The following is a 144,179-nucleotide window of genomic DNA, read 5'->3' as shown; positions in this document are numbered from 1 at the left end:
AAGGCAATGAGAAACACTATTAAGAAGTAGTTAGCAGTGGCTCACAAAGCGAATGTGACTCGTTGTCTTTGGATTGACAGATGTTTCCACAATAAAGATGACAAATGTATCTCTAGAATGCAATGCGATAGCAACTATGAAAAACAAACAATATTTCATTTTCTTCATACCATTCCCCATTTGTATTACCTGGCAGCTTGAAGCCAAAGGCTTGTGTATTCAGTTGTTAAAAACATTTATTGAACATTGGATGGCTAGGTACTACATAAGCTAATTCTTTAAAAGCAGTTTCTTTACTCTTCTCCCATCTCCCTAAATGATCCTTCCTTTGTCCTCAAAATAAAATGTGCATCTGTACCATTGTCTGCCAGCTTATTTTTGAGGTAAGTTTCAGAGAAACTGCTCCATTTTGCTAGGCAAATATTTTTTATTTGTTTGGTAGCCCATGCCAAGGATTTTAAATGTTTTAAATTACAGAGTCTCTCTCCTGTCTCCTGCCTGCTGTGAGTTCATCCTTTGGGGACAAGAAGAGGTACTCAGCTAGAGACAAACTCACTGGAGTTATTTAGAATCCTGGGAGGGGATGTGGGCAGACATAATGACTAGAGAACGGTACCAGGCCTGCCCGCAGCCCTCCAGCTTCTTAGCTGTGTATAACGAGGTATACTACCTATCCATAGGAACGGAGTAATTCGTTTTACAGAAAGATGAAAGCTCTGATTCAGGTGTTTTCTGAAGCAAGAGTTTTGTTTTATTTGTTTGTTTTTTCCCCTCTCAATACAAGTACATTAAAATCTAAACCTGTTGATTTGGAAAGGCTGAGTGAATATTATCAGCCACTTCATATGTGTTGGATAGAAAGCAGTATACAGGATCTGTGTTGGAAACCTCTGCCCTAACGTGCACTTTTTATGTTCTAACTTAGTCATAATGTGTTAGACTGAAATTCTCCTCAAGGAGTAAGTTTAGCATGTGCTTAAAGATTGATTCTGGGACCTTGCCAAGGTTTACTACAAATGTTTTACAACCAGCCAAAGGCAAAGGCATTATCTGAGTCCTTCCATCTTCTCTTAAAATCATTCAGTCATGACTTCCTAGAGGGAATGCTGCTTCAAGGCCCAGCCCACTCCAACAGGAAGTGGACTCCAGCACTGGCTGGAGTGTGCAGCTGCTGCAGTAAGCTAGGAAATAGTTCTTCCTTCCGGGGCCCTTTTCAACTAATGCACAAGAGCTGTGAGTTGGCAGGACGCAATAGAGCTGGAGTCTTTACCTAGAAGGAAGACTTCAAAGAGTCCGCACACTCATATTCTGCTGGAATGTTGTAAGTCACGCTAACTACCTCTTGATCCCTGAGCATCAAGTAGTGTGGCTGGCTGTCAAGCTGACAGTATTTATGAGTGCCAGCTGTCCCTAGGGTGAACATGATGGATGCACTAACCACAGATTTGCTGTAGCAGTTCATGCCTCAAGAGAAGGCAGTGGTCTTAGTAAATATGAAATGAAAATGAAAGGATATAATATTGGCATAAAGCCCATTTTAAAAATAACAGCAACTGGCAGAGATCTTTCTATGAGCCACGCACCATCACAGGTATTTATATACTGGATCATTTAACCACCCTCCCAGGACACAATTATATGAAAGCCTTCGTTATAGCTAAAGAAACTAGGGTGTAGTGATGTTCAGTTGTTTCCACACACTCACATAGCCAGGGTACATTAGTTATCCACTGCATCTGTTGGCTTTAGGTTGAGATAGTGCTGGTGCCTTCACTGTATTCTTTAGGCTGAGGTTTTTTGGGTTTTGTTTCTTTTTTTAACTAAATTTTTGTTTTGTTTTGTTTTGTTTTTGTTTTTTGAGTCAGGGTGTCTCTCTGTAGCCTTGGCTGTCCTGGACTCACTCTGTAGACCAGGCTGCCCTCGAATTCACAGTGATCCACCTGCCTCTACCTCCAGGTGCTAGGATTAAAGGTGTGCGTCACCACGCCCAGCAGGGTTTTTTTATTTTATATATATATATATATATATATATATATATACATTTATATTATTATTATACATATATGCAATAAATTACCTACAGCAATAATAACCGTGAAACAATCAAGAATTATATAAATGTTACATTTTTAGTGTTTTGGCTGTTTGTATTTGGCAACCTTGAAGAAAACATCTTTCCTATTTTGGTGTGTCTAAAATTCTGAGTGTAAATCAGTATCTATGATATCTCGTCATTATCAACTTAAAACAACTGTCTAGACCTAAAAAGTTCTTAACCCCTAAACAACTAAGCTTCATTGTAAAACTAAGCTACCTGGTCTTCAACTCCATCAGACACTTGAGAAGAAATAAAATTGATTACCTCTGTATATAGGGGGTACAGGTTAGTAGCTTCCCAAATGAGAGGATGACAGAGATAGTTTGCTTCCTGAGCAGTCACCCAAAACTCTAAGACGGTGGAGCATCATCTTCAGCTTCTGGCCCAGTATATCTGACAAGCATATTTGTAAGTCAGGAACTATTGAAGACTTGCTTACCCTGTGTTGGCAGGGTTTGACTGTCAACTCTGCCTGCATCAAAGCTTGCTCTTTTTTAAGCAGAATTCTGTCTGATAGAAATGAGGACATTTTCCTAAGTGGTTTCTTCGACACATTTGAAGCCATCTCCATAAGGAGGTTCTTTGATGCTCAGCATCCTCTTTGAGGTAGTCTGTGTGTTGCCAGGAGTTAACCTGTCTCACTGTCAATGAATCTTTAAAATAATAAAAGCATTTTAAAATGCCATATTCTGTAAGTCTCAGAGGTTGTTGAAGACCTTATCTGACTACTTTACCTTATGTTTCTATAGAGTGATATCTATCTGTTGCACCTAAGGTGGAAATTCTTGTGATAAAAATAGACTAGTAATTGATATGGCCATGATTTGATCAACTAACAACTTGTATAACTCATTTCTCCTAAACAGCCTACAGTAGCACTTTCAAAGTATTGGAAGTAAACCTTGCATTATAATGAGTTATATGGGTACAATACCTCATATTAGAGTAGAAATATATGTAGTGTGTATGATGAATAATCTTACATTTGAATTCTATACCACTGTTTCTAAAATTAAACTTAATTTTGCATCTATATACAAAATTCTATACCAGTGAATTAAAAATAACCCTGTGAGTGACAATTAAGGCATTAAGTTGAAGAATAGATTCACTAATCTATTTTTGTTCTATCTTCCCTATATAGTTAAATGTTTCCCCTTCCTTCTTTTCAACCTCTATCTCCAAACCTAAGAATAAAAGATTTTTAAAAAAAAGTGGAACACTTCACAAATTTGCATGTCATCTTTGCACAGGGCCCATGCTAATCTTCTCTGTATCAGTCCAATTTTAGTATATGTGCTGCCGAAGCGAGCATTAGGCTGAGTTTTTTTAAGAAGTGTTGATTTTGTGATGACCTATTCAAGACAACAGCAAAACCTGTTTTCTAGTAAGAAACCAGAGAGTAAAGCTGGCTTTAATCTGTGTGTTATGATTCTTACTAACAACCATAGCATTTTTAGACCAAGTATTGAAGTAAATGGTTAATAAATATAAAAATGATTAAGAAAAGATAAAATGGATTCTGATGCATTAGCATTTTTTAAAATGATACAAACACTTTTGAACATGACAAAAGAAAGCAACAAAGACCCTGAGATGTATGACTGCCCTGAATTAAAGAAGTCCAGATACTCAGCCTTAACAATATCTATGGGTGCTTAAAGAGTCTGGTAATAAGTAAAAATCATTATAACACTTAGGATATACATACAAGAGACTTTTACAAATAGTATTAATATATCATCAGAGAAAAATTAAAGCCAGTAATTTCTCAGTATCATTACAGTTTTATTTTAGACATGTTAATGAACTGTATTTAATGAGAATAAGTCATTATCATGAAGAATAAATTCCCTAAAATTTTGCCTAAGTGATACGTAATGATAAAAACCTTACTTTTTCCAAGTAAAAGCAAAAGAAGGAAAGACATCCATGGTTTATTCCTCACGGGACACAGGCAAATGATAAAGCTGTATTGGTAGTCTGTGCTCTGAATCCATTCTGTCTGTTTCATGCATTCCACATACTTGCGAGTGCCTTCCAGACAGCAGAAGACTAAGGCAAAAGGAACCATTTTTCAGATGGGGTAGCTGGTCAGATCTCTACTAGAGTTCAGAGACTGGAATAGGAGGCTGGTGTAAGCACACTTGATGAGAATCTTGTCCAAAATCAGCCTTCAACCTCCTCTGTGGGGTCTACAAACAGTAGTACAACCATCCACTGTGGAGCTTCTTGTTCCATTTCAAACCTTTCTTGCATCTCCAGGGCATCCTGGATATCCTGGCAAGATGCACTCTAGCAGTCACCAAAGATGGCAAAGCCAGGGACAGAGAGGCTGTTTTCAGCTCCCCTCCGAGCTGAGCATATTGACAAATGTTTTGCTTCTTCTTAGGTGAGATGATTTGCATCTTTAATAGCTTATGTTAGTTTTTGAACCTAACAGACTTGCAGACACATTGAAACTCCTTTGCACAGTCTGGATCATCTACCTCAAATCTTGCTTCTGCTCATCAGCGAGAGACGAGAGTAATTCTTAAGAGATGAGGTCTCTCTCTTAGTTTCACCATCAGATGTTCCAGCCTTGAGGACAACAAACTGCTTAATGTCACTGGCCTTCAGTCACATAGTCCTAAGGCACTCATGCCTCAAATGCAGAGTTTTGTAAAGAAAATTGTTGTTTTGGTTTTACTATTTGGTCTGTTCCATTTTATTTTATTTAGTCTTAAAATATACAAAGCTACATAGATGTAGGCTCCTCTAGCCTAAAGAGTTTTGCTATACTCCTGTAAATACTTAACATATAAAGATGTGTGTGTGTGTGTGTAGGGCGTACTGCTTGAAGATCTGTTCTCTTTTTTCTTCCATCCTCTCACTGCTCACAAGCCATCTGATGCAGAGGTTTGAGGGGGTGTTTTGAACATCTTTACAGACATGCCTTCCAAACTTTGTTTTTCTTCTGTTCTTAGCTTTTCTGACATGATTCATTAGCACAGTGTCTTAATTGGAAGTCATGAGCCTTGTTTTTTTCCATGTTTCCCCCTGTAGCTCTTGTCCCTAAGCAAAGTATTTTACAAAGTTTAGACCACTGTCAAGTGCATATTGTTAATCGCCTAATAGACTAATGAAAATAGATTTTCTTCTTGTTTTGGTAAATTTTAAAAGTTGCACTTTGAAGACAAATCAATACAGGTTATAGTGAACACTAAGAAAGCTGCTTGAGTTACAAAGTAGGAAAAAATCTGCTTTCCTTTGCCTCAAAGCATTTGCTTGAGCATCATATGCTCTTCTCACGTAGTAACATCGCAGATGGCCGCTCCCTGAATGTCCTGTAGCAGTAAACGTGTGGCCATAAACCCCAGCCCAGGGAGACCAAGGATGGCATGAAGTTCTTAATATATTACCAAAAATTGGTACAGAGATCCTGTTTACAGTGTTGAAACCAGACTTGGTGTCCTATAATGAGCTTCAGACACTTATGATGACTTTTGAAAGTGCATTATAGAGTTCAGATTAACTGTCTCTAATGACGGTGTGGTGGATTTCAGCATGTCTGAGTTTATGCTTTGGCTGATAAGTAATGACAGTTTCAAAGCCTCTCATTAAGCTGATGAATGATACATTTTTCTTGTTCCCTCTAAAGTGTAATGGTGCACATAGTTCTTTGTTTTAGTTAAATGAATCCCTTTATTTTAGGAGGAAGGCGTGTCCATAGCTGAGAAAATTTTGGTTGTAGTATTCCAGAAGAAAGGCACTGAGTGAAAAGGATGGCTGTGCTTACAGCTGGCCCGGCTGGGCTTGACCCAACCTGTATCAGCTCTTTGAGAAGATGTCCAGGGCCACGCCTCCATCAGCTTTGGTATATGTCTGCTTTGGCAGACTTGAGTGACAGAAGACATGTCATAAAGCAGAAAAACAGTTCAAAGAAGAAATAGAAATTACTAGACAAGGATAGACCACCCTAACTCCTTCTAGAGGGCTTTGCTGACACTGTGACTTGCCACACAAAGGCCCCTAAAAGTGGGACTTATCCACTGACTGTAAAAGACAAAAGGTTTGAATAGATATTGAATACCTATTCACACCCAGCATGCACTCCGTAGACGTCATTTAACTACCTCACAAGGTCTTTCTGAAGTAAGATCTAAACTGACCTTAAATTTTCACATTTTTCCAACCTGTTCTACAAAGTGAGTCCTGGACAGCCAATGCTACACAGAGAAACCCTATTTTTTTTTTTTTTTTCCTTTTTTTCAGTTACAATTTAAAAAAAAAAAAACTCGATAGGACCTACTATGGGCAGAATCAGAAAATGTAGCCAGGGACAAAGGCTGTGTCTCCTTGGACACTCAAGGGAGGAAGTGACGAGCAAATAAAAACACAAGCACGCACATAAAACAGTGCCCACGCCTCCACATCATGGAGGAATGTTAAGTAGCTTGGAATAGGAGTCTTGTTATTACTTTTTCATTGTTGAGTTATATACGTTTATGTAATGAATTTTAATCATTTTCACACCTCACTCCCCCTCTCCCCCCCACACACTCTTTGTCTCTCTATCACACACACACACACACACACACACACACACACACACACAGAACCCTTCTTCCTGTCAAGTCTCCCTATCTCATACCTTTCTTTTTGTGTTGAGTCTCTTGACTGAGCTTGGGGGATGGGGACCGGGAGTATTTACTGGAGCAAGGGTAACCTACCAGTGCCTACTACCGCTAAAGAAAGTTCACAGCTCCTCCTCCAACAACAGTTAATGGCCTCAGTAGGGGTGGGGTCCTCATGGGCCCCTCCATCAGGCATGATAAAATGCCGATGTTGTGCTAGGCTTGCACAGATGATCACAGCTACGATGAGGGTATAGCAAGAAGACAAGCCAGGCTGGAGCATCCTGAGGAAGAAAGGGGCAGCAGGCATAAGGATGCAGAAGGAGCCAGGGGAAGCCATGGGAATACAAAAATCATGGTCAGAACTCTGAACTGGGTTCAAACTATGAAGACACTGTGGCTGCTGTCTGAGGAACAGACAACAAGAGAACAAGAATGGAAACAGTCTGTACAAGAGTATCCAAGTTTCAGGCTGCGAGCAAAAATATACAGCTAAGAGTACAGCCCAAAAAATCACAGACCTCCTTAAAATGTTACTAGGTGTGTGTGTGTGTGTGTGTGTGTGTGTGTGTGTGTGTTGGTGGTGGTGGTGGTGGTGGTGGTGGTGGTAGTGGTGGTGGTGGTGGTTTTTTGGGACTTGGGGAGTTTATTGTTTTCAGGGTTTAGAGGTTTTATTTTTGGGTTGGGTTGGGTTGAGTTTTTTGGTTGGTTGTTATTTTGTTTTTTATTTTTGTTGTTGTTTTGAAACAAGGTTTCTCTGTGTAGCCTTGGCTGTCTTGGAACTTGCTCTGTAGACTAGACTATCCTTTATCCTCTAACTCATAGAGATTCGCCTGCCTCTGCCTCCCCAGTGCTGGGAGGTGTTGTTTTTGTTGGTGCTGTTTTGGTTTGTTTTTCCCCATATGTATATGGTGTACATGAGAGCTTGTGTGCATGCACATACATGCAGACACCTGAAGTTGATATTGAATGTCCTCCCCTTCACTTTCCACTTTATTGGAACGATTTCTCCCTGAACCCAGGATTCGCCGATTACGCTACTCTTGCTAGCCAGCTGGCCTCAGAGATCCCCTGTCCGCGCTTCCCAAGTGCAGGGATTACACGTGACCAACATGCCTCCCTGACATTTATGTAGGTTCTGGGGATCCAAAGTAAGGTTATCACACTTGTCGGCAAATACTTTATCCTCTGAGCCATTTCCTCAATCTCAGGTGGCTGCAGCTGTGGTGGTGGTTGTTACCATTCTGGGGCTAACTGTAACTTGACTGTGCTGTTCTCAAGTGTGAACTCTGTAGATAATAACATCGTTTTGCAATGTCAAAAGAGTGGACACGCTGCTGGGTGGTGTTTCAGAGTCTTTTCCGGGAGCTCTTGGTGGTTTTCGTTAAACAAAACAAAACAATACAGATCCTCAAGGGATTCTAATATATATCCAGGGTTGAAAAACAGTGATTTAAAATTAAGAGGGTGTGGGGGGTGGAAAGAAAGGCGTAATTAAAAAGCTACTGCTGTTTCTTTAGAAACAAATACATTTACTATTTGAGCTTTTAGCATTTCAGGATTTAGTCATCTCAATCATGGCAGTGAACTTTTAAATATATCTACCTTGTACTGCTTCAAAGCCATCTGAGTGGGTTTGTTTGAGTGGTGCTGATATTTAAGTTCTGTGTCTACTTCTCACTTTTTTCTCTCTCTCTCCTTACTCTGTCTAAACTCTCTGTTCTCCCTAAAAAGGAATTCGGGAAGTCATGGGAAGAGGTGCAGTCGGAAGATGATCGAGAGTTGCTGGACCTTCAGGAAGAGTAAGGCGTGTCACTGCTGCTGGTTAATTACAGTGTTGAAGAACAGGCAGACAGTTCTTTAATTTGGTCTATAATTAACATTCAAAAGAGAGAGAATAAAAGAAAGTCTCTTTGAGCCATGCATCCTTTCATGAAAATGGCAAGATTTTTAAATTAAAATAATTTTCACATAAAAATCCCTAAGGATACTTTTGGGTGAGATTGGTTTGGGGTTTTGTTTATTTGTTTTACCTTCTACTTTTTCAGGCAGAGAGCAGGACATACAAATACAGTAATTATGCTAAGAACATGAATATGTATTGTTAGCATCTTAGACAAAACCTGCTGAAAGTACAATAACAGTAAATCTAGAAATCTGATTAAGGCTTTCTGATTTCTTCATATTCCTTTCTACCCTACATAAAAATACCATCAAAGGGAATTTGGATAAAGAAAATAAATTCACACTTTGAATAATCATATGTCCTAATACAGTGTTCAACAGTCTATTATTTGATTCTTATGCCCATCCTTTGAAGTGGTACTGTTTGAGTCTGGTAGTGACGCTGTGGCACAGATAAGTTAGACAGCCTGTCTCAGATCCCAGTTAGAAACTGATGGCACCAAAAGAGAAGTCACATTCCATACATTCAGTGACAAGGATTTCCGCTTGTCTCTGTGCACCCATTTTCTACTTCTTCCTTAGTAATGAAAACCCTGGTAACTATCAGGGTGCTATATGCCATGTATATAAGAGACTTCCGCGGCCTTTCTTGTAGCTACGTGTGGCCATGGAACTGCACTTTAACTGCAGAGATTTCACTAAATGAAAGTATATTGCAGGGCCCAAAAACAGTATTTCCGTGCTATAGTATGCATAGCCCTGCTTCTTAAGTTACTTTCCTCATCAATACAACCTAAGTACCTGACAAGAGGCAACTGAAGAGAAGGCTTTGTTTGGGCTAATGGTTTTGTGGCAGGGCAGTCATGGACACCAGGGTTCCACCATTGCTGAGGAAGCTTACAACATAACTGTTCCCATCTTCAGATGAGCAAGCAGAGGCCTTGGGCCAGAACCTAAGCAGTTATAACCCTCTACCTGCCTCCATGGCCCTCAGTTGGCCAACTAGGTCCCACATCTAAAAGGTCCCACAACTCCAAAAACAGCTTAAACTGAGTCTGTGAGCTAACAGACATGGGTGCTGGGAACCAGACTCAAATCTTCTATGAAAGCAGTACATGCTCTGAACCACTGAGCCATCTCCTCAGCCCAGTAGTTACTGCTTTTCAGTCAGAAATTGAGTTGATCTTCAAAGTTATAGCAGATAACTTCTAACATAACAAAGTTATAGATTTTTAATGTGCCATGAGAAATTCTCCCTTGTTCTAATTTAAATGTGTATTTCCTTATCATCACAATTCTTCCCTACTGGCAGTGTTTCTATCTGGATAACAGGAGGAAGTTGTGAAGGTCTCAAGACATAAATGTATAGAATTAGAGGAAGTAGTAAAAAGTATCCTGTATGCATTTTTGAAGACTCACTTGTTTGTGTGTGTGTGCACACTTATGTTTGTGGATGGGTATAACTGCATGAGCTCGGAGGCCAGAATAGAGCACTGGGTAGCTGCCTCTGTTACTCAGGCAGGCTTCTCCGTGAACCCGGGGCTGTGTTTTCTAGGCTACATTGAAATTCAGCAAGCTCAAGTGATTCTCCTATCTGTACCTCCTTCAAAGATGGGGTTACAGGCATATGTGGGAACTCTGTTCTACATGGGGATCTCAGCTCTAGTCCACACGATTGTGAGTCAGTCACGCCACCTCTAAGCCACCTCTCCAGCTCCAGTCTGCCTTCCGAGTTACCATGAGATATACCATTTCCCCATTTAAAATAATCAGTGTTTCACTCTTGAAGTATGTGTAGACTGTGTAAAACTCTGCCGTCCACCACGGGGAAGCCTAGTCCCAGCATCTCAGCTTACATCTTGTGCACTTAGTGCTCCAAGCTAATGGAGAGCATCCTGTCTCTTGATAGGGGGCCTTTTTGAGTTAAACTCCAGAAAATATCACACCACTTCCAGTCTCAAGTCACTGTTCAAAAGATGGCAAACAAGGAAAGTGGGGCAGCACCTACTGGTTGTTTCTAGTCAACTCATGCTTGGAATTTCAGACATTGTATCTGAAAGTCATAAAGGGATGTAACAGTTTTTACCAAAATGTCAGACTCAAAGATTGGTGTGGTTTGCTAGGAAAGAGACACCAGTGTGGTATCGCCATGTTGTCCATCTCTAGGAAACGATGACCATGTTTTCTGTCTTCTGTTTTAACCTAGTGACTGGTCCGATTGGCAGGAGTACCCTGTCTCTGCTGTCTGTCTATTTTGTGAAAAGCAAGAGGAGACAGTAGATAAATTGTATGTGCACATGAAGGTGAGTGCGTTTATCTTTGTTTGATTTGTTTTGTTTTGACAGTGTGGAGCTGCGGGTCTTTGCATCCTCGTTTACTCACTGTGATGGTTTCTGTTTGTTGTGGAATTGATGGAACCTGAACTAGCCTAGGAGAGGAGCCTCTGAGCATGTGTGAGGGCCTTCCTTGATGAGGTACATTTAGGTAGCTCACTACCCTAAATATGGACAGCACCACTCCATACACTGGGTCCAGAACAGTCAGGAGAAAGAACTGAGCAGCCGTATTTGTCACTCTCAGCTTCGTCCTTTCTCCTTGAAGGTTTGCTGTGGTGTTACTGTTGTTTTTGTTATGTGTCCTTGTTGTTTGTCAAGGTATATTAAATCTCAGTGTGGAAACAGGCAAGAAACAAAAACACACATCCTCTAGTCATTACTCCATCCCTGAAAGTGCACTGGACAAAGAAGAGACAGGCCAGGCCCATTGAGGAGAAGGGAGCATGGTGCAGTATGGAGGACGGTCGGTTGGACCTGAGCTGGCTGCTAGCTTAGATGCCACAGGTCTCTGCCTCCACTCTTGAGGTGCTTCCCTCATAATTCTAGCCCAGGACTTCAGAGATCTGCAGCCACAGTGACATTATCCAAATGTAGTGGCTTCTGGGGTCTTTTTTCCTATTGTTCCTATATTTTTGACTAGGATAGAAAGAACAGAGGACCAGAGGACTTGCTATTTGCAAAGGTCCAAAGAGGAACTGGACATAGTGTGAGCTTAGAGCCACTTTAGCAACCAGAGACGAGAAAGAAGAAATGTGGAGCAGTCCTGGTCTGCTTTCCCCTCTGAGTGTCATGTTTATATTAAGGTGAAGCTTGAAGCTAGTGATTCTGAAACTTTCTTCACTGCAGTGTATCCAAAAGATGCTCCCTATGTGTTGCTCTGCCCCTTGGCTGGATGCTGGGGTAAAAAAAAGAATATCTACTCAAATATGACCATATCACAACAACTCGGGGATAATGATAATAATAATGGAATAGTTCAGCCGGGTGTGGTGGCACAGGCCTTTAATCCCAGAACTCAGGAGGCACTGGTTGGAGGATTTCTGTGAATTTGAGGCCAAAGCCAGAGCTATTACACAGAGAAACCCTGTCTCGAAAAACTAATAATAACAACAACAGTAGTAGTAGTAGTAGTAGTAGTAGTAGTAATAATTGAGGAGCTCTGACATTCTCCCCCTGTCTTCTCAGCTATGTCTCTCTATAGTTGTCATCTCTTTTTCATTCACCTTCACTCCTCCTCATTCAGAAGTGCTGTTCTGAGTTTAACACAGTAAGGACCTAGAGAGAGCTAGGAACACGATGGGCACATATTCTTATGAATCTGTATGTCTATGATACGCTGCTAATAGCATAGATATATGGAGATTTATAGATATATCATTGTATAGGAATGACCTTGGTATCCCCACAAGGGTCACTGATGCTGCTCAGTTACTCTTCGTGGTAGCATGTCATGAACTCCTGGCCATCCTGCATCCAGTGGTGCTGCACAAAATGCTGCCACAGGAAACTGGATGATTTTTCTGTGAGGTGGTAAGTTTGAACATTTACAAGGACAACTGGAGAAAGGAGAAAGCAGAAAGCAGAATACATACGTCTCTGTATTGTGGCAGTCTAAAGAAAGCATGGCTGATGAGAAGATGGAAGTGAAGAAAAACCTTGGCTGAAAAATAAGCCCCATGCTATATGTTGTTTATTGTATATATGTGAATAATATAAATGTATATGTAAACATTAATTAATTTAGAAAACAACAACTAAATAAATAAGTAAGCCCCACAAACTTGACTGTGTAAAATACCACTTGCTGTAGTCAAGATGCCCTGCGTACTACAATCTACAATCACAATTTACCACACACTTTTATCAGGGTAGATATTTCAGACATGATAAAAGCTGCATCAATAAGCTGTAACTAATTAAAGCATTTTAACTGATTGATGCCTTGGACTGTGCTTTAAAGAACTGCTGACCATGGAGGGAGGTAGTTAGAATTAGAAGGTTTCAGAAGCAGAAGATGTTGAACTCAGAAGAAGTGCTACTTCTAACATATTCAAGCCCCAGTGAATCAGATGTCTGTTTATAGCTTTAGCCTGAAAGATGAAATAATTCATATGCTTACAAATATATTCCTTCCCTTTTTCAGGACACACATGAGTTTGATCTCCTCAGAATAAAGTCAGAACATGGTAAGTTTGGTTGGGATGTTGTTTTCCATGACACTGCGCTTTTATGACCCATCCTGTCAGGGAGGCCCTGTGTCCTTTAGCTGTGACTGAGGGCTGCAGGCACATGCTCCATCTCTGTGCGGACATTCCTGTGAGAACTCACTGGAGCAGTGGTTCTCAGCTGTTCTGAACTATAATGTTCAAATGTTTATTTTTTCATAATTCCACATACTTTCTTCTCTTCTACATATATGAGTGCTTAATAAAATTCAAGAAGAAGCCAACAGAAAGAGCACAGGTGCTTTGAGGCTTAGGATATTTTTAATTATAATTTATTTATTTGTTTTGTTTTTGAGATAGGGATTCATTCACTATGCAGCTCTGGCTGACCTAGGACTTGCTATGTAGATCAGGCCAGCTTCAAACGCACAAAGATCTGCCTGCCTTTGCTTTCTGAGTACTGCGATCAAAGGCATGCACTACCACACCCAGAGAAGAGCTCAGATTCTTGAAGTCAGACTACAGTGTTGTTCCGGCTCCCGCACTTACTGTGTATATGACACTAGGCCTCAGGGCATAAAATGGGGAACCGTGTGTTCAAAAATACATGTTGCAGTGCTTTGCAGGGCTTGGCAGAATAGCTACTCTTGGTTATTACAGATGTGATCAACTATACCACTCTCAGGGTGACTGCCATGTTAGAAATGTTGAGGCATTTGCTAATTTCCTAGTGGATCTAATATATTGAAAAGCTCCTGTCTCCCTTTTCAGTACACTGACTACTTCCCTGGGCTCCTGGATATGACGTTGCTTTGCTGCTATATAGACATGCATATATGTTGCACTAATTGGTTTATTAGTCAAGACCATAGGCTGCAGAACCACCAGCCTGGTGTGAGATTGTGGCTCCACCATTTCCCAAGCTGTGAAAGCTTGAACAGTTTCCTACTGAGTAATGTTATTATAATGATTCTACCCGTGCGATGACGTTTGGAAGATTAAAAAGTGGTTAGCATAGGCTGCAACATATAAGCCCTGTATTGGTGTCCATTCTGATTGTCCCATGTTTCCAAGTTGGTTAATTAGGATAAGTGTCTCTTGTAAGATATTATAACAATCTTCACCAACCCCACATCTGACAAAGGTCTAATATCCAAAATATATAAAGAACTCAAGAAATTAAGCACCACCAAACCAAATAACCCAATTGAGAAATGGGGCTTGGAACTAAACAGAGAATTCTCAAAAGAGGGATATCAAATGGCTGAGAAACACTTAAAGAAATGCTCAACCTCCTTAGTCATCAGGGAAATGCAAGTCAAAACAACTCTGAGATTCCATCTTACACCCATCAGAATGGCTAAGATCAAAAATTCAAGCGACACCACATGTTGGCGAGGATGTGGGGAGAGAGGAACACTCCTTCATTGCTGGTGGGAATGCAAACTAGTACAGCCACTTTGGAAATGTATCTGGTGCTATCTCAAAAAACTGGGAATAGGGCTTCCTCAAGACCCAGCTATTCCACTCCTTGGAATATACCCAGAAGATGCTCCAGCACACAAGAAAATTTGCTCAACCGTGTTCATAGCAGCCTAATTCATAATAGCCAGAACATGGAAACAGCCTAAGTGTCCCTCAGTAGAAGAATGGATAAAGAAACTGTGGTACATTTACACTATGGAATACTACTCAGCTATTAAAAACAAGGAATTCCCGAAATTTGTGGATAAATGGATTGAGCTAAAAATGATCATAATGAGTGAGTTAACCCAGAAGCAGAAAGACTCAAATGGTATATACTCACTTATATCTGCATACTAGCCCAAGGGGCATGTCCCACGAAAGCCTTCACTTACCAGGAAACTGGGACAGAGGGGAGGACATCCTATTGGGACTCTAGATGAGAGAAGCATGGGAGAATAGCAAAATAGAAGGATCCAGAGGGTCCTAGAAACCTACAAGTAGAACATTATGATAGGCAGATTTGGGCCCAGGGGTCCCGCTCAAACTAAGGCACCAGCCAAGGACAATACAGGCGGTAAACTTTAAGCCCCTACCCAGATCTAGCCAATGGTCAGAACATTCTCCACAGTTGAGTGGAGAGTGGGATATGACTTTCTCACGTACTCTGGTGCCTCACATTTGACCATGTCCCCTGGAGGGGGAGACCTGGTGGCACTCAGAGGAAGGACAGCAGGTTACCAAGAAGAGACTTGATACCCTATGAGCATATACAGGGAGAGGTAATCCCCCTCAGGAACAGTCATAGGGGAGGGGAATAAGGGGAAAATGGGAGGGAGGGAAGAATGGGAGGATACAAGGGATGGGATAACCATTGAGGTGTAACAAGAATAAATTAATTAAAAAAATTTTTAAAAAGATATTATAACAAAACATTTTTAATGTTTTCAACATAAAAATGTTAAGTATTGTGCAAATATAGATCTTAAGACATTACATGATAGCACACAAATATTTAAGTTTTATATACAGTTTAAAATGAATTTAAATTTTTTTAAGGAAATAAATTAATGACAATACAGAAATAATGCTGAAAGTTGTCTAATGATTTTCAGGATTGAATTTCTATCAGCAAGTGAAGCTGGTCAATTTCATTCGAAGGCAAGTTCACCAATGCAGGTGCTACAGCTGCCATGTGAAGTTCAAATCCAAAACAGACTTAAGGACTCACATGGAAGAAGCTAAACACACCTCACTACTTCCTGACAGAAAGACGTGGGATCAACTGCAGTAAGTCTAGCTGAGCTGAAATGAACCTCTGTGCTCCACCCTCATTTTTGTGTCCCTTTATTTAACTTCTTTAAATGTATCCAAACATATGAACCCACCTACAGGTTATAAATTCATGTTCTTACATATAAAGTTGTACATTTTATAAAGCTTATATAACTTATAAACACATGAAATCATTTTGGATTTTCAGTTGGCTAGTCATGCGTTGCTTGGTATAGAAGTAGATACGGGCTTTGTAATTATATTTTACTAGCAAAATATTTCAAGCACCTTTATATATCTGATGCTTTTCTATTCCATCCTTTTTAATGGCTGCCAGATGTCCCATGGGGTAGTATACCCTTATTATGTCATTTATTTTTTTGCTATTATAAGTAGTAATAAAATGAATAGCTATATGCCTGTATTTGTGTGCTTATCTAAGTGTATCATTCAGATAAAAAATTAGTATGTCAGTGACATGCATATCATAGAGCTTATGGCGGACATTTTCCATATTGACACTTCAAAACATATGGACTTTTTAAAATAAGTGATGTCAGACTTCCCAAATACCATGCCGTCTGTGATGGTTCTCACATCATTCTTGTTAACTTCAGGGGAAGGAGTGGGATGCTAGCTACCTAAACATTCAACAGCCTCAGAGGATATTAAGTTGGGTCTCTAATTAGAACTCTAGCAAAACAGAAACGAACAAACAAAACTCTAGTTTTCCTTGTTTGGAAAACTTCCAACTTATGAGGGCCAAAGTCGGCCCTCTGTTGAACTGGTGCCTTGTCCTTAGTTCTTATAGAGATCAGAGACGAATGAACCAATAATATGTTTTTGTTGGCTATTTGAAATTTTTACTTTTGGGGGAAAAAAACTATTTTGGCCCTGGTTAACACTTTGGAAGGACTTGACTTTGAGTAAATGAAGGAGGTGATGTTTTTAGCTAATAACAGAACTGAGCAAGATGCCTGTCCCGATCGTGTTTCTTATCATGACAGATGAGTGGCCCACTAGCAAGACTGGATACCAGGAGGCTAATATCAGACAGACAGGATGGGTCAGAGGAAAAACAACAGAGTTGTCCACAGCACAGCCGCCGCAGCTGTGAAAGTGTCACTGAGGGGACACAGTAAAACTGGCATCGTGTGCACCCAGCTGCTTAGATGTCTTTCAGGAACTTTACTGATTTGGTTATTCGGTGTACCTGTCCTTGTTTGCAGGTATTATTTCCCCACCTACGAGAACGACACTCTCCTGTGTACACTGTCCGACAGTGAAAATGACTTAACAGATGAAAAGCAAATGGAAAATGTTCCCATCATCAGTGAAGACACATCCAAGCTGTGCGCTTTGAAACAGAGCAGTGTTTTAAACCAATTGCTACTCCAGGAATCCTTAGAAAACTAGGAGAAACTGCTGCAGACACAATGTCACATGGTTTTCTCCTGTGATGCAGAAAGAAAAGAGGACTTCAGATTTCATCATCAATACAGCATTATTCATTGGTGAAATCATGGTTGTTGTTCTTAATGAAATTTTTTTCAAGAAATGAAGAAAAATACAATGTGTCATTTTTATATTTGGACTGGAAAATTTTATTATATGGTTATCTTAAATAATTTCATTTCATAAACTTGTGATTATGCACAGTAAGGGGAATGCAAAAGTCACAAATGAGCATTCAAATGTATAAACCTGATTTTAACCACTAGTTTTAGCCTCCTTCCCACAGGCATCTGTCACCCATCAAGTCACAAGTTTCAATGTGATTTCTATACTAAATTGGTAACCTATGAATGTATGATTAAAAGACTCACAGAGACAAAGAAAGATGGTCAAAGCTAAGGATGATGAACAAATTAGACTATTTAAAAATAATTCAAACGATTGTATTATAATGTTACTGTTTTCTGTTTCCAGTCCCATAGAAATGGACACAGTGTAATTATGCTCACTCTTCCCCAAAATATATATGTGCTTATTTGTGTGTTTTCCATACTATAATAGCAATAGTAACAAAGACAAGGACCACTGTCCATGAACGTAACTGCAGTGGCATTACAACACCGAATAAAGTTAAATGGAACTTTTCCGTGTCATTTTCAGGTTTCCCAAGTGCTCTCAAAAATGTCTTCTTACAGTAGTATCAGCCGTGAGACATGTAATATATGACCTCTTACAAGATGCACTCAAGGAAACAAAAATCACTTTTGTGGGTTTCTACCAGAAATGAATAGCCTGGATAACATAATCACCATTCAAACCTAAGTTAACTGACAATCTACAAAATAATTGGCCTTTGCTCTTATAAAAAATGTCAAGATCATAAGAAACAAAAGCTAAAATGCTATTCCACATTTAATGGTAGGTGGATGTGGGACCAGGAAATGAGTGTCTGCCTTCCCGTGAAAGGCTGTGGAACTGTGGGAAATGTTTGGCAGGCTTCTGTAAACAGTATGGTATTTGCCTTAGTTACTTTTCTTGCTGTGACCAAAGCCTGACAAAAGGCGAATTAAGGAAAGAGGGACTTGTTTTGGCTCATGGTTTTGGGGGAAGAGCTCATGAGGTGGAGAAAGCACAGCAGGAACAGCAGGAGGTGGCTGATGGTGCTGAAGCTGGTGAGAAATGCTTTTTCCTTTTTAAGTTAAGCTGGGACCCCAACCCATGCAGTGACCTGTATGCTTAATGTGTAAGACATTACAGGATAAGGAATATATAGAAATTCTTGGTACTGTGTCATCTGGCCCAAAGTGAAACCAGTAAGTTACATGTGGTCAATGTGGCTTTTTCAGACCCCTCAAGGGTCTTATAGTATATAGCAATTCATATTTCCTCCCTTTGTGTCTGTTTGGGAGGGGGGGTAGGCAGTTATGGACGTGTGCATGTAAGTACATGTGTAGGATACACAGCTAATGCTTGAAGGTATCATTCCTGAGGAGCCATCTACCTGGTTTTTTGGGAAAGAATAAGTCGGTGGGACCAGGGACTCACCAGTTCACCTAAGCTGGTGGCTAGCAAGCCACAGGGATGCTCCTGAACTCACCTCCTCATGGATGGGATTACAAACATATGCCACCATGCCTGGTTCTTTATGTGAGTCACAGGGGTGGAGCTCAATCATTGTGTGTGCGTAGTAAGTACTTCACCAACTGAGCAATCCCCCCAGCCCCTCATTTCCTCCCTTGAAATGCCACTGTTTTCTTAAACTGGTTCCTCTGTCTCACTTTCTGCACTGAGATACCTTAAGCCATATGATTTAGCATGTTCTATCACTCATTTGTCCTACCCTGCTGCTTTGAATAGGAATGGCCCCATAGACTTGTGAATTTGAATGCTTGGCCCATAGGGAGTTGCACTCTTAGGGGGTGTGGCCCTGTTGGAGGAAGTGCAAGTGCGTCTGTCACTGTGGAGGTGGGCTTTGAGGTCTCAAATGTTCAAGCTAGTCCTAGTGGGGCAGTCTTCCTCCAGCTGCCTGTAGACCAAAACACAGAGCTCTCAGCTCCTTCTCCAGCACCATGTCCACCTGTATGCTGCCATGCTCCCCACCATGATGATAATGGACTGAGCCTCTAAAACTGTAAGCCAGGCCCAATTAAATGTTTTCTTTTATAAGAGTTGCCATGGTCATGGTGGCTCATCTCAGCAATAAACCCTAAGACTCCTGCTAATTGTTAGATCTAAAGGTGTCATTAAATTTAGATCCAAAAAGGGTTTGCAAGACTTCTTCATAGGAAGTACTGAGTTCCTCCTGCCGTGTTACATCAGGCATGTCCGATGTGCCATTAGCAGAGAAGTTAAATGTGTTGAGTGACTGGTTGCAACAAGGAGGGTCGGTAGTGTTGCTTGGGAGGCTGAAGCAGGAGCAGCTGGGGAGTCTGGGAGTTTGAGGTCAGTCTGGCCACACAGCGAGACAATATTCCACTCCTTCCCCTCTAAAATATATTCATTACCATCAGCTATACAGTTCCCCTTCTATCTTTCATCTGTTCTTTGTAGTTTCCTTAGTACTTTTTGCCTAAATATTTTTAGTGGTAAGACAGAAAGGTAGTTTTCTAATTCTGTTCTTCCTTTACAAGTGGGGCCAATACATATGTATGCTATACAATACTGGCTTCTGAGGTCCTAGGCTTCCATGGTTAATGGCAGCCTGTGTGGAAATACATTGCCTGGATTTGTAAGTCACATCTGCTCTGTCCATATCTTTACACACCCACACATCAAGCTCTGCAGATAGATACCCATGTAGGCTTTTCATGAGAACCAAGCAAAGAAGTGGGTGCCCGTGTTGCGAAATGCCTAAGTAAAGGACAAATTAAGTTAAATTGTCCTAAAAAACAAAGGTTAAAAAGAAAATGTTCTGTCTGGAGAACACTGTCTCTAGGAAACAGACTTGCTGGGGAAGTCAAACAGTGTCTGCAGTGTTCTCTAGATTGTCCTTCAGCTTAAAACAGGAGCAAATGGATGGAAGTAAAACACCAAGAATAGCAAGCTTAAGGAGGAGAAAGCTTTGGGGATGAGAAAAGTATTGCCTTAGGAAACAAATCAGATGTAAAGAAAAAGTGAGACCTAAGGAAAAGCAGCCACTGAAAGAGAAAGAAGCTCTTAGGGCTTAAATCATAAGGTATTATTTTGGGGGTAGATGGGTCTATTTAAGAATCAAAGGAGTAACTTAAACCCAATCAAATCTAGTAATAGAAGCAAAATCCCAGCTAGTCACAGTGGCTCTCTGAGGGACCAAGGATGCAGATGACTGCTGGGTTAAGGCCTCTCCAAGCTGCAAAGACTCCTTGCCAAGGAGCATTGGAGAGCTCTTTTAAAAACAGACTGATAGCTGGATGTGGAAGCACAGCTATAATCCCAGCACTTGGGAGGCGGAGATAGGAGGATCACAAATTCAAGGTCAGCCTGGATACGTAATAAGATTGTCCAAAAACCAGAAACATAATAGAAAGATGGTTCAGTAGTTAAGAGCACTTGCTGTTCTTGTAAAGAACATAAAATCTGTTCCTACATCAAATCAATCAGATGAGAGAGAGAGAGAGAGAGAGAGAGAGAGAGAGAGAGAGAGAGAGAACAGCAATAACCAGACAGGAACAAGTAGCTGCTTGAGGTTTTAATGAGTTTGTAAGTGTCACTCCAATTAAAGATAGAGACAGTGCTGCTGAGCCCAGGGGAAACAGACCTGAGAAAGCTTTGGAATTACGATTCAAAAGAAAGACAACAAGGAAGAGAAATAACAGAAGGAGCCAGACAGGATGGTGATAAATGAGATCCAACCCTGGATTGGAATATACAGAGAGGAGATCTCATTCATGTAGAAGTGTGGGAAGGATGCACTATGAACAAAACAACACTGCTGTGGTAGATTGTTGACCTCTTGCTTAGAAAGAAGGTCTCACCCCCGTTCAGCATTGAAGTTAGTGGCTAAGCCTAACACACAGAACTCAAAGATGGAGAGTGTGGGAAAAGAGGCAAGACTCTTTTGCATGAGAGAGAAAAACCCATTACTTAATACGGTTGCTTTATCTGCCCCTTTCTTAATCCTACAAGGGAGAGGGATGTGTTTTCCAATTGTGAATTTGGAGACCAGAAACCAGGTACTGTTGACTCTGTTTCTTAGCAATTAAACTTTATTATACAACCCAACTAGCTTATACAAGAAGAAAAAAGGTTAAAGGGACAAAAGAGTGAACCTTCCGGTAGCCGTTCCACGGGACGGGTCCTTAGGTGTCTCTCTGGCCTGCGTGCTGGTCCAGCTGGTCCGCTGCTCTGCACGCTCTCTCTCCGCGCTCTCCCGCCCAGCTCACTTTGTTGTTGTCTCTTCTCCAACTCCCTGAGTCACGTGGGAAGGGCGGTCTCCTTCTCCCGTGAGGGTCAATTAGAAAGACAATAGTCCAGTTGGGGTTCCCAGGTCAGCTTCCTGAATTCCAGACCCAGAATGGCTCCAGTCAGTCTGTGACAAGGTATTCATGGGGTGCCCCAAGGGTAAAGCCCGCCAAGACTGCTCCCACCTGTGACAAGGCTTATTCTTTCCCACAAGGTACTTAGGTCTCAGCCCCTTCCACCTTTGTGACCTGCCTGTCTACAAAAAGAACACATCCTGTTCTGCAGCCGCATTGTGCAAACTTTAGAATGCAGGCTTCATGTAACATTGTCTGTAATGGTGTACAAAGATCCAAGCAACTGGGAGGTCCAAAGTGAGGAACTTCCCTTGCCCACAGCTGGAAGCCATTTCCTTCAGTATCATCTTAATTTGCAATAAATATAATTTTTCATCTCACCTTACTTGACCAAATCAGCAGACCCTTCCAAAATAGGCACAGCTTACCTGGGATGGCTGATATGGCCAGCATTCTTAGAAAACCACTTCTTAGAGAAGTGCTATTAAATGCATTAAACCTAGTCAGTCAGTCAGAAGCAACATAGGTTTACTTCCACAAACACTAAGGGGAGGGGCAGTAAAGCCAGAGAATTGGTGGCTGGGGACATCACTGTTGAATTAAATGGACATAGACCCTTGGAAGGAGCAACAGCACCAGTCTTAAGTTAATTTTATTAGAAGCTGACCTTGAAATAAAAATGTACTTACCAGAGTCGCCCAGAAAAATGGCCATCTCAGCAGTGTCCGGCTTCAGTACATCTGTGGTCAGGCCCTTTACCAACCTAGTGAGAACCTCTGTTCAGATATATGGCATCGAAGGTCGCTATGCCACTGTGCTTTATTCCACAGCATCTAAACAGAATAAGTTGGAGAAAGTGGAAAAGGAGTGGCTGTGAGTGGGACAACTCCTGACCGATCCCAAGGTGTCTCTTGCTATTCTAAATCCCTACATCAAGCGCTCCATCAAAGTGAAAAGCCTGAAGGACATCACAGCAAAGAAGAAGTCCTCTCCACTAATGGCCAACCTCATGAATTTACTTGCTGAAAACGGTTATCTAAGCAACACCCAGGAAGTCATCTCTGCCTTTTCCACCATGAGGAGTATTCACCGTGGAGAAGTGCTGTGCACAGTGACCACAGCGTCTCCTTTAGAAGAAGCAATTCTCTCAGAGTTAAAGACAGTGCTGAAGAGCTTCCTGGGTCAAGGGCAGATACTGAAATTGGAGGTTAAGACTGACCTGTCAGTCATGGGTGGGATGATTGTCCGAATTGGGGAGAAGTATGTTGATAAGTCCGCAGAGAGCAAGATTTGGAAGCTCAGCCAGGCCATATGGGAGATGCTCTGAGAGGCCTGCACAAGCTCTCATTCTTGGAGCAACAATAAAATGCTTCCTGAACAGAAAAAATAAAAAAGTAAGTACCAGCTGTTTCTATAAGCGGTAACCAGAAGAAGTGCCCATTTAGGAAGTAAATACCTGGAAATGGAAAAGATTACCACTGTGGGAGCTGGTGCTCAACCTCACTGAGGACTTCAGGGAGAATGAATAGCTTTAAATTTGCCCTCCCACCCACCACCACCACACCAAGGAACAAAAAGCACTACCACCAACTCACTGATCTTGAGCCCAGGAGCACTGTATCCCTAGCTTCTCTATGGACCTTGCATGTTGATCTAATGCCTTGATGGGGCTATAGACAGTCCTACAGACAGAGGAAGCTATAATGAAAGGGGGTGAGGGGAGGGGGGGATAAGGCCAGACCTAACTGCAACTTAGCAGCTCTCCCAGCCTTTTCATGTATTACCTCACTTGTCACCTTGGAACACAGTATTGTGAGATTTCTAAGTAGAAATTCTTTATTTTCATCTACATGGGTGGGTGGGTGTGGGTGGGTGTGCCCACAGAAGCCAGAGAAAAATATCAGGTGTGTTTTTCTATCTCCACCAATCTGCCTTGAGGCAGGGTCTCTCTCTAACCCTAGAGCTGGCTGGAAGCCAGCAGGACCCAGCGACGCTATTGCTCTTCTTCATATAGTGCTGGAATCACAGGCACGTGAAAAATCACAGGCATGTGAAAAGGATGAAAAATATTCAACAAATAGTATTCAAGAATTTAAAATGAGATACAACCAAGACCGAAGCATTTTAAGTGAATTTTTTAAAAAATAGATTTTTAAGGATAAAGAACTTGAAATAAAAAAAAAACAAGGATTATTTCTAAATGTAAGTGCTTTGTTGACTTTTATACAAAGTTAACACACCAGTCTACTTCCATCAACAGCATCAAATTATAGCTGTTGTTACCACCCAGTGTTCTAGGAACTTAATTCAACTCTTTTAGTGAGCTTTAGATGGTGAATAGCTAGAAAATAACCAGGGGCTGAGTTGAACATTTCTGCCCTTAATTGCTATTTTGAAAAACTAAAACATGTTTTGTCTCAGATTTTGGCAATTTGCAAAGTTGAATGACGTGATAAGGCTGTTAATTCAATCTAAAAATATTCCACAAAATTAATATTTTCAGAGTTGTCTAAAACTCAGGTGAAGCTGTGTCCTTGGGGGCATTTAGAATTAGACTGTAAGGAAAAAAAACAGTTTTGAAAATATTCTAAGTCAATTAACTTTGATGCAGAGTAAGAAGTAGATGAAACTTCTTCATTTGAAAAAGATTAAAAAGAGAAGACAGTATGCAGTGTGACTGGCTATTTGAAAGCTACAATTTCAAAGAAACAAGAGAAAATGAAAAGAATATTTTAGATTTGTTCATCTCACACACACACACACACACACACCACATTTCACTCCCCCACCCCTCATTACTGTAAAAGACAAACTCCATAGCTAAATATCTAAAAGTCTAATGTTCTTTGTAGTCTGCATAAAAACACTGCCTCCATCAGTCAAGTCCAGTTCTATCTACAAAAATCTCAGTCCCCGCCACTGTAACCAGCTTGGCCTTCACCACTCATTTCCTAACTGGCCTTCCTGCCTTCTCCCTGGCCCTTCCAGTATGTCCCAGACAGACTAAGGACAGTCACTACTGTAATCACTTTCTTGGATACATATGCAGTGTATGCACCTCCTGCCAGTCCTTCAGATCTCCAAATTCCTAAGGGAAGCACTACACCCCACTGAGCGGCAACTATGCTACCCTAGCCTAGCTTCAAAGAGGAGGGTCCTAGTTGCTGTAGTAACTCTCCTGTCACTGAAAAAATGGGATTAGGGTCGGACAGTGCATAGCAAGTCTCTGCTCTCTGGCTGGTCCAAATTAGACCCGCCAAAAAAGCTGGGTTCTTCTAAGTAACCTAGAGAAGCAAGAATTTCCCTTTCTCAAACATAGACCAAAACAAAACAACAACAACTGTGAGAAACTGGAGAGTGCTGAGAATGGGAGAGTGGCCTTCTCCATGGAAGAGCCCCCCAGTTGGTTATCCAGTACCAAGTGGTCAGTGTGAGGTTATATACATGCCGATAACATTATACAAACCAAGCAGGCTGTATTTAAAATTTAGCAATGTATGCATATATATAAACAAAGAAGGAAAAAAGGCCATCAGTTTGAGAAATAACAAGGGGTATATGATGTACTCATATTAATTTCAAAACAATAAAAAATTATTTTTAAAAAAGAAGGGGAAGAAAAAATATGTCCTGGCTGATGGCAAGACCATCTTCCAACATAAAGAAAAGCTGTGCTGAAGGACTTCCAGAGAGGGTTTCTAATGCAGAAGTAAGAATCATTGTCCAGAGACAGACCTACTATAGACTTTTCATTGCTTGGGCCAAGAAAGGCCCTTTACTGCTTAGAGTCTGTAAGTAGGGTCTCTTGACCATGCAGTAGATACATCTTGGCTAATGTAAATATCTCCCAGTGAACATGGGGGGAAGTGCAAACCTCTGATGCTCTCCGATGTCTCCAGTTTTGTCCCATTTATCTGAGTGCCCACTCTTACTGAGTGACCAAGCTCTTTCTGTTTAATAAATATAAATCCTTACTGTTAGTAATCAGGCAACAATGCAGTCACCCCTGAAGGTCCTGATGATGGTGGGAAAACAGGCTACATGACACCACCCACCTCCTGCAGGACTCAAGTCACCTGTCATCTGTGCTCCTTCTATGCATGCGTATGTACCTCTGCGCATGCGCTAGATAGTTTATAAAGGGAATTCCTCCCATCTCTCTCTGTCTGTCTCTGTCTCTGTCTCTCTGTATCTGTCTCTGTTTGTCTGTCTGTCTGTCTGTCTGTCTCTCTCTCTCTCTCTCTGTGTGTGTATGTGTGTGTGTGTGTGTGTGTGTGTGTGTGTGTGTGTCTCCGGAGACGGCCTCTGTATTCCCCTATTAAATCTCAAGTGGATCTGTGGCGTGGCGTGATTCCATCCCTCGGTACAACTTTTAACACTCACTTCTCCTACTTTAACGTTTTCACAGTTATGTCTCTGTACATTAGCATCTGTACATTGTCTTCTATGCATCCACTGGCCCAGCTCACTGTGTATCACTTCACTAACTTGTTTTCAGCTGGTGCAGTTTTAAATTCAAGTGAGAAGTAAAAAGAGGAAGGTCAGGATTTCCGCTGGAAGTATTCTTAGGTGCCACAAACAAAGACTGCATGTGGCCATGTCCCACTCTTCCTTCTGTGAGAAAGCGAGAACGTAAGCGGGAAGATATGTTAGATAAAAAATTCATTTCTAAGAATCCCAGTTGACTCTTCCCCATGAGACAAAAGCCATGGTAAGAAGACAGACTAGGCTTCTCTGGGACAGAGAAAAGTACGATGCTGGAAACTAGTGCATGCAGAGTGGTGGGCACGGAGAAAGAGAAGTGAGAGACACCAGAAAGGCGTCAAAGAAGCTGAAGAAAGATGTCAGGGGTTCAGAGAGAATGTAGGCAGGTCAGCATGTGAGAGGTGAAGGTTTGAAGATTAGCTGTGTGGTGTCCAGGTCTCTGTCTTTAAAATGTCTTCAGGAAATGATGCCAAGGTTGACCTCTGGCCTACACACACACACACACACACACACACACACACACACACACACACGTGCATCGGTACACACAGCCAATAGTCAGGGCCATTAGCCTCTGCACTGAGTCACGGGGCAGTTACTGTCTAGCTTCCTCCTCCTAGACTGAGGCCCCCTGTCTTAGCATTCTATTGCTGTGACCAGACACATGCCCACAGCAGTTCTTCTAAGGGAAAACATTTCATTGGAGCTGCCTTTCAGTTTCAGAGTTTTGGCAGCACAGAGGTAGGTGTGGTACCGGAGAAGTAGCTGACAGTTCACCATCCCATCCAGATCAGCAGGAAGAGAAACTCTGGGTTTGGATGGGCTTTTTGATACTTAAAAGCCCTTCCCCAGTTACACACTTCCTCCAACAAAGCCACACATCCTAAATGTGCCTGGAGAGACTCCGAAGTGTTCAAATCTGAGTCTATGGTGGCCGTTCTCATTCAAACCAGCACATTCCACTCTCTGTCCACCATAGTCTTGTAGTCTGCTCCTATTGTAACATGTCTTTAGTCCAGTGCCAAAAAGCCCCATGGTCTATGACAGTTTTCAACACAGTGTAAAGGTCCAAATTTCAGCCCATCATGGTGATGCACCCCTTTAATGCCAGCACTCAGGAGGCAGAGGCAGGCGGATCGCTGTGAGTTCGAAGCCAGCCTGGTCTACAAAGCGAGTCCAGGACAGCCAAGGCTACACAGAGAAGCCCTGTCTTGGGAGGAAAAAAAAAAAGGTCCAAAGTTCAAAATTGCTTCTGAGACTCAAGGCAATCTTTTAACTGTAAGGCCCTGTAAAATCAAAAGTAAAAAGTAAATCACACACTTTAAAGATACAATGGCACAGAATTAACATTACCATTCCAAAAGGGAGGGAAGGGGCTATAGTTAGGAAATACTTGACCAAAGCAAAACCAAAAACCAGCAGGGAAAACTCCAGACTCTGTATCTCCAGGTCCGATGTCAAAGCACTCTTTAGATTTCCAGCTCCTTTCAGCTTTGTTGACCACAATGTACTTCTGGTCTCTTGAGCTGGTTTCACAGCCTGTTAACAGTTTTCCTTGGCAATTATCCTGTGTCTCTGTCATCTCCAACATCTTGGGGTCTCCAAGGAAACCCAGGCTTCACCTTCATAGCTTCATAGGATGGCTTCTCTGTACCGCCATGTAAGGACAGCCCTGATGCATCAGTGGCCTGAGCATCTTTCCCTAGCTGCAGAGGGAGGTTCCATGACCTCTTTCTTGGATCCTTGATTCTTAAGCCAGAACCACAGGACTAAAGATGCCAGGATTGTCTGCTTGCTGAGGCTGGAACTTGGCTCCCTTGTTCAATTACATCTGCATCACGTTTCCGTCTTTGATGGTTTCCAACACTGCCTAAGCTTTTCTTTAACTCCTTTTCACAAGTTGAAAGCTTCGTTGGGTGGGGTCTCGCCCAAAGGTCACTGCTTCCTTTATTCTATTTATCGTCGGGCTTTTCTTTAAACTTTTTATCTCCTTGAGCACTGGCCTTCATTACACTTCCTGACTTCTTTTCTCCTCAAAATGTACATTTTTATTCCCTTGCACAGCTTGCTCCTTTTTATTATAGATTACCATGACCACTAATAACCACATGAATACTAGGCTGTTTTGAAATCTGTTCTGCCAGTGCCATTAATCCCAAACTCTTCAGTTTAGCCTTGGGCAGATTTTTTTTGGACAAGGGAAGAAAGTAGCCACATTCTTTGCCAGAATATCACAAGAATGGTCTCTAGGACCCTTAATAATATTCTTCTCCTCTGAAAACTCTTGAGCCAGGCCATTATAATCTATATTGCCATCAGTACCACTGTCTTCCATGTTCCTACTAATATAGCTCATTAAATACCACTTAAAGTGTTCAACTGCTTTCCAGTGCAATTTTCCAAAGTCCAAGTTCCGCTAACAAGCAGCATGGTCAGGCCTATCACACTCCCTTGTACCAATTGTTGTTGTTGTCGTTGTTTTTTCAAAACAGGGGTTCTCTGTGTTGACTTAGCTGTCTTGGACTCACTTTGTAGACAAGGCTGGCCATGAACTCACAGAGATCCACTTGCCTCTGCCTTCCCTATTGGTATTATAGACATGTGCCACTGCACCAGGCTAAAAGAAAGCATTTCAATTGTGGCTTGCTTATAGGGGATCATTGTCATTCAAGCAACCACATGATCATTTTCCAGGCTGGCTGGCTGACTGTAGCTTGTTAATGATCCACAGATACATCTTTCTTGAAACTGTCCTTCACTGAAAGACAGGTCATGGAAACATGGGAGAAATGCTTAATATAAGTTGGCAGTGATGGTAGAGCAGGCAACCAGAGGTGTACTTGGATTTAACAACGTAGACAGGGCCACTAGTGACTTTGGCAGGAGTGTGTGAGGAGGCTGGAAGTCTGGTTTTCCAGAGAGCATGGGTCACAAAAGAGACAGTGAGAATGTGCCAGATTTGGGTCCTGAAGTAAAGCTAGGAACTACGGCATGGGAATGCTGGTCAGGCAGGGAAAGAGATCTGAAGACAGGAACTCAGGCCGACCAACTCCTCTAGTTTGAGTGGAGCTGTTAGGATACCTAGAGAAGTGAGTGGTGTCCAGACCTAGCTATTTTAAATGGTATATTTGAGTGCACATACTTCCTCATATGCCAGAGAGATCGGTATATTAACTCCTCTAGTAGGAACTAGGCCTCTGAGTCCAGACTATAGACCGCCATTCATGTTCAATTGGTGGTTAGAGTCATCCCATTGGACCCCAGGCTTAAAATCCACTCTCCTCTCTTACGTGAGTTCATGAAGCCAGTTTCAACGCCTTGATAAGTTTCCTGTCTCTTCTAGTCGAGTAACATGAGTTATGACAGCCTGACTCAAGAGATCTCAAAAGAGAAGAATATTAGTAAGGGGTCTAGAAATCACTCTTGTGATATTTCTTGCTTTGGTCCTTAATTTTGCTAATATTATTTTACAATTTTTACTTCTGTTTGAAAGCATACAGGAAGCATTAAATATATCTGTTAATGTTTCTTCTGTAACTTCAGCCAATCTGCAGGTCCTTTTGCCCACAGTGTTTCTATGAAATCGTGCAGTCCTAAATCTATATTTGCAGAGCTTAACTGGATCAAGACAATCGAATCTTGCTTTATCACTAATAAAGCATTCTATGTGAGATTTTAATAATCAGTACTCCCAAATTTTAGATTATTGTTTCCCCATTTCTACACTCTCCTTTCTAATAAGATTTATTGTGACCAGGGGGGGAAAGGCACTAATAAAAACCCATCAACATGGCCTCTGCAGTTGAGCCTCTGCTGTCCCTCACTTCTAGGTGTGCCATGAAGTGGCACTCTTTGTGGCGGCCAAGTTACAAATAGGTAAACACACACTTCAAGGTGAGTTTTGGCAGCTTCTTTTCCTTGTGAAGTTGAGGCACTAATAAAATTGCTTTTTGTCTCTCCCTAAGTCAATGAGCGCTTTGAGCTCTTGAGAGAACCTGGCTTGTTAATTTGTTATACAGCTTTCATCTTCACACGCTCCTCTTTTCCTTAGAAAAATGACAACATGCCTATTTTAAATCTCCCTTGAAACCACTGGCAATGTCAGCCAGGGTTGAAAAACACTTTGGGTAGTGAAAGCCCTTCATTTTTAAAGCATCTTCCTATCGCCAGGCTCTAAACTAATCTGGGCTCACCTATCAAAATAAGCTCTCATGCTTACGAATGCAATAATCGTGGCTTATAGTGAAGATGACTCCTGTAAAATTCCTTTATTTTGAGCATTTGGAGCCTAAAAAATGGCAAGTCTGTATGTGTCAAATTAAGATGATTAACTTTTAAATAGTATAAAAATTATGAAGTAGCATATAATAGCCATAATGAGGGTGATCTTCGTGCAAGTTTAGAATTAGAAATCCTAAGCTTGAGGCAGTGAATCAACAAAACAGCCTGAAAGGATACCAGCTGGGCAATTCAGAGGGAAGGCAGCAAGCCTGGGACCCTGTACCCCTCCCCAAGGGGCTCACTGCTCAGTTCTAGCCCATTTTCCCAGAGTCCACAAGATAAGCCAGAAACCAGCATATTTATGTGAGATTTCCTGACTTTTCATCCCTATTTGAAAGCACACTTCAGTTTGACTCCTCATATTTGTGACATGACAAAGTAGAATTTAAAAGTCAAACAGTGTGTCAGTGGAAGACTATTCACTCAATATGTGCAAGGGCCTGGGTTCAAGCCCCAGCACTGCCAAATAAATAAATAAACTTCAAATAGTTTTACTGTAAACCACTACTACTTCTAATTGTAAAGTGAAAGTTATGCTCCAAAGGCATCTTAAAATGTTTATTTGTTTGTATTATAATATGCATGGTACATTATAATATCATTTTATAATTTAATATTTATAAATTATGTTTTATTATAATATACATAGTACATTATACAAAAAGAATAAAAAGAATTAAGAACAATGCCCAGCATGGTGGCACACGCCTTTAATGCCAGCACTTGGGAGGCAGAAACGAGTCCAGGACAGCCAAGGCTATACAGAGAAACCTTGTCAAGAAAAAAGAAAAAAAAAGAATTAAGAACAGATACCAAGAATATTGTTACAAAGAATATACACAGACTTACCTCTGCATCAATGAGGGATATTTTTCCGAAAACTCTGTTCTAGTTAGCTTTAACTGTAAACTCAATGTCATAGTTAAGGTTTCTATTGCTGCAAGGAAACACTATGACCAAAGAAACTTGAGGAGGAAAGGTTTACACTTCCATAGCACTGTTCATCCTTGAAGGAAGACAGAACAGAAACTCAAGCATGGCAGGATCCTGGAGGCAGGAGCCAATCTGATGCAGAGGCCAGAGAGGGGTACTGCTCACTGACTTGGTTCCCATGGCTTGCTCAGCCGGCTTTCTTATAGAATCTAGGGGTGACCCCACTCACAATGGGCTAGGCCCTCTCCCATCAGTAACCAATTAAGAAAATGCCTTATAGGAAGCATTTCTTTCTTTTTTTATTAAGTACTCTATTTGTTTGCATTAGTGAGGACACAAAAAAATGCACTCAGTAGGAAGAATATATTCTTAACCAAAAGCCAACAGTAGTCCTTGAGTGAGACTTGGCCTCTACAGCATCAACTGTGCTCAGCCAAGGACTCAGAAACCCATGAACAGGCAGTTCCTATCACTGGAGTCATTTTCTTAACTAAGAGTTCCTCCTTTCACACAACTCTAGTTTGTGTGTCAAGTAGACATAAGACTAGCCAGCACACTGGACCTAGCTGGGTCACAACTGAGGGATTCTCCAGATCAGATTGGCCTGTGAACATGTGGTGGTGGGAAGGGGGGGGGGGGCTGTCTTGATTGTTAATTGATGTTGGAGCACCATGGCCACTGTGGGTGGCACCATTTGTTGCATATGTGGCTTTATATGAAATCCAGCTAAGCTTGAGCCAGAAAGCCAGAGCCTGAGCCAGCTGCCAAGCAGAGGTCCACATGGTGTCTGTTTAAAGTTCCTGTTTGTATTTCTGACCTGACTTCCTTTGATGAGGCCTGTGACCTTAAAACAAAAGCCAAATAAACTCTTTCCTCCCTTAAGTTGTTTTTGGTCCTGATTTTATCATAGCAACAAAATGAAGCTGTAGCAGATACCTCAAGGTTGTCCAAATGCATGGGTCCTCAGCCCCATGCCCTGAAGTTAAGATGATCTAGATAATCCTCTACAGGTGTGCCTGGAGGCTAACCTCATCTACATAATCCTTCATAGATATGCCTGGAGGCTAGCCTCATCTACATAATCCTTCACAGGTGTGCCTGGAGGCTAACCTCATCTAGATAATCCTTCACAGGTGTGCCTGGAGGCTAGCCTCATCTACATAATCCTTCATAGATGTGCCTGGAGGCTAACCTCATCTAGATAATCCTTCACAGGTGTGCCTGGAGGCTAGCCTCATCTACATAATCCTTCATAGATGTGCCTGGAGGCTAGCCTCATCTAGATAATCCTTCACAGGTGTGCCTGGAGGCTAGCCTCATCTACATAATCCTTCACAGGTGTGCCTGGAGGCTAGCCTCATCTAGATAATCCTTCACAGGTGTGCCTGGAGGCTAGCTTCATCTAGATAATCCTTCACAGGTGTGCCTGGAGGCTAGCCTCATCTAGATAATCCTTCACAGGTGTGCCTGGAGGCTAGCCTCATCTAGATAATCCTCCACAGGTGTACCTGGAGGCTAACCTCATCTAGATAAACCTCCATAGGTGTGCCTGGAGGCTAACTTCACCTAGATAATTCTTCCCAGGTGTGCCCAGAGCCTTGCCTCTTAGTTGATTCCAGATGCTTGTTGACAACAGACACTAACAACTCGGAGCCCAAGAGTCTATGGATACAAACAGGGAGAAAATTGCATCTTTATTTTCACAGACTAAAATTTAGCATTTCCTTCCACTATGAATATAGTGATTTGATAGAAATAGCAGTGCCCTTGATGACAGGAGCCACAGATATATTCACACAACAGTCAGCTCTTTCAGGCCTCTCAAAATATCACTGCAGTCATTGCCACTTCAAAATTCAATGCGCACTGCTGAGCTATGATGACCACATTATAGATACTCACATATATTACTGAATTTGCAGTGTTTTGTAAAATTTTATACCTGCACTTAGTTTGTCTCCTTTGTGTTTACTTAATTTCATCTTCAAAGCTCTGGTGAGTCCTATCTTTTCCAATTATTTATTTTTAAGTTTGTGAGGCTTTCATCATGCTTTCTTCATGCATGTGTCATTACACTTTGTTCTCAGTTTTCCCCCTCCCTACATGGTTTAGATCTTAAGTGTTATTTTCAGGCTGTGAGTGACATGCTTAGCCACCAGTCAGTGGTGTTGTTGGGGTGTTAGTGGGAACTTCAAGAGATAGGGGGCCCAGCAGAGGGAAATAAGACCATCCCAGATTGGGCCCTGGAGAGGATATTGGTATCTCAATCATTCTTATTCTCTCTTTGGATCCTGGACACCAAGGGGTGAATAGTTTTTACTTTGTTTCCTGCTCCTTGCTTTTGATGCTCTACCTGTCTGTGGGCCCAAAACAGCAGAGACAGGAAGCCATGGGCTGAACACTGTGAAATGTAAATCTCCTCTAAATTGATTTATTTCTGGTACTTGTCAGAGTGATAGAAACATGATTATCTCAGATGTCCATGATCCTCACCAGGTGACCAACAACAAACAAAACATCTTCCAAGTGTAACAAAACTTGGCCTAGAGTCCATCTTTGTTCTAATCCTGGGAAACCTCTGACACACTAGATAGAAGGACATGCCTTTAAACCCTCCTTGGCATCATACATCAGGCAGCCACCACAATCAACTAGAATGAAGCTCATTTACCATCTCTGGTCAGTCCCAAGGAACTTACATAATGATGAGTCATTCCTGACCCCACAGGTTCAGGTCCCTTGGAGGTTAAGACATGGTCCTTGGTGAGAACTGACATGAGAGGTTTCTGAACTTGGCCTGTGTGTTAGCAGCACATCCTTGAGGATACAGAAAGCCCTTTAGATCCCTCTGCCAGGATTTTTTTTCTAGTCACAGCCCTGTGCAAGGTTCTCCCAGTGTTCTTCAGGGAGCTGGCATGCGTCAGTTCATCACGACCAAAGCCACCACTAGTTCAACCTCATACATTTGCAAAATTATTAAGATCCTAAGTGCTCCTGGAACACGCAGCCTACCTTCATATACCTTACCCAGGATAGTCTGATAAGGAAAGGAGAGAGCCAGCCCAGGATTGGCCAAGTCTTGTTCATATCCTGTTTCTCTTCTAACTTTCTTTCTTTTTTAAAAAATATATTTTATCATTTATACATATTACATTTCAATTGTTATCCCATTCCGTGTATCCTCCCATTCCTCCTTCCTTCCCATTTTCCCCTTAATCCCCTCCCCTATGACTGTGACTGAGGGGGACCTCCTCCCCCTGTATATGCTCATAGGGTATCAAGTCTCTTCTTGGTAACCTACTATCCTTCCTCTGAGTGCCACCAGGCCTCCCCATCCAGGGGATGTCGGTCCTCTCACAGTTGCCTGAGCAGTCTCAGGGATCTCTACTTCTAGAGAGAAGTCATCTTGTCAGACAATATATGCCCAGCACTGTAACTCCCTGTCTACCCCAAGACATGTGGGTGGTTAGATTTGGTTGTGTGAGAGACAGTAATGTAGTTTCTGCACATGGTTCTCAAACTGTTACCACCAGATGAATTGGAATTCACCAATAAGGGCAATGTTATCATAGAGGGGAGGTACTTGATCCATCATCTCCTGACCCAGACAGCTCCATGGGGTCCAGAACTATGATGACATCAGAGCACTGAGGGTGCACAGATATTCCCTCCAATAGCATATCCTGCTGCATATGTGTTTGCATGGAAGGCCAGAAGACTACCTCAAGTACTGTTCCTTGGGAAATGTCCAACTTGTTTTCTGGTAAGTGTCTTCTGGCATAGAGCATGACTTTACAAAGTAGGCTAGGCTGCTGGCCAGCAAGTACCAGGGAGTCTCTGGTCTCTACCTATTGAACTCTGAGATTGCAAGCACATGCTCACACAACTGACATGGCTTCTGGGGGAGGGGCAGGTCAAACTTAGGTCCTCACACTTCCCTGAGCTATTTCCTCCTGTTCCAAGCACCCATCTTAAACAACTGCTAGCCACTGAGATCCAGTAAACAGAAGCTCTCCACCACCACATATGACACCCCTGTCCCCATATGGAGCACATTTCACCTAGTTCACAGAACTCACAACACATAGATGTTTTCATTATTGTTTTAAAACTTGGCTAAGAAAAGGAAGGTAAAATTTGGAAGATTCTCTTTTGATGCAAAATGTTCCACCCAAACAGTTCCCTCAAAGATGGTATTCCCCCAGGTCCCAAATGAACAAGGCTTTTGAGCATCAACCCATAGTGACGCTCATATTGGTGTCTACAGCATGCTGGTGTGTGGCAGCCTGAGTTTATGTGCCAGCTGAGGGCAGCTTGTCTTCTCTTCCTGTGGGCTGGCCACTTGGAATTAAAATAGCTGAGTGGATTTTCTCCCTCTGTCTCTTCCAAACTCAACACCTTGCAAAGCCACTCCAGCTCTGTGGGCTGGCCACTTGGAATTAAAATAGCTGAGTGGATTTTCTCCCTCTGTCTCTTCCAAACTCAACACCTTGCAAAGCCACTCGAGCTCCAAGCCTCAGCTATTCATCTAAAACAAAGTTGATGTGAGGGTTAGGGCCACATAGAAGGCCAGCCCCATGAGTGGTATTATCTGAGGGTCAGTCACTTGTTATTTTTGTTGTTTCCTTGCACTTGAGTATCTGAGTAACTCAAGGGCTGCGTCCAGGCAATGTGATGAGATTGGGGGCTAGTATGTACTTAGAATGGAAAGCAGAAAACTTAATCATTTTTATTATCTGACAGGCAGTGAAATTCTGTTTGACTGGTGTTGTTTTAAGATAAAGTCCTCATTTTAAATTTATGAAATTTGGACCATTTCATACCTATGAACAGTGTCATATGTTCCTACTCACTCCCATTACCCACTGATTCCCTTTCCACTCTTGCTGATCCCCTCTCCTTCCCTTCCTACTTCCTTCTATGTATGTGTAGAGCAAATCTTGTGCAGGTAGCTTCAGGTAGCAATAGCTGCTGTGTTCTCATGAGTGCAATGGCCACTCCTCCCCATCTTCTAGCTCTTTCAATCTCCCCACACTCCTGTCTTCTATAATGTTCACTGAGCCTTAGAGAGGAGAACACAGAATTCATTAGATTAGTTACTTTTTTTTTTAATGTACATACTTCTATAACCTTTTTCACATGAGAAACTTTTTCTGGCCCATGGTATACATGTATATAAAATAGGCAAACAAACCAAGCATTTACTAATAGTAAGTCATAAAGAAGCTGTTTTAAAACAATTGTTTGATTGCATATGTAATTTTGACATCTATCAAAGATAAATTTGCTGTCAATGTGTGATGGCTATTATTGGTTGTCAATTTGACTACATCTGGAATCAACTAATTCCTAAGTGGCTAGGTACACCTGTGCGGGATTTTCCTTAATGAAATCATTGGAAATGGGAAGACTCATATTTAATCACATCTTTCGAGGTGGGAAAATCCATCTTAAATCTGGGCCACACCATCTGTTGGTAGCATATACAAAGGACTGGGGAAAAGGAAGCTTTTGCTCTTGTCTGCTTTCTCTCACTCCTTCATGGGCATTAGAGCCTACATCTTGTTAGTCACTTCTTCCTCATGCCTCTTACAGGCAAGTATGCTCTATGGCATATAAGCTGGTCCTGATCTTTCTCCAGTATGTCATGACAGAAAGCAGAACTGCAAGCAACTCTGAGGGTAAAGACAATCATATATATTCTTGTGTTTTGATGTGACTATGGACCATTTCTCCTCAAGTTATTTTGGTCATGGTGCTTATCATGGCAATAGAAAGAAAACTAGAATGAAACAGGAAGATCCACCATAACTTCTAGACCAAATGAGAAAGAGAAAGCAAGCTGGGCAACACCAGCAGTTGTTTGGCAGTTTTAGATTTCTGCTGCCATGACTTCCCCACCGCCATAGAATTCCTCTCAAATGGCAACACAAAATAAAACCTTCCCTTCCTCAAGCTGCTTTGGTTATGAATTTTGTCACAACAAAAAGAAAAGTACAAAAACTTGGTGGCAGGTAAAAGCAGGGCTGCTACTGTCATAAGACTTTGAAACTAGCTCTCTAGAGAAAAGCATTTGGAACTCTAGGCTAGAAAATCCCTAGGTTGCTCTAACTAGGTTGTAATGGGCCTTTCTCGGGGGGGGGGGCATTTGGGAGACCAGACTGCCAGAGAGATGGCAGAGGTTCGTCTCATGTGGTTTCAGGGAACAAGAACGTATTAGAAGTGTGGCTAAAGGACATTATTGCTACACTATGGCAAAGAATCTCGCTATATTCCACTCATGTCCTGAGTTTAGCAGACCAGCTTTGGGAACCAGTAAAGAGAAGAGGAGAGAAGTCTTAGTGGTTCCATGGTAGGGAGAATTGAGCAGGTGGTGAACAGCTGGTTAAGGGAAACCAATCATTTGTTGGAGAGATTTAGAAATGCAGGAGAAAAAAATATTAGCCCAGAAATAAATTTTGGTACAAACTGGAAGGTCTTCTAGACCAGGAGAATTTTATTTTTCTTCTGCTTTCCATCTCTCCTTGGGACAACCCCAGTACTTTATTTAAAATGAAATTCAGTTTTTTTCATTACAGATTACATCATTATTGTCTCATCTTTTATAATCAATAGAACCTTTAAAAATCAACAGAGCAAGAACACAATCTAACAAAGAAATACAAACAGATCTGTATAATCTACAATAAAACATACAGCAAAAAAAATCAGTCAATTTCCAAGCAATGGTCAACATGACCTGATTATTATTTCTTAAACAATACTTGGGAAAGTTTAATCATAAATTTCCCTGGTCTAAAGCCATTGTGTTTATATGATTGTTATAGTAATATAGCTTTAGCTAAATGTTCTCTAATAGAGAAAAAACTTGACTTACTCCCAGCACCAAACCAACAGGTATGCTATCTAAGCCTAGACTAACTGCCAAAGGGTCCTCTATTGTAAAATATCTATAAAGCATGATGTTACAAGCCCACCTTCTATTACTTTCAAAGCAGATTCTAGAAAAACAAGTTTCACTTTTCTACAGTTAACAATATCTAACCAGGTACTGTTATGTTAAAATCCTAACTCTCTTGCCAAGCAGTTTTTGCTTGACTGCTCACAAGGGTCAGAGCCAAGACTCTTACTTTGTCTCAAGCCTTTAGCCAGACGCTTTCTTTTAACATTCTCTGTGGGGAAAAGTTTTCCAGTGTAAATTTCATTAGGGCTAAAAAATAAAGAGAAATGCAGTTTTAGGAGAAAGGGTAGATATCAAAGTAGTTTTTAGACAAAATTACACCTGGACCATACATAATATTTAAGGGCAGTGGTGATTAGCCTGAGATCTTTGGAACTTTGTCAAGCAAAGCCTGGACAGCTATTCTGGATATCTAAGGACCCTGTTAGGCAGTCGAAGGTCTTTGGAACTTTGTCAAGGAAAGCCTCTATGACTTGTCCTCATGTCCATGATACCTGAGGACCTGTGAGGCTAAATTGGAAAGTGTTAGATTAATTTGTTTCTCATAGAAAATTTCAAGACAGCATAGCATTCCAGTTATGGTCTGGCTACTGCTCAGTGCTTCTATTCATATCTAGAGAGTGTGGAATTGTAGCTGCCTTTTATAAGAGAAACAAGATCAATCATGTTTAAATTTCAGTGAAGACATTAGAAAAGAGGCTGTACTGTTAAAGTGGAACTTCTTGCTATACAGGACACTAGGACAGATGCCCCCAGGACAAGACCTAGCTAGCAAAGGTCCAACTTGTGAAAAATTCAAATTATTTTGAAGGAGAGAATCTAAACTTCTCTCCTCTAGGAAAGTTTTTCCCCAAGGCCAATACATAGAGAAGGCTGCAGCAATGGTGGTCTAAGGCTAGCAAACTCCATCTTAAGCAGAAACAAGGACTTGACAGCATCATCCTCATGATCTTGTTTTACAGGTATGAAAGGTGCAAGATGTCATACAGTCTTACTCTGTGGTTTCCAGAGATCCCCTGATATGTGGTATCATCAGAGTTCCTGCAAGGAAGGCACATGAGGCTGCTTAATGAAGCTGTGGAGGTGAAACCTAAGTTCCAATGGAGACCCCAAGATGTTGAAAATGTTACCCAACAAGAAATGGTAGAAAGAACCTAAAAGAGAGGTTATATGTGATGTAAATAGCATATCTGGGACACTGATGTCCCTAAGTCTTTTTGGATTCCAGACAATTGCATCTTAACCCCAGCCACCTAACAAGGCGCTTCAGGATTTGGTGTTTTCTGCCTTAGCTTTCAGATTTGCTTTGGTCTGATCATTCCTTGTTGCTACTCCATCCTTCTCTTTAGGAAGGAGAATATTTAGCCTATGTGCCTATGCTGCAGATCCATAACTTGTCTGGTTGTACATAAAGCTCTCGGGTAAGCAATTGCTTTTAGTTTCTGAAAAGACTTTGGGCTTTGAACTTTTGTACAGTGTTAGGACTGTTAAAGCCTAGTGGGAATTTTAGAGTCCACTAAGTGCATTGTGAATTATGAGGTGTTCATGAGCTTTTAGGGACAGTGGTGAGATGTTATAGCTTCAAAGTGATGTGTTTGCATGTCAAGTTGACCCAGGGTCGCTCTGTGATACATCATACTGTCAGTTTGACAGGATCTATAATCACCAAGGAGACACATCCTTGGAATGTCTGGGAGGTGTTTTCTGTATTGGCTTGGTCCAGGTGGGCAAACTTACCTTAACCTCCAGAATGAATGAAAAGAAATCACGCTGACCACTCATCACTCCCTTTTCCTGAACAGCAGCCTTATATTCTTGAACAATAACTTCCCCACCATCATGGGATACATGCACTCATACTTTAAATCAAAAGTAGCCATTTCTTCCTTGAGTTTCTCTATCAAGTATTTTATTACAGCAACAAGAATAATAACTATCTCCACAACCCCCAAAGTATAATGTGTGAGCATGGTATGCAAATTTTATGGTTTATTTCCAGTCTAACTGTTGCTTTGAGACATTGATAACAATTCTAGTTGGTTTTGCCTCAGCAGAGGAATTTCTTCTGATTGAAACTAAGAAAATAATCCTAAAATTTTATTTACTCAAAAAATGTTATCTAATATAAAATTACTATTGGTATAACTCATTTATGTAAAAATTTTTTATTATGACAACAGTGATGTAAAGTGAAGGAAAAAAGGAAATATACAGAACATAAAACTTTACAAATGACATGTCTTTATGATATTAAGCAGCAGCAGCAGCAGCAGCAGCAGCAGCAACAACAACAACAGCAATGAACAAACCACCCAGATATGCACAGTTCTATAATGTTTGATGTTCAACCCATTATCACATTTTATAGTTTTCCATTTTGTCATTAAGAAAACATATCAGCCAGTGATGGTGGTACAAACCTTTAATCCCAGCACTCAAGAGGCAGAGGTAGGTGAATCTCTGAGTTTGAGGTCAGCCTCAGAGTGAGTTCCAGGATGACCACAGCTACACAGAGAGACCTTGTCTTGAAAACACACACACACACACACACAGAGAGAGAGAGAGAGAGAGAGATGGGGGTGGGGGTGGGAGACAGAGACAGAGAGACAAAAAAACAGAGACAGAGAGACAGAAAAACAGAGACAGAGAGACAGAAAAACAGAGACAGAGACAGAGAGACAGAGACAGAGGCAGAGAGACAGAGAGAACAAAAATGTATCAAAATAAGAGAAGAAATGAGTTTGCTATTTTTATTTACAACTTTTAAATGTTTAGACCTATGGATATGATTCTCATTTTGTATTATTTGTATCAGTTTGGCCTCAGGTTCTACAAATGTTGGTGAGGGGAGGCCTACTTCAATGTCATAGTCATTTCTTTGTCTTTTTAAAAAGTGACAGATTAACATGATTCTAAAAATTTTAAGCACATAGATAAAAATCAAAAGATGAAAAGTTGATTGCTACAGTAACTTCATCTACTTCATTCTCACTATTGTCTGAAAACTATTTTCTAGGTGATGATATTTATTAAATATTTATCCCTCTTGCTCCTTAATAGGAATGTTAGCATTCTTAGTATACTGAACTATTCCTTTGCCCATCGACATATTGTGGCACTTTTTTCACATCAAGATATGAGTAGGTATACTATAACAAATTACTTTAACTAGCCCTATGTTAAAAAGGCTATTTGGAGCCAGGCACGGTGGTTTACACCTGTAATCCCAGCACTTGGGGAGGTAGAGGCAGACCGATCTCTGTGACTTTGAGGCCAGCCTGGTCTACGAAGCAAGACCAGGACACCCAAGGATACACAGAGAAACCCTATCTCGAAAAACAGTAACAAAAAGAAGGCTACTTGGATTGTTTTTATTCTGTTACTATCACTAACAAAATTGAATTGGGGGCTGGAGAAGTGACTTAGTGGTTAAGGGTACATGCAGCTCTTGTAGAGATCCTAAGTTCCCAGCACCAACATCAACTGTCTCACAGCAGTCTATGACTCCACCTTCAGGCAATCCAGTGCCTTTTGCTTCTGAAGAAAGAGCAACAAATTGATGTATGAATGTTCTTGCTCAATTATCTCCTTTCCATTCAGTTCAGGTACCAGCCCAAGAAATTCTTCCACTCACAATCAGAGTGGGCATTCCCACCTTAACCAACCTAATTAAGGAAATCCCAGGCCAGTAGGATGTCTTTGTAGAAAAAATACTTGCCACCAAGTCTGATGTCCTTAGAGAAATGATTCTTTCAAGTTGTCCTCTGGTACACCTTCTCCCCCTACTGTGAGCAGGTTTGCGCGCACGCGCGCGCGCGCGCGCGCGCACGCACACACACACACACACACACACACACACAGTGTAAAAAAAGTCCTCATTGGCAATCCCACAGAACAACCTAACCTAGACAATTTCTCATTGAGGCCCTTTTCCCAGGTGAGTCTATGTTACATCAAGTCAATAATCGAAACCAACCATCCCAGTGTGTTAACACCACAGGGTATGACTTCCATTGCCATTGTGAGGTTCTAGTTCTTGACTTCAGAAAAAGCTCAGACTCTGACACTGACGTAACCTTGTGCCTAGATAACTACAAGGTACTCCACTGGGCCTCTCTACAGTGAGTACTTACCATACTAACCTCTCTACGTATGAATAGGTCTATAGATGTCCTTAATGAGAAAGTTCTAAGAAGTCTGTACTCACCGACTCTGCTCCACATGCACCCTTCCTGTGCAGGGCTCTGTTTAGCATCCTGTGACATTTTCATCTGACCAATGACCCAAATAGCAAAACAACAACCTTTTTGTAAATACTTAGAAATCTCACAATTTGCTGATTTCAAAGCACATGGTGTAGCTACAACCACCACAGCCATGTAGTGCTGGCATCAAGACGAATGTTCACCAATGGAATGAAACAGAGACCCAGAATCAACAGTTTGCAGCTTGCACACATCCACTTCCAGAGTGTGCCTTACTTACTACCATCATCTTTTTCATCTTAAGTCCTAGCTATAATCACCCATGAAGCTGGAGAGATGGCGCAGTGGTTAAGAGCACTGACTGCTCTTCCAGAGATCCTGAGTTCAACCCCCAGCAACCTCATGGTGGCTCACAACCTTCTATAATGTGATCTGATGTCCTCTTCTGGCCTGCAGGTGTAATGCAGGCAGAGTATTGTATACACAATAAGTACATCTTTTAAAAAATAATAATAATCAACCAGGTTTTCTTTCTTCCTACTTTCTACATTGTCTATTGATCAGACTTAGTTCAGGTTCATAAAGCAAGTTTGTCAGCCACACACTTGCCAAAAGGCTCCTCGTACATGGAACATGAGATTACTACTATTAAGGGAACAATACTTTGGGAACATATTTTGTCAGGCTTCATAGATATTTGTTTGTCATGAAAAAGACAATTCTTTCAGGTAACATTCCTAGGTAAGTCTTGTTAAAACTTCGCCAACCATGTTCATCTTACGTGTGTAATAAGGAGAGAAAGGTCTATAAATTCTAGGCACTAATGAAAATGAACGGAAATGTGGCAACAGTAGTCACTGGGCAATAATAGCAATGTGAGCTATGAGGCATATCTGGGAAGGAGAACAGTTTTTGATTCTTGTGTTTCTGATCTAAACTCCCAGAACTTTTTCTTTCTGGCTTTCTCCTTTTGCTCTTGTTCTTTCTGTCCTTGACTTTATGAATACTTCTCTTTCATAAAGTTGTGTGTTTGTGTGTGTGTGTGTGTGTGTATGACTCATCCTAGAATCAGATTGAACATTTCATGAAATATATATCATAAAAAGCTCACGCATACATATTACTAATTATAATTAAGCAGTTAACTCTTTAAATCATTTGTTATGATTTAGTTGAAGTGAAAGCGTATTATAAGGCTTTTGGCTTTCTGCCTAGGCATTTTGGAGTAGATGATAAAATGATGCCAAACTGGGCAGGACAAAGTAAATATATGTATACACACATATTTAAATCCCTTTGACAGACCTCCTCCCTATTTGAAGCACATGTTTTACCTTATCAATTAAAACTTGTAAGTGAAACTGCTCATTTGAGTAGAGAAATCATGAGTACATGCAGTGCCCTGAGGTTTAATGAGCAGGTTCCGGGATTTTACTGGAGTGTTGTACAACTGTTACTACAAGGTCGTCATTATTTGATTAGCTTGCTACGGGAAAGTCTCCCAAGATTTCACCAGGGATTGCTGTCTGTGCTTACCCATTTTCCTCCTTCATGGGGGAGAGGTAAAGTAGCAGTAGTTCTGGAGGTCCACCTAGGGAGTGAGCCATCTCCGCCTCTCAGGAAACACCCCAGGAATTTCCCAGCCTAATTGTGGAAAAGAAAACATTTGTTTTTCCTACTTAATGATCTAAAAAAACAACTCTTGACTATGTAGAATTGTAATGAATTTCTTGAATGGCTTGAAACCTAGCCATTACATGCAACCCCTTTTAGGCTTTCTTTTGCTCTGACCCAGCCACAGATGGACTTGCTGTGTAAACTAAAGTGGCTGGGAACAAGCCACTGATAATTTAGGTGTCAATGAAGGTTAAAGCTGCACCTTCCAGACTAAATAGAGGTTTGTTTTGTTTTGTTGTTCTTTGTTTGTTTGTTTGTTTGTTTTGTTTTAAAAAATAAAATTTCCAGGCAGGGCAATGGGTCAGAGGGTAAAATGCGTGCTGCTTAGCTAACACGAGTTTGGATACTTACTGCTAATATAAAATTAGGACACAGTAGCTTGCTTCTGTACTCCAGGATGGGGGGGGATGGGGAGGTGGGAGCAGATGCATGTCAGGGAGTGAGAGGCATCCTGGAACCTTGTTGGGCAGCTCCAAGTTCAATGGGATCCTGTTTCAAAAAGGAAAATGGAGGAAGACATCCAATGTCAATGTCTGACCTCCTCCTTGCCCCCCCCAAAGTGCAGCTGAACACATACATGCATGCATGCACACACACACACACACACACACACACACACACACACTACATATACATTTTAAAAATAGCTCTTCTCTTTTCTGCCATCATGTGACATTCATATGCCTCAATGTCTTGCCATGTCTTCACACAAGACTTCCAAAGTGATTCCTGGTCAAGAAATGAAAGCAAAATTGTCCTATTCTCCAATGGATTCTGATGAAAATTGGTGACAAAAGCACATAGAACACCAGCAGAAGAGACTGGAGAAGAACGATGCTGGGTCTTCAAGGATTTACACAAGATGGTGTGCCTGAGGGTTTGTGCTGAATCGTAGTTGTTAGATTTTGGAGCTCAGAGGAAAGAGACAAAAGTCAGGAAAGCAACAGGGAGTCAGACCTCAGCACATGAAACTGCAAGGGGCAGCCTTTCTCCCATGGGTGTGATGAGGGTGCAGAGGGCAAAAGCTAGGTGTGATCTTTTATAGTACAGGGTGGGAGGTTTGCTAAGTAGGAGGAAGTAGGTCAAATGGACGCTGTATGCAGATTGCAATGGTCTCCTCTTCCGGGAGCAGTCTCACTCCACCAACACAGACTCTCTTGTGTGCCTCTGTCTCAGCAAACAGTCCTCTCTGGCTTGGGGCTGATCAATAATGCTTGAGAAAGTTCAGGGATCATTTCCTTAGAGTGCTGTTTTTACAACCTAGTAATCCCAGCACTCGGGAGGCAGAGACAGGCGGATCACTGTGAGTTCGAGGCCAGCCTGGTCTACAAAGTGAATCCAGGACAGCCAAGCCAAATGCTGCCTCAGAAAAACCAAATAACCAAAACAAAAATTTGGGAACTGATTTGCTATTATCTGTTACATGTGCTATAAATGTTTTGACCCATGATAAAATATGTAAAACCTTTAAAAATAAATAATATGGAGTTGGTTAATAATAAAGAATATTGTTCATAGTGTTCCTGCAGAGGACCCACATTTATTTCCTAGCACCCACCTCAGGATACTCGCAACTAGCTGTAACTTCAGCTCCAAAGGATCCAATTTTTTTCTTCTGTCCTCTATAGGCATTGTATTCACATATACAAATGCACAGAATTTAAAATTAATCATTTAATACTGTGGGGGCTAGAGAGATGGCTCAGCTGTTAAGAACACTGGCTGTTCTTTCAAAAACCCTGGGTTCAATTCCCAGCACCTACATGGCGGCTTACAACTGTCTTTAATCCCAGTTCCAGGAGATCTGACACCCTTGCACAGACATACATGCAGGCAGAACAGCAACAAAATAAAAAAATAAATAAATTATTTAAAAACTAATATTGTAATGAACATCCTTGTGAATTGATTCTGAGTGCCTCTCTGTGTTCTTTAGATAAATTCTGAGCTGAATTTATCGGGCTCCAGGCTTCTGAAATGTGATAACCGAGCCATGCTGACTTTATATGTGATTCATATGAAGCCCAAAGCTCCTACATGACCAGACAGGTGCAGGATGCTGTGGTGCTCTTCCCCATCACGGCATTGACAACCATGTTCAGATGAATGGCGCCACTTGTTCTTCAGGGTCTTACGGAACAGCTCTTTGGAAAGATTTTGTAGTTGAATAACATACTACATAGGATTTCCTTCCTTAGCACTAGTCCTTAGGATTTGTTTGGTTGGTTGGTGTTGTTTTTATTTGTGGTTAGTTTTGCTTAATTTTCTTCAACCAATCCTAAGATGGAGTGGTAGTTTGAATGAAAATAAGACACATAGACTCAGGGAGTGGTGCAACTAGGAGGTGTGGCCTTGTTGGAGTGGGTGTGGCCTTGTTGGAGTGGGTGTGGCCTTGTTGGAAAAAGTGTGTCACTTTGCTTCCGGCCAGATGTAAACCTCTCAGCTCCTTCTATAGCACCATTTCTGCCTGGACAATGCTTCCTGCCATGATGATAACGGACTAAACCTGAAAGCCAGCCCCAGTGAGATGCTTTCCTATATAACAGTTGCCAGGGTCATTGTGTCTCTTCACAGCAATAAAGCCCTAACTAAAACAGAAGTCTATTTAAAACAAACAAACAATCGAACTATAGATAATAAGTGTTGGTGAAACCCTCATGCACTAACAATGGGAATGTAAGATGGTGCCACCACACTTAGAAATAGATGACTAGCCCCTCATAAATTTACACTTGTAGGTCCCACATAACCTGGCAGGTCTGTTCCAAGGGAACTAAGAATTTAAAACACGCTGAGCATGATAGCCCAGGCCTTTAATCCCAGCACTCAGGAGGCAGAGGCAGGCGGATCTCTATGAGTTGGAGGCCAGTTTGGTCTACAAAGAGAGTTCTAGGACAACCAAGGCTATTACATAGAGAAACTCTGTCTCAAAAATAAAACAAACAAATAAACAAACAAAACAAACAAAGCTGGGACTGGAGAAATGGCTTCAGTGGTTAAGAGCACTGCCTACTCTTCCAAAAGTCCTGAGTTCAATTCCCAGCAACCACATGGAGGTTCACAACCATCTGTAATGTGATCTGATGCTCTCTTTGGCCTACAGGTGTACATGCAGGCAGAATACGGTATTCATAATAATAAATAAATAAATCTTTAAAAGAAAACAAATAAATAACAACAACAAAAATTAATACACAAGTCCAAGTGGAAGCTGTGCACTGGTAACAACATTGTTTACACCAGTTACTGTTGACATATAGTACATAATAAATCTTGAATAAATAATGATAAATGACAAGGTCAGTCACAAAAGGCCACATGTGGTTGATTTCTTTCATCCCCAATAAGGACAATGACAAGAAGGACACCAAGAAAATTATCAGGACCGGAAATGTCCCAAATAGACAACTCATAAGAAGCCAAAAGTGTCTTAGTGGTTGCCAGGGGATGGAAGAAGACAAAATAGGGAGTGGTTGCTAATGGGGATGGGATTTCTTTTTGGAATGACAGAAATGCTCTGGATTTAGATGGTGGGAATAGTTGCAGGACTCTAGGACCATATGGAGAGCTACTGAGGTAATTATATACTTAAAAATCCCTATTTGACAAAAATGAAAACATGGCCATGCACAGACATGCATGTGGCTATTTATAGCAGTGCTGTTCATAGTAGCCTCCAGCCAGTTGCAACCCAAATAAATGTCCATCAAGGAACTTGTACACACTGTGAAATTCTGTTCTGAAAAAAAAAATACATACATATACACATTTATATGTGTGTGTATATATATACATATGTACATATTATCTGTGTGTATGTATGTATGTGTGTATGTATGTATGTATGTATGTATGTGAACATGAATGAACTCAAATGTATGACACTGACGGAAAGAAGCCACATACTGCATAAGTCCATTCACACATGATGTCCGGAAATGACAAAGTTATAGGGATGGAAATATATCAGACATTGCCTAGAGCAGAGAATGGGAACTGGAGAAAACTGTAAATGGGCACCAGAGAGCATATGGGTGAGAAAATCATCTCCCAATTGAATTTTGGTGATGGCATAGAACCCAAAAATTCATCAGAAATTATTGAGTGCACATTCAAATGGGTGAGCTTTATGGTATATAAACTATACCCCAACAAGACTATTAAAGATAAAAAGTTCATCCGCACTCTCGGCTACACATGGTGCTTAGACAGTCAGAAGTCCTTGCTAGAAGATGAGCATTTTCCCCATGCCATAAGGTCTAAGAGTTACAATATGATCTGAATGCTGCACACAACCTCAGTGTTCTTGTGAATAAACCAATTTTAAGAAACTAGCCCTTGCTGGGGTTCCTCGGGACTGGTGGGTTTCTGATCTAGTCAGATCCCAGCTTCCTAATGTCTGGTATATGGTTCTTTTCTGCATGTGCCACAAAAGCTCTTCAAAGCCTAGGAGTGTCAAAGAATGACACAACCAGAGGGAATGAGACATTTCCTGAGCCACAGAAATAACCTCATCTCCCATTTCATAAGGAAGTCTCTCCTAATTAGACATGATTGCACATCACAGACTTCAGCTGAATATCCTAATATAAATAATATGGCTCTATAGTACCAGGAAAGAACAGTTCCCACTGCCCACTACACACACACATACACATGCCTCCCCCACTACCTCTTTGTATCTCTGAATTCATGTAACCATAAACAGTTGTTTGAGATGGAGGGTATGATGGCATACACACTACCTGAGTGGGGATCTTTCCCTACCACTTCCTAGTGGCACAAACTTGAGCAAGGTCAGCCCTCTCTGGGCATCAGTTTCCTCTTCCATAAAATGTGGGTGATGTAGGACTCAGCCTGGGATAAATGCACAAATGTTCATGTAAGTCTCTGAGAGATGACCAAGCTCTTAGGAAGCTCTTGGTATGTATCACCATACAGTCATCATGATTTCAGCAGGTCCTTTATTTTAATTATTATTATTTTTTAATTAGTACAAGGTATTCGATACTGTGGTGTGAGTGAATGAAAATGGCCCCTATAGGCTCATACATTTACATGCTTAGTAGCTCCCAGTGGAACTGTTTGGAAAGGATGAGAAGGTGTGGCCTTGTTGGAGGAGGTGTGTCACTTAGAGTACACTTTGAGGTTTCAAAAGCCCTTACCAGGCTCAGTCTCCCCCCTCCATCTGTCTTCTCCCTCCCCCCCTCTCTGCCTGCTGCCACCCTCTCTACCATGATGATAATGGATTAACCCTGCAAAAACTGTAAGCAAGCCTCTAATTAAATGCTTTCTTCTCTAAGTTCCTTTGTTATGGTGTCTCCTCACAGCAATAGAGCAGTAACTAAGACAGACACTATGAAGGCATTTTCTTTGTGTTTGTTCTTGTTTTTCAAGATAGGGTTTCTCTGTGGAACAGCTCTGGCTGTCCTGGAACTTGCTCTGTAGTCCAGGCTGGGTTCAAACTCACGGAGATCCACCGGCTTCTGCTTCCCAAGTGCTGGGATTAAAGGCATGCGCCATCACCTCTGAGATTTATGATAACATTTTCTAACAAAATGTGCTTAGTAGAGTCTCTTCCTGCCTCACCTTCCATTTCCTCACCCCCTACCCTTCATTGAAAGCCCATCCCCAATAGGCACTCTTCTGGGGCCCTTGGACACCACTTTATCTCTCTGACCCCAGTGTGTAAGATGGCAATAGTAACTGCATTTATGGGCTTTCAGCCTGAGCAGAGTCTCGCGCTGTGACAAATGAGTCCAGCACACCAGTCCTCCAAGTGGGCCTCTGGCCTCTTACCTCAAATCCCTGTGCGTCATTTGGAAGCAGGATGGCTCTCACATTTCCTGTCAGAAGGGAGTCTCTGTCCTGCTTCATCCACCTCCTTCCATCTACTTCAGTTTTTAGCTTAGGTATCACTTCCCTAGGGAAAATTCTTGACTTCCCCATCACAGTATTCATATCAGGGAGCCTGTATATCCTCCTATACAAGCTGACAACTGTTACCACTGCAGCCACATACATCTTGTCAATATCTGTCTACTTCTCTGAAAGTTTTATATCCTTGAAAACATGGGCTACTCTGTCTTGCCCATCTTTGTATTCTTAGCCCTTACCACAAGGCCTAGAACATGGTTGTGTGCTACAATATCTTTTAAGGACTCAGTCACATTGTTTAGGACAGCACAAATTTAGTTACATTTAATGTCATGATATTCAAAAGCAACACACTATTATTAGACCATATATTTTGTCCTCATTTGTTTGGGTTTTTTTAAAAGATTTATTTATTTACTATATACACAATGTTGTGTCTGCATGTACAACTACACACCATAAGAGGGCACCAGACCTCATTATAGATGGTTGTGAACCACCATGTGGTTGCTGGGAATTGAACTCAGCACCTTGAGAAGTGCAGCAGGTACTCTAAACCTCTGAGCCATCTCTCCAGCACAAAGACCTGGGTTGGAGCCTCTAGTCTCCATGTAAAAAACCAAGTAAGGCAGCACTCATTGCTAATCCCAGGGCCCAGTGGAGACAGAAAGATCCCTGGGATTTGTTGGCCATGTAATGTATCTGAATCACAAAGCTCCAGGCTCAGTGAAAGACCTTATCTCAAAAAATAAAATAGAGAACAATTGAAGAAGACACCCCATGCTGAACTCTGGGTTCCACAAGCACATGCACACATGTGAATGTGCACATACATACATGTGGGTGTGTACCTGCACACATGTGGATGTGAATTTAAAATTTTTCAAATTTGTCTCAACCTAAAATTATATCAGAGACTTGTTGGAGCCCATGGACTTGACCTGGTGTCTTCACTCTGCAGATTGGGAAGCTGAGAACTGGAAAGGTTGAAGGTCACACTCCCAGGCGACAGTGGAGCCAAGTGGCAGCCCCTACGCCTCCTTGAAGTACTCTTAGTATCTATGTTTTTGTTTGTTTGTTTCTTTGTTTTGGTTTGGTTTGGTTCAGTTTTTTTTTGAGACAGGGTCTCTCTGTGTAGCCTTGGCTGTCCTGGATATGCTTTGTAGACCAGGCTGGCCTCGAACTCACAGTGATCCACTTGCCTCTGCCTCCAGATTGCTGGGATTAATGATATGCACCAGCACACCCAGCTGTCTTCTATGTTTATGTTTGGGCAATATTTTTTTTTAATATTTTTTATTGATTTATTCATATTACATCTCAATTGTTATCCCATCCCTTGTATCCTCCCTTTCTCCCTCCCTCCCATTTTCCCCTTACTCCCCTCCCCTATGACTGTGACTGAGGGGGACCTCTTCCCCCTGTATATGCTCATAGGGTATCAAGTCTCTTCTTGGTAGCCTGCTATCCTTCCTCTGAGTGCCACCAGGCCTCCCCATCCAGCAGACATGGTCAAATATGGGGCACCAGAGTTCGTGTGAAAGTCAGACCCCACTCTCCACTCAACTGTGAAGAAGGTTGTTTGGGCAATCTTGCTTACTGTCTCTCCTGTCTGTTCTTTTTCCTACTCAATTTGTAAACCTTTTAAAAAAAAAAAACGTATTTCTTTTTACATTATATGTTTTACCTGCATAAATGTCCTATGTGTGGTGGTGTCCACAGAAGCCAGAACAGGGCATGTGATTCCCTAGAACTGCAGTCCCAGAGGGCTGTAAACAGCTGTGTGGGTACTGAGAGCCAAACATTGGTCCTCTGCAAGAGCAGCCCATGCTCTTAACCATTGCTCAATCTCTCCAGCCCCAACTCCTTTTTTTTTTTTTTTTTTTAAGGGAAGGGCGCTCAGTGAATTGGATTCTCCACAGCCTGCCTTCAAGCCTTGGCATGGGATGCCTCAGTAACTGATTGAATGAGTAAACACATCAACAATGAGTTATCTATGACTAAGGCAGCATGAGGATTTGTGGGTTTTAAATGATCCTGTTAATACTTATGTTGCAATAAAAAAAAAAAACAAAAAAAAACTGAATGTAACTTTTCTTCCTGTTTCCTGTTTTAAAGGTTGAAGTACGCCAGAACCAGTAGAACTTCACTCCAGTTATTCACATAAAACATACTCAATTCACAGCAGCTGTGAAAATCCAGCTGTGCTTATTATTGGTCATAGATGGCTTATAATGAAGGTTACAACTTGTTAACCTAACAGTAGGTTTGAAGGATAAACAAGAGGGTAATAAATCCATCAATTATTCTCTCAGGCTATTGACTGCACCACATTCAGCTTTTAACTCTTGTAAGTCTACTCTTAAGGTGGCAAAAGTGTAAATCTATAATATTGATATTTTAGTACATTGTTTAAGACTGGTGAGGCAAGAGTCACAGGATTATGTCTTGAATGCTTTTGTACAGATTGGAATGTCACTAACTGCCATTAACTGTCCCTTTGCACAGTTAATGCACTATGGTATTCAAGGTCAAGTTTTTAGTCTCTGCTGTTGTCTTCCTAGATTCTAGGGTGAGGTAGGGATGGGGGTTGACCCGGATATCTTTTTTATCAGTTACCCCAGGTGACTGGAACGTAGGTGGCCACAGACTACTTTAAGCAATCACATGCAGAAAGGTGTTTCAAGGATGAAAGCTGCCTTTCACTCAATTGTGTGCCTGAGACATGTGTAGTGGATACTTGATATGCATTTATTGAAGTATTAATGTACCTAATATGTACATTAATGGCATTGGTTACTATGTGGCTTGGTGTGTATGTGTGTGTGAGTTTGTGTGTGTGTAAGTGGTGTGAATATAAGTTGATAATGTAAGCATTCCTGGAAAAGTCACCTTTGTATTATCCTTTGACACAGTTCTGCAGTTTCTCTCTTTTGCTATCTTGGTATATGATGTGAGACCTTCCTTACTGTTGTTTTAGCATTGATACATGACTTATTAAGCTTATTTTTAAGATAGTATTTACTTATTTTGAAAAATCTAGTTACAAGAGTGATTTGTACTCACACAATTAGCTAATTTCTTGTACTTAAAGTACTTTTTTTTTGTTTTTTGTTTTTTGAGACAGGGTTTCTCTGTGTAATAGCCCTTGGCTGTCCTGAACTTGCTTTGTAGACCATGCTGGCTTCGAACTCACAGAGATCCACCTGTCTCTGCCTTGCGAGTACTGCGCATGTGCCACTGAGTCTGGCTCACTCACACAATTTGAAAATGTGGCATCAAAACCTCAAAGAGGAAAGACCCAGAGACCCTGTTAACATGGCACAAGCTTTGATTCAGTCACATGTAGCAGTGTCTTGCATGTTTAAATTAATAACATTATAACTTTATCTCTTATTGCTTCATTTTTGGAGAATATCTTTTTTTGAGACAGGGCTTTTCTGTTACCCAGATCTCTGGCTGTCCTAGACTCTCTTTGTAGACCAGGCTGGCCTCCAACTCACAGATATCCACCTGCCTCTGCCTCCCGAGTGCTGGCATTAAAGGCGTGCATCACCCCACCTGGTATGGAGAAGATATCTTTAAAATAGAGAAATTTCCAAAGGTTGTGAAGAAGGAGCAAAAGTACTTTTCCAGCCAGGTTTCTAGTTGACATTTTATTTTTCTCACTAAGGCCCTTTTGTTATTGTTGTTGTTGTTGTTGTTGTGTTGTTTTTGGTTTTGGTTTTGGTTTTTGGTTTTTGAGACAGAGTTTCTCTGTGTAGCCTTGGTTGTCCTGGTCTCGCTTTGTAGACCAGGCTGGCTTCGAACTCACAGAGATCCACTTGCCTCTGCTTCCCAAGCGCTGGGATTAAAGGCATGAGCCACCAAGCCCAGCCTAAGGCCCTTTTATAAGCAGCAAAAACTAACTTTCACTACCTAAAGCTTTACAGCCAGAATCTAGGAGGCAGTACTTGATGGACTAACAGGAGGCTGAAGAATAAGGATCTCGAATAGCCGGAGGCTACCGTGAGGAAGGCTCCCAGAACTACCGCCCTGATGGCCTCTCCACATGAGAACTCACGTGCTGGGAGGCAGCAGTTTTAATCTTAGTGTTCTTGAACTTAGACTACACTCTGTTTCTGACCGGGTTGCAGCTGACAAAGGTGTAACGAGGCTGGCGGTTCAGGAACTCCCATGCTTTTCTCTCTTTGCATAAGCCAACTGGTGACTAGGACACATCCGAGGATTGGGAACGACACAAGAGACCAGTCTGGCTAAGTCTGGGGAGTGGCTAGGTGGATGGTTTGATATGGGCCATGCTGAGTCTGAAAGTTATGATGCTTCAAAATGTATTTACTAGGCCTCTGAGTGCCCAAGTCCTAGGTGCAGTCTCAGCCTACAGACTCTTCTTTCTCCCTGCCCTGTGCCTTGTGAGATCAGCGGAGGGAGTAGAGTGGGTACCCAGTTCTCTGGCTTCCTTCTCAACTTGCTGGTGAGGGCTGCCAAATCCCTCTCAGTCAGGGCTCAGAGCACTCGCTTTCTCTCTGTGCCCCCTTCCTTCCCTCTCTCCCTCTTAAATTCTGACTAGGCTCTTGCTTGTTCAAAAATTCTTCTACCTAACCCCATCTAATTTCCCTGTGTACTGTCCACCCCTCCTATTGGACTCTAAATGCTACATCCATTTCTGCCATGGTCCTGAGAAGCCCCTGTGCTCCAAGCAGAAGCTCACTCTGGACCTGTGGGCCATCTGCTTACAAATGTAGCAAATACTAAAAGGAACGGTGAGTTTCTTCATGAGAACCACACAGGAAGAAAGGATGGAAACCGTTAGAGAGCGCACTTGCCTGCCTTTGGAGCTGGGAGAGACAATGAGGATTCAGTGAAAGAGACCTCCAGAAAGCCACACAGTCCACCAGGAAGCGAATGGGTACTTAACTGCCCATCTAAGGACGTTAGAGTGTCAGCGACAGAGGCAACTCCTTATCAGGAAATCACAGTGGCTGGCTGGCTGCTCTCATGGCACACAACCAGCCTACAGACTATATAATTTTATTAAAGTAGGATAAACAGATTCGTCACGCATGATAAAGATCCGAAATAGTGGTGATATAACAGAGCAGTTTGCTCCTTTGTCATGTGAATGGAGCTTGGAAATAATTCCGGTCTATTCCTTGATTTGTGGAAGCAATTAGAATGCCGGTGAGTAGAGCACAAGTAGCTGTCCTGGGCGCATCGTCTTGATTTGGGGTGTTTACTTGTGCCCCAACCATCTTATCTGCACTCAGTTCAACAGGACCTTTCTCAGATACCACATACAACACATCTCTTTGCTGAACGTGGTGGCGCACGCCTTTACTCCCAGCACTCAGGAGGCAGAGGCAGGTGGATCGCTGTGAGTTTGAGGCCAGCCTCGTCTGCAAAACGAGTCCAGGACAGCCAAAGCTACACAGAGAAACCCTGTCTTGAAAAACCAAACCAAACCAAAATATCACATCTCTTTGTCCAGAACTTAGAAGTATGACCAGAAAAAATACCATGTTTCTGATGATTATGTGCCCGTGCTAAAGATAAAAAATTGGAGCATGAAGAAAATAAAGGATGATAGAAATCTTGCCCCCTCTGCCAAAACATGTCACTTTGCAAACAGTTTTCTTTTTCATTCAACAATTTCATTTAAAAAATTGTATGTGTGTGCATGTGTGTGTGTGTGAGAGCACACATACACATGTAGAGCACAGAAGAGCTGCTAGATCCCTTGTAGCTAGAGATACAGGCATTTGTGGGATGTGTAGCTTGTTTGTCAGGTGTTTGCAGATGCCAGGCTGGCTTGCTACATGGACACTGAGATTTGAACCCCATTCCTCACAATTTTACAGCAAGTGCTCTTTACAGCTGCACCATCTCACCAGCTCCCTCAAACATTTCCTTTTTAAGGGAAAGGAGTTTTGATGATTCCTTGCTGGTCATAGGTTCCCTATAATATTCTTCGGGTCCATAGTGCAATAAAAAATATTAAATTATTGCAGTCATCGAACCCCAGGTTAACAGTGCTTGGGAGAGCCCAGGTAGGCCATGAAGCTCATAGCCAGAAGCAGCAGCGAAGGACACCTGACTGGAAATAAGGCTGCAGCAGCAGATGAAGGAGTCTCTGAGCCGATGCAACCTAGCTGCAGGAGCAGGAGCTACAGCAGGTCCTGACTTCAGGGATCTCAAACTACCAGGGTAGGTTTGAGTCATGGTCACACTTGACATCTTGCTTCTGGCAGATGGGAACGTGCCCATCGACTGGCTGCACATCAACTTCCAGATACAAATGGATGATGGACTGGTTCTTTCTCTGGGAGCTTGTTTTACGCTATGGTGAATGGGGCCATACATTTCTGTGGGAGATGAAGATTCCACAATGGGCCCTCATTACCATGTCATCAAAGTGCTTTTTCCTCACAACAAATATGGTCAGTTTTGTTTATGGGTATGGTAGGAAAGATAACTTCAGAGAATTTGGCTATTAAGCAAGACTGAAACAACCAGCAGAAAAAGTCTCTAGAATATGAAATAGAAACAATATCAAAGTCCAGCCAAGGACAGGTAGGGCAGAGAGAATAGGATTTTCCTCACTGAAGATAGCTCCTGATTATGCAGGAATGAATGTACAATTTAGAGGCCCAACTGCTACTCTTTCTGGGAAATTGTTTTTAAATTCTGGAGTCATCACAATCTTTTTCTGGATACATGGCAAAGAAGGGAGCATGGTGAAAGGGTTATAATAAAAATAGCATCTAGCACATAAGAAATAAATGTGACTATGAATGATGGATAATGAACTACATTTTAAATTGTTCTATCCATGTTATTTAAATCAGTATCTTCTTTGTCTCATAGCCCTGGCACAGATGTAATTGTTTAGCCAGCAGGAGTTCTATGTATTCTTCTGTTATAATTATTAGGTCCCAGAGAGCCCTTGGTTATTAGTCGCAGAGGTGCTATCTTAGCCAGATGGCCTAAGAGTTACGCACAGCTCTGCTGAGTGGGAGAATCAGTGAGTCACTGTGTGATTCTACCCATTTGTGTGGGTAGAAAATTGCTTAACTTGAACCTAACACCACTCTTGAAACTTATCAGAACTGGTAGTTCTCTAAGATTGGAAAATGGTTACAAGCGTGGATTATGGGTGTGTTCGTTTGGTGCTTGGCAAATGCTGTCCTCTGGGAGGTACCACTCATTGGTGACAATGATGGAGTAGCTCATGCTGATGAATTCTGAATGCCTGTGAAGTGCCACAGCAGGAGGCTGCAGGATGCAGCACACCTCTTGTCCATTTTTTTTCCCTCTAGAAGGAATTCCGAGGATCTCACCCCTGGCTAATAATAATCGTAACTTTATGTGTTATAAAAACATTTAATGAGATTTAGTAATAGTTTTAAGTAGAAAGCTAAAAATCAACTTTGTTTATAATGTTTGGTTTGAAATTTTGAAAATCATGCTGCAACATGGATGGGCCTTGTGAACACCATTCTGAGTGAAGTAAGCCAGTCATTAAAAAGGCAAACAAATGCTGTAGTCTTATTGCACTAATGTTTAAAAGCGTGCGTGCACACAGGCGTGCGTACCACAGCACTAGTGTAGATGTCAGAGAACAGTTTTGGCAGTGGGTGCTCTCCTTCCATAGCGCTTCAAGAGAGTGAACTTGAACTTGGGTCTTTGAACAACACTTTTACCTGCTGAGCCATCTCACCAGCTATGTTCCATTTGTGTAAAGTTTGTAAAAAGTGACTGAACTCTTAGAAAGGGTGAGTAGAGGCGGTGGACAGAGGCTCAGTGGAGTAGGGCAATGAACCCGGAGTCCCAGCTTTGTAACCTTAAAGAGTCCCAGGGAGCTTATTACATAGCGAGGCACACACGGTCACCACCACGTCGCCGTGTTCTTCAAAGGGTTTGAGTTAATGAGTCTTATGTTTTGCTTTTGCTATAATACATTTTTATAATCATTGATTTCCTTCCACTTTAATAAACTACTTTAAAACGATCCCCAACAGTGAAAAGAAGAAAGAAAAATTAAAAAAGAATTTTCATTTTATTCTGACCTGTAGAACTTCAAGTTCTATGGGGCCCGTGGTCCTTCTCAGCAGCGCTCAGATGCCAGTTCTGACCATCTGGCTGGCTTTGGACCAGACAGCTCATCTCTCTGGGTTTAAGTGTTCACTATATTTGGCAAGAGGTAGCAAGTTCTTACGTCAGTAAGCTTCCCTGGCACTAAGAGGCCGTTCTGTATGTGTATAACTAGAGTAGGGTGTGGCGTGCACCAAGATTTCAACAGATATTTTTTACAGTGATCATTTTTGGAGGTTTGGTTTGGTTTGGTTTCAAGACAAAGTTTCTCTGTGTAGCCCTGACTGTCCTGGAACTCACTCTGTAGGCAAGGCTGTCCTCGAACTCACAGCGATCCACCTTCCTCTGCCTCCCAAGTGCTGGGATCAAAGGCGTGGGCCACCACTGCCTGACACATGATCCTTTCTTTATGCGCATGAACTTGCTCTCCTCTGGACTTTATTGTATTTCTAAGCTTAGTTAGATGCCTTACCAAATGTGCTCATTATGAGTGTGTTAGGTAGAGCGATGCAACCTTATCACTGATGCCAGTGAAAAAGAAGCCAGTGCAAAGATCACATAACGACAGCAGCAAGCCTTCTTTGCGCCTGAAGAGAGGCTGTTGGGCCAGACAGTGTGTTTTGGGTTGCCGCTATACGTCTCCCACACAGGTTTGAAATGATTCTTCTAAAGGGCATGAATGGACTTTACTCTTGATGCCTCCTCTTGAAATAAGCTACAGATAGATACAAGAGAACAAGGAGGTGGGAGGCAATGCTCTCAGAGGAATGTGAGACTCGGGATATTCCTTCACAGAGACATCGCCAGAGTGTTGCGCGTGTGATCTTACAGTTTAAAAGCTTGGGCACGGGCCTTAGTGCTAATGTTCTGAAGACCGTTCCATGGCTGATTGAAAAAAAAAATGATTGTTGTCTGATACTCCAAGCCCCCTGATTTGTTAGTCTTGTGATTATTTGTTTACAGAGGTCAAAAGGACACGAGACCAAAAGCCCCCATAGCCCTTTGGCGTCGCAAGTTGATTTTATCATCATGGTTAGTTTTCTGATATTATAATAAATACCTGAGGGAAATCAACTTAAAGGGGTTAAAATCTGGCCTGGGACAGTCAGTGACAGAGCACTTGCTGGAAGGCCTGGGTTCACCTCAAGCATCCAAGGGAAGGCTGTTGTGGCCTGGGAGTCTTGATGTTTTGAGTCTGTGGTAGGACAGTATATCAGAGTAAGGGTGTGTGATCTTTGAGCTCTAGTTCCATAACTGAGAAACCATTCACCCCTGACACTAGACGTTTCTAGAGAGGAGGTGCTCCCCTAGGTAAAAGGGATTTTTCCCATGAAGCAATCTGGTACCCATTGCCACTAAAGGACAGGTGGGAATCCCTTGGAAACAAAGGAACCTAACGCAAAGTCCTCTGCCGCTCATAAGGTGACAGGTGTGCTCCCTGGCTGCATGCAACATGACAGCTACCAAGAGGTCACAGCTCGCAAAACAGACCCTGAAGCCTCTTTCAGATTCAGGAAACCCTGCCCCTCCCCCCATCCCCCCATCCTCACTACTGTGTTCCTTTCTCAGGATTCCACTTCTTCCCCCTTTTACTTTTGGGCCATGTGTTTCTAAGGGTGATGCCCCGAGGACGAAACTCAAGTATGAAGTGACACAGCTGGGAAAGAAGTGATGAGTAATGGGGCAGACAATCCTACCTGAGACGCTTCTGGAGGGAGCCTGGATCAACACAGTACCCGGCTGTCTTCGCATGATTAGGATGGCCAGGCTGTCACTTTAATCCTTCTTGCTTTGAAGTTTCAGGGAGGCTTGATAGCGCCCTGCTCTAACCCTGTGATTTTCATTTAAAAGCTTGTCTGTGTCTCACCCAAACTCCTACTCAAGAACCAAATTGTTCCCAGGCTAGAGATCAACTTTCTGATAGCCAGCAGGCTTATTACTTAGGCTATGTATATTCAAACTTACGTGGCTGCTTATGAGATGAGCAGCTTCAGACACCTCATGCTGGATTTCCTTTTCTGACCCTATGGCCACCCGCAGCATACAACACGGGGTTCCGGGCTCTTTGTGCTCTTACGACTCACACCGCCTCTGCCCTTGCACCCAACTCAAGCCTGACCTCTTGTCACCAGACCAGGGAAGTTGTGATGGTTTATGTGAACTGCGAACTTGAAAGGCCCTAGAATCACTTTGGAAACAAGTACCGGGGCGAAGCTAATTCACGTAGGAAAACCTGCTGTAAATGTGGGGTTCCAGACTGTGTAAAAAGAAGACCAGCGCAGCACAAGTGCTCACCTCTTTCTGCTTCCCAAATGCGGTTGCAATATTATTACCCAGCTGCTCTCTCCGTGTTGTCCTCGGAAGGGCACGGACTGTGTGTATATCTCAAGCTGTGAGCCCAAATAAGCTCTTCCTTCATCACATTTCTCGTCAGATATTTTTGACTCGGCAGTGACATTCAGAAAACTGATTAACAGGAAGTAGGACCATCGCTCTGATCAACCTGACCTCGTGTTTGTCAGAGCTTTGGAACTTGTGTATGGGAGGAATGTGGAAGAGGTTGGGGTTTGGGGCTAAAAAGCCCTCACATACTGAACACCCAGCTAATGGATCATTGCAGCTTTACCATGGCTGATAAGTTAAGGAATACGCACACAGGAAGGAGCCTGTTTATCTACCCAGGATGGAACACGGAGAAGGGAAAGAGGTTGGTTCTGCATGTGCTGGCGTGCCGAGCTGGAATGGGCCCTTCTCAATGGCGCCCAGCTGCATTTTAGAAAGGACTCTGTTGGCCATGAACCTTGCGATTTGACAATGTATGCCATTTCTTCCCCCCCCCCCTTTTTTTTCTTTTTAACCCTTAGGTTTGTTGAGCATATTTTTATAGTTAGAGACAGATACATCACTCTCTTCTGTCCGGTGGGGAGTTCCGGCATTGCCGGCGTCCTTAAGTACTATGCTTAGGGTGGTGACACAGACCTTAGGCTTTTTGGGTCTTTCTGTTCACCAAATACTCCCTTTCAAAATGTGTTTTTGCTCAATAGCAACAAAATCTTCTCACTTCAAAAAAAACTATTTCTAAGTGTCCTCCTGGTGATTTAGGAATTGACTTAGAAACCCTGCCGCTCCTGTTCCCATAATTCCGGGCACCAATGGGTGTCCTACACCTGATTGAAAACTGCCGCCTATTTTGAAGAAATCTTTTTTGTCTCATCGCTAGCCTCGAAAGCCAAGCATCAGCCTCTACTGTTTTCTGGACATGTATGTCTGTGGTGGAAAAGGCTGTGAGAGGAGGTCACCTTCTGATGCCTCTCTGCACATCTCACATGAGGCATAACAGCTGTGTGCTGTGAAATAAACAGCTTCCCCCCAAACAACGGCTCTTATCCATCATTAAGATTTTCTCAGGGAGGTTTAAAAAACAACAACAACAACAAAACAAAACAAAAAAACAAAAAACAAAAAACAAAAACAAAAAAACCCCTCTCTTTATAGTTAAAAATGGGTTAACCGAATCTGCAGACCGTCCCATATGGTATTGTGTGATCCAAAGGTAGGAAGGCACAGGCTAGTGACTTAGAGAGATTATAAGAATTTCCTCACAGGTTAGAGCTTTTCTAATGACTTACAAAAGCTCACAGCGGCAAACCTGTCTCATAATCTTGGGTGCATTGTTTAAAAGTTTTTTTTTTTAAACTCAGTTACTTCATGCACAATAGTTTTGACATTTTATCCGCATGCAATTAAAGATCCTTTGTCTAAAGTTCTACTCTAAATTCTTGAGCAGATAGAAGCTCAGAAAGAACGATGAAAAAAAACCATTAAGCTTTTCAAAAAGGAATTCCTTTGACAGTTGTGGCAGCCCACACAGGAGGAGAGAGCAGTGTGGTGCTGCCCTCTGTTGGGCTACTGCAGAAATGCATGCATACAAAGCTGGCCCAGGAAAAGTCTTCAATGGCATTCCGAGGAATATTCTGATAGTCTGTTATAACAAACTTCTTTTCACAGAAAAGCAAGCGGCAGCAATAGAGCTTTCACACAACAAGCTGATCAACAGAGGGGAAAATAGAGATTACATTTGCAGGGACTCATTTGGTGGATGCCTAGAAGGAATAACTATGTCTGCCCAAAACTTGTATGTTGACACATAAACCCTGGAGTGATGACATTTGAAAGTGGAGCAGTGGGAGGGAATTAGGTTGTGAAAGTGGAACCTAATACACAGGACTAGGAAGCAGAGGCCGGATCACTGTAAGTTCAAGGCCAGCCTGGTCTACAAAGCGAGTCCAGGATAGTCAAGGCTACACAGAGAAACCCTGTCTTGAAAAACAAAACAAAACAAAAAAACAACGACAAAAAAAAAAAAAAAAAAAAAAAAAAGAAAAGAAAAGAAAAAAGAAAGAAAGAAAGAAAGAAAAAGAAGGAAACCAAACCCACAGAATATTTTATCTAGAGCCTACTGGCTAGCACCTAAGTCTTGGACCTCCTAACCTCTAAAGCTATGAGAAATAAATGTTTACTGTTTATGTTTCACAAATTGTGACATTTTTGTATAGTTGCCCCAACTGACAAGATAGCGGGTTAAATAAGATTAAGAATAAATAGAAACAAGTGGGAGATTCACACATTAAAACAAACAAGAGGCTAAAGAGATGGCTCAGCGGTTAAGAACACTGCCTGTTCTTCTAGAGCTCCTGAGTTCAATTCCTAGCAACCACATGGTGCCTCACAACCATCTATAATGAGATCTAGTGCCCTCTTCTGGAGCCTAGGCATACAGTCAGGCAGAATACTATATGTATAAATAAATAAATTTTAAAACAAAACAAAACAAAAAACCCAGGCAGTAGTGGCGCATGCCTTTAATCCCAGCACTTGGGAGGCAGAGGCAGGTAGATCTTTGTGAGTTCAAGGCCAGCCTGGTCTACACAGCTAGTTCCAGGACAGCCAAAGCTGTTACATAGAGAAACCTTGTCTCAAAAAACCAACAAAACAAAACAAAACAAAACAAAAACCTAGCCTGGATTGTTTAAATTCAAAGACCCATATGATCACAGACAAATGTCCTGAACTCCAAATTAGGACTTGGTCAGTAACTCGGCAGCTGTAGGGGCCTAAGAAGGAAAAGTGTGTGATGTTCCTCTGTTGGCTCGATGGATATCAGCAAAATGGTAGAGTTTACAAGCCAGCACTTCATCTTTGTCATGACACCTGTCTCTGCTCGCTATTAGGCCAGATTACCTGCGTTGGAGGCTTCGCTGGCGGCTTTCTTTGGGGACCAGGCATAACTGTGCACTTTAATCTTGCAGGTGTGGGGCCAAAGAGATGGCTTAGTAGGTGGAAGCACATGCTGCTTTTGCAGAGGACTGAGGTTCGGTTCCCAACACCCACATCAGGAAGCTCACACCACTTGTAACTCCAATTCTAAGATGTCCAATGCCCTCTTCTGGTGTCCAAGTGTACTGCACCCATGTGATGCACAGAGAAAAGTACGCAACAGCACATCATACATGGATATAAATAATAAAAAAAATAAATGTAATATTAGAGATTTTCATTCAATCAGGGAATTATAAAAAAAACAGAAAGACATGAAACACACCTCAAAACAGGATCAATTCATTTATTTGATTATATTGCGGTACTGTTAAACATTATCACTACTCTAGATATTTGGCCTTTTTTCTTCATCCAGTATGTTTGCCATTGTGTGTGTGTGTATCACTGGTGGTTATACAGGACAATGGTGTATACTGGGACAAACTTGGCCTAAGTGAGGCTCTCATATTGTTGGTCTCTTTCCTTGAGTCATTACACATTGTCTTACATGATCATTTTCTCTCAGCTTCAAAGACTCCTATGGTGATTGAATGGTGTTGAAGAAATAGTCTCAGGAAAGTGCTTGACTTCCTGATTGTCATACGGAAACCATGTAACTTGGATCATTTAATCCTACAGAGCCCAACTGTTCCATTTTGTGGTTCTTAGTCCCAGGAAATCACTGTGTTTACCATCCTTATCCAATAGCGGCAAGTAGTTGAGAATCAATTACTAGCCCACAAAACCTTGTCTCATAAAGGATCTGAAAATGCATCTCGTACACAAAGAATTCCGACTACCTCACCTTAGTTGGCTTCAAGTTGACTATGCAAAAAGCAGCATTGATCACCTATTCTACCAACAGCTGGTTTCCGTTATCTATCTATCTATCTATCTATCTATCTATCTATCTATCTATCTATCTATCAGTCATCTATTTTCCCTCTCTGTGTGTCACAGTTGGGGTTAGGCCTGGTCATTGTTTCAACTTAGCAGAGAAACTTTGCTCTTTCTCTTTTTTTGTTATATCATTTGGAAGACAAGAGACAACCACTGAAAACCAAGACTTCCTTTCATTTCCTTGACAGTCTGTTCGGACACCTGTGCAGCCCCTGGCGTGGAACCATGACTGAGCTAAGCCAGGAGAAGAGGAAGGTGCACAGCCTCGTCACAGCTCACAGCCTGAGCCAGCTGGCCAAGGGGTCTCTCCCCTTTATACATAAGAGCTGCAAGTTCCGTGTGCTTGTGCATCCCTTTCTGCTTACACGGGGCTGCCTGCTCATCCCTTTCTGCTCTCTCAGGCCTTCCTCCTTTTCTTCAGGGCTGAGGTACCTATACTTGGCAGTCACATAGGCAAGTGCTCTTAATTCTGCCAGTGAAGACTGCTGAGTGATGGCTGCTTCTGGAAAGGCCTGGCTCTAAATTTCCTGCTCCTTTGAATGGCAGTCTCCATGACTGAATATTCTGTTTAATTCAACTGCTGCAGTCTAAATTCTGGAAGGAGGTAATGGTCTCTACACACTGTTATCTGAAGAAATATTAGAATTTAGCCATTCTGCCTTTTCTTGAGACACCCCAAGGAATAAAGTTCATAAATTATAAGAATGTATACAAGCAATAAGCATTCCAATCTGAAGCAGCCTGAAGGGTACACAAACCATCCACCAAAAATAAATAAGAGAAAATTAATTTCAAATCAGAAATTCCTACTTGGGAGACCCAATAGGGTCAAGTGGGAGTCCTTTCCTATATGGCCTTTTTTTTTTCAGGGGAGTTTGGGGGAAACTAGCATCCTGTTCTTACTTTCGTGGGCTCCTGTGTTAACTGAGATATGGAACGTTAACATGGGGACAATAGGAATATAATTATAGGATCTGTGATTAGGTAGGAATCTTGGGGACCACCTAGTGGCAAACCATCATCTTACACTTGACACTGTGGACTGGAGGTACAGCTCAGGGGTTCAGTACATGCCTGGCATGAGCATGCGCAAGGCTATAGGTACATGCCTCGTGCAGCAAACAAGCAACAAACAAACAACTGCGGAAGACTCAATCCAGATAATGCTAGGTTAGAGCCAGAATCCCAGGCCTTTGGCTCAGTGATTTCCCACCCTGTAGCTACCTTGAATTACCCACAATATTAACCCCAGTGCAGTGGTTCCAGGGATCACAGCCAGGTCCTCGTGGATGCTATGCTAGGCAAAGGCCCCACCTCTAAGCCATGTCTCCCAAACAGCGCATTTTCACGGAGGAGCCATGCCAAAACTCCTCCAGCTGGGCCTATAGGCTGAGGCTGGAAGCACTATCAGAATAGCAAGTACACTTCCAGCCGTGGTGGGTGGAGGGCAGGGACGTGCATGTCTTGATAGAGAAGCGGGTGGATGGGCACCGGAGAGAGCAGACACTGGACCACTGGCATCAGAAGTCTGCTCCTGCTCTTGCCCTCTTTCCTGCCCACTTACCTTTGATGTGTTTGAGCGTTAGTCTCTTCAATGGATGTCATTGCACACTTCACCATTCTTTAAGGAAACCTATGTTTTGAGACTTATATAATAAACCACTGCCATGGATGTTTACTAAGGTTCCAGGGACATCATTTCTATATATGGATCATCAAATCTATGTGTTTCTCAAAATATCAAGTTACATTATGTTGAAATAGTCCCATACTTTTGTCAAGCATTTAAGGATCTACAGAAAAATATGTGCACCATTCAGAAAAGTTCTTTTTTTTATTAAAGCAATTTTTATTTTTTAATATATTTTATTGATTTATTCATATTACATCTCAATTTTTATCCCATTCCTTGTATCCTCCCATTCCTCCCTCCCTCCCATTTTCCCCTTACTCCCTTCCCCTATGACTGTGACTGAGGGGGACTTCCTCCTCCTGTATATGCTCATAAGGTATCAAGTCTCTTCTTGGTAGCCTGCTATCCTTCCTCTTGTTGCCAGTTCTTTTATTTTAAAATAAAAATTACCTGTTGTAAAGCCAATGGGAATTCATTTCTGATTTAGATACATGGTTGCTAAACACATTTTTCCTCCAGAGGCACACATTCATATTGGTTATATAACTTGCTTCTTCGAAGAGACTCACAACATCCTGCTTCAATGTTTAAGGCCACAGTTCTTGGCCAAGTAAATATCCTCTTGCACTCTGCAGGCAAACTTGAAACTTATCTGAGGACATGCAAACTAGACATCCATGGGGTCTCACATGTTTCTCCTCCATCCTGCTTGTTTTGGGATCCATTTAGCAAATGCCCTGTTGACAATATGTATACCAGAAATGAAAGTCTATATGTAGAGTGCCACTTCTTATCAAAAATGACAGAGGCTGATAAGGTCCAAACGTTAACAGGGTCCAAGGGGTTATAACAAGATGTATGTCTTTTCCATCCAGTCTGACCTGACTACACATTTCCAGCTATCTCTTTGTTTATAGTGAGTGCAGGATGATATTTCTATCTTTCATTCCACAATTAGTTAATTTTATTTTCTGTCTATACAGGGACCCATGTGAGAGTCTAGAGTGAGCGCATACCTGAGCCATAAGTCTGTCTCAAGCCTGTCTCTATTCTAGTGAAGTTTATCACAGAATTCTTAGCAAGTTTTGTTATTCTGCGGAAGTAGCTTTAAAAAAGTATTTGAATTAATTTAGGAATCATTATCAGGAATTATAAAAATCATCCTCATATTGATTCTACAAGAATCTGCCTGAGAAAAACAGTTACATCAGAGCATAGGCAATGAAGAATTTTTTATGCCATGCCATCTCTCTCTCTCTCTCTCTCTCTCTCTCTCTCTCTCTCTCTCTCTCTCTATATATATATATATATATATATATATATATATACACACACACACACACACACACACACACACACACAAAACAATGACAAGCATGGAAAGGTAATCAGCAGCAAGAAGCAATCTAGAGACTAATTCTCTGGGGCTTTGCCTACCAGGGCACATTCATTGCAGATTTTGAAGTGCTAGGCCACCTCCAGGAATCTCACTTGCTTGCCTCAAGTCCATTCCTGCATCATTGGCATCTGGCAGATCTGCAAGCCCAGCGACCTTGCACAGTGGTTAAGGCAGAGCACACACACTTACATAAGGCCATTCCTTCTCTGGTGGGGCAAGTAGAGCAGCTGAACCAAACACAGGCCCAGACTCATCCCTGCCCTGATGCTGTGGACTCCACCTGCGGGCACAGAAGTTTGGCCCACGGAGACCCTGTTGCCCTATATTCGTGAGGGATATTCCCAGAAGTCTGGTGTCTCTGCAGCAACTGCTTCTCTTGGATTTTGATTTCTCTATTTCTAGCCCTATTGAAATCTGTACAGTTGGCCCTTTGTGTCAAAGGTCTAGATCCTCAGATTGAGCCAACTGTGGGAGAAAATGCTCTGAAAACAACTACGTATGTGCTGACATGTACAGATATTTTTCTTTTTGCAATATACTATTGTATTAGGAATGACAGATATTGTAAAGGTGATTCAAAGTAGATGAGAGGACATATGCAGATTGTCTAAAAATTTTACCATTTTACCGCTATTTTTGAAGGAGCGGAACATCCAAAAATTTGATGTTCTCTAGGGCCCTGAAATCAATACCCTGTGAATATTTACATGTTGTTGAGTCTGAGGGTTGTGCAACCAATGAGGACAGAATACCATCAAAGTCTAGTAAACCAGAAATCAACTTTATTTACCAACTTATTTACCAGCTATTATCTGGCTGAGGTTGCAGTCCAGACTCAGGAGATGAGAACTGCGGCCCTATGAATGGGAGCAGGTTCTTTTAAAAGCAAAAATCCATGAACAAATGTCCTTGAGTACAGGCCTTGCTCAGTATGTGAGCTTCCAGAGAACAAGGAGGGAACTCATGACACCTGGTAGGCACCTGCGTTTCTGATAGCGCAGGTTCATGGGAACTGACGCCGTGCATTTGCTTCTGTGATAGAAGAGTGGGAAAGTGCAGGGGCACTTTGAAATGGGACCTGCACCAGGGCTAGATCAAGAAGAGAAGAAATAGTGTGGGCCCCAGCATATGGGGAGCAGCATGGAGATCCTCAGGGCCTGTCAATGTTTTATTTACTTATTTTGGTTTTTCTTTTCCTTTTCCCTTTTCTCTTCTTCCTTCTCCTTCTTTTTAAAAAATTTTTTTCTTCATGACAGTCATTTTATACTTTTTCCCAGAGGTTGGGTATGTTGGAGAGGTTTCAGATAAGGTGGTTGTAATTGTTATTGTAAGTTCGGCAGATGTTCTGTTGGTTTTCTGGTTTCCTTGTTTTGTCAGTTAGTGAGGACAGGAAAAGAGCAAGGTCTGGGAGAGCTAGAGACAATGGAGGAGGCAGTGTAATGCACTGTGACACTAAGGCGGTACTTGAGGTTTGTGGGACTAAGATTACAATGAGGTGAGTCACCATGATGGTGAGCTTTCCTTTGGCTGCGTCCAGCTGCATCTTGCTGTAGTTCTGCTAACTGAGTATGAGATGGCAGAAGAAATAAAATTAGATTTCAGGGTCACCTGGGGCAAAGGGTAAGAAATAGGTCTACAGTAGATAATCTAGCCAGCTGCAGGGAGGAACCAATAGCCAGTCCTGTTGCATTCTTCTTCACGACACAGGAGATAAGCTTGCTAAGAAACCGTTAAGTGGGGGGAGGTGTGTGTGCAAAGAAAACCAGAACTGGTTATGGTCTTGGTATCCTCTTACAACCAATCCTTTTAAAGCACAATCTCCTTTTCTTATCTCAACCAATAAGCACTTGCTAGGCTGGAATTCCCTTACTTTGGGGTGTTGAGAGGGATAGGAACCTATAAATTTGCCCTCAGCTCAGAGTTTGAAGCTCTTTCTGGATACCACTGCGTTGGTGACAGTCAGAGCCTGGCTCAAGTCGAAAATTAAAAGTTCCTATTATGCTTGCATCGGTATTGAGTCCTGGTGGTCTTCTGGGGGGAGGGGGGTCTTGTGATCTGAGTACAGCAAGTACTGAAGAAAGTACAAAAAAGATTCAAAGAGGGGTCTGATTCTACTGGTGACCCACAAAGTAGGCTGTATGACAGGACAAGGGGTTGCTGATTATTATGTGAGAATGTTCAGGAGCTCCACTAAAAAGCAGTGCAGTGCACGCATTGCCCTTCGTTGATGTATCATTTTGTGCAGACCACCTTGTGCTCAATGAGAAGGTAAGAGTGAGAGGATAACAATTAGGATGTAATGTGAATAAATTATAATAAATAAAATATAAATTTTTTTTAAAAAGCAGTATAATGGACTAAAGTAGTTGTTCAGTGAAGAAAAAACACAATTTAAAAGATAGTCTAGCTAGGAGTGGTGGAACATGCTTTTAATCCCAGCACTCTAGAGGAAGTAGCAGGCAGATCTCTGTATTCAAGGCTAACCTGGTCTAACAGATTGAGTTCTGGGATAGCCAAGGCTACAAAGAGAACCCGTCTCTTAAAAAAAAAAAGACTCTAGAATATCTGAAAAGCTATTTAATTGTAAAATTACAGTTTTCTATGCCCGCTCTAGCTTCTCAATAATGACACAGAGACCTTTATATTTATCAGAAGCTTCAGGCACTATGGCTGGGCAGATACTGAGCTCTTCTAACCTGACTATGCTGGCCTGGCCTTCTCCAAGCCACATGGCTCATTACCTGCCTTCTTAGTCACCATGGCGGCTTCTTCTTCATTTGTGTTCATTCTTGCCCAGTGGCAACTCCTCTCCTCTCTCTGGTCCCCCATCTGGGACTCCCTCACTAGGATCAGAAATCCCGCCTTACCCTCTCCTGCACAGCTAATCGCTGTTCAGCTTTTTATTGAGCAATCAGAAGGTGGCAAACAATGTTTACAAAGTACCAAGACTGGAGATGCTTCATAATGCTAGTGCCAGTGTCCATTCTATAATTAGATATATGGGCACAAAAATCAGCATTTGTGTATGAAAACATACTCCAATATTTAATACTGATTATGTTTGTAGAAATGTAAATTAAAAACAACTATAAACATTTCCAATAGGCAGAACTCAAAATGTTTGCTAACACTCTGTGTTGGTATGGCTGTGGAGAGTGTGTTACCATCACTGCCACTAAGAGAGCAGAAGGCACAACCTCTGTGAGTTCAATCAGGAACTCAATAATAAAGGCAAATTTCATGTACCTATTTATTGACTTAGTGCTTCCACTGTTGCCTGTCTTTACAAGTGTAGGGCAGTCTGAGCAGGAAGGTATTTACTGTGCTTCCTGAGTGCTGGGATTAAAGGCATGCACCACTGTGCTTAGTTGCTTTTCTGTTGATGTGAAAAAACACCATGATCAGTGCAATTTATAAAAGAAAGCGTATTTATTTTCACTCATGGATCAGAAGGAAAATATTCCATTATGGTGAGGAGGCAGCAGGCATGGTGTCTGGAGTACAAAGCTGAGAGTGTACATCGTAAACTGTAAGCACGAAGCAGACAAAAAGAACTGGTGGTAGCATGAAACTTTAAACTCTCAAACCCCACCTCCAGTAACTTCCTCCAAAAACACCATACCTTCTATACTCCAAACAGCATCACCAGCTAGGGGGATGGGGAAGGGGGTGGGGAATGGGGAAGGGGACTGGAAGTGGGGTGCAAGTTGCTGGAGACTGTTTCCATTCAGCTGGGGACTAGATATTAAGTTGCTAAGGATTGTTTCTCAATCAGCTGGGGACCAGATGTTCAGTTGCTGGAGACTGTTTCAGATTCAGCTGGGCACTAGATATTCAGTTGCTAGAGACTGTTTCAGATTCATCAGGGGACCAGATGTTCAGTTGCTGGAGACTGTTTCAGATTCATCTGGGGACCAGATGTTCAGTTGCTGGAGACTGTTTCAGATTCATCTGGGGACCAGATGTTCAGTTGCTGGAGACTGTTTCAGATTCATCTGGGGACCAGATGTTCAGTTGCTGGAGACTGTTTCAGATTCATCTGGCGACCAGATGTTCAGTTGCTGGAGACTGTTTCAGATTCATCTGGGGACCAGATGTTCAGTTGCTGGAGACTGTTTCAGATTCATCTGGGGACCAGATGTTCAGTTGCTGGAGACTGTTTCTCATTCAAATGGGGACCAGATTTCAGTTGCTGGAGACTGTTCTGATTCAAACCATCAACACTATGCCTGTTAGATAACAAATGAGCATAAGCAACGCAGATATCCATCTGAAGAAGGCTTGTTTAAAAAGCTGTGTTGCATTCAGAAAGGAGAGGGTAGAGCAGCTGTGAAAAAGAAGAAAAATGTTCTGGAAAAACAACAACAACAAGATTCAGAGTGAGAGATTAGATGAATATATACAGGGCTTCTTTTTTCTGTAATAAAAGGAGAAGAAATAAGAATAGTGTTTAGCAAAATTCAAATCCCTGGAAGAATATGTTTTATTTATTTATTCATGGTTTTTGTTGTTGTTGTTTTATTTTGTTTTGTTTTGTTTGAGGCAAGATTTCTCAGTGTAGCCTTGGCTGTCCTGGACTTGATTGTAGGCCCCGCTGGCCTTGAAATCACAGAGATCTGCCCGCCTCTGCCTCCCCAAGTGCTAGAATTACAAGTGTACCTTGCCTGGCTGGAAGAATAAGTTTTTAAAATTATTGAAAGTGATTTCCCAGAGGGGACAGGAAAAAGAGAGAGACCTGGAAGTGACATTTCTTTAAACATGCTGATCAATGTTGGCGTTCTGTAATTTTGGACACTAATAGAGTGAAGAAGAATAGGGGAAAGAGCCAACACTGAAGTGGGAAATATATCCATTTAAAAAGAAAAGCTTGGATGCTTCCTGCCGTTGAGCTTTTACATTGAACCTCCACTGTGAAGCCCCCTGTTCATACTCCAGCCACATGAGGGTACGGGATCTGCATGACTAGTTCCAATTATACTTACTGTTTCTCGAGTGTCTTCTCTCATGAAACAGCTCCACACAGTGTGGTTCTTTGCTTTGTTCACAGGGTTCTCCATATACAGCCTATACAATGTCTGGAACATAGGTGCTCAAAAAATATGTGCTGACTAAATGAAACTCCTGTGAGCAGTAAGCTACCCTTTTATGTGTTTATTTGAATGACTAAAGGCTGGCGTGAGTTGCGTTCAGAGACAGCCTAATATATTGTAATCTGAGCCCAGATGTTTTTAGTAGAACTAGAAGTGCATCTCTGTCCTTACTGACATTTATTCGTGTCTGGACAACAGCCCTGGCTCCTGCTGCTGTGACTTTATCTGCAGGTGGCTGTCCCCAGTAGCCTAGATATTACCCAAGCCCATGCTGTGTTGAAAGTGGACAAAAGGGCCAAGGATTTACTCTCCTCTCTCTTTGGCAGACTTCCAGCCAGGCTGCTGTGTGGAGTTTCCTTCTGTATTTTGAATGCGCGGAGAAATAAATCTCTTTTTAAAAAAAAAAAATCTGTACACAGACAGGGAGCTTTCTTTCTTTAATGGTGACCTGGGGAGATCTGAGTCACCAAGAACAGTGTCCCCCTTCCTATCTCAACAGGAATCTTCGTACCCTGGGGACGAGACGAGTAGGGTTTGGGCCCTCTTGGATGAGTGAAGAACTCACCTTCCCCGGACTCAGTTTGTACAATCTTAGGAGCACTTATCCTTTAAATTAAAAAAAGGGAAACAAACACTTATTTGTTGTGTGCGTACTTGTGTGTGAGTACACACATGTGTATGTGTGTAGTGTGTGTGTGTGTGTCTGTGTGTGTGTGTGTGTATGTGTGTACATGGGTGTATGTATGGAATTCAAAAAACAACTTTTGTGAGTCTGTTCTCTCCTTTTACCATGTGGATCTCAGGGGCCAAACTCATGTCACCAGGCACGAAGGAGTTGCCTTTACCTGCTGAGCCATCTTAGCAGGTGTCCAGAACACCTACTTCTTTCTACATTGGAAATACTAGCAAACATGTGTGCTATAGCCCCAACGCAATGCTGACTCTTTACTAAATCGAGGTTTTAATTTTTTAAGGAAACCTATTTCCACTACCAGTTGTAGAGAAATAAGATCAGCAGTAACATGTGGACTCTTGGATGGTGAGATTATTGTACTTTTTAAAGGCTGATGATTAAATTCTCCTGAATTTTTCTGTTTTATAAGATGGCTTTAAAGGCCCGGAAAGATGGCTCAGGGGTTAAGAGCACTGGCTGCTCTTCCAGAGGCCCTGAGTTCAATTCCCAGCAACCACATGGTGGCTCACAACTATCTATAATGTGATCTCATACCCTCTTCTGGCATGTAGGTTACCATGCACATACAGATATGGGAACTTACATATATATATATATTTTTTAAAGATGACTTTATAGTAGTTTTGTAACCAGAATTGTTAATAAAAAATAGTTTATATACTTTTATAGTTAAAAATCCTCAGTTCTTCTTGCACAATTCTATTGGAATTCTCAATAACAACAAGAACAACAACAAAGTAAAGCAGATCAAGGAAATAGTATCTGCTCATTTTGTTGACAACAGAACAAGCACGGCAGCCTACAGACATCAGAACTTAAACTAAGGAATGGATCTTAGCTCCCTGTTCTGTGCATGGGAAGGGCCTCCTTCGAAGGAGCTAGAGTGAGAGGCTCGGAATAGGAAAACACTCAACAGCCACCATAGCACCCTCTGTGATCAGCACGGAGAAAGCCTGTGGGTGTGTGTGTGGGGGGGAGTGAGGTGGGGTCCCTTTCTCACCTGCATCATCACTGGAGGGGCTGGGAGCTCCCTCTGGTTCAAGAGTACAATATCAGAGACTGGTATCCAAGAGGAAAGGAAGGGGTTGAGGTGGTGGTTGCATTTCTCAACCACTAAGCCCCTACTGTGTGATCATTTCACAGGCCTGCGGCCAGGGTTGCAAGAAGAGTGGTGACAGAGTGGGCCCTTCTGCCAGCTCAGTCCTCAGACCTGGGACTTCTAACCACCCCTCTATTTCACAAATGAGGAAACAGGAAATGAGACGGGGGGGGGGGCGGGGGGGCGAGAGGGGTCAATCTAAAACCTAAGAAGGCAGGATCCTTTTCAAATGCTTGTTCGCCTGCTATTGTAGCTGCTGAAAGTCATTTCACTGTCATTTCTGACAGCACCAACTTCCACTTTCCTCATGTCATCCAAGTCTGCTAGAGAGCTGTGCAGCCTATAAACCAGAACAAGCCATTTCGTAGTTGTAGGTGTATGGAGCAAGGACCAATGAACAACTACAATTAGTACTTATAGAGATACCCTGTAGCAGAGGAGAGATAGCAAGGCAGCTGGAGAGCCCTGGCCCCGCCCAGGGGGCTCAGATGCGCGGTGAATGTTCTAAGAGGTGCTCCACTCTCTAGAGCACAGGCTTGATTCAACCCAAGCTTCGCGGTCAGCCGTTCCCACCCCGTACAGGCCTTTGGCTTGTCCGTGCTCCCGCTCACTTAACACTTCTAAGCCAGGGTTCTTAGCAAAAAGGCTGGCACTTCTTCCTGCCCAGGACCTCCTCGAATGTGAAGATGGAAATTCCCAGGCGTGTGTAAGGGCACCTGCCGAGGGAGTTCTGCCGCAGAATCTGACACAGGAGGCTCACATCCAGAGCAGGAAAATAACCAGTTGGATCAGTGGGTGAGAGACTGGAGCGTAAACAGGGCTGAGACAAAGAAAAGGTCAGCTTTAAATGGGTCAGGAGACCAGAGTGGATGGAGGGGCCTGGACCGGCTCTCTGGAGGCCTGCCACTGCCCCACCTTCTCCAGGGGCAGGGTGACTCAGCACTTCCTATTATTACGAAGGCCAAACCCCAGAGGCCCTATCAAGGCTGACTGTTGTAAAACTACACTGTTCTCCTTCTGGCTCCTGGTACATTCTCTGTCTGCAAACGTTTGTTCCAGAAAGGATGTGTGCAACACATCCCAGCATTTGATGGTACTTTATGACTTTTTTTTCTTAACTTGAGCCAACATATGAGATTGGCCAGACTTTGGGCTGATGCTAGCTTCTTCTATCAGAATTGTCCCATAATAACTACCATTTGTTGGTGATCCCTAGGTGCCAGTGTTACTCCAACAGCTTTACTAGGACATCTTGTGTACATCTCAGAAGCTGACAGTGAGGTAAGAATTACCATGTCTGTTTGCAAATGAGAAACTGGAGGCTTAGTGATGATATGTTATGTGGTACCTGAAGAGAAACCCTCTGAAAGGCCTTAATAAATCAGATGGGGAGCCGGGCGTGGTGGCGCACGCCTTTAATCCCAGCACTCGGGAGGCAGAGGCAGGCGGATCGCTGTGAGTTCGAGGCCAGCCTGGTCTACAAAGTGAGTCCAGGATGGCCAAGGCTACACAGAGAAACCCTGTCTTGAAAACCCAAAAAAAAAAAAAAAAAATCAGATGGGGTCTTTAGTAACCTCCAACCAGTTGATTCATTTTAAAGAGAACACACACACACACACACACACACACACACACACACACACACACACCAGACAGACAAAAACCTTGCAATTGTGACGGCACTAGCATTATTTACAGAATCGGAGACAGAGAGAGCAGTTAAAAGGTCAAGCAGTTAACCTTTAGCTCAGGGTCACATTGTGTAGATTTAGGGCTGGTTCAGAGACTAGTTTTATCCAAAATAAGCTAACCTTAGGAATACTTTCATGAGATGGCATAAATATAGTTCAGTAGCCTACTACAGTTAAATTGTTCAAGGACTAAGAGTCTAACATAGGCCTTTTGAATCTTAAAATTATTACATATATATTCGTGTGTGTGTGTGTGTGTGTGTGTGTGTGTGTGTGTGTGTACATGCTCATGTGCCTACTGGTGTGAGTATAGTCAGTTCTATGGGTCCAGGGGCTCATACGCAGTTTGGTCCTCAGGCTTGGCTATGAGCTCTTTTACCGCTTAAACCTTCAATACTAAGAGCTGGTGCTTATAACCACAGACCATGGCTGCCTGGCAAATACTATAAATGGCTTGTTTAGATGAAAAAACAATTAGAACTTACAGAAAATTAAAGGCAGATAGAGGGGCCCAGAAGGTGGCAAGGAAGGGAGAAGGAGGGAAGCCTAATGGTTAATGCAATATTGTGGTAGCTAAGATGATACAGCCCCCCATGGCCAGGGGAGGTGCCACCTGGCAGAGCAAGAGTGTTTACTTTCTTTATATCTCTTCAAGATGGACATGTTTTGTTACCTCCGGTTTCCATGTATGGATTCTGCAGCTTTATTATGTAAGTCTAGATTCTTCCAGCCGCTTAAGACAGGAAGATACTCCACGTTACTAGAAAGGCATACAGCACACTGCGTGCCCTGTCTGTTCCTCTCTGAAATTACACTTTTACAGTAACTGTGTGCAGAGGCAGAGGCAGTGCGATGCTTTCCCAAAGTTAGCAGCTGTACACATTGTCCTCAGAGCCACATTCACTGACGGCAAAGGCTTGGCATTGCTTCTTTCCTTCTCCTTAGCCTTGGGTGTATAGAAAGTGACTTTTATGTCCTGGGTAGGGATGTGTAAATAAAGAGGTGAGGGGGGTTGGGAAGACTGATACTCTTTCTTACGTAACCGATGTTTCTTTACTTTGCCAATTGGAGAATAGGAAGCAATGGTCCAAAGATGATAATGTGGGCAGGGAGTGCAGTGAGGTCAGGGCGGGAAACTTTGGCCCCACAAGTCCAGGGGCCGGGGAGAGCTGGTTGGCACTTCCTGACCCTGCTTTCTTTCTCTTTCAATGTCTTTAAATCATCCCTTTCTTCCTTTCGGCTGTGTAAGGAGATGGGTCACGGGTTTAACACTAGCCTCCAGGTTTAGGCCTACAGCGTTTAGAAAGATCTCTTTCTCTGCTGTTGACGTTGTCAAACAAACTAGATATTCTTCCTTCGGGAGACACAAAACAAAGTGAGGCAAAACATTTTGCAATTTTAAGCTTCTTCATACTCACCACTCTTATTTCCTTCATTTACCCTTTGGTTTTTTGAGACAGGGTCTCTCTGTGTAGCCCTGGCTGTCCTGGACTCACTTTGTAGGCCAGGCTGGCCTCAAACTCACAGTGATCTACTTGCCTCTGCCTCCCGAGTGCTGGGATTAAAGGCGTGAGCCACCACCGCCTGGCCCTCATTTACCTTGTAGAAATATGTGCTCTCATGCATGCTTGTGAATATGCGTGTGTGTGTGTGTGTGTGTGTGTGTGTGTGTGTGTGTGTCTAAGAAGGGAACAAGCAAGAGGGAGGAGGGGTAATAAACATTCTTCCACCACTGAAATGAGCCAATTAAAGCCGAATTAGAGTATATAAATGCAGGTTTATTGGGGGACAGTTTTTGGGTGGGTTTACCAGTCCCAAGGAATGGGGCCAATGAAGTTGCCATGCAGAGGGAGACAGAAAAGTGGGGTGGGAGGTGGGGGTAGAAAGAGAACTCAAGCCTAGAGAGTGAGAGAAGAGAGGAGAGGAAATGCAGAGAAAGAGGTGGGAAAGGGGAGGGAACTAAAATGTCTGGATTACATAGTGAAGAGCCTCTGGGGGAGAGGAAGCCCTGCTCCTAGATAGAAAAGTTCAGGGCAGAGGGCGAGGTATCCTAGCCACACCCTGTAACAAGGTAGGGACAAAGGGATGCTGGGAGAACCTGGGGGCCAGGTCTGCTTTGGTTAAATAGGCACCTCAGCTGCTCATCCTGGATTTGAAGCCCAACAAACATTTTTTGTCCCCAGGGGAAAAAGGAATACCTGTGCACAGAGAAGTGACAGGAGTGACCCATAGGCAAATGGCGTTCTATAAAGGTACAAGGTGAAGCCCCCTGTTTGGATGAGGTAGTAATTTAATTTTAACTGGGCATGTTAGTTAGATAAGCCAAAGGGGGTTTTTGATTGCTGGACTTCAATACTTTGGTAGCTGGACTTTGGTAGTCAGCTTCTGGAGGAGGAAGTGGCCAAATTAGACCTTGGTGGCTAGCTTTAGGGATGTAATCTAATGATTTTAAGGCAGAGGGCATCACGGAGGAGGGCGAGCCCTGCGGGAGCCATGTTTGCCATGCTTGGGCTGGCCCGAGTCCCTTCAGCTGTTCTTTCTTCCTTTTGTGGAGAAGACTCTTCCAGGCTTGACTTGGCTATACAGATACACAAATAGAGCCATTACCTTCCTTTGAGGCGGCTTGTCTGCAAGTTAGACAACTCGGGCATCCCTAAAGCTAGCTGCTTCTCCCATCCTTCCTCTTGTTTTCACAGCTGTTTAAAATCAGTGCTGGGCACTGAGGCCAGGCAGCAGAGCTAGCGTGTGTCCGCTGCAGGGCCACTCTTCAGGTGGGACCCCTCCATTCAACCAGCTCAGCAACACACCAGAAACTTAACTGGCAGAGAAAAACAGAGGCGACAACGAAATTCTTGTTGGAACCTCTCACTTTTCTGGCAATCATTCTTCAAACTTACTTTATTTGGGGTTCTTTAAAGCTTACACCTCCCTTCCAGCCCACCTACCCTAGATAATAGAGAAAAGAGGTTAATGGGAGCAGGAGAAGTAGACCTTTTTAGACTCGGTTCAGGATTTAGATTTAGTCAGGATTTCAGTAGACCTGTTAAACAGGAACATCTCAGAGTGGAGTGATGAACAGCCAAAAGATGGGAAGCAAAACCAAAAAACCAAGCCTCTTGTTTTGGGTATACACACACACACACACACACACACACACACACACACACACAGAGTCAGAGGGTGTACTAGGATGTTTATCGCTTGGCAAAGACCATTCCCCAGAAAGAGGCAGTTGGTCTTCTAATGGACAAACATCACGCGTTCTGTCACAAGTCTGTTTGTAGTGGACAAACACTGTACACCCTCACACATTCCACACTTGGGATCAAAACAGAAACATGTTTACATCCACTAGAGGAAACCTGCATTTGCTTGCCTTCTCTTCTCCCATCTACCTGAATACTTGGGTGCACTCCAGGACTAAGTTCTCTGCTTTCTGTCCCTCTATGCTAAGTCCTAGGAATACAAAATGAATCGTTTGTGGTGCAGGGAGTCCATGGGGTGAAGTAGGAGAGAGAAAAGCAGATATAGACAAGGACTTTTTTTTCTCTTTTTCTTTTTTTTTTTTTTTTTTTTTTTTTGAGACAGGGTTTCTGTGTGTAGTCTTGGCTGTCCTGGACTCACTTTGTAGACCAGGCTGGCCTTGAACTCACAGCGATCCACCTGCCTCTGCCTCTGCCTCCCGAGTCCTGGGATTAAAGCCATGTGCCACCACGCTCGGCTCTAGACAAGGACTTTTAATTTGTTATATTGAGTGCCTAAATATTGTGATAGAGAGAGAGAAAAATAGATATAGACAAAGGCTTTTTTTTTTTTTTTTTTTTAAAGACAGATTCCTCTGTGTAGCCTTGGCTGTTCTGGACTTGCGTTGTAGACCAGGCTAGGCCTCAAACTCACAGCGATGCGTCTGCCTCTGCCTTCGCCGCCCTGAGTGCTGGAATTACAGGTGTATGCCACCTCTCCGATTAGATAAGACTTTTAATGTAGTATGTTGAGTACCTCTAGGAGTATTGAGTGTGTAGTGACAGAGGACGCGCTGGCTTGAGGGTAGAGGGATGCTGTTAGGGAAGCCTTCAGCGTTGTGGATCTGCAGTCTCAGCTATCCCCCAGCCTGACCATTAATAAATATTAACACAGAAGAGACGTTTGTTCAGTTTCCCAATGCCCCACCCATCCTCCTCAGTCAGGAGTTTATGAAAACAAAGAATACAAAGTTACAACTTGTCTCCCTGTACGAACAAGACCATCTCTAACAAAGCAAGCTTTTGGTTACAGAAGCAGAAACAGCTGTTAAAAAAAAAAAAAAAAAAAAAAAAAACCTTAACAGTTGGAGATCTTATTTTGCTTTCTACCTCTGTTAAGCATAGAGGTTTTAAACCTTTAAAGATAAAGTTAACCATCAGCACAACATGAGCCACAACAGGTTAGCATTATGCAGGAAACTGGGGAGGAGGAGAGTTTTGGTGAAGGAGAGTAATTCCAAGTCAGAAACAAATTTAGATGTGAGAGCTTTCAAGGAATTAACAAAGGATTCTGGGTAGTGTGCAAAGGCTAAAGTCAGGTTCTGAGAGCTACAGGTTTAAGGTACAAAGGGGTGAGGTCATAGAGGCTTCCCTTGGGACCCTAAGGAGGTTTCCTGACAGGACATGTCTGTCATATCGTCAGGGCTGCCTGCAGAGTGGTTATTCTGAGCCTTAAGGACGAAGAACATAATCCTATAAAGACTGTGTGAGTGGGAAACGCTCCAGTGTGGAGAGTTTTAGAAGTGGCGCAGTTACAAGGCAGAGATGGTCAGATCTTGAGTACCAGCAGTAAGAACGAAGAAAGAAATGAATCTGAGGAATTCTTAGGAAAATAAAATGAGTTGGTGGCTAAAGAGAAAACAAGAGAAAAAAAAAAAAAAAAAAGCAAAGATCACTCCTGGGGTTCCAGCTAGTGTGAGGCACCGGCTAGTGTGAGGGCAAGAGCCTTGGGGGGATGGGTGTTTTGCTGTTACTGCAGTGTGTTTAATCTTCATGGTCAAAGCTCTGCTGCGGAATCATGTAGGTGAACCACCCCTCTAGGTGAGCCACACCTCTAGGTGAGCCACACCTCTAGGTGAGACACACCCCTAGGTGAGCCACACCTCTAGGTGAGCCACACCTCTAGGTGAGCCACCCCTCTAGGTGAGCCACACCCCTAGGTGAGTCAAGTCTTGCCTGGATCTAGTATTTAACTGAGGAGAGAAGCAGACTTGCCCTGAGCGTGGCACGGTCGGGTGGGTTGGGTGCCTGACAGTTAATAAATAAGAAAAAAAATACAAAGTGAACTGAGAACCCAACCTGCGCTGAGAGTCCTGACTATGGACACAATGTAGCCAGTTTTCTCAAGCTCCCCACGGCTACATTGTCCTCTGGGAAAAAAAATCCTCCTTCCTTAAGCTGCCTTTGTCAAGCACGTTGTGACAGTGATGAGAAAAGTCATGCTGACTGCCCATGAGGTGGTTCATCCGGAATGTTGAGACTTAATGCCAAGACTCTTGTGTGGGTCTATTCAATGGCTTTGGAGGAGAAGAGACCCTGGAAATTTTGTCTCCTGAAATATATACTCCTTCTCTGAAAGAGGGCCCAACCCTATTTCAGCTGATATAAGCTGCAAATACACAACCGGAATCCACTGCTGCCCAGTCCCCTCCCAGCTCATCCATTATTAGCACCTGGTCATCTCCCCCAAACAGCTGCCATCGTGTCTGCCCCATGCTCAACACATTGGTCACGCCAGTGGCTTTTATCAACGTGACAGTCGAGCCTTGGAATTTCCCTTTGCCTCCTTTATCTAAAATTAATTTCCCAGCAGATGCTGATTGTTTCAGGAAAATGACTTTGACCTGTTGGTTAAAGTCCTTTGAGACCTATCGCTTTCATGTGACTGTTTTGTTGAACTCTCTTGTTTGCTGGTCATTTTCCATGGAACCCCCAGCAGCCAGTCAGCCGTGACTGCTGTTTGACCAGTCCCCTCCCTACAGAAACCATCTGACACTGGCATACGTCACCCTTGACTGTGGCGTGTGGTCACACTTCAGAATTTACGTTTCAGAAATATAAACCTTTGATCATTCATTATGTAATAGTTCCACTATCTGGAATATAGCTCATTGTCGCCTGCAGTCCTGGGGCTGGCCTGACCCATTCTCTCGTCGTTGTTGGAGGCATTATCACCTGATAAATTACTTCTGAGAGTTCCTCTGCTACCCGAGCAGATGCTCTGCCATGTATGAAAAATCTAATTTCACTTTCTAAGCTTTTTCTCCTCATAACATCCCATCTGCTTCGATAGATTCTCATTCAGACACACTAAAATGGGACCCGTCGTATCAATTTATTATCTCGGTAATCTCAATAAACAAAACACTCTCACCGTGTTCCTATTTTAGGGCTGAGGTAGGCCTAGCATCGTTCTGAGGAAGAGCAGGCTGTTCAGCCTTCAGTTACAAAAGCTGGAGCCCTCTTCAGCTGCTCGCTGCCTGTCCTTCAGTTTTCTGTTGAGCAGGTGTGATCATGGGAAAATTCTAGAGAAGTAAAATGAAGTTAGGATGTGTTTCCTTCAGAAGACACTTCTGAGTCACATTGTGCTGTGGTAAGGGCTTATACTAGATTTTTCTTAGGGCTCTTTTACATACTGTTATGCTTGAAACATGTTGTTGGGTAGAAATCAGAGGTATGGTGAACCTGGTGGCACCAGCCAAACTCTAGGGACTTGTCCTGATTAAAGAGCTCAGGGGGAATAACCATCATCATTCCTCATAAAAGAAAAAGTCATTTCAAATCAAGCCTGGTGTCGCATGTCAGCCATATAACCCCAACAATTGGGAATTGGAGGGAGGAGGATCGAGGGCTGAAGAGATGGCTCAGAGGCTGCACTTCCAAAGGCCTTGAGTTCAATTCCGGCATGTAGGCACACATGCAGGCAAAACACTGTATACATAATAAATAAATAAATATTTTTTTTTAAAAAAAGGAGTTCCAAGACATCCTCAACTACCATAGACAGTTTAAGTCATTTCCATAGGGAAAACAAGAAGATTTTGGTCCTCAGCAATGCTGAACAGGTGCAGCAGAAGTTGGTGTGTGTATGTGTGTGTGTGTGTGTGTGTGTGTGTCTGTCTGTCCCTGTTCTTCTTCCTCCTCTCACTGTGTATTTTGTTCTTTCTATTCTTTACCCTCTGCCATTCTTCCCTCTCTCACACATAGTCCTGGCTATCTCTTGTCCATAGTCAGAGCCTCTCTCTCTCTCTCTCTCTCTCTCTCTCTCTCTCTCTCTCTCTCTCTCTCCTCTTCCAGATGCCTCTGGCTGTTCTCTTCCTCATATCTACAAGAAAAGCATTCCCCTTAACCATACCATGGAGTGGTCACGTCATCAGTTTGAAGTAGGTGGTGGTGGGAACACGGGAAGGAGTTGAAAGGGCGTGGTGGTGGGCATCATGTAAATCCAGCATACTCATGTATGAAATTCTCAGAAAAAAATTAAAGATTTTCCCAGCTTCTGGTTTTCATGAATTCATACAGCTGTTCCTCAGAAGTCGGGAAGGGCCATTCCTCAGAGCTGGGTCAGCTCAGGGTTTTGAGGTGGGTGGATTTTTGTTAACTTCATCTTTTCTTTCTCCCATTGTCTTCCCTCATCTTTCTTTTTCCTGCCTTCCTGCTTCCTCCTTTCTGGTGTCCTTGATCCTAAGACATTTTCTGCTCATTATTTTTCAAGCTGTGCTGCTATTTTACTATCAGTGTCCCCTGTTCTCTGTTGTGGCAGGCAGTGTGTTTCCACTGTTAGTGGCTCAGATGACATGAAGGGAGCCGGGCAAACAGAAGGCTAAGAGGAGACTGATTAGACTTCCCTGACTAGAAATTATGAAGGGAAGATACAGAGCATCCTTCCCACTATTGTCCTGTCATCTGTTTCGAGTAGATCTCAGCATATAAATGTGTGGCGATGGGATTCAACTTGTTAACTCAACAGAGCAGCTCTGTGGCCTTCTTCATGACAGGGGGTTCCGGTGCTACTGAGGGGTGGTTAGTATCCCATCTGAGGTGGAGAATGGGAAGGACACACAGCATGTCATACGTGAGATCACCTAGAATCCAGGTTAAGAAAGAGGTGCAACCATTTCTCAACAGGTGGCTGGCTGTGGTTTGCCCTCCCCCACTTTTGTTGCGTCTGTGTCATTCTTCCTTCCCTGTGTTGTAATCATGGATGAAAGTATGCAGGGCACTAGGCAACTCCCTTGCCCTGACCTCCATAACCTGTTTGTTTTTATTAATTATAATTTATTTTTAGAATGAGTACAGAAAAAACAAAAATCGTGCACATTTATGGGATGTACTGGGATGTTTCCATACATGCATACTTGTGAAATGTTCAAATCAGGATAAGCCGACCAGTTTCTTTTCTTTTTCTAAAAAATATTTTCCTTTTTTATTTAAAATATTTTACACAAAGTTCCCATGACCCTAACTCCTCCCAGATCTATATAAAAATCATCTGTATATTTAAGACATTTCCCCCAAACAACAACAACTGTATTGGAAATGCCAAGTAGTTTTCTTTTTCACTGACTGTTGGAACCAGAGAGAAATGACATGGATCATAGCCTTAAACAAACGGGTTCCTGTCACAAATAATGTAATATATTCTTGAGCCATCTGCATTTATAACCAAAGGGAATTGCTTACACTGCTTCAGTGGGAGACTCAGAAAAGCACCACGCTGAGAGTAATATCTGAAAAGGGAAAAGAAAGGTGTGACTACAAATGCCACCTGCTCGTTGTGACCTTTGGAGAATCTCCTTTGTGTGGGAATTGCAGTCATCTGAAGCTGTAAGCCTTATGAAACAGTGTCTCCACATTCTGCTTCTCACCCAGATGCTTGTGCTCACAAGCATTCTATCTCGTCTGGCATCTCCTCCAGCCTAAGAACTCCATAAATATTTATCAAGCCAACAAGTGGCTCTTGTTGCCTACTCTACTGCACTAGAAGCGGGAGCATGGTAGTCATCAGGGCAGCCAGCAGCCGTGTCCTCTGTTGCCTTCCGTGACTACAGGAGAATGACTGCCGTGAGGCTTTTACATTCTACTTCTTTGGGTCCATTTGTTTTGACCATCAAAAGTCAGTTGTTGGAGAGTGCACTGCTCTTTCAGAGGAACCATGTTCAGTTCCTGGCTCCCACATCAGCTAGCTAACAAATGCCTGTAACTCTGAGGAATCAGATGCCACTGGCCTCCTGGGCACCCACACTCACATGCACACACCTACACAGAGACACACATGCATACCGTAATTTTTAAAAATGTTTTTTTTAAATCAGTTGTTGTGGGGCTAGGGAGACAGTAGTGTTTGTCATATAAACATGCGGGCCTGAGTTGGGTCCTCAGTGGATAGTGTGATGGTGTGTGCTGGTAACCCCAGCACTGGGGAGGCAGAGGCAGGCAGATCCCTCGGGCTTGCTAGCCAGCCAAGCTAGCCTAATTATCAACCCCCCAGGTTGCAGTGAGACTCCTAATCTCAGAAAAGCAAGATAGGTGGTTGTTGATATCAGAGGTTGACCTCTGAGCTAACACACACACACACACACACACACACACACACACACACACACACACACACACACACACACACACTTGTTGAATACCAGGCACTGGCACTATAACTGTAAAGTGGTTCTTTTTTTTTTTTTTTTTTTCTCTCTCTCTCTCTAATTCTTGCAATAGTGCTGTAGGGATTTGTGTTTGTGTTTTCATTCTTTCAACAATTATGTGACAGTCTGTGTTAGATGCTAACATCACAACAGTGAGCAAGATGGGCAAGACGCCATCTTCATGGCACTTGGAAGCTGAGCCTTAGAGAAAGTACCTGAAGTTAGGATTCCAAACATTTGTTCCTTCTGTAAAACAGCAGCAGTTGTTTATAAGGAGCCTGCATCTTGCCAGGCCTTTCCACCATGGCTTGTTTTAAACTCTTACACAAATCCTGTGTATTCAGCATTATCTTCAACTTATAAATAAGGAAATCAGATCACGTGGTGTTAAATAACTCTCCCAAGATCACAGAACTAGTAGCTGGCAAGGCTACAAGATATATGGTGGTCAGCTTAGCCCAAGGCCCCATGTTGCTGCCCCTGGATTCTGCTCCCTAGGATTGTGGCTAGGACAAACTGTCCACAAGCCTGGTGCTGTAGGAACTCATGGCCAGCAGGCAAGTAAAACTGATAAAGTTCTAAGCAGAATATCCTGAGGCTGCCCAGAAAGAATAAATAATCTGCCTGGAGGTCAAGAGGGGACTTAATGTGAGAAGTCCTTGAAAACTGAAGCCAAGGGAAAGGGTTTTAGTCAATAGATCTACAGGGTACCGCTTTCAAGTAGAAAATGACCTATTATTCAGTGGAAACACAATAGATGAGAGATTATTTTACTCCTTAATCTTACTTTTGTTGCTATTGTTTTGCTCAACAAATAAATTCGTTATATAAAACTTATTGAGAGGGAGACTGGATATCATACTGTGATGTGTTTTAATTTCAGAGATATTAAACTGCATAAGCATATGGATCTATAACAGAGAGTTGTGAAAATACTAGAAAGTTTGACTGTAGTCTCATGTTCTCTGTAATCAAGAAACTATAATATCACTGGTAAATTATTGAAGTTAAAATGATTTTTTATTAATTTATTCATATTACATCTCGATTGTTAGCCCTTCCCCTGTTTCCTCCCATTCCTCCCTCCCTCCCACTTTCCCCCTTCTCCCCTCCCCTATGTCTGTGATTGAGGGAGACCTCCTCCCCCTATATATGCTCTTAGAATATCGAGTCTCTTCTTGGTAACTTGCTATCCTTCCTCTGAGTGCCGCCAGGCCTCCCCATCCAGGGGACATAGTCAGAAAAGGGGCACCAGAGTTCGTGTGAGAGTCAGATCTCACTCTCCACTCAACGGTGGAGAATATCCTGTTCGTCGGCTAGGTCTTGGTAGGGGTTCGAAGTTTACTGCCTATATTCTCCTTGGCTGGTGCCTTAGTTTGAGGAGGACACAACGACCCAGATCTGCCTATCATAAAGTTCTTCTTGTAGGTTTCCAGGACCCTGTGGATCCTACTATTTCCCCATTCTTCCATGCTACTCTCGCCTAAAGTCTCAATAGGATGTCCTCTCCTCTGACCCACTTTCTTGGTAAGTAAAGTTTTTCATGGGACGTATCCCTTGAACTAGTGTTTTGATATAAGTGAGTATATACCGTTTGTCTCTTTTTGCTTCTGGGTGAACTCACTCATTATGATAATTTCTAGATCAATCCATTTGTCCACAAATTTCGGGAATTCCTTGTTTTTAATAGCTGAGTAGTATTTCATAGTGTAAATGTACCACAGTTTCTTAGTCCATTCTTCTACTGAGGGACACTTAGGCTGTTTCCATGTTCTGGAATGTATAAAGCAGCTATGAACATGGTTGAGCATATGTCCCTGTTGTGTGGTAGGGCATTTTCTGGGTATATTCCAAGGAGTAGGATAGCTGGGTCTTGAGGAAGCCCTATTCTCATTTTTCTGAGAAAGCGCCAGATAGCTTTCCAAAGTGGTGGTACTAGTTTGCATTCCCACCAGCAATGAAGGAGTGTCCCCCTCTCTCCACATTTAAAATGATTTAAAGTATGATCTGGAATAAAATGACTTTTTCTGCTCCCCCCCCCCCGCCCCTGCCCTTGGTTTTTCGAGACAGGGTTTCTCTGTATAACAGCTCTGGCTGTCCTGGAACTCATTCAGTAGTCCAGGATGGCCTCGAACTCACAGAGATCCACCTGTCTCTGCCTCCCAAGGGCTGGGATTAAAGATGTGCACTGCCACCACCTGGCCTGGAAAAAAATAACTTAAACACTTAACCATACAGTGTTTTTAATTTATAAATTCGTGACTTTATATACCATCTAAATTTCATTTGGGGGTTTTCTTGGTTAGTGTCCTATTGCTATGAAGAGATACCATGACCACAGCAACTGCTATAAAAGAAAGCATTTAGTTGGAGCTTACGTACAGTCTCAGAGGTTTATGCCATTATCATGCTGGTGGGAGAATGGTGGCATGTAACAGAAATAGGTAAGGGATCTGCATCCGAACCTGCAGGCAGTAGGAGGAGAGAGACACTGGGACTGGCTTGGGGTTTGAAACCTAAAAGCAACCACCCAGCCCACAGTGACATACTTCTTCCAACAAGGCTACACCTCGTAGTCCTCTTCAAGCAGTACCACTCCCTGATGACGAAGCTTTCAAATATACAAGCCCATGTGGGCCATTCGCATTCAAACCACCACAAGGGTGTTTGGGATCTAGCTTATCTGCCCATACTGTGTTACAGAATGACTGAAAAATAACTCAAATACGTATCAAAAATCAAAACCTAACACTATCCATATAACTATGGTTACTTATAATTTGACCCAGACATGATTCTTTGTTACTGGCATAATGAATATAGACTGAGAATCCCCAAGCCCCAGATGCCAAATTTTTGGATTCTGGAACAATATACATTTCAGATTGTTCAAGCAGTACAATCTGTGCAAACATTTCCAAATCTGAAAACTCTGATATCTGAAACACTTCTGGCCCTAGGTGTTTTGGATGCTGGATAGACAGCCGGCAAACACACCACGGCAGTCTTTCTTCTTGACTCATCTTGTTTTATTTAACAGCTTCCGAGGAGTTACGTAGACCACCTTGACCCGGCTCTTCTGAGATGCTGCTGTACTCATTTTACAAGGCGCTTTTGATAGTCCGTGTTAATGGTAGACACACAGATACCTTATTTGCAGCCGTATTTTTGGCTACTTCATTGGGTTCTTTTACTTACCACCCTTCTCCGCCCTAGTCCTGTCTCACAACGCTAGGTAAGAGAGAAAGAATAGAAGGGAAGTGGGGTATGGGTCTCTTTAGACTACTTCCTGCTGATTAGGGGCATTGAGTTCATTGGGGCAAATTTGATTTTTGACAATAAGATATCCAATTTCTTTTACTTGTCTCTTTGCACACGACCACTTGACCAACTGTAGCAACATGGGGAGCAGCAGCTGACAAAGGCCCTCTCAGATTTATACCCTCTCAAGAGACCCTAGAATTCCAAATGTGAACTATCTTCAGTTGGCAAAATTACACCCTTCCTAGAGTGTGAGACAAATCATAGTTAGCTGTTGTAGATGATTTGAAGCAGCCTCGTATCCCACATGTGGGATTAAAACAAAAATATATTCACATAACATAACTGTGTTTTTACAGAAATCAAAATTCTCACTACACTTCTTGGCAATAAATTGTGTGGGATTTTCAGTGAGTGGTAGCAGCAGCATTACCTTTCCACAAAGCCTCCTCAAAATCAGATTCCATATGTAACCTCCAGGTGACCCAGAGCACCTCTGAAAATGTCAGCCTTCTCATAGTGATTACTCCAGGCCTTATTCTCATAGAACAGAAGTTTCCCAGAACAGTAAGTCATTACTAAAGCAGAGAAAGCCTGGATATGGTTCCCTCATTAAACCAGCCAGTGTTCGTCTGTAAAACATGAGTCTGACAACATGGTTATCATCATTAGCCAGAGGCTGTCTGCAGTCCCACAGACTATGTCATGAAGCTGTCATGGTAAGCGTCATTTTCTTCTGGCTGGATATTATCTTTAAGGAATAATGTTTTATTGGAGAGCAAACTGAGTTGGAATTTACCAATCCAAAGCTGAGGCAAAAGAAGTGTGTGTGTGTGTGTGTGTGTGTGTGTGTGTGTGTGCGCGTTTAAAATGGGAGTGTCTGATCAAAGAAGATGTTTTAAACAGTGAATAAGAGCTTAATGCAGCAACAAATACAGTATTGGTCGCCAAAGCATGTGACAAAGTATTTTGATTCACCATCCAGAGCAAACAGGTAAGAATGGCCATATAGGGAAGATTTGAATGTTGAATATTCACTATTGATGCTAAATGGATGGCAGTATTTTTTTCCTTATGCGGTGATAATTGAATAGTGGTTGACAATTTATTCATTGACAAAATAGTTGTCGGGTGCCTTGTCTGTGCCAATCACTGGGCTGGGTGGTTGAGATAAAGCTGCATAAGGCAGAACACTGGTGTACTATGTTCTGTTCCAGGCAACCAATGCTTCATAGAAGATAGAAAAGGCAGGAAGGAGGGAGGAGTATGTTCTAGCTACAAAGGAGCCATGAGGTCTGGGAAAGTGGACATGCTATTGTCTCCTGTACTGTAGCTTAATACAAACAAAGTGTTCGACATATATTATACATTTCTAGACTTGCTGCTTGTCTTAGTGTTCTATTACTGTGAAGAGACACCATGGCCACAGCATCTCTCTCTCTCTCTCTGCACTTCTTAAATTCATTTTATATCTTGGTCATAGCCCCATCTCCTCCTAATAGTCTTCTCCTAATCCTCTCCTCCCCTCCCTCCCTAGCCCCCTCCCCTCCCCCATTCCTCAGAAAAAGGAAGCTCCCTCCCCCCTTCCCATACATTCCAGTTCATCAAGTCACATCAGGACTGACTGTGTTCTCTTCCCCTGTGGCTTGGCGAGGCACCCCTGCCAGGCGGAAGTGATCAAAAAGCAGGCATCAGAGTCCATATCAGAGACAGCGCCTTCTCCCCTTACTTAGAGGACCTACATGAAAGCCTGAGCTGTCCATCTGTGTAGGGAGCCTAGGTCCAGTCCTTGGCTGGTGCTTCAGTCTCACCAAGCCCCTGTGGGCGCTGGGCTGCAGCAACTCCTATAAAGGAAAGTATTTCATTGGGGCTGGCTTACAATTTCAGAGGGTTAGTCCATTCTCATCATGGCAGGAAGCATGGTGCTGGAGAGATACCCAGCTATCCAGATCCAGAGGCAGCAGGGAACAAGAGACTCTGGGCTTGACTTTGGCCTCTGTAGACCTCAAAGGCCACTCCCCAGTGACATATTACACCCTTGGAACTGGTGAGATGCTTAGTAGTTAAAGCTCTTGTAAGCATGAGAACTGAGGTTTAGATCCCCACAACCCACATAGGTGGGTGTGGCAACCTGTCTGTAATTTCAGTGAGGGAAAGGCAGAGAGAAGTGATCCCCAGAGTGAGCTGGCTAGCCAGACTAGCTATATTAGCAAGTTCTAAGTTCAAATAATTGTGAGGCCCTGCCTCAGGGAATAAGGTAAAGAATATTTGTAGGCAGGCATGGTGGTGCATGCTTTTAATCCCAGGCAGAGGCAGGTGGATCTCTGTGAGTTCAAGGCCAGCCTGGTCTACGGAGTGAGTGCAGGACAGCCAAGGCTACATAAAGAAACCTTGTCTCAAAAAAAAAAAAAAAAAAAAAAAAAAAAAAAAAAAAACCCAAAAATAAAAAAAGAATGATTGTGGGCCGCTGTCACACTCAGGCCTTCATATGCATGTGCATACATGTGCAACCACATGCATGAAAACATTTATGCATACACATGTATATCATACATATAGAAATGAGGAAAAGAAAAAAGTATGTTTTAAGTACATGCACTTGTTAAATATTGGAGTCATTATTTTCCTTGTGACTATGATAAAATATCCAACCAAAGCCACTTAAAAAAAGGAAGGGTTTATTTGGTTCACCATTCCAGGACATAGGCCATTGAGGCAGAGGATGTCATGGAAGCGAGAGCTTGAGGCAGCTGGTCAATATTGTGTCTACAGTCAGGAAGTGAAGACCAGTAAATCCTCACGCTCAACTCAACTCACTTTCTCCTTTTAGTCAGACCAGGACCCCAGTTCATGGAGCGCAGCCGATAGCACAGAATTAAGGTGGGTTTTTCCGAGTCATTTCCTATAATTAAATATTCCCTCACAGCCATGCCAGTGCCTTTGCTTTGTCTCTCCATGAGTCTATATCCTGCTAAGCTGACAGTCTTAGCGATCACCACTCCACCCCTTGTCAGTTTCACACCTAAACACGTCCTTCTGCAGGTGGAGCTTTCCCCTCCTTATCGTCACAGGCCTATGGCCGTCTCATGATGCAAATACATTTAGCATGACTTCAAAAATACTAATGGGCTTTACCGATTCCAACAGTTTAAAAGCTCAAAGTATCTCTGAGATCAAGGCAACTGTAAGCCCTATGATAAAAACAAACAAACCAGTTTAAAACTTTCAATGTATATTATCATAAACACTAGAAAAGAAAGGTCAGGCCAAAGCAAGACAAACGCCTAGCAGCTCCAAGAAACACCAAATCTTGTAGCTCTGCATCTGGCATTTTGGCCTCCAGATGAAATCATTTGGGTCCAACAGGCCTGATTGGCCCCTACCCCTCTAGCTCTGCCATCCGTGTACAGGCTCTCTCTTGAGCGGCAATCACTCTGCATGCAGCTCTCCTCAGGAGATGCTACATGGTTCAAGCATTTCATGCATCCTACGAGTTTGCAGGACTCTGACCTTGAAATGCATTGCCTGGCCTCAGTAGCTGCCTGGAACTGTCGTTCAAGACTTCACGACCCCCTTAACCTTGCATATTTCATGCTTGCAAATCCCATATTGTGTGTTTATATTGCCTGGTTCTGATGCTGGTTTGAGACCATAGTTGTATTTGTCTTTGTGTGCTGCCCTGGGAAACACTTTCCTAGGCAGTTATTTTCTAGAATCAGTGAATCCTTTCCGTGGCTCTCTCAGCTTAGGCTCTCTTTCTAATGAATTTACATTTTCTGAAGTTGGAGCCTTTGATGGTAGGACAGGCCCCCACTGCTGAGCAGGGTTTTCTTTAACAACCTCTCCTCAGTGTGTGCTTGGGCTGAAATGTTAACATTTTTGTTGTTTTTGCAGGTTTCTCTGTGTAGCCTTGGCTGTCCTGAACTCATTTTGTAGACCAGGCTGGCCTCTGCCTCACAGAGATCCACCTGCCTCTGCCTCCCTGAGTGCTGGCATTACAAGCAAATACCACTGTGATGTGCTAACATTAGCACTTCTATAGCTGTTTTCCTAATAAACTAAACATTTTAAAAATATATTTAGGCCACACCTATTGGCCCTTTTCACTGTAGACCTGGGTAACAATTTTGAACTTATTATTAATTAGTTTATTTTAAATTTAATCTCATTCAAGTTTTCAGGGTTTGGGCAGATGATAGCCACATTCTTTCCTAGAATGTAACTGGATTGGCCTCCAGCCCAGTTCCCAGCAGCGTCCTTGTTCCCCTTGAAACTGAGCACTGGCATTTGTCTCCACATTCTTGTCTTCCAACCCCATCAGAATAACCCACTTACCTACACTTACGGTACTCAAGCTTTTCAATCCCGAAGTTCCAACTCCTCCACTTTCTTCCATGAAACCAAAGATCTGAGAACCACGTGACAAGGCTTATTACAGTAAGACCCCACCTATCATGACAAGCTTTATATATTAGTTACTTTTCTCACAACTGTGACAAAATAGCTGAACAAAGCCACGAATAGAAAAGTCTATTTTGTCTCGTTGTTTCATATTCATTCAAAGCAGGGAAGTCACAGAGGCAGGAGTTTGAGGTAGCTGGTCACATTTGTCAGGAAATCCTGTTCAGCTGCCTTCATTTTATTTGGTCCAGGACTACAAACTATGGAATGGTATGGCCTACCACCCAGTTTTAAGGGATTTTTTTTTGCCTCAATTAACCTAATCTAGATAACAATGCCAAAAGGCTTATAACCTAGGCTTTCTAGATCCAGTCAAATTGGCAATGAAGGTTAACCGTCAAAGGTGTTAACATGTATTTGACTTAATCCTCCATCTGTGGGAAGTACTCTTGCTTAGTACCATTGTATAGGAGAGGAATGTGAGGCATGGTGATGTGGTAAGTAGTTGAACCAGAGTTTCCTTCCTAATTGTCTCATTCTAGAAAATGCAACTTCACTAAAAGCTATGCTATTCCTCAGGACAGAAATCTTTCCACAGCAGAGGACAATGTGTTTTGAAGAAACAGAAGTAGGAAATGGAAAGTCATGGGGATCTGCCTCAGTAAAGTCATTCTTGTGGCTTAGCTCAGGGCATGAAGTAGAATTAGGAATGTAAGATGTAAAAGTATCATTATTTGACTGATGCAACCTAGCCCTAGTCCTGAAAGCTTCTAGCCCCCATACAATCATATCTAGGCCTAGAATGTTTTTAGCCTCTAAGATTTATTGATGAATAAGTTCACCCTTTCTAGCTTGTTCTGAACTCTGGCTGGCGGGTTCAACTCAGCTGTTCTGGTGCAAGACCTCTCCAAGATGACTGATTCAAACTGGCTTCTCTCAGCTTATGACTGAATTGCTCTGCTTGGCCTCAGACTAACTCTGGCAATCTGTTCTCATCTTCTGGCTCCTTCTCATTATCTGGCTCATCTGTCTTCACCTGTGTCTAGCTTGTTCTCTCTTCAGCCTCTCTGTAAAACTATCATGTTAAACTGCCTCCTCTCCCCCTCTCCCTCTTTGCTGCTCTCTCTCTCTCCCTCTCCCTCCCTCCCTCCCTCCCTCCCTCCCCCTCTCCTTTTTTTTCTGTTCTTATGATAGTTGGGCAAATCTTATTCTGTCAGATCCTTCTCTGATTCATCACTTTGCCTCTCAAATAGGGATCACTTTCTTTTTCTTCTTCTTCTTCTTCTTCTTCTTCTTCTTCTTCTTCTTCTTCTTCTTCTTCTTCTTCTTTTTCTTCTTCTTCTTCTTCTTCTTCTTCTTCTTTCTTCGTCTTCTCTTCTTCTTCTTCTTCCTTCTTCGTCTTTTCTTTTTTTTCTTCTTCTTCTTCTTCGTCTTCTTTCTTTCTTTCTTCTTCTTCTTCTTCTTCTTCTTCTTCTTCTTCTTCTTCTTCTTCTTCTTCTTCTTCTTCTTCTTCTTCTTCTTCTTCTTTTAAGTTTTTTGGGATTAAAAGCATGAGCACTGTGCCTGGCTTAGGCATCACTTTAAAACATGGGTGCTTCTTCCTAAAAACTAAATTTACCTTCACTGTTTGGGACTTAAAGGTGTGTAGTAAGGGTGTGCCTATATTGTAGCCAGAGGGATTAATGGCATATGCCCTGTCTGCATTCTAGCCAGATCACACAGATCTAAAAGGTCTTTAGATGAGATTAGAGGGGCCATGTTGCTGCATTAAAATTCCTTTATAGTAAGCCGAGGCTAAGCTGTACTTCATAATTTTACTGAGAATGAAATATGAGAATAGAACCTAGATATAGTTCAGATATGGAATAGTTTGGTATGAGGTGAACAGTGAACCTATTAATGGAGGGGTAGGGGTGGCTAAATTTTCCACTGGTTGAATTTTGGGAATTGGTACCACATAAGTAAATACTGGAATGTGAGTTTTGGAATTTGGGATTAGGACCAAAACTAAAAATTGTTTTATGTCCTATCTGAAGAATTTCAAACTATTGTTAATTATTTGTATCTCACTAATGTGAGATCAAAGTACAACTATTGATTCCATCTTAAAATAAGGCCAAATGTTAAAAACAAAAAAACAAAAAAACAAAAAAAACCACAAGAAAGAAACCAGTGAATCTGGCCAAGCCTATGCACACAAATTACTTTATTTATAAAAGCAAACTTGTAAGCAGGTATTTTAATTTATATGGTGTGAAAATGGTATTGTAGTACTGTTTATACTTCTGTGGGTGGGAGAGGGTAGATTAAGGTAAAGACGTAGAACTTGGGATAACAAGTATGTAAGGAAACCATAAAAGTATAAAAGTTGCAGCCTGGTGTGGTGGCACATGCCTTTAATCCCAGCACTCGGGAGGCAGAGGCTGGTGGATCGCTGTGAGTTTGAGGCCAGCCTGGTCTACAAAGAGAGTCCAGGACAGGCAAAGCTACACAGAGAAGCCCTGTCTCGAAAAACAAAACAGAACAAAACAAACAAAAAAGAATAAAAGTTGCTTAATCAGCCTAAGCCTTCTTAATTGCATTGTAAGAAGCAGAACCAGGAGACAAAGGCAAATTTGTTTGGATAGATGCATAAGTGCAAATAACTGGGTCTAGAAGACACTTCCTGCAGCCTCACAATAAAGAATAGCTATGAAAACAAAGGGAATAAAAAAAGAGCCTTAAAAAAAAAAGAGCCTTCAAAGAAATAAAAGTCATACCCTTATTAAATAACTGTGGTCTTGAGAGTGGTGTTCACTTCATTTTCTCAGTGTTTGGAATATGGAGAAGGCACCATTGCTTACTCACCATGACAAGTCTGATTTAGAAGGAAATATAACCATTCATGAATCATAATCAGAGTCAGCCATCTGGGGTACAACTGACAGAAAAATAGATTTCTCCTATTGGAAGAAGTTCCAGTTAAGAAAGAAAATATGTTGCCAGTTAGCAACAACAAACAATAAGGAAGAGTCCTATTAGGGCCATGAAGGGAAAGGAAACTGTTAATTAGGAATGCTAAGGATGAAGGGAAAAAAAGAGAAGAGGCAGGAAAAAGAAAGATCCCTCAAAGCCAGTCATACATTATACAGTGGGTGTGGAGAAGGAAACTCTCCAAATAGAGAGTTTTAACAGGGTGTCCTTGGACAGAAGTCTGTGGAGGCGGCATAAAGTGGGCAGTATCCCTATGTTGGTACATTCTACAACAAAACAGCAGATGACAGGAATGAGGAATTCAAAGACACTTTATTTCTTCAAACATATGGGACCTTTGATGGAGATACAGGGAGAGTTGAGTGATTATTTTTACAAGACTCATTGCTGTAGACACTGAGAATGCTAGACATTTGCCAAATGCTATCATTTAACAAAGATAGTTAGATATAACAGAATTGGTTGGGATGCTGTCAGCCCCAGGCCATAGAAATTAAATAAGGTTGACATATTTGGTTAAATATTTGAAGTACTCACTGTTCATGTGTCTAGAGGTGTTGGGTAGTGCCAGCTACATGACTACAGAACCTCATATCGGTTCTTTTGCTGTTGTCTTTTGCCAATATGTGTTAGATTTTCTTGTTCTATGGTTGCAAGTGGCAATATCCAGAGAAAGACAGGAGTATCTTTTTCTTGAGAAGGACAATTACTTTCCCGTTGCTGCTTCTTCTTCTTCTTCTTCTTCCTCCTTCTCTTTCTTCTCCTCCTCTTCTTCTCTTCCTCCTCCTCCTCTTCCTTTCTTCTTTGGTTTTTCTTTCGTTCTTTTTTTTTTTTTTTTTTTGTTTTTTTTCAAGACAGAATCTCTGTGTAGGCTTGGCTGTCCTGGACTCACTTTGTAGACCAGGCTGGCCTCGAACTCACAGGGATCCGCCTGCCTCTGCCTCCCGAGTGCTGGGATTAAAAAGACAGGGTTTTGCTGTGTACCCTTGGGTGTCATGGAACTTGCTCTGTAAACTATGCTGGCCTTGAACTCACAGAGATCTGCCTGCCTCTAGTTCCTGAGTGCTAGGATTAAAGGCATGCACCACCACACCTGCTTTCCCTATGCTTCTTAACTCCGATACACCATTGGATACAATTGTGTTGTGCACCTAAGATTAACCACCTAGGGATTAGGAGGACTAATTTTGGGATCAGTTATACCCCAACTTCTGGGAAGCATTTGGCTCCTCAAGGGAAGTTGGCAATATCAACATTAGACTTCTCAGAATGAACGTGGGAGATAACGTGGCTCTGGAGTGGGCAGTCATCCATAGCTGCCCAGCCTCCGTGGGCTGCACCATTCCCTAGGCAGGGGGTCCTGGGTTGTATAAGAAAGCTAAAGGCTATCTAAATATGAGCTTGTGAGTGAGCCACGAACAGCATTCTTCCATGATTTCTGCTTCAAGTTCCTGTTTGACTTCCTGCCCTGACTTCTTCCCAAGATAGGCTGTGACCTGTTACCTGACATAAACTTTCCTCCCCTAAGTTGCTTTTGGTCAATGCCTTATCACAGCAACAAAAATGAAGCTAGAACTGAAGGCTTCAGTGTGACAAATAGGATAGTTCTGTTTGATAGAAGTTTGCAGTATCTTTAGAATTCTTTTGACTGGATTTCTTCACAATAAACATTGCTAAAGTTCAAATTTGGCAGCTCACTCATTTTCGTTGCCAAACTGCCTCCAAGTTGCTGCCAATCTGTTCCTACTTCCTACTGCCTTTTAGCTGAGAGTAAAAGACAGGCTTTGTAAGTACCACCTGAGGGCGACTGGACAGTTTCCTGGGAGACTAGATCAAGAAAATGGGAATGTTTAAAGGACACTGGCTTCTATTCTGGCTGACAAGAAAAACTGACAGCATGAAGAAAGAGCTTTAGCTCAAAGGTGCCCTCTGACGCTTACAGCAAAGTCATGTGGAGTTAGCCACCTCTGCCACCTGGGAGAGGAAAACTGCAGGTGGCTGGGCCTTCACCTGGGTCTCACTTCCTACAACCTTTTCTCATTCCTTTCCGCCTACAAACTTGTTTTTGTGTTCTCCTATGTCTCTACTAGGCAAAAGACAGCTCCTCTTCTCAAATGAGAAGAATTCTGAGAGAATCTGATTTACTGGAATGTTGTGAGTTCAAGGCCAGCCTCATTTACAGAGTGAGTTCTAGAACATCAGAGCTCCTGTATTGAAAAACCAAAACAACCAACCAAACCAAACCAAACTAAACCAAACAAGAAAACCCAAGAGAATAGCAGCTTGATTAAGGACTTACTATAAGAATTGCCAAACTGATAACTGATAGATAAGGCTTTTGAGTCTAAATCCACCTAGATCCCAAATCTGTAGCCACCAGGTTTGTAGGAGTAATGCTGGCTGGGGCCCTTGCTGACTCAGTTTAGCATTGTCCTTGTCAGTAAATCTGATTGAGGGCTTGGTAAATTCTCTTATTAACTTGTAGCCCAAAGATCTTCCTTTGATTACTAAAGTCTAAAATCCTCCCATTAGCAGAATTGTTTCTTTAGTTTAAAACACAGATTATCCCATCAGCATAGAGTAGTTGGCAATGACATCACCTTTTTATGACAGTATTGTGACAACAGAGCAGGTATTATTGACTCACTTTTCACACAAGGAAATAGGGGCAGTCAGGGGTAGGGTAACCTGCTCAGGACACACTAGATCTCTGAGAAAGATGAAGTCCTTTTTGGTTTTGTCTGAAGAATTGGTGGTAGAAGCTGGTCAGGAGAGAAGCAAAAATATAACTTCCAAGTGCACTGAGAAGCTGAGAGAGAAGGCCAGACAAGGGGGCCTCATGCTGTGTCCTTTGTTGGGGGCTACCTGAGGCCTAATACCCTCTATCTTTTTTAATCTTAAATTCTAGCACAGTACTAGGTCTTTTGTTTTGGAGACAGAATTTCTCTCTTTCTAATTCTGGCTGTCCTCCTGAAACTCACTCTGTAGAGCAGGCTAGTCCTGAACTGAGAGATTACCGGACTCTGCCTCCTAACTGCTGGCATTAAAGGCGTGTGCCACCACAATCTGCTATGGTACTAGTTTTTGAGACAGGGTTTCTCTGTATAGCCTTGGCTGTCCTGGAATACACAATGATTTGCCTGCTTCTGCCTCCCAGAGTGCTGGGATTACAGGTGTGAGCCACCAAGACTGGCACAGCACTTGATCTTAGCCATGTTGTCAGTGTTTCCCAGATAAGGAATTTGAAGTGGATCAACTATCAAGTCTGTCTGTCTTTCTTTTCTTTTTTCTTTGTTGTTGTTTTTGTTTTGGGTGGTGGTGGTGGTTTGAGACAGGGTTTCTCTGTGTAACAGAGCCCTGGCTATCCTGGACTCACTTTGTAGACCAGGCTGGCCTTGAAGTCACAGAGACCTGCCTGCCTCTGCATCTTATGTCCTGGGATTAAAGGTGTGAGCCACCACCGCCCAGCCAAGTCTCAAATCTTTCAACTTCAGTTTTCTCATGGCTTGGCCAGTTATTAATGGTACCATCCAGCTCATGCTGTGGAAGGGAAACGGCTGAAGGAAGTAGGATGGAGAGGTAAGTAAAGACCAAGTTGGTTTTCATTATATTTGGTATGACGCATTAAAGGTTAACCAAATAAAAAAGTCCAGTGACATTCATTAATTGTTAAAAAATGAAAATTCCTATGTGTGCCATTACCACGGAAAAGCTCTTACAAAACAATGTCATGAATATTGCTTTGCTGTATGGTACTAATGGCATGCAGTCCTCTTCAAAGACAGCCTCCTGTATTATTGGCAACACTGCAACTGTGTGAGATGAACATTCTTGTCTTGGAGGAGACTTGAACATTACTCTTATTTAAGTTGGAAAATTTATTAGAGAAAGTATGCAGCTTCAAAACTAAAACCAGCCAGGCATGGTGGTGCACACCTTTAAATCCAGCACTTGGGAGGCAGAGGCAGGTGGATTGCTGTGAGTTCGAGGCCAGCCTGGTCTATAAAGGGAGTACTGGACAGCCAGGGCTACACAGAGAAACCATGTCTCAAACAACAACAACAACAACAAAACTAAAACCATAGCCAAAGTCCCCCATACTATATTTAGGATAAGAAAGTTTTAACTCGTCATTGTGCCCATCCTTACGCCAACAGGGACCTCATACTTAGCATACTGCATTATCACCATTCTTCGCAATGAGACAAAAATTACAAGCACATTAAGAAAACCATGCAACCTAGAAGATTACAGGTGGCAATTCACTTAAAAATGGTTTGATCGAATAATATTCTCTGGTAATGAAGTTCTGCGACAATCTGAAGAGATAATCTGAATGATTTAATCTGCCATGAAACCATTAGACAGCCACTAATGGGGACTGTAGAATGACACTGAAGGTCAAAGAACACCAGACAAAAGGTGAACGTTTTCAGGAGGACTGCATGCACAAGGCACAGCTCTTAGAAACAGGGTGTCGGTTCCCATGTGGCAAAGCTTAGCTGGACACAGCCTTGGAAGTAGACAGGCCGGGGAGTTAGGCACAGCCTCACTATTTCCCAGGGGGATCTCTGACCTTGGCGAAGCTGGAAAACCCCTTTGAGCCCATTTCTTTATCAATAAGATGGTAAGACTAATAGTTGGTCAATGTGTATGTTAAAAAGATTACATGAGATGTGTGAAAGCCTTGTGTGTGTGCACATGTACATATGTGTGCACATATGAAAGCCAGAGGACAACTCTGGTGGTTGTTTTTCAGGAGCCACACATCGGCTTCGTTTGTTTTTTACACAGTCTTACTGGACTCAAACTTGTCAAGTAAGCTGGGATTGGCTGGCCAGAGAGCTGCAGGCACCCACCTGTCTTCACCGCTCCAGCCCTGAGATTACAAGAGCAGCACTGTATTTGACTCTTTTTTCCCCATTAAAATGTGGGTTCTAAGAAACAAATCCAGGGCCATGTATTAGTAAGCCAAACACTGTTTTCTGTCTGAACCATCTCTGCAGCCCAACAGTGTAGCTCTCTGGTGAATAAGTTCCATGCTCACATGTTTCTTTGCTTTTTTTTTTTTTTTTTTTTTAAGATTCATTATTAGCTGGGCATGGTGGCGCACACCTTTAATCCCAGCACTCTCAGGAGGCAGAGGCAGGTGGCTCACTGTGAGTTCGAGGCCAGCCTAGTCTACAAAGCGAGTCCAGGACAGCCAAGATAACACAGGAAAAACCGTCTTGAAAAAACAAAAACCAAAAACCCCAAAAGAGAGATTTATTCACTATTATGCATACAGTGCTCTGCCTGCATGTACACCTGCAGGCCAGAAGAGGGCATCAGATCATATTATAGATGGTTGTGAGCCACCATGTGGTTGCTGGGAATTGAACTCAGGACCTCTGGAAGAGCAGCCAGTGCTCTTAACCTCTGAGCCATCTCTCCAGCCCAGTTTTTGTTTGTTTGTTTTGCTTTTGAGGAAACAGTTCAGATACATCCTATATCCACTTAAGTATTCATCATAAGGATGTACCTATGCCTCCCCTCTCCTTGATAACAGGTTCAGCAAGGGATAAGTTCCTGCCAATTACCAATCTTCCAAGTCTGCCACCTTCTTTTTCTAATGCACACAAAGGTGCTATGTGTATCTGTATAGACGTGGTATGTGCTGCTACAGATATTATCAACTTGTCTTTACACATATGGGCCTTATCTCTGATGGAGGAATAGATAAATTAAAAAAAAGTTATAGTGTATATAATTAGTATGCTACTGCAGACATATGAGAACACTGAAAAGAGACATTTAATCAGACAAGTTGGGATGGGGGCAAAGTCTATGACGTAACAGATGATGGAGAGATTGTGGGTGACGTTCTAGACAAGGAAGTGTCAATTATTTCTCTACCTATTCAGTCAGATTAATTGAATATGTAATAAGTTCCATAGACTGTCTCAGCACTGGATAAAATAGTCTCTCTTAAGCTGAATGCCAGAAGCCCAGTACTTGGGAAACAGAGTTAAAAGTGTGGCGAGTCTGCATTATGTGGCAAATTCTAGGCCTCTTGTTGGGCTGCAAAGCAAGAACCTGTGTTAAACAACAAGACAATTTTATTTTCTCTGTAATTCTAAAATTCTAGTAAATGGAGGGAGAAAACTGAGCTGAGAGGTCCTAAGAGGCACTTGGGGAGAGTAAGTTAGGCTGAGTGGTGGTGGGGGAAGTACGGCTGCTACTTTGGGATGGAGAGTGGGAAGATTTCTTCTGGGAGGCGTCATTTAAGCTGCGATCTGAATGGCAGCTGTGGGAAGATGATCATAGCAGGCAGAGAGGAGCTGCTGCAGAAGGCTTCATCCACTTTGTGGTTTTGAATTGGTAAAGATGACTGATATGGCTGAATTAGAGTGGGTTAAAAAGGTAGGAAATTACATAACTTGTGTGAGGCCCAAATCACGAGCCCTCTATCCTTGGAGACTTCTTAGGGGTCCATATGGCAGAAAAAGAGAGGCTACATTAGGTGGTGAGAAACAGTTTGGGAGATAGAAGCAAGAAATAAATTCCAGGGCTGGAGAGCTGACTTGGTGTTTAAGAGTGCCTACTATTCTTGCAGAGGACCGGAGTTCAGTTCCCAGTACTTGTGTCTGGCAGCTTATAACTGCCTGTAACTTCAGTTCCAGGAAACATGACAACCTCTTCTGTCCTCCTCAAGCATCCACATACATGTAACATACTCACATACACATACGAATAAAAAAACAAAAATAAAATGTTTTTTAAAAAAAGAATTAGGGGCTGGAGGGATGGCTCAGAGGTTAAGAGCACTGGCTGCTCTTCCAAAGGTCCTGAGTTCAATTCCCAGCAACCATACAGTAGCCCACATCCATCTATAGTTGAGATCTCATGCCTTCTTCTGTTGTTTAAGCGTTTATGCAGGCAGAACACTATATACATAACAAATAAATCTTTAAAGAAATTAGATCCCACCAAACGCTGGATGGAGGAGCAAGGAGACATTTATTTCTACTTAATATTATGTAAAGAATCCCAAGGAGTTATGACTAAAGTCAAAGAAAACCTCTAATGTTTATGCCTTCAAGGAATATACATATTCTAATACTTAAGTCAAAGTGACCAACACAGAGACCCCATGACAGCTTTTTAAGTATGTACAATTCTGACTAATATAACCCTTATTTTTGCAACATTTGAGTAGACTTACCATTATGACATGATCTATTAGATGGAATGTTTTATGAGAGCATGTATCACCATGACTAAGAGATAAAAGTCAGTACATAGTGTCTAGATGGCAAGTTACATAGTAGACTACGGGAGAACCTTGCCTCATGGTATATAAGATGGATGTTCCTAGGTTGCCTTCCTTTTTTATTTATGCCCTCAGATTTGACTGTCAATAAGAATAGCACAAATACTTGTCTTCTAAACTCTTGCAACTAGAGGTCATATTATAACACAATTTTGGCCAATAAAATGTAGGTAGAAGTCTCTGGCATGGATGCTCTTTCCTAGATAAAAATACAAGCCTGAAGCTCTTGTGAGAGCTGAGCCATTTCCTAAGCCAGTAGTCTGTTTAGTTTGAGGTGCCAGGACTTGATGTCCAATGTTGGACAAGTTTGAGTTGGGCATCTCATAGGCACTGTTTTGCTGGAGATGAACTCTGACCCCAAGGCTTACCTATGGGATTTCAACATCAAGTACCAAGGCAATTAAAGTTGGAAGTGGTTGGAAAAATTGTAATTTTTGTGCCAGTTCCTCTACTGAGATCTTTTCAGAAAATATAAGTATATCTAGTGTGTGAATTGTAGAAAAAGGTTCAGCAGGAAGCATGCAGTTTCAAAGGAGAAATTCTGTCAAATCAACTCAAAAAAAAAAAAAAAAAAAAAAGCAGCAGGGGAAATCAGCAGAAGCTGCTCCCTGCTGGCTGGGTATCAGTCCTTGAGCACTTGGTGTTCCTAAGTGAAAACATGGCCCAGAAGATCCTGGGAAACTGATGACAGCCAGCACATGAAGATTCACTAAATCAGAGTTCAGGGGACAATGTGGAGCACAAGGTTGATTCTTCTGCTATCTCTTGAAACAAAACAAAACAACAACAAAAAAAAACCCCTTATGTACAAAGATGTTAAATTTTAATTTCTAGAGTTTTAGTTTAGCAAAGTGATTGCTCTGTACATCAAGTTGTCTTGATAACTAAGAGCTTGTGGTTATGAAGTGAATGAGAATGCATGCCCCATCCTGCCCTCCCTGAGACACCTCCCTTGCTGTGAGCCAAGGCCTTTGGATTTTAGTTGTACCTGTGTGGATACAAGGGACTCAACGGGGCCTGTGGCCATGTCTGCATCCCTGTTTGGCAGCTATGCTCTGTGTAGTTTATTTGTTCTTCAGGAGTACACAAGAGTAAAGCAATCCTTCGATGTCACTCTTTAAATGGAATCTTTGAATAATCCACGTGTGATCTGTAGAGAGAGAGTGCCATCAGAGCCTGACAAAGTTAAAGACTTGTGAAGAGGAAGCTTCATGAAGGCGACAGTGCTTGAACTGGTCTTGATAGATGGATGTAATTCTCAAGATGAAGAAGGGTGGTGAACTCAAAGTAACAAAAAGACCCCTGTGCTGGAGATGAAGACCAGTTTAGTTCAAGAAAAGACCAGGCTGTGCGGAGAGCAGTGAGGCAGGGCAAGGTTGACCGGACTGGCCTATCTGTAAGGTTTTGGAGCAACCATTAACACAGATGGATTAGTCAAACAAGGGACACATGAGTAAATAATCAGCCTTACTGGACAGGGAACATTGACGTAGGGACCTGGCATGAACTGAGGCTGAGTGGCTAGAGAACAAGATATGACCTTGACTTTCAGTGGAAAACCACCTGCTGTCGGGGGACCCTAAAAGGAACTGTGAACATGGGGGAAGAGAACAATATAGTGAATATTTCAAAGTATGACAGTAAGAAAGAAAAAGAAAAAACTTAAATTCGATGAAGAGAGACATTAAAGTGAAGCACTCTTGTCACTCGAGATAGAATGAAGCTGAGGTGGAGTACACAATGAGTCAATTGTATGACGCTGAGTGAGTCAATTTGTTTGTCCTGTCATAAACACAGTACTGGAACCTAGTTGTAGGCCCTGAATACAGGACTAATGGCAGGGAAAATAGATCTAGGGAGCACCTTGAGAAAACAAACCCCGCGGTGATGACTGATATTTATAACTCATGTATGTTTTACCAGCTGCTAACTTCTCAGAAACTCTTATCCCAAATTGACCTCCTAACTGGCAGGTAGAATTAAGGCCACATTTTTGTAAGGAAATCTGAGACTGAATCGCCAGTCTCCTTATTTGAGATTCTCGCCTAGAATATGGGAAGTAGCTGAAGCACACCTCTTTCGGAAGGTGGGGAGCACACGTCCCTGAACACACAGGACGGGTATGGTTGTGCTAGGGCAGAGGCCCCATGTTAGCAGGGGAAAGGTTATTAGACGCGATCTCCCTTGCTGACGCTCATCACGCTGCATAGCTGCCGCATGGCTCATCGCGGTGACTACAAGGGTGAGCTCCAGGGCGGGCGCCTCGCCAGGACGAGGTCACGACGTAATCGGACTGGGAGGATCCAGGAGAAGGCCGCGCCCTCTCGCCTACTACAGCCTACTACATCTCCCAAAGCGCCACGCGACCCAAAGGCCTAGCAACCCAGGCGCGGAGCGCAGTCTGGAGCTCTGGGAAGGGGAGTCCGAATGCAGGAGCCGCCCTAGTGCACGCCGGTGGGGAGATCTGCAGTGATTGGCCAGCGGGCGATGGAGACCCGCCCACGCATGGTGACGACAAGCGGCCGTCTGGCTACTTAAGGCGTCGTGGTCCGACCCACCCCGCCTTCGCTCCCGCGCTAGAGAGAAACATGTATCGTTTCCGCTCGCAGCTCTTCACGGGGATTTCTGCTGCCGCCGCCGCCACCTCTCACCCGCGCCGCTCCTCGCCTCTCTTGTTAGCCCGAGACTCGCCTCTCAGCCGCCCGCCGCACAGACGCACGAGTAGACAGTGCAGCTCTATCGGCTGATCCTCGCTGAGCTCCAAGTGTAGACGGCATTGGGCGGCCCACGATGCCGAAGAACAAGAAGCGGAACGCTCCCCGCCGCTGTGGCGGGGGTGGCGGCGGCTCCGGGGCAGCGACGTCGGCGGCCACGGCAGGTGAGGGGCATCCTCGAGCCGAGAGCCGGCTGGCCGGCCGAATGGGAGGCTCTGGGCTAGGGCGCGGGGGGACTTGTAGTTTGGGCTTCACTTCGGACGCACGCAGCCGCTGAGAGTGTGTGTTGTGTCTAAACTACAGTTCCCATGATGCCCGGATGCCGCGCTCGCGCGATTTGGGCTGGCTGGCGGGAGCCGTACTTGGGAACCGGCCCGGGGGGCGGGGAGAAGTGGGACCTTAGGGCCGAAGGAGAGTCCGAATAAGGGTGACCAGGACTTGGCGTTCTTTCTAGAAGGCGCTGCTTGCTGTCCGGTCCTTTACCGGACTAGATATGGAGCGGAGCGCCAGTGGCTTGCTGCTGTTGCACGCCCTGTGTGACTCTCGCTCCAACATGGAGTTCTTGGAGTGCCAAACGTCCAGCGGGTCTGGACCGGCTTTTGCGTCACGAGGCCTGGGCTATTCGTGATGGGGCCGGGGTGACGCAGAGGCGCGAGTAGCTTCCGTCCCGCTGCCTCAATGCGTGTCCACTAAGGCGGGGTGGAGGCGTCGGAAGCGGAGGCCAGCGCCCCACCCCAAACGTGGCTTCCATCCCTAACCCGGCACCTTCAGAGACCGGGAGTCCCCAAGCAGCCCCGTATCACTAGCCTCATTGACCGCGTTCTCCTTTGTGCTGAATTCTATAGGTTCCCTGCAGTGGTAGAGGTGGTGAGAAACCGATGTGGCAATTGGCTGAAAGTTAGGGATAGTTTCTTTTTCTTTTAAACCTTCCTTGCCAAGTCGAAGCTTTTTTTGGATGGTTAATTGCTGAACTGAATGTATGGTTCTCTACTTATTTAACATATGGTTAAGGGGCTGGGTGTGGTGACTGCAGCCGGAGATCCATCCCTTCTACTAGACTGCGCCCAAGACATAATATTGAGTACTATTAAACTGGGTAGTTATCTCATTAAGTAATTGTTTTGTTAAGCTCATGGAGTTGAGTATTGAAATGCCCCCACATGTTTCACACCAAGCTAATAGCCATTAGTTATTTGACATAGCTGCTACTCGTTCTTTCCAATGATGGGATTAAAATCGTAAGTGACCAGTTTACTTGTTAAATGTTGGAAACTGGCATTGCAGAAAATTTCCCACAGGGTTTGGAGGGTCTGAATGCTCTTGGTCATGCTTTAAATGCTACCTGACTGGGAACAGATTATTAGATACACATTTTTCTTTAGATTTGTTTTCTTTTCTCCTGAATTTATTGTGAAATACTGTTCATGTAATCTAGTTGTGGTTGAATCGAGGGTACTGTTGACCTCTGTTTAAGCTTTCCCTCCTGAATAAATACTGAAGTTCTTTTTGGTGGAGTCTTAATAGTTTTATTGAAGTTCACCGTTTTATATAAATGAAGTGGAAATAATGGAGAAACACTAACATTTGGAAACAAGAGTGATGTTAACAGTGGTCTCTGCCTCACAGACACCCTTTCACTGGCTAGTATTCTTTCTTAGGGCACAATTTGCCTCAAGGCTTATTTGACCTGCCATCAGACTTCATTGCTGCTGTCTTTTAAATTCTCCTTAAAAGAAAAGATAGATTTAAACACTGCATTCCAGCATAACATTGATTTTTTTTTTTTTAAAGCGTCTATAAACAAAGGGAAAGTAATTGATTAGTTTGTAAAACCGGAAGCTTTGACATTGTTACATAAAAGTTACCTCTTGCAAATGGAACTGGATGAGAATGTTTCTCTGAATATTTTTTTTAAACCTTAGTCACGTTGTGTAAATTTTACTTAATAAATCGCTAATTGAGAGAAAGGGAAATTATCAAACGTTTTACTTAGAAACATCTTTTACTATTGTTGTTTAGATGGTTGGATGGCAGGGAAAACAAATTCGATTTAAGTGAATCTCTACAACAAAAGAGATAGCCAACTTCAGTTTGTTAGTTAGGCTCAAGGATTTTTATATATATTCTTTGTTTTGTTTTTGTTTTTTGTTTGTTTTTCGAGACTGGATTTCTTGTGTAACAGCTCTAGCTGCTGTCCTGGAACTCTGTAGACCAGGCTGGCCTCAGACTCACAGAGATCCACCTGCCTCTGCCTTCCAAGTGCTGGAGTAAAGCTGTGCACCAGGGAGTTCTAGGAAGCCAAGACTATTGACCTCTCATATACATGTATTTACACACTAAGCACTATTCTGACTTGAGGAATGGATTTTTGTTTTTTATTTTGTGTACGAAGACAGTCTCACTCTGTAGCCCGGCCTGGAACTCAGTGTAGCCTAAGCTGGTCTCGAACTAAGGCAATGTCAGGCCTTAGCCTTCTGCTTACTGGAGTAGCAGATGTAAAACTACTAGATGAGAGAGGATTTTTGAGAAAAAAAAGTTTGGATAGTAAGCCTTTGAGAAATGAGGGCTTCAAATGTGTAGTGTGCCTGCCAGTTATTTGACAGAAGATTACAAGGTAAGCTTGACTTAGATGTCAGACATTTTTATAAGATGAATTTCCTTCCTTAAATAATGCATTTCCTTATTTGTGTGTGAGTGAACACACCAAGCTACTGATCAGAAGGTCAGAGGACACATTTTCTGTGGGGATCCACAGATTGATGAACTCAGGTGGATAGGCTTGGCAACAGGCACCTTTTGTGATTAGCCATCTTGCCAGGCATTCCTTGCCTTTTCAAACCCCCTTCCTTGAATTATAAAGAAACCAAACTAGTTAAGAGACAGAAGCTTAAAGCTGTATAAAAATAATCTTAAGAACAGGACAAATACGAACAATTTTAAAATTACATTGGTTTGTATGTAAATATGGTAAGATTATTCAGAAATATGCTCAGCTGTTAGCATAATTTGTCAAGAGGAAAGATCCAGAAATAGGCTGGTGTTTATTTTTCTCCTAAGCACTGTGACTTAAGAAATGTTGGCATCATTGCTTCATGTATTCTCTGTGCTTTCCTACTTTGATTCAAGTTATTTTGGCATCAAGCAAGCAAATTTCAAGGTAACTTGTTAACTTAAGATTTTGCTAATTTCTCTGCATTGGTTTAAAAAAAAGCAACTCTTGTTTAAGCGAAAAGTAGCCCAATTCGAACAGGCTTAACTTTAAGAGGATTTAGCTGGGTGTGGTGGCACATACCTTTAATCCCAGTACTTGTGAGGCAGAGGCAGGCGGATCGCTGTGCGTTCTAGGCCAGCCTGGTCTACAAAGTGAGTCCAGGGCAGCCAAGGCTGCACAGAGAAACCCTGTCTCAAAAAACCAAACCAAACCAAACCAACCAAACAAACAAACAAAAAACTTTTAGAGGATTTAAAAAAATAAACTTAAAACCCATTGATCCTAGGATTTGAGAGGCTAGGGTGGCAGGAATATTGGTAAGAGTTGAATACTAATCTGGGTTATATAGTGAGATTGGCCTTCGGAGTCTGACCGTCACCAAAAGCTGGAATAAACAAGTCAATAAAAGTAAGGTAATAAATAACTAGACATTTTAAAGAAAAATACAGAGATTTTTTTAGAAATTTGATATTCACACCTAAGTTAATTATGATTGTGCATAGAAGTGTTGGTAATTATGCATTAAAATATTTCTGAAGAAATTGCAGTTCTAAAGATAGACAATCAAATATGATGCCCATTAATCTATATTTTATTACAGTTTCTCATAATGATGAAATAACCAAGTATGCTTACGGGTATTTGATACCTTTCCCTTTTTCTCCAGTCATTGTTGGGAATTGATTATATACATTTATAGGACACACTGTTAGTATCAGTGTATCATACGCAGTAAGACGATTGCGTCATGCCACTTAATGACATCTTTATCAGTAGAGCACTCCTAAATTTGGAGGATAGGACACAGTCTTTGCAATACTCCTGTATAATATGCTTGTGTTTTGATAAATATTTCCATATAATTGCATATAGATGTAATTTAGTGTGCATAAAAGTTAGTAGGTGAAATCTGTATATTATAGTTGCCAAAAGAAGAAGTTAGGTTGAATTGGAGAGTGATTGAAATTGACCTCTGTTGTGTAGTTTGTGTCCATTTTCTGTACTATGCCCAGGTTGTGATCCTAGCAACTCCCCTGCAGAGTGTACTCTATAATATTAAAAAGCACCTGTTATTGTAGGGACTTGATATTTGGTATTGTCTTTGCTTTTTGCTAATACAAGGAAACTGAATTCAGGTAAATCAGGCTGCCTATGTCACTTCATGGTCAGAATTTCAGACTCATTCTACTCAGGACTCAAAGTAATCCATTACATCATAATTTATAAATTCTGTAAATTCTGATTTTATTCTTTAATGAAGTTGAAAATATGCTAGTCAATTTAACTCTAGGATATGGTTAGAATTTTATTTTATTTGAGCACTGAGACAGGGTCTCAGTAAATAAATAGCTGGCCTTCTGAAGTACAGACCAGGTAAATCCAAGTTATTTTAGGGATGTTCCATATATTCTTTACAAAAATTTTTTGACTTTATTACTAAATAGTTCTTAAGTAAGCTTTAGAGATCCCAAGTTAAGTATTTGCATATGTAGCAAGAGAGAGAGAAAGAAAATCATCTGTTCCTTTACCCAATAGGTGGCCCACATCGGACTGTTCAACCTTTCAGTGATGAAGACGCATCCATTGAAACAATGAGCCACTGCAGTGGCTATAGCGATCCTTCCAGTTTTGCTGAGGATGGTAGGAGTTTCAAATGTAAACTTGTGATTTGCCATACAAAGATTGAGGGGGTGGGCGAATTCTTTCTTATATGTGGGCTATAGTGTTCCTTTTCCCAATCTGCTTTTTCCTGCTTACCGTATGTTACAGTGTTGGTTTCTGTTCTGTAGGACCAGAAGTCCTTGATGAGGAAGGAACTCAAGAAGACTTAGAGTACAAGCTGAAGGGATTAATTGACTTAACCCTTGATAAGAGGTAAGAGGTGTTGAAAGCTTTCCATTCTGGGTGATTCTAATCACTTATTTGTAATTTGTGCATTTCTTTGATATAGCAATATGTTTTCCTGAAGCTTGATTTGTCTACTTTGGGTGATATAATGTTTGTTTCGGTCTCTTAATGTGATTAGTAACATGCCACTGGAATTTAGATTGGTTTGTATTACTCATTGTTTTAGCATAATAGCATATATTAGCTCTTTGATTATAATTGGAGTTGATTTCTTGTATTAAAAGTTGATCTTTAATTAAAATAACAAACTATTTTGTTTGTCCACTAATTTGTTTTGGGCATGAATACTATCAAAGGTAAGTTTTCTTCATGGGATCCTAGAATTAAACAGAAATAGGAAGCCCAGAAAATACAGGCACGAGTACTAGAATTATGGTGCTTTGTATTTCTGGTCTCAGACTTGAGAGGAGGCTGACAGGTAAGAGGATCACCTAAGTTCAGGATTGGAGTCTGACTGGACAAGAGCTTGCCTTAAAGGGTTGGGCAGACTAAAATAGTATGAATTTACTAATATATGTACTGTATAGTATGTCTTACAAATTGAAACTATAAAATACTACACAGCGTTTATAGTTGTGGCTGTGACAGAAAGCACTTAAATTTCAACCTCTTATTTTGAGATAATGTATTAAAGGTATAAAGCGTATTATTGAAAGCTACTTGGAGCTTGATAACAGGTTGAGAAGTTATTAGTTTGTAGCACTCCTAACTAGATCTTTCTTTTCAATTGTGTTCTAAATAGTGCGAAGACAAGACAGGCAGCTCTTGAAGGTGTTAAAAATGCACTGTCTTCAAAAGTGCTGTATGAGTTTGTTCTTGAAAGAAGAATGACTTTAACTGATAGCATTGAACGCTGTCTGAAAAAAGGTAATGAATGTTACTGTTCCTGACAGACCTGTGCAGATTGAATAAGGAATTGGCTCTCTCCTTGAGTAACTTCTGCTAATAAACAAATCTTAAGTAGGATAGATTGTAATTCTTTGTTACCTCAGAAGATGTAATGCCATTCTCAGATCGCATAAGGAAGGGATGAAAACATCAGATTTCAGAAGACATCTTTTTTTCCTAAACATAGAAAAACACTGTAAGAACACAGCTCATTTTCCCCTTGCCCCTAAAACAAAAGTTGTGTACTAAAATAGTATCATTTTTAGGACATTCCTGGCATATTTGAGTTCTATAACTATAGTAGAAATTCAGGATTTTTTGTAAAATATGATATTTCTAAGAATAAAGAGATAAGATTACAAAGACAATAAGTATTTGCTTTACAAGGGGACCTGAGTCCATCCTCAGATTCCTCATTAGCCAAAGCAAGCTCCGAGGCAGTGTGAGACCTTGTCTTTAAAAAAAACAAGGTAGAGGCCTGGGGAGATGGCTCTGTAGGTAAAGTGGTTGCTAAGCAGGTCTGTTGTTCCTGGCTTCAAGCATTGCTATGATGAAAGACAAGTTAGACATTTATGTGAGCAGCTCAGTAATAGAAATGAGAGGCCTTGCCTCAAATATGGCTTAAAGAGAGAACTCCCCAGACTGTCTTCTGACCTTCGCATGCGGGTCCTGGTGCCAGCCCCTCCCTCCCAGAATAACAGTAAGTCAGTTAAACCTAATTGGATGGCTCCTTAGGAACATGTGAAGCTGTCCTCTGGCCTTTTATTTATTTAAGAATTATTTATTTTATACTTATTTATTTATTTTAAGATTTATTTTATGAGTACACTGTCTTCATGCACACCAGAAGAGGGCACCAGCTCATATTACAGATGGTTGTGAGCCACCATGTGGTTGCTGGGAATTGAACTCAGGACCTGGAAGAGCAGGCAGTGCTCTTAACTGCTGAGCCATCTCTCCAGCACCCCCCCCCCCCCCAATCCTGTGGTCTTTACTCATGATTGTATGTACACACACAAAAGGGTGACATTAACGATTACATCTAATGTTACTTGTCGTTGCAGTTTACTGCAGAAACTGCTAAAATTAAGATTTGTATCTATAGTTTTCTTATTTTGCCAAATAAGTATATTATAAAAATTATGTTCTGTCATCACTCTATTAACACAGTTACTCTAACATTAAAGATATAGGAAGCACGTGTTTATTTAAATTGAATGTCCTTATTCTTGTTTTGCTGCAGGGTGAAAGCTTGCTTACGAATGTAGCTCTTTATTCACTCTCCCATGGAACAAGGACAGGGGTAGGAAAGGTCTGGTGGCTCTAATCTTGAGTAACTCTGCTATAGTACACACAGAGCCAATTGTGTTGGTGGTAGCAGTGTTTCTTTTCAAAGTGTATGAATTACATTGACACTGCAATAGTGGGAGCTAGATGGAGTTGCTTTAAAAATTCCATTTCAATGTACATTTTTTTATATTTTCTTAGGTAATAATTTAAATTCAGGCCAGCTGTGGTGGTGTACACCTCTAATTATAGCAGAGACAGAGACAGGAGGATCTCTGAGATTGAGGCAGGCCTGGTCTACATAGCAATCTATTAGCCAGCAGAGCTACTCATTTTTTTTTTTTTTTTTAAGTTCAGAATTTGCTCAAATCCTCTAGGGAATATGCTTCTTTGAAAAGTGATCTACAGCCAGGCATGGTGGCACATACCTTTAATCCCAACATTCTGGGAGGCAGAGGCAGAGGCAGGCGGATCTCTGAGTCTGGTCTACAAATTGAGTTCAGGATAGTCAGTATAACACTAAGAAACCCTGCCTCAGAAAACAAAAAAGGGGTGTGGTGGTGCATGCCTTTAATCCCAGCACTGGGAGCCAGAGGCAGGTGGATCACTGTGAGTTCAGAGGCTAGCCTGATCTACATAGGGAGTCCAGGACAGCTAAGCCTACACAGAGAAACCCTGTCTTCTAAAACCAAAACCAAACCAAAACAAACGACAAATAAAAGAAAAGTGATCTATATTTATCTTACGTAGAAAGAATCTTTTACTTTGATCCCTTATTATGTTAAAATAATCAGATGGGGGAGTGCTCACATGTCCAAAATTAAGAAATGCTTAGATTAATCTAAGTGCCACTGTAACATTATTCGTGTGAGTGCCTTAAGGATATTAGAAGGTAGGAATTGACATGGAGTAGATGCCTTTGCTAGTCAGTACGGTACTCCATCAAGGTGGATACCAGTCTATTTACAGAGGAGGAAATCTCTGTTTGGAACATCAGGTAACTAAACTAGTTAAGTCCTGGGTCAAGACAGTTTCTAACATCAGAGCACTTTGAGTCTGAAGCACAATGTGGGCTTCATAAATATAAATGCTACCTTCTAGTTGGAATTTCTGGAAACTTACTCTTGATACAAATCTACTGAACATAAAATCTGCCGTGTTTTCCTTCTCTGCTGCTTTTCCAGGAAAGAGTGATGAGCAGCGTGCAGCTGCAGCATTAGCATCGGTTCTTTGTATTCAGTTGGGCCCTGGATTTGAAAGTGAAGAGATTTTAAAGACTCTTGGACCAATCCTAAAAAAAATAATTTGTGATGCAACAGCTAGTATCCAGGCTAGGCAAACTGTAAGTACGAGACTTAAAACTCACAGATCTATCCAGACAGGATATCCCGCTATAGGTAATAGGGTTTTACTAATATCTTCCTCTGGTTTGTCTTAAAACAGTGAACAGTTTATGACAAGTTTTCTTTCATGCTCTAGGGTGTTACATTTGAATAATTTCTTTACCTTTTGGATTAAAGACATAAACAGATGATACTGGGTTGCTAGGATAATAATCTTGGAGTAAATTTGGCTGGAGCTTAAAAATAGTTTACACTGGTTTTTGTTGGGTTAAGTCCTTATGAAAAGCTGCATTTGGGTAAATGTAGGACTCTGAAATCTGTCTCACGAGGTACTTTAATCTGTCTTGGGGATTGAACATGCTTTTGGTTTTCTAATAGTAAAGTACTTAAAGGAATTTGATAATTACTTGAACTTCACTAGATTTTTGCTTTGTGCTTCATGAAAGCTGCTCTGTGCACACTGTCCCTCTGGTCCCATGAGGAAGGCCCAAGAGGAACAGTCATGCTCCTAAAGTTGTCTTGCAAGTTTGATAGCAGAGCTTGGATTAAAGCCCCCTAGTCTCAACTTTACTATCTTTATTCCCCATTCTCCTTACACTATGTGTGGAAATAAATGCAGGTAAGTAGTTGAGAAATTTTCCCATTGGATTTTAAAAGATGTAAAATAAGTCATTAATGTTTGTTTTCCTCACTTTGTAGTGTGCAACTTGCTTTGGTGTTTGCTGTTTTATTGCCACAGATGACATCACTGTAAGTAGAATCATCTTTAATTTCAGCCAATGCTTTTATTTTTAACTGGATATAGTTGTCCTAGACTTACTTCATATTCTTTTTATTAGGAATTGTATTCAACTCTGGAATGCTTGGAAAATATCTTCACCAAGTCCTATCTTAAAGAGAAGGACACTAATGTTATTTGCAGCACCCCTAATACAATGCTTCACATCAGCTCTCTTCTTGCATGGACTTTATTACTGACCATATGCCCAATCAGTGAAGTGAAGAAAAAGCTGGAGCTGTATGTGTTTTTATTCTCTTTATATATTTATAGTTATTATTTTACATGTATGAGTTCCTGTATGTATGTCTGTGTACCACCTGGGTCTTCTGGAAGAGTGGCCAGGGCTGTTAATTCTCTAAAACCCTAGCTTGAATTTAAAAAAGATTTCTGTAATTTTAATGTGTGTGTGTATGTGTGTGTGCGTGCATGCATGTGTGTATCACGTGAGTGCTAGTGCCCACAGAGGCCAGCAGAGGCTGTCAGATTCTCTGGAATGGACTTGTAAACAATTGTGAGTTGTCTGATGTGTGTGCTGGCACCCAAATTTGAGTCCTCTGCAAGAAGAGCAGCAAGTGCTCTTAAAAGACTGAGCCAAATTTTCAACTACCTTTTACTTTCATTTTTTTATTAAAAACAAAAAACAAAAAACCTTCTAATTGCCTGGTGTGGTGGCTCACTCCTGTAATCCCAGCACTCAGGAAGGCAGAGGCAGGTGGGTGGATCTCAGTGAGTTTGAGGCCAGTCTGGTCTACAAAGTGAGTTCAGGACAGCCAAGGCTACACAGAAATCCTGTCTTGATTAAAAACCCCACCAAAAAACAAAAACAAAGAACAAAAACCAAAAACCAACCCATTTAATTGACATACCTGGTTGTACTCACAAAGTGATGACTATTTTCTAGGCATTTCCATAAACTGCCAAGCCTCCTTTCTTGTGATGATGTAAACATGAGAATTGCTGCTGGCGAATCTTTGGCACTTCTGTTTGAATTGGCCAGAGGAATGGAGAGTGTGAGTATCTAATTGGCAGGAGGAGACACACAAGGACCATTTTTCCGTTGTCACTGTGAAAATTAGAAATTGGATAATAAATTTATGAGCTGGTCAATGGAGAACTTGAGATTGGTTTGAGAGTATGACCTGGTAAGGTTGCTAGAAACATAATTACTGTCTATAGAACTGAAATTAGGGAATGGTGTTCCACTCACAGATAACTTAACTCATCAGCAGTTCTTCAGGCATGGGATGTTTGTAATTTCAGACAAATGGGTGACATACCAGTCAGCATAGATTTGGGTGAGATAGGTTCTGTCATTGCTTAGCGTTGCTTTTGAGAGTGCGTGGACGTTGTGCTTCCCTACCCACTGTCTACATGCAGGGGTTAATTACTGTGGAGGCCCCCTCTAGATATTTAAATGTGAAATTTTGCTGGGACAGCTCATCAGCTGTCCAGCTGGCCCTGATATTTGTACTGTTTTAGGTTTTGCAATGAAAGTCCTATGTTCTAGGAAGCCTTTTATCTTGGCATTACTGAGGTACTTCTTAACCCTAGTTCATAGTTTTTATTACCACTATAAAGGTGAATTTGTTCCTAGATACTAATTCATGTAATGTGCTCACATTTCAAATTGAGAAACAGGCTGGAGGGATGGCTCAGAGGATCTGAGTTTCATTCCCATCACCTATATGTTACTATTTTAACTCCGTTCTTAGGGCACCCATGTCCTCTTCTGGTGTCTGTGGATACCAGGCACACATGGTGTAAGACATACCTGGAGGCAGACACTTATACACATAAAAGTAAAGGTAAAAAATTAAATAAAATTTAATCTGTAGGTACTTATTGTCATAACAAACTAAATAATCAGTAAGGAAACCCAAAATGTGAGAAATTAGTAACTAAATAGGAGATATTATTTTTAACTTTGGACTACTTAATTGGTGCTTTGTAAAATGTTTAGTTTTGAGATTACAATATAATGACACATTTTTCTCTTCCCTTTCCTCCAGTCCAATCCCGGAATATACCCCTTCCTGCTCTGATTCAAATTCATGACCTTGAGCCAGGTGTAATGCCACAGGTCTTTAATCCCAGCACTAGGGAAGCAGAGGCAGGTGGATCTCTTGAGTTCAAGGCTTGATCTACAGAATAAGTTCTTGAACAACCAGGGTTATATGGAGAAATCTTGTTTCAAAAAATCAAATACAAATTGATGTATCATGCCTCCTATTTTTTACTGTTATTGAATGCATACATGTATATTTATATTACATATATATTCCTCTTTCGTCTATATAGTGTTTTTAGTATGTGTGTTTTCAGCGCTGACTGTTGGGCATTGGACAACCAATTGGTAGGCTCTTACTGGGGAGGCCCACCTCTCCTGCTTACAGCTTTCCTCAGTTGCCTATAGTTCTTTGTGTATGCATGAGGCCACCTGGGCTTTCTGTCCATGTTGACTTTTAGCCTAAAGAGAGGGGCTGTATTTGTAGTCACAAAAACTTTAGAACAGGTGTTTAATGGTATTGTGGGTTGCTTACCATTTTTAAGCCTTTGTGTTTTCATTTAGGTTTGAATTGCAAATGTTGAGGCTATTATTACTAAACATGTGTTAAAGGGTAGTAGCCCCCTGACCTTCATTAGGAAGGTAGCATCTAGCAATGAAAGTACACCGAGGCTGTCAGCAGCTAACGATTCTGCTTATGTGAGCAATTGGACTCAAATTTAGTAATCAGTTTCACTTACTGAGCTAGTTATGGTAATGACTTAACTAGGCACAAACTAGAAGTCCCAGGTTTTATTCCTGCATTCTTCTACTGGCTAGAAATGGCAGTTTTCTTTAAGTCCTTTTGAAATGCATCTTAAAAGTGAAGTGATAGTGCAGTTTAATTTTAAATTACATTTTATCCTAAGTCTTGTAAATGTCATGTTTTATGGTTTTTGTTCTGACTTAATAAAATATATAGGCTAGCCAGGTTAGCACATCTGAAAATGTTCAGTATGGTGTAAATACTTACCAATGGACAGCAATAAATTGAGTTACAAATAGGGCCTGGTCTTTTTTAAACTTTTGTTTTAATAAGCTCTTTTACATGTGGGTAGTTATTTAAGTTAATTAAGTCAAGGCTGTGGGTACAGCTTTGTAGTAGAGTACTAGCTTAGTGGGAACAAGGTCTTAGTACTGCAAAAAAATTAGTTAAAACAGGTTGAATTACATAAGCAGATTTAAAATAATTCTTGTAGCAAATAATAGTATTTAATTATTCAGAATCTTTTAATAACAATTGTTTTGTGGTATTATTAACCTGGATATTATGCAGTGTGTTGAATTCTGCTTAGAACCTTGGAAACCGATTCTAAGAACTGCCTTCAGTTAGATTTTGGTGAATGAGTTGGTTAGATGTTACTGACTGTTTAAAGTTGAAATTAGAAATTATTACTTCTACCTTATTGAATGCTATCTATATATTGGTGTAAGAAGCAATGGCCTCTGGAGCCATGCTGCCGGGGCACACCTCCCAGCCACCCTTGCTAGTTGATGTTGGATGGCTTCTATTTCTCTGTCCTCATACAGTTCTGTCAGATTCAGGATAAGTGGTAGAGAGCCTTTAGTAGTAAGTGTTGATTGGATTGAGATTGGCTTTTTTCCAGCAGGATTTACTAGTGGCCTTAAGAACTAGGGTAACATAAAATAGCAGAGGCCTTGTGATGTTCTGGTTCAAAACATACAGCAGGGAAGCAGGTCAGCTTATAGTATTCCCCAGTTCTCTCTGTTCATCTCCATCTGACCTGGTAGAGGAGATGCCACAATGTGGCATGAGGCAGAAGGTTAAATCGGCAACTACAAAGCTCCTTGCCTAAGGCTGAGGCTCAGGTACTCCAGAAAGGGTAGCTCAACATTCTTTTCTTGCCTTTGTGCATTGGAAACTGACTCTATTCTTTGACAAAAGTGTTAGGTGATTGAAGTAGCAAAGTCTTTGTGCTCAAGTAGAGCAGGATAAAAAAATCCATTCTAGCGGTCATGTTTAGCTGTTGTGGGAAAGTTGGCGAGGGTCAGATTTTATTTTAATGTAAGCTTTCCTGATGATCTTCTCTCCTCTATTTCATTTGGTATAAGGTAGGTTGTTGTTTCGTAATTCTAAACGATGCTGGAAAAGATGAAAAATAAGTGAAATAAAATGTTTTCTTGATCAGGACTTTTTTTATGAAGACATGGATTCTTTGACCCAGATGCTTCGGGCTCTGGCTACAGATGGAAATAAGCACCGAGCCAAAGTGGACAAGAGAAAGCAGCGATCTGTCTTCAGAGATGTGCTAAGGGCCGTGGAGGTAGGTTTTTAGAGTACCGAACAGCCAGTCACTCACTCTGAAATGAATGTTTCTGTACTTGACTCCTGAGTCATATTGTTGCTTGATTTTCACATTCACTCAAAATAATTTCCTCATTTAATCACCAGAGCAGAGTCTTAGCATGGTAGGGAAGAGTTCCTGGAGGATCAAGGCTGCAGTGGGACCTTAGGGTACGTGCAGCTTTCCAGGCATTGTGGGTGTGTTGCTGCACCTGGCTTCAGTGTTTCAATAAACCTAGCTGAAGTTTCTTGGGACTCCGGGTTGCTTCTTGTTCTCCTTTGTGTGGTCTGCTAGTGTGCTTGCTTTCCCTCCCTGTCAGTTCATTCAGTTTAGTCCTTGCCTTGTGCCATTTCTTTCTGTTTGGCAGCCCTTCTCCCAAGACCCGTTCAAACACTTGACCTTTTCTTCACATTTCCTAAGTGCTTTTGAAGTATTAAGATAGGCAAAATGGACTGGGCGTGGTGGTGCACACCTTTAATTTCAGTACTTAGGAGACAGAGGCAGACGGATTGCTGTAAGTTCAAGGCCAGCCTGGTCTACAAGGTGAGTCCAGGACAGCCAAGGCTACATAGAGGAAACCCTGTCTTCGAAAAACTCCAGAAAGAAAAAAAAAAAAAAACAGGCAAAAGGGGGTTTGGCTTTATTATTATGTATCAGTTGTATCTTAAAGTTTATACAGTTCTACTGGGCCCCATCCTCTTACACTTGGGACAGTAGCTGGTATCAAATACTGTTCTGTCATCTCGGTATTTTTTTCAAATAGAAGTTGTATTTGGGCCATGTTAGGGTGTGTCATAATTTTGGTTCTTCTGTTGTGTAGGAACGGGATTTTCCAACAGAAACTGTTAAGTTTGGTCCTGAACGCATGTATATTGATAGCTGGGTCAAAAAACACACGTATGACACCTTTAAGGAGGTTCTTGGATCAGGGATGCAGTACCACTTGCAGGTGAGTGGCATCCTTGCTTCAGTTGAACGGGGTATAATCATGGGACTAGACTGGCTTTTCAAGTTAGCTGGGTAGCTAGGCTGCATCCAGGCATTAAAAGCAGTAAAAGTCTGCTGGAACTTTCCTGGTGCTCTATGAAAGCACACAGCTTCACATAGTTCCCTGGCATATAAGGCATTAGAAAACGCTTTGGTTTTATACTGAGAAAACAGTAACTCCTTATTTACAGATAGCCATATCACGTCTGTAGTCAGATTCATTGTAGTGAAATAAACATCTAATGTAGGCGTTACCTCTTTTCTGTTTATTTTAGACAAATGAATTCCTGCGCAATGTATTTGAGCTTGGACCCCCTGTGATGCTTGATGCTGCAACACTTAAGACCATGAAGATTTCTCGTTTTGAAAGGGTGGGTTTTGTTTTTTGTTTTGTTTATGTGTGAGTGTTCTATCTGCATGTATGCCTGCATGCCAGCAGAGGGCATCAAATTTCTGTATAGATGGTTGTAGGCTACCATGCAGTTGCTGGGAATTGAACGCAGGAACCTCTGGATGAGCAGACAGTACTCTTAACTGCTGAGCCATCTCTCCAGCTCCGGGTTTTATTTTATAATAGAACTAAATATACAGCTTCTGAGTTCTCTTCAGGTCTTAAAAGTTCTTTTGTTTTGAGAACTAAGTGCATTGAAAAGTGGAACCAGAGCTCTGATTCTGCCTGGTGATAGAAACGTTTGCATGTTCCTCTTGTACTGGGGAGTAACTTAGTGGGTACCAGGCTCATTTTCCAAGAGTGTGTAACATGAAATAGTGATTGGCACCATTTCTCTTTTTAGACTTCAAAAAGTATCAAGTGTAGTTTTGGTCTTGAGGTGAGGTTTATGTAACAGAATTTTAATACGCTTTATTAAAACCCAGGATGGTTTGCACCTGTTACCTTTCTAGTTCCTTTATGATTTTTATCTACCCCCAGTATCTTTTCTTATTGATCTATGTGTGTTTTTCTTTTTCATTTCAGCATTTATATAACTCTGCAGCTTTCAAAGCTCGAACAAAAGCTCGAAGTAAATGCCGAGATAAAAGAGCAGATGTTGGAGAATTCTTCTAGATGTCTGCATTTGATGGCTGTTTTCTAATTTCTTTTGTATTATTTTTGCTACTTCTAATGTACATAAGCTTTTAGAGACAGTTTTTATCTTGGGGTCAACTTAGATGATTTTTTGGTGTAGGGGTGAGTTATATTTTAATTTAATGTATAGTGTTACAAATTAATGAGTTCTCTTTATTAAATATTCCCTGTAAAAATAACTGATAACCACAAATAAAGTGTTTGTGATGTTTGGTCATATTCTGTGTAGTGAGATGATGGTATTTTACAATAAGAAGGTTAACTTGAGCAGGGTGTAGTGGTGCACACCTTTAATCCTAGCACTTGAGATCACTGAGTTCCAGGACAGCCTGGTCTATGAAGTGAGTCCAGGATAGCCAAGGCTACACCAAGAAACCCTGTTTTGAAAACAAACAGAAAGGTTAGCTTGTTCACAGTATATTCATTAGAAATACAAATTATTCACACGTGGCAAGGTATTTCATTTGACAAGTAGATGGTTTTGGGGACTGAGTTCCTTCAGAAAAGCTACTCTGTTGTCGGTGGTCTCATCAAAAGGCATTATTCCATGCTGCACTGAAGCCTTTGTGTTCAGTCCTTGGGAACTGGTATTAATTAGCCTATACTAGAAAGGCTGCCAACCTTCGCCCCTAGAGCCAAGAGCAGGACATGCGAATTGGACCTTTGGAGTAGAGGCCTTTCCCCTTTGAAAGTACTTCTTTCTTAATAAAAGGTGGTGGCACACACCTTTAATCCCAGAACTCAGAAGGCAGAGGCAGGCGGATTGCTTTGAGTTCGAGGCCAGCCTGGTCTACAAAGCGAGTCCAGGACAGCCAAGGCTACACAGAGAAACCCTGTCTCGAAAAAACAAACAAACAAAAGCTATTTGTTTATGACTGAGACAGTTCAGAATGAGCGAGGCAGGGAGGCAGCCCTATTTAGAAACAAAAGACAAAGCTTTGAGTCCTCAACATGAAATGAAGAAATGTAGCATTATACATAACTGGGATTTAGCCAACCTCAAAAATGTTGCCTTGTTGCCCTTACAAGCCATCTTGTAAACATTTTGACAATGCATAAGGCCTAACCATTAATCTCGTGTGGTTTGGGGTGCATGGACTAGGTTTCCTTGATGCCGAGGTGGGTGGAACACTAGGGAGCACATCAGGTGTGTTTTTCCAAATTGCCAATCTGTGTTCCCAAGAAATTGGAAGGTCTGATGCTGCTATGGGGGGAGTCTGTCAGGCTTCTAGCTCAGGCATTCCAACCCTCAGAACACAGTGAAATCTAGACTATGGCTTGCCAATAGTGTTTTCCTACATTTTCAGTTTGTGTATGTATATGTTGTATGTGTCCACAAGAGTCCATACCTCTCCAATACTGAGACTAGCCAGTTTGATAATGTGGGTTCTAAGTATCAAAATCAAGACAAACATTTTACCCCTAGCCCTGTGGATATGTTTTAATGATTTAATTTTTCTTTTTTTTTTTTTTTTGAGACAGGGTTTTTCTGTAGCCTTGGCTATCCTAGACTCACTTTTTAGGCCAGGTTAGCCTTGAACTCACAGTGATCCTACTGCCTCTGCCTCCCCAGTGCTAGGATTAAAGGTGTGTGCCACCACCGCTCCCTCCACCCCCCTTTTTAAAAGATTTATTTCCTATTTATACAGTATTTCTCCCTGCACACCAGAAGAGGGCACCAGATCACATAGATGGTTGTGAGCCACCATGTGGTTGCTGGGACTTGAACTCAGAACATTTGGAAGAACAGCCAGTTTTCTTAACCTCTAAGCCATCTCTTCAGCCATTTTAATGAATTTTTATCAACAATGAAACAGTTTACTTCAAGGTTTTTAAAACCTGTTTCTTTCCTTGGCACACCTCAGTTCCTTTTCAGGTGATGATTCCGGTTTAAGTGTTTTGGCCTTACTACCTTATTGTCCCTGGATATGTGTGTGTGTGTCGGGGTGGGGATTGGGGGTGGGAGCAAGGTTGTTGGCCACTTGCCAACAGGCAGGAGGAGCAGAGAGAGACAGGGCACAGGGCTTGGCAGATCATGACAAATAGCCTGAAAACACTAATGCAAGTTAGCTTAACTTTACTCAGGGTGAACTAATTCTTTGGTGGGGGGTGGCTCCCAGGATAAGTTGGGATAACTGGGAAATTCCAAGGATGCTTGGTTTCTATTTGTCAGCATGATCCTGTCATATGAAAAGGGACACAGTACCTAATTATCCTCTAGGTGCAAAGGGGGGAGCTAGCAGGGAACCCTAACCTCTATCAAATTTGATTAGAGGTATCTATGTATAAAGACATTCTGCAAATGAGGTCAGGCAGAGAGTGGAGGCCCTGCTAGGGAAAGGGAGTCTCCGTCTAGAACCCAGCTCAGAGGCTATCCAGACCGGGAGGACTGCAAGCTCAAACAGCAGGGTCCTCCAACACTTACTTTCTTCTTTCTCTGTTTCTGCACTAATAGTTTCTTGGTTTACTGTTTTTAAGCATTGGTTAACTGGTAACGATAGGTGAATTTTGATACAACTCCTCCAAAATAAGCTGGTGTGAGAACTCTTCACCTGTCATTTTACGCACACACACTGATACTTGCTACCAATTCTTCCCTAACCAAAGACATTTGTAAAACTCAGTGCTTTGTGTATTGATCAGTTCAGATTAGTTTCTCTCCCAAGTGTACTGCTGTTTCTTGAGACATCGAAGTTATCCTTTGGATCTATTTTCAAATCGGAGTCCACACTGACCTCTTGTCTTTGTTAATAGCTGACTTGGAGTGCTGTGCTGTGCCTCCTGTAGTTTCTTAGGAATGAGTACAAAAGGCGTCAACTATTAAAAGGTCTCATCTGCAGGCTAGTTTGATTTGTGAGTTTTCGGTATAGAAGATCGAGTTCAGAATCAAACACTGGACTATTCAGATTCAGCTTTGGAAAGTTTGCTCTTCTGATCGTGAAGTCTTAAGATTTGAAACGAGTTGTTTGTTTTTTATTTGTCTTTTGTGCTTAAAATTGGTTACATGGTAGATTCCATGCTTAGTGGGCTGGACAGTCTGGAAGTAAGTTTTTCATATTCCATTTTACTGTTGGAGCTACTGAAATGGCTTTGGCCTTATTTTTCCAATTTCTTCCTTTAGAGACATTTCCTTAACATCATCAGTCATACTCTTATCTTGTCTGTGGTGCACATAAAATAACTTGCCTGGATTTAGTCCACACTTAACTCTGTTTCAGCTCTGAGCCTGTGTAATTCTACCATGAGGGGCATTTGAAAGAAAAAACAAATAATCCTTGACAATGTCCCCAGAATAGACAGTTTGTGTGACAATATTCTCTTCTGATTCAAATTTCTTTTTAAGATTTATTATTTGTACAGTAAGTATTCTGCCTGCATGTGTGCCTGCAGGCCAAGAGAGGGCACCAGATCTCACTATAGATGGTCATGAGCCACCATGTGGTTGCTGGGAATGGAACTCAGGACCTTTGGAAGAATAGACAGTGTTCTTAGCCTCTGAGCCATCTCTCCAGCCCTGATTCAAATTTTGTAACGAGGCATTTAGATATTCTAGAGAGCTGTCATGTTCTGGTTAAGTCATTGTCTAGGATTCTAACTAAAGCTGGCCACCTGACGGGTGTGATGGGTTGGGTGGAGTCAAGTTTCATCTCCGCTGCTTTACCCTCTGTCAATGGAGTTCTTAGGCTCTGTGCTTCCCGTGTCTGGAGGACTAATACCTGAGGATTATAGTTAGAAGAGGGGAAAGTGATCAAATGAAGCAGGCATTTATGCAAATGATAGGGAATTTCGGGCAAATTGGGTAGTTTGGAGCGTTTTGTTTTCTAACCTGCATGACAAAAGGTCATGAGAACAACTTCATCTTTTCTGAAGTTAAATTTAAGATGTGTGACAACACTTCTGATGAAAGTTACCAGTTACAATCTTCTTGATTAATTCTCAGGTTATGGGAGGACCAAATTAAAAAAAAAATGCAGTTCCTGTTCCCCCAAAATATAATATGATGTCCCTAAAGAAGACAGTGTAATGGAAACTGGAGCACAGGAATCTGTATAATGATCTGACAGTTGTTGAAGGGAAGCAGATAGTAAACAATTGCAAGTCTGTTCCCAGCCCAACTGAGCCGCCTGTGATCTGGCACCTGGGCATGCTCACAGTGGTTCTCTCTGTAGTGTCTTTTATGTGCACCAGAGGGCAGAAACCGCTCGGCTCCTATGGAAGGGAAACAAGGCTGGTACTCCCAAGAGGCAGATGTGCTTAAGCAGAGAAGAAATCATTTTGGAAGCAATGCTGAACTGTGCAATCATTGCACTCACTTTTTGTAGCTAATTGGATGCCCAAGAGTCCCCAGACCTGCTGCGGATCTTTAAAGTCTCCCTAAAGACAAGTGTGGAAGGCTTGCTTAGTCACCAGCCTGGTATCACTGGAGGACGGTGGTCCTTTAGTTGTGAGGCTTGGTGGAAAGCAGGTCAGCATCCCCTTCCTCTCATTGCTCCTTGGTTGCCATGAGGCAAGCCACTTCTTTCTGCTATACCTGCTACCATGTCTTCTCTTGCTATAATCCTGGACCAGTCTGAAACAGTCAGTAGGCTAGTATAAACCTTTACTCTTTATACAACTGACTCATTTTGGATACCTTGATACAGGAATGGAAATCTAACACACCAGCCACCATGCTAGTTGTGTTATCACAACTAGTCGCTCTACTCTCTGCCGCTCTCTGGTTGGTCAGGAGTGCCTGCACGCCAGCTGTCACAGTGGCAGCTCCTGCCTACTGCAGGTTATTTATACACAGGAGCATACCACAGCAGGAGTGCTAGGAATGTGCTGTCAGCGGATGCAGCCACTTCCACTGAATAAGGACTTTTACCTTCATCTTAGTAAGAACCACATCAGTTGTCAGCTGAAGCAAGACTTGGTGGTTTGTTGTTTTAAAGCAAAGTTTCAGCAATGCATATCTACAACTCGTAGGCATTATAAGGGAAGCTGATGCAGGGAATCTTGCATCGCTCGGCTAAATTAACAATAAATAATAGACCACCAAATATGTGCTGGGTTTATGGACTGCATGTGAGTCCTTTGGAGCAGCAAGAGGATCAAGAACAAACTACAGAATTGGTAGAGAGTTTTGCTGTGGTTGCTCCTGAGTAGTTGCCTTTTCCAGGTAGCTGAGCAGTCCAAGCTCACTGTTTTGTAAGTAATTTGCATGCTATTCCTACTGAGACTGAATGCTGCTGCTGGAGTCCCTGGGGTTTTCACTGCATGTGCTCCGCGCCTTTTGACTTCTCACAGAAAAGGTGCAGACTTGGTTTTGAAAATGACTTCCCGACTCTGAAGAGAGAACTCTGTAGTGCTATTAACAAATGACCGTGACTCACTCAAGGAAGCACGCTAGTGAGCTTTGAATTCAGCCTGAATTGTAAACAGTTCTGTGTCTGTAGCATGCCATGTGGTGTGAGCTATTTTTCTGCTTTGAGACCAGTGCCTGTGGGGGGGGGGGGGCAATGATTTTTTTTCTAGTGGTAGAAAATCAAGCAATTATTAATGACAAAGGGCTCTGCTGTTAGCAGTGATCAAGAGCTCAGGAAAATGAAATTACTTACGTGTCCTAGCTCTAGGTTTAGATAGGATTCCATGAACAGGATGTTGCCTTGGCCACTGGTGAGTCAGCAGGTCTGCACAGCAGAGTCGGGCAGGAGGACCAAGTTAGGGCAACACAGAATAGCTAGTGACACTCCGCACCAGCCTTGGTGGTTGTTCCCGGATGCCCTCCTGTCAGCTGGCATCAACAGCTGGGTTCTGGTTCTCAAGACATGTGACCTTGGATCCATTTACCAGCAGAGCCACTGGCAAGCCACCTGCAGGCTCTCGGAGGCCATGAGTCACACTGTCTGTTTTCTCTACTAGTTTGTTTTTCTTTTCAACATGCTGCAATGCTGAAAAGGTATACTGAAAACCATCTATGGGCATTGTGAGCTCACTGAGGTTCTTTTTCAGAGGACTCCATTATTTGCCTGGTTTATCTTCTATATAAGGAAAAAAAACTAACAAATTTTATGATAGATTTTATTTTAAATTATGTGGGGGATGGGTATGGTCATGTCACAACACTTGTGGAGGTCAGAGGACAAGTCGCAGGAGTCAGTTCTCATTGAACGAAGTAAAGAAGATTGAGTTCAGGCTGCCAGGCTTAGTGCCATATTTCCATCTCTTCGATTTCTTGGCATCACTTTCTTAGTCTGTGGCAAGGCTGGCAAAGCTCTATGCCTGGACCACTACTTTGAAGACAGGACTTGTTAGCAATGACTTTTCTAGCTAGTCCTTTACTTTGTACATAGTTTCTTTCCTTCTCTCTTCTCTTTTTAAGTAACAGCAGTGACATTCCTGAGGGCGAAACGGAAGCTCAAGGCTATTAAGTCAGATTCAGAAGTCAACTGTGTCTCAATTACCATGCCCAAAATAGAAGCTGTGTTTGCAGCAATGACCTTGCCACGTGATGCTTACAACTCCCCCCCTCCCCCCAAGTGTTTGGGATAATAACATAAGAGACAATGAAACAGAAAGCACTTCTAGAAAAGTGGTTAGAGCCTAGGCATCCAACACTGTGAGGACAGAGCTTATCTTCTGAGGGCGGAGGTTTGCTCTCTAAAGTGCTTTCAGTCACTGTACTGCTGTTTTTGCTTTTAATTGTGTTGCCTCAAGTCATTCTCTTAAGACTTCATCAAGCACTATATTTGAAATTCAATATTTTCAATATTTAAAGTGCTTTGTAATGTTTCAAAACACACAGGGAATTGTACTTTCTTCCTAATTAAAAAGAAATCCTGGAAACACAGGCTTTGAATTTATGAAAAACAAACAAACAAACAAAAACATCATCAGCACCATCACCACCAAAGTGCAATGCATGGCTTTCTGACCTTAGAGTGTTTCTTAGTTAGGGATTTATAAATATGTTTTGCACATGGACCATTAAATTGTTAAGTGCCACTGGGAAATCACTGGGTTTTGGCTGTTTTAAAGACTTATTTTTACTTTCACTTATATGCCTGTGTGCACATGCATGTGTAAGCCACGTGTACATAGAAGCGCTCACAGAGGCCTGAGTAGGAGGTCGGATCTCCTGGGGCTGGAGCTGAAGGTGGTTGTGAACTGCCTGATGTGCTAGGTACCAAACTCAAGCGCTCTTAACTGATGAGCCATTTCTCCAGCCTGAGCCTTTCGATTTTGTTGGTTTTTGTTTCGTTTTGTTTGTTTTTTTTGTTTGTTTGTTTTTTGAGACAGGATTTCTCTGTGTAGCTTTGGCTGTCCTGGACTTGCTTTGTAGACCAGGTTGGCCTCAAACTCAGGGATCCTCCTGCCTCTGCTACCGTGAGTGCTGGGATTAAAGGTGTGTACCACCATAGCCTGCATTCATAATAATCTTATAGATGTTGAGATAATATTTATACCTTTAAAATTTTGTTTGTTTGTTTGTTTTTTGGTTTTTGAAACCAGGATTTCTCTGTGTAGCCTTGACTGTCCTGGACTTACTTTGTAGACCAGGCTGGCCTCAAACTCACAGAGATCCACCTGTCTCTGCCTCCCGAGTGCTGGGATTAAAGGCGTGCGCCACCACCACCCAGCTTTAGAAAAAGTCAAATAAAATCCAAAAGATTATGAAATTAGTGGCAATAGAATAGTTCATTGTTTTTGTTTTCTGCTGTGGTTTTTCCTTTGACAAGCGTGCGTGGGTTTAGAGAAGGAGACAGACAGACTCCAATCCCAAAGCCACCTTTGATTTTTTATTGAATTGGGACCACAAAAGACCACTGCCACTTACATCTGTACAGGGCATCGATACCACTTGGTTAATTTATTCTTTTCTTGGGACGTTTTCTCTTGATTATCCATCCTTTTGCTTCAGATGTTTCATTTGTCCAGTAGGCTTTTGATTCCTTAGCTGGATGCTGTTATTCTCCTGGAAAGATAAAAACAAAACCCTGCCCCAACCCTAACTCCAGGGGCTTCCTAGGTGAAATTTTTTTTTCAACAGAAAAAGTATTATTTTTCAATTGAATTCTTAAAAATTCTTTTGAAAATTTGAAACTAAATATACCTTAGTATGTATGGATAAATATACTTATATTCTTTCTATGTTTGGTTTTGATTTTGCCAATAAAGACTCGGGAGCCAGATGCTGGGGGTGAAAGCCTGCTAGCTCAGAGAGGCAAAAAAAGCACCCAGCTGACCTTCCTTCTCAGCTGACATCCCAAAAGACAAAGCAAAGCTTCTTCACGCTGTCTCAAAACCTCTCAAAACTCAATGTTCCTCCCTTCTACTTCTGTGTGTCTCCTTATCTGTTGTCCTGACTTCCTTTTACTTTCTCTGATTTTTTTTCTTATGTTCACTTGTTGTTGACTAGTTGCTTGTTCTACCTCTTGACCTTTAGTTAATCCTGTTTAAAATATTCAAGCAGAAAGCTCTTGTATTAAATGTGTGTGCTAGGGCTGGGCTACACCACAACTAGAAGCAGGTTTTTCCAGTAAACAACACAATCTCGGGGTTCACAGTATGATTAAATATCTTGCAACAAGAAGGTCTCATACTTACCTATTGGCTTGTCTGTCTGTCTGTCTTTATGGTCATTTGTTGATAAGCTTATTTTGTCTTTATAAATCAGTAGTGTTTTTGTTCAAATGATTGGAGGCATATTAAACTAGGAACCATGTAATAAGAGAGAAACAAGACGCAGTTGTGAAACAAAAAACATACTCATGGAAAGTAAGAAGTGGGAAAGTGGCAGGGCATGGAGGTGCCTTTAGTCCCAGTACTCAGGAGGCAGAGGCAGAGGCAGGCAGATCACCGTGAATTCGTAGCCAGCCTGGTCTACAAAGTGAGTCCAGGACAGCCAGGCCTACACAGAGAAACCCTGTCTACAAAAACAAAAACAAAAACAAAAACAAAAAAAGTGGGAAAGCTGAGGAGGGGAAAAAATGGATGCATGTTAAGTGCACATTTGACTCTGGCAACCAGAGACAAAGGAACACCCACTGCATTTTCTAACCAGGGAAATGCTTTCTCCTAGACACAGCCTTTTTTAGCGCTGAGCCCAGCATTTGTGGGTGGCAGCTTCCATGGCTGTCCTGCTGCTCTCTGGTTTGTGCTCCTCAGCCGAGTCGATTCTTCCTAATGTTGCCATTTTCTTCCAGGGACAATGACTCATTCCTCCCAGGATGCTGGATCTCATGGCATCCACGAAGAAGGAAAGCTCTATGTTGTGGATTCCATAAATGACTTAAACAAACTCAGTCTCTGTCCGACAGAATCACAACATCTATTCTGTATGTATGATCCTGGAAGCGTGGCTTTGGGACTTCCTAAAAACATCAAGGGTGTGGTGGATGTGTTTGAGGTCGGGGCAGGGTGGGCATCAGCAATCATTGGGCACTGGAAATGTTTTTTTTTTTTTTTTAAGATTATTTATTTATTATTATGTATGCATGTGCTCCTGCAGGCCAAAAGAGGGCATCAGATCACATTACAGATGGTTATGAGTCACCATGTGGGTTCTGGGAATTGAACTCAGGATCTCTGGAAGAGCAGACAGTGTTCTTAACCTGTGAGCCATCTCTCCGCCCCTGGAAATGTTGTTTATCATTAAGAAGTTTTTTGTTTTATGCTCCCAATCCTTCAAAGGATTACTCCCTTTCTTGGCAAGATCTGAACTCATCAAAGTTCCTGAGAGAAGTTAGGCATAGTGGCCCATGTTTGTATTTCCAACACTTGGAAGGGTGAAGCAGGAGAATCACAAATTTAAGGTCAGCCTGGGCCATAATGGGTACCCTGGCCTATAATGGGTAGCCTGGCTGTATAGTAAGAGCCTGGCTCATATCCTGTTTTTCTCTTTAAAACTGCTGGGGAAGAATAATATGGTGGTTTTGTTACTGAGCAGGACAGAGGCTACAGTGCAGGTCCCCTGGGGCTTGCTCAGTCCCTCTTGATGACTACAGTTATATCATTATAATCTCTGCTTCCTAGGGTTCTTGTTTTTAATCAGAGATTGCTGAGAAAAATGCTTAACACATTTATCAACTTATTTTTTTAAAAAATCATTAAAATACTATTGTGCAAAAAGTCAACTTCATTCTCTACTTTCAAATTACGAATTGTCCAATTAAAATGTTAGAGAGGACATGAGAGCAAAACAAAACAAAACAAACAATCTGAATACAAAGTCTATCTTGCTCTCAGGGTTAGAATCCAGGCCTCCTTTCAGATCCCTGGTGCCCATCATTTCTAGCTTAACTGATGACTGTCAAACACAGGTGTGAATGGCCCACTTGCCATTTGCTTCCCGCACACTCTCAACTTGTCGTGCAGTTTTATAACCACCATCCCCAATCTCGACTTTGCTGAGTTCTTCTTTTTGTCTTTGTTTTTAATGGGTTCAGGTTCCTGCCCGTTTTTAGTGCAGTCAAATGGTAGGTGTTGGTGTCTGCTGTGTGGTGGCTCCGATGAGGAAGCAGAAGCAGGTGACAGGACGGAATATGGCATGTTCTTGACTAGAAAAATCAAGCAGCACAAGGTGTAGGGCCAGTTCAGAGGGGAGGAGAATATAAAATGGAACGGAGCAGTCTACCTACCCAGAGCTTCACAGCTCTTATTCAAGTGTATCTGAGCGTTATTAGGCACCTAAGAGTTACAAAGTAGCTAAGGAGAGGCCATTCCCAGCACAAAGCATTGCTAAGACAGAGCTGTCTTGGAAATAGCTTTCAGAAATCAAAGTACCCCAGGGGTTCTTTTGTCTAAATGGACATAGACCTAAGTGATTATTCTGATGATAAAAGGAATTGTCTGGGATACACCACACAGCTTTTGGTGGTCCACACAGAGAAGGCATCCCATACCTAGCTCTGTTTAGATCACTTAGGAGATGGCAAGTAGAGCCCCCATCAATTTTCCATTCCAAAGAATAATTTATGCCCCTCAACTCCATAGTTGATGGTCTTTAAACAACCTTCTGAACAGGTTCAAGGACATAGCTCAAGCCTATTTATTCTTGGAATTCTAACAGAGAAGGTAAACTGTTCCAAAATTGCTCACCCAGAGGCACCCCTAATGTAGAAGCCACTTTCCAGGGCTATCCAGGGAAAATGAGTATGTCCATCAATTCTCTGCGAGGTGAGGAGATGCTGTCACTTTGTCTCCTCTTGTCTCCTATTAGCTTTAGAGGAGAAAATCCCAAATGCTGGCACAACCCCAGGGAACGGAAGCCGGGGCCTGTTCTTTGTGGGGCTGCTTCTGGTGTTGACAGTCAGCCTGGCTCTGGTCTTCTTTGCCATCTTTCTAATAAGTAAGTACGTCCTGCAGGTTTGTCTTTACATGCATGTGCGGCCTTCAGAGCTGACATCATAGCTGTTGCTTCTGGAGTGAGCTAGCATTTTCTAGTTATCAGAATTCCCAGGAGAAGCCAGGGCGAGAGCCAGTGTCTTAAAGGCACCTTGTTGCTCCTGGACAAGGTTCTTGGGCACAAGTCCACAGCATGCTCCCACAGTGCTAGATTACATTTTTTTCTATATGTTTATGTTTCTGGCATCTGACAGGATCTTACTACATAGCCCAGGCCAGGCTGGTCTTGACTTTGAGATTCTCCCAAGTTCTGAGATTATAAGCACGCTCCAGCATGCCTGCCTTGCCGTTAGCAATTTTAAATAAGAAACACAGCTTCACGTCTTTGCAATGCTTCTTATTTAAGTTATTTAGGAGCAGAGGAGGTGGAGGTGTTGAAGATAAGATGACTCCTTTGAGCGTCTGAGGCTGGGCTTGGGAAGGGGTATTGTGTGACAGTTCTTGTAGAGACATGAAAAAAATACGCCCACTCACCCCACCCAGATAGACCAAAAGAAATGACTGTGCTCAAGTCCAGCCTGGTGAACCAATGAGTTTTTTGGGATTATTTATACTACCATGCGTTAAAGATGTATTAGTTACTTTTCTGTTACCGTGAAAACAGAGGCAACCTAAAGAAAAGGGAGTTCATTTGGCTTACGGCTTCAGAGGGGTAACAGTCCACGACACTGGAGAGGCATGGCAGCAAGCAACAGACATGGATGGTGGCTGTAATAGGAATGCGAGAGATCACATCTTTCACCACAAACTGCAGATGTGACAAAGATATAAACTCTCACCACCCACCTGTAATGGTGCACTACTGCCTCTAATAAGGCTCCACCATGCAAACCTCTCCACACCATACCACTAACAGACCAGATGGTCAAAACTGTGAGCCAAGCAGGAGTACCACAAAGGCAGTTTTTCTTCACCAGAAAGTCCATGGTGGCTCCTTGACAAAGCTGCATCCTCCCAACTTCTTATATAACTTGGAGTAAATTCCACCAGACAGTCCTTTCCCCAGTGTTTGTTCACTGATACCCTGCTCCTGCCCCCCCCCCCCCTTTCAGGGAGGAGCCTTCAGTCTGCTCAGTTTCCTGAGCCTTGAATGTCGTGAGCTTTCCTCTTCCATCCAGAAAGGAATGTTTCAATTTGGAGCAAACAGCTGCATAATATCTACCCCCTCCTCCAGCCACCCCCTTCTTCTTCCTCCTCCTTCTCCAGCTGTTGCTGTTTCTGCCCCTCTTTTAAAATCTTGTGTGTGTGTGTGTGTGTGTGTGTGTGTGCGCGCGCGCGCGCGCGCGCGCGCGACCATGGAGGGTAGAAGAAAGCAACTGGATCCTCTGAAATGGGAGTTAGGGGCGGCACAACGTGAGTGTTGGGAACGGAACTCTGGTCCTCTGCAAGAACAGTAATTGCTCTTAACCACTGGGCACCTTTCCAGCCCCCAAGGTCTTCTTCTTTTTGGGGGTGGGGTGGGACGGGTTGAGACGAAGTTTCTCTGTGTAACCATGGCTGTCCTGGAACTCTCTCTGTAGACCAGGCTGGCCTCAAACTCACAGCTATCTACTTGCCTCTGCCTCCTGAGGAGTACTGGATTTAAAGGTGTGTGCCACCACCACCCAACATTTTTTAAAAATTCTTACATTTCTTTCTTTCTTTCTTTTTTAAAAATATCTCCTCTTCTGTGATGTTCTATGTGCATTGGAGCGAGATAACAGCCTTTTTTTCACATCTCCCCAGGTGAAGCCTCAGAACAAGGAATGATGTTTAATTGACCCCCTCCCCTTTCCACCTAGAAACAGTCAGGTGAATTATCTTTGCAATAAATGCAAACTTGTAGCAAGCTATTGATGTGGGAGGGTCAGCCATTGAACCCACAGGGCCAAAAGAGAAAATGTTAGCCCAAAATGAATGATTTGCCTGGTAACCTGCCGTGCCTAAATGCAGGTTCAGACCAGTTAAACGAACAAGATATTTTAGATATGTCTACAGACAATTGAGCAATCCAAAGGAATCCTCTCTTCTATAGAATAAGTGGAAGGATAAATAACAATTAGAAGTGTCATATGTGGGGTGTGTAGTCCTAGGTACCATGCACTGAATACTTGGTGGCTGATGGAAGGTCAAAAACCTTCCAATAGCTATGTAATAGAGGCTCTAAAAAAATATTTTTTATGTAATACTGAGGAGTGAACCTAGGGCTTTGTGCATATTAGGCGACTTTTCTACCACAAAAGTGGATTGCTAGCACTCCTTTTACTTTTTATTTTAAGACATGCACTAACCAGATTGCCTTAAACTCATTGAGTCGCAGCCGGGCATGGTGGCACATGCCTATAATCCCAGCACTTGGGAGGCAGACACAGGTGGATTACTGTGAGTTTGAGGCCACCCTGGTCTACACAGCGAGTCCAGGACAGCCAAGACTAAATGGAGAAACCCTGTCTTGAAAAACCAAAACAACAACAACTACAACAACAACAACAAAAGAAACCAAAAAACCAAAAAACCAAAAAAAAAAAATGAAAACAAAAACAACATAAAAAATCCCAAACCAAACCAAACCAAAAAAGCAACAACAAAAAAAACAAACCTAAAACTCACTGAGTCTTGCAGTTAGGCTGAGGAATTTGCAATCCTCCTCCCTCAACCTTCTGAGTAGTTGGAATTAATAGGACTACATTACCAAGCCTGGCTATGTTCTATCATTATCTCAAATTTACTGTTGATGAAAAGGAAGCCTCATACACTCAGGGTGATGCAACTAATAAGTACAATTCAGGACGCAGAGACACTGATACCGACGTGAGTGTCACTGCCTCTATTTTTATGGTGTTTTTTGGGGGGCTGGGGAAGCGTTCGAGACAAGGTTTCTCTGTGTAGCACTTTCTGTCCTTGACTCACTTTGTAGACCACGCTGGCCTTGAACTCACAGAGATCTGCTGGCTACTGCCTCCAGAGTGCTGGGATTAAAGTCGTGCACCACCACCTCCTGCTGGTATCTATTTTTAAGAAGACTTATTTTCCTCTTTTATTTTATGTGTCTGAATGTCTTGCATGCACAGGTGTTTTATATTGAGGACAGGATCATATTGAGTGAGAAAAGGAAAAATGAGGGGAGGAAATAAGAGTCTTTACGCTAAATGGGATGGCACACACTTGAAATCTCAAAGCTTGGCAGACAGAGACAGAGGAACATGAGTTTAAGGTCAACCTGAGACGCATGATGAGACCCTGTACCCCCCTTTCCCCCCAAAAGGCACCCTGGGCCAGTACATATTAATCGTGTGTGTGTGTGTGTGTGTGTGTGTGTGTGTGTGTGTGTGTGTGTGTGTGTTGGAGCCCAGAGAATGTCATTTTCCAGATAAAGAGGGAAAGCCATGTGACAATCACTCCTGAGGAACTAATCAGACACACTACCAGCCCATGACACATCATTCTCAGCAGAATCTTATGGCATGGCCAGGGGTGGTGTAGCCTGGCACTAGGAGGTCGTAGTAGCACAGTTTACTAGCTAGGCAACCCTTCAGTTTCCCTCTGGGCTTCTGGCATGATGGAGATTTGCCAAGGATGCTTCTCAGTACCTTAGTTGTGTATCCTCACAGGGCTGGCTCCCTCTGCTGGTTCCCTTGTAACAGCCTGCTTTCCATTTTTAAGTTCAAACAGGAAACAAGATGGACGACATGTCAAGAAGATTGACAGCTGAGGGAAAAGACATAGATGATCTTAAGAAAATCAACAACATGATCGTAAAGCGACTCAACCAACTGGACTCTGGACAGAACTGAAAGAATTTTTCCCCCCAGGAGTGGTCACGGATCCCTGAAGCATCTCGCTTGCCTGAAGTTCACTAGGTTAAGGACTGAGAAAGCGAGGCTCTTCAGGCCGCAGGTGCGATTTCTTATACACGCTGGTTCAAGGGTGGGAATAGCTCCAAGACAAAGAGTTTAGAGATGGCAGCTGAGGAAGGGGGTGACCTTGATTCAGCCTCGTTAACTGCAAACTGGGGGCGTCAGCTTTGGTGGGGTTCGGGTGGTGGGTGGCTAGCATGGAGAGGAATCAACAGCGTGAGAACTTAACTCTTTACGTGCAACTACGTTTAGAGAATGAGCTTGATTTTAGAAGACCTTCAATGTTCCAGTGAGGTCTGTGATGCCTCAGGCGCCTGTACAGATTGCTGCACAAGACTATAGAATCCACGGAACTGTCTGCGTTGAAGTGAACCAGTAGCACGCATTCTTCTATTCGGGCAACACACCTTGACAGCAGCCACCGAGCGCTGTTGTCTGGTGACGGCTGGACAAATCACGGGCAGCCATAAAGAGCGCGCAGCGAAGCCGAGGGACAAAAGAGAAAGCCTGCTATATTCTATTCCTGTCTCCTGAGCGCCCGCTTTGTGAAGATCTTCTGACTCTAGAGATGCTCCCATGCACATGTGGGGAAAAAAACAATTATGTCTGTTTACATATCATCTATAAACATCTATAAAACAAAACAAACAAACAAAACCCCTTGGGACTCTGCTCATGGCTTTGGAAGAAACTGTCTAGGTTTGGGTGGTCTTTGCTAAATTAGAGTAGAAAATTGTGTATCTGGAAGCTTTCTTGTTTTAGCCCACAGACTAAGGTGTGCTTTATATGACAAGGTTGAGGCAAAAATAAGTGAGTTTAAAAGCATGAGCTTTTATTTAATTAAAACACTGTTGTGAGTCATTGTAAGAATGGATTAATCTTTTTTTGTCATGTTGGTTTCTTCAAAATATTTGAGTTTACTCGAAATGAAACAGGTGCAAAACACATTTTGAATAATAATAGATGATGAATAAACACGAAGATGTTTACTTTGATTATTTATTTATTTTCCCCAGAAATATTTATACTGCATGCTATTTTCTTAAAATTTATCAATATCACACAGAACATTAAAAATATCAAAAACATTGTGAATTTTACAGTGTGAAGCACTTGAGAATCTTTTTTTTTTTTTTTCCTAAAAAAAAGTGGGTTCTGGAGATCAAACTTGTCTTTTTCTCTAGCACCTGAAATCATTTTATTTTTTTTTTTTTTTTTTTTTTTTTTTTAAGTCCTGCTTATATTGTACAGATGGAGGCATCGACCAGTCTGGCATTCACAGTCTAAAAAATACCACAGCTTGTAGCATTGTATTCACAAAACTTCCTAAAAGTTTTGTTGGGGATAGCGTAGTAGCTCAGCAGACAAAGACACTTACCAAACCTGATGACCTGAATTCAGTTCCTAGAACCCAAATGGGGCGTAGGGGTGGGAGACTGACTCTTATAAGTTGCTCTATGACTCTCATGGGCTCATGTAAGCATTTATAAAGAAACAGATAGACAGACAGACAGACAGACACACACACACACATGCTATAATTTCTAAAACTGTATTGGCTGGTTACATGACAGCAGCAAAACACTGCAGGTAAGGACACAGGACTGGTAAGTCAACTTCCTGATTCAAGTCCTGGGGTTACTGCTGACTGACTTCGGGATTAGTAAAATTGGATGCATATAAAATTTGTTTATAGTATTATTGCGAGGCTTAAGAGAGGTGACAAATGTGAAGGAATTGAAAATGTTTGAAACAAAGTAAGTACTCAATGAATACTAGTTAGTGTTGCAGCTATTATTGTTAAAGTAACAGACATGGCACTATGGAAATAAACTGATGTGTTTGGACATAGTGTCTGTGGGTAGAAACCTAATCACTTTTGAATGCTGTTTAAGATCATGGCATCATGATATCATCAGGCAAACAATGCAAGCAAATATTTCAAGAGGTGATTGGTACGACAGGGAGGGTTGTTGTTTCCCTAACTGTTTAGTCTGGAGAACATTAGAATTTATCATTGTTTCCTGAGATGGAATTAATACCTGGCTTCACTGGACTCATAAATGACGACTACAAGGTATGGTAGGAGACAGGAGCCAAAATATTAAAGGCAAAAGAGTAGAAAAGAAATAGAAGGGACTCGTGATGCACAGGAAAAGAAAGGAAAAAATTTTAATGTTCTTTTATGTTGTTTTGTATCCACAAGATTATGTATTTTTTTCTGATAATGGACTCTCTCTTTGTCCTCCCTGTGATGTTCTCTTCCAGCTTTGATAGGAAGATGGAACAGATCTTTTGATACCAAGTCCTGAGAGATGGCCATGAGGACCTTGGCAGGGCCCTTTTTCAGGCCATGGCAACTCCCTGCAGTAAGCCTGGCCCAGCCCTGCTCAGCACACTCTATGTGACACCTGGAGGCCACTGGGGTCTGGGCTACATGTACTGGGAGGGTTATGTAGCCAGAACTGTTGGTAGACAACAACCTCCAAAGCATTTTTGTAAAACAAACAAACAAACAAACCCACCCATCAACCAGCCAGCCAGCCAACCAACCAGGTTTAAAGAGAACACAAATCTTGGGCTGGAGAGATGGCTCAGTGGTTATGAACACTGACTGCTCTTCCAGAGGACACAGGCTTGATTCCCATCACCCACATAGAGGCTCACAATCATTTATACCTCCAAAGAGGTCTGATGCTCTCTTCTGCCTTCTGAAGGTATTGTATACACATGTGGTATATAGATCTACATGCAGGCAAAACACCCACACACATAAATAAAAATAATCATTTGTTAAATAAACAGTTTTTATTAGTCATTTTTAAAGAAATCTGATTACAGTATAAAAGTAGTAATTGGTTGACTGAAGCCAACGGTACTTATACATCATGAACTGAGGCAAGGAGGTATTCAAGTTAAAAATCAACACATTGAAGATAACAAGGGCTAGGGCATTTGTAAAGGGAAAGGCAACTTTAAGAGTAGAGACCATCTTGCATTCAGCTGATTTTTTTCATATGTGTGTGTGTGTGTGTAATTATTTATATGCATGTGTTTATGCATGCTTGAGTGTATTTGTAGACCAGAAGTCAACCTCACGGGTCCTTCTTGCCTGCTTTGCTCTTTGAGACAGGGCGTCTCTCTGGTCTGGAGCTCACCAAGTAGGCTTGACTGACAGTGAGTCCCAGGGATCTTCCTGTGTCTCCACATCCAGAATGCTAAGATTGCAGGGATGCTGCATGCCCAGATTGTTTGCACAGGTTCTTGATTTTGAACTCAGATCCTCATGTTTGCATGACAAGCATCTCTCTGACTGGGATAGCTCCTCAATACCTTGTTCAGTTTTCTACAATAATTTTTTTCTTTTTTAACTTATATTAAACAATTTTTACATATACATTTATATTATTATACATGTATAAAATAAACCACAGAGAGCACGAAGAACCACAAAACAATCAGGAATTATATTAATGTTACATTCATAGTGTTTTAGCGATTTGTATTTAGCAACCTTGAAGAAAATATTTTCCTATCTTGGTGAGTCTAAAATTCTGAAAGTGAATCAATATCTATCTTACCTCATCTCTACCAACTAAAAACATCTATCTAGACCTAAAAATACCTTAGCCCCTAAACAGCTAAGCTGAATTATGAAACTTATTTTGTGTCAATATATAAATTTCTATTCCAATGAATTAAAAATAACCTGTGAGCACAGTTAAGGCCTTAAGTTGAGGAATCCACTCAGGTATCTACCTATCATCCCTATATCTTTCTATATTCCCCCTTCTTTCTTTTCAGCCCCTATCTCCAAACCTAAGAAAGATAGATAAAGGAAAAGAGAGACATCCTTGAGTCCAACCTCATTTTCTCTCTGCATAAGACCAATAGTAACTTATAATCAACTCCCAAAGAAAGTAAACATCTATAACCCAAGTAAGCAAGCAAATACCTACCCAACCCCTTCGGGAAATGGGTTGTCATTCTTTTTAGGTTTTTTTCTGGCTGATTTGGGATGAATACTACCTTTGTATGGGCCCAAATGGCTATACAAGCTAGGACAGCATTTATGGCTCAGTTTCTAATTGTTGAGAAATTCCAGGCTTAATAGAAGTCCTGTGTGGGACAATCTGAAATGCCGGACCAACTGACAATAGAAGCTTTCTTCGAAGCTGTTTTGGGAGCTGTCCTGTTCTGATGGAGAACAGCAACTGAAGTACTTGGAGCTGGAACATGAAGGATGCAGGATGTCAGCGTCCAGCATGCTGAGAGGAATGAATCCTGTCAGGTCTGATCCAGCTTCAAAGTCCAGTTCTTTTGTTCTGAAAACATAATTTCTCACACGCATTATACAGTCTTAACATTATAAGTGTATGAGGTATGCAGGGTACACATAACTATTAAGGCTAGTTCTCTGCTCTTTGCATGGTCAGAAGAAAAAAATCTGTAAATCTTCATTCATGCCACAGGAAGAATGGCATCTAATCCTAAATCACAGGGATTCTGTAACCAATAAGAAGCATTTGGTATGCATAGACATTCATGTCTCAGTCAATCTCAGAGCTATTTCCATGTAGTGGGATTAGCAATATAAGTTACCTGCTTGTCCTGGATGGAGTTTTGATTCTTCACATCTCGCTTGTAGTCCTCTCCCTCAAACCTCCTGATCCGCCTCCCTCCCTCATTTCTTCTTCCTCCATCTTTCCCCTAGCCCTCAGACAGGGGGGCCCTCCTCCCCTGATATCTGATCAGCTCATCAGGTCTCATCTGTACTACCAGTGTCCTCTTCCTCTGTGGCCTGGCCAGGCCACACAGCCAGGGGGAAGTGATCCATATTGGGGGACCAGAGGCCAAGTCAGAAGTAGTCCTTTCTCCCCAAATTGTGGGGCCCATGAGGCGACTGTGCTGTTTATGTACTGCCACTGAGCAGAGTGTCTAGGTCCTCGCCGTGCATGCTTGTTGGTTGGTGCATCATTCTCTGTAGCAACTTCCTCCTCCTCCTGGACTTTCAAAATGTATATTTTATTTATTCTAATTTATTCACATTACCTTCTGCTGTTATCCCCTCCCTCTTGTCTTTCCATTGCCACCCTCCCTCCCTCTTCTGCTTATTCCCTTTCCCTAGATCTCTGGATACAGCCTATTACATCTCATCAGGGTAGTCTGCATCCCCTTCCACTGTGTGTCTACTAGGCCAGCTTACCAAGGGGCAGTGAGCACTTGAGTGCATGTCGGCAGTTCATCAGCAGTCCTCCCCCTCCCTGCCCTGCTTCTCCCAATGCAGAGAATCAGCAGTTCATTTGCTACATCTGAAAAAGGGGTCTTGGTTCTCTGCATGCATTGTCCTTGACTGAAGACTCATTTTATGCAGCCCCCTCTCCCCGGTGTCCCTATCTGCAGGCCTTGATGGCCTCTCTGTAGAGCTCCTGCTCCCTCCCAGACCTTCCATCCCTCTACTCTTCCCAACAACTCTCAGCATTCTGCCCAGAGTCCAGCTTCTAGACCCATTACCTGTCCCCAACTGGGTAGAGTCTCTCAAATAACATCTATGTTGGGCTAATATCCACTTATAAGTGAGTATATACCATATGTGCCTTTCTGGGTCTGGGTTACCTCACTTAGGATGATCATTTCTAGTTCTATCCATTTGCGTGCAAATTTCAAGATTTCCTCGCTTTTAATAGCTGAACTTAGTATTCCATTGTGTAAATGTACCACAGTTTCTTCATCCATTCTTGGGTTGAGGGACATTTAGGTTGTTTCCAGATTCTGGCTATTACAAATAAAGCTGCTATGAACATAGTTGAGTAAATGTCCTTGTTGTATCATGGAGCATCTTTTGATACCCAGGAGTGGTACGGCAGTGTCTTGAGGTAGAATTATTCTTAATTTCCTGAGAAAGCACCAGATGATTTCCAAAGTAGTTATACAAGCTTGCACTCCCACCAGCAGTGGATGAGTATTCCCTTTCTCCACATCGTTGCCAGCATGTGCTGTCACTTGAGTTTTTGATCTTTACCATTTGGATAGATGTAAGATGGAATCTCAAGGTTGTTTTGTTTTGCATTTCTCTGATGACTAAAGATGTTGAGCATTTCTTTAAGTGTTAGAATAATTCTTTGAAACAATGCCTAGGGATTTTTTTCTGTAAAGGCAAATAAGAGTAGGAAATATAGCTGTGTCAAGGCTACCTGTAAGTATTTGGCCTGTCCCAGGTGGAGGAAGACATGAAGAATTTCATGATATGAAGAATGAATAGGCCTGTGTCTTGGTTACTATTCTTTGCCTAGGAGGAGATACTGTAGCCAGAGCAACATATAAAAGAAAGCATTTAATTGAGGGCTTGTTAATAGTTTTAGAGGAAGTTCAGGATCGTCACATTGCTGAGCAGACTGGCATGGTACTGGAGCTGTAGCTGAGCATTTACATCCTGATCCACAGGCAGCAGGAAGACACAGGCCTCGTGTGGGCTTTTGAAACTGCAAAGTCCACTCTAGCTATATACTTCCTCCAACAAGGCCACACCTCCTCCAACAAGGCCACACCTCCTATTCCTTCCCTGGTAACTAAAGATTAAAATACATGCACCTGTGGGGGCCATTCTCATTCAAGTTGCCCAGGTTCAAGGAGCACAGGATTGAATTTAGAAGAAGTTGCAGTTCTAATTTGTCTCTATCTC

General features: G+C 42.2%; 3 protein-coding genes, 1 non-coding gene and 1 pseudogene across 5 annotated transcripts in view; 4 read left to right on the top strand and 1 right to left on the bottom strand.

Annotated features, from left to right (window-relative positions):
- The window catches only part of Znf277 (zinc finger protein 277), a 122,101-nt gene extending 104,273 nt beyond the window's left edge, over window positions 1–17,828 (top strand). The window contains exons 8-12 of the mRNA XM_051145116.1: window positions 8,449–8,516; window positions 10,826–10,922; window positions 13,099–13,141; window positions 15,700–15,874; window positions 17,089–17,828. Of these exons, the coding sequence (XP_051001073.1) occupies window positions 8,449–8,516; window positions 10,826–10,922; window positions 13,099–13,141; window positions 15,700–15,874; window positions 17,089–17,275 (570 nt within the window). The 3' untranslated portion in view covers window positions 17,276–17,828. The remainder of the gene's footprint in view (window positions 1–8,448; window positions 8,517–10,825; window positions 10,923–13,098; window positions 13,142–15,699; window positions 15,875–17,088) is intronic.
- LOC127196838 (U6 spliceosomal RNA) lies at window positions 3,307–3,413 on the bottom strand. Its single transcript, XR_007831557.1, has one exon. It is a non-coding gene; the product is annotated as a U6 spliceosomal RNA (small nuclear RNA).
- Window positions 17,829–22,474: 4,646 nt separating the features above from the next.
- LOC127184346 (ATP synthase subunit O, mitochondrial-like) lies at window positions 22,475–23,095 on the top strand (annotated as a pseudogene).
- A 52,272-nt stretch (window positions 23,096–75,367) lies between these two features.
- Window positions 75,368–122,528, top strand: Ifrd1 (interferon related developmental regulator 1). 2 transcript variants are annotated; one of them, XM_051145090.1, is made up of 13 exons: window positions 75,368–75,505; window positions 75,629–75,693; window positions 111,179–111,283; window positions 111,433–111,517; window positions 112,293–112,417; window positions 114,910–115,067; window positions 115,768–115,818; window positions 115,908–116,086; window positions 116,751–116,859; window positions 120,044–120,178; window positions 121,020–121,148; window positions 121,462–121,557; window positions 122,163–122,527. In XM_051145090.1, exons 3-13 carry the CDS (start codon window positions 111,235–111,237, stop codon window positions 122,250–122,252), a joined length of 1,206 nt encoding a protein of 401 aa, XP_051001047.1. In that variant the 5' UTR covers window positions 75,368–75,505; window positions 75,629–75,693; window positions 111,179–111,234; the 3' UTR covers window positions 122,253–122,527. The 2 variants fall into 2 exon arrangements, with proteins under 2 accessions (XP_051001047.1, XP_051001046.1); XM_051145089.1 differs by lacking the exons at window positions 75,368–75,505; window positions 75,629–75,693 and adding an exon at window positions 106,267–106,595 and having other exon boundaries at window positions 122,163–122,528.
- A 4,465-nt stretch (window positions 122,529–126,993) lies between these two features.
- On the top strand, window positions 126,994–137,458 carry Lsmem1 (leucine rich single-pass membrane protein 1). The gene is made up of 4 exons (XM_051145088.1): window positions 126,994–127,463; window positions 131,462–131,593; window positions 133,477–133,605; window positions 137,304–137,458. Exons 2-4 carry the CDS (start codon window positions 131,467–131,469, stop codon window positions 137,432–137,434), a joined length of 387 nt encoding a protein of 128 aa, XP_051001045.1. The 5' UTR covers window positions 126,994–127,463; window positions 131,462–131,466; the 3' UTR covers window positions 137,435–137,458.
- Window positions 137,459–144,179: the final 6,721 nt, after the last annotated feature.

The sequence above is a fragment of the Acomys russatus genome, chromosome 1 (genome assembly GCF_903995435.1).
Source record: "Acomys russatus chromosome 1, mAcoRus1.1, whole genome shotgun sequence".
NCBI lineage: Eukaryota > Metazoa > Chordata > Mammalia > Rodentia > Muridae > Acomys > Acomys russatus.
Note: the sequence above shows the minus strand (reverse complement) of the source record. Positions and strands in the feature narration are given on the sequence as shown.

What these genes read in the sequence shown, in the direction of transcription:
- Ifrd1 (XM_051145089.1), top strand. Translation starts at nt 106,508, where the DNA reads ATGCCGAAGAACAAGAAGCGGAACGCTCCCCGCCGCTGTGGCGGGGGT. An exon ending in GACGTCGGCGGCCACGGCAG is followed by an intron (nt 106,596 to 111,178) that starts GTGAGGGGCATC and finishes TTTACCCAATAG; the next exon opens with GTGGCCCACATCGGACTGTT. An exon ending in GTATCCAGGCTAGGCAAACT is followed by an intron (nt 115,068 to 115,767) that starts GTAAGTACGAGA and finishes CTCACTTTGTAG; the next exon opens with TGTGCAACTTGCTTTGGTGT.
- Lsmem1 (XM_051145088.1), top strand. Translation starts at nt 131,467, where the DNA reads ATGACTCATTCCTCCCAGGATGCTGGATCTCATGGCATCCACGAAGAA. An exon ending in AGAATCACAACATCTATTCT is followed by an intron (nt 131,594 to 133,476) that starts GTATGTATGATC and finishes GTCTCCTATTAG; the next exon opens with CTTTAGAGGAGAAAATCCCA. An exon ending in CTTTGCCATCTTTCTAATAA is followed by an intron (nt 133,606 to 137,303) that starts GTAAGTACGTCC and finishes TCCATTTTTAAG; the next exon opens with TTCAAACAGGAAACAAGATG.